Genomic DNA, 107,350 nt, shown 5'->3' with positions numbered 1-107,350 from the left:
CCAAGTTTTGTGTGTAAAAGATTGCGCACACCATTTGTCTCTCTCCCTCGGTGATAGTGATCTACAACAAGCAAGCAACAGCAAAACTCCCACGCAAAGTTGCACAGCCAACAAAAAAAAAACAACAATGCAATTGCAGTTGCAGCTTACAACAGAAAAATAGACCAACAACAATAATCTTCTTCGCTTTTTTGTTCGTTGTTGTTTTGCAAGTGCGACGTCAACCTGTCTGCAAAGTGTTAGACATCTTCTCACGTCCGTGCAACACTACACTACACTACAGAGCATAAGCGAACCGATCCGATTCCGAACTCGATCCGATTCCAAACTCCTCCCCCGTCGATTGTTCCCATGCCCTATGCCCCATTCACCGTTTGCCTCGAGTGTCGTCATCGTTTGTTTTTCTTCTTTTGCTTTGTTTTCTATTGCGTTCGTTTACTGCCACTTTAAACTCTTCTTTTCTTTGCTTTTTGCTTTTGTTGTAGTTGCTGTTGTTGTCTTTTATCAATTAGCCTTGGTGCCCTGCTTTAGACAACAACAACAGCAACAACAACGAAAACAAAAACACAGACACTGACTTAAAAGAAAGAAAAATTGGCCGATTTGTTAGTCGGAGTCGGAGTCGGAGGAGTCTTCGTCTTCGTCATTGTCTGATCTTTAAAGAGCCCCCTCTATATACCTAGTAAACTGCAGACTATAAAGAGGGCGAAGGCTACAGAGAGGAAGAGAGAGAGAGAGAGAGAAGACTGTGCCAATTCGCTTAGCGAGCTATTGTTGTGTTGTAAAAGTTATTAGCGTGCCATTTTCTGAGCAGCGTCGTAAAGAAAACTAACTGAGGATGCAACTGCAATTCAATGTGCTATATACAAACAATGTAAAGTTAACAAATACGTCTCACTGTTTCAAAGATTAACTACATTCGTAGTAAAATATTTATATTCTTAATTTTCTGTATACCTTAGAATTTAATTCTAGGGCTCTAGACCAAATTACAAATTAAAATTTCACTCATTTTAATTTATCAGCATCGATAAGTCTAATAAAGAGTTCTTAACCTCAAACCTATTATACTCTGGTCTCATTGAATAATAGGAAAATAAAAAATTTCCTTCATTTTAATTTATCAGCATCGATAAGTCTAATAGTCTATTCTTAACCTCAAACCTATTATACTCTGGTCTCATTGAAAATAGGAAAATAAAGTATATTTGATACATAAATCAATCAGTATAGATTGTTAATCAGCAAAAAAAAAAAAAAATTTTAATTGAAACTCTATACATATATTGTTGATCAGCAAAAAAAAAAAAATAATAATAATTCGGACTAACAATATTTGAATTTTTCTAAATTTGGGAAATAACATAACATTTTTAAATAACATTAATATTCTTTTTTTAGATACTTAACAAATAATAGAACAAATAATAAAAAAAAAACAGTACTTCATTTAGAAATTTTAAAATTAACTTAATAATTATGAGAATAGTAATAATCTAAAATTTGTGTTCACACTTCTAGCTAAAGCTTTCTGGATTCTACTTTATGTTATATACGGTATATTTTGAATACAGTACAATGTATATCTATATACCAACGCCTTCAGTATAGTTGAGTATTTTTGCTGAATATTTTTAGTATATTGGTAGAATATGGTTTTATTAAAGATGGGTAACGGATATTTCACAGTTGAGCACACTCGACTGTAACTTTCTTACTTGTTAAATTCAATATTTTCTAACTATCTAACTAACTTTGTAAATAAAAACAATATTAACTTACTTTAATATTCCAACTTGCAGAATACAGCAGAACAAATCGCATAGCTGCTGTCGAATATCAGACATGGGAATACTCATAGTACTCATAGTTCCATTATGAGGTTACAGCTTTGCCACGCTTTGTTGCAGTATCGCCTTTCATGGTTTCATACGCATGAGATTGACAGTTGTTGTTGTTTGTTGTTAAAGTCTGGCTTTATTGTCACACACACTCACATACTTAATGCAGTTTTTGTTGCAACACTCATTGAGTCTGATTCTTTTGTTGATCTCTACTCATTTTTTTTTTTTTGTTGTGGCTTTTCGACAGCTTTTTTCGGTTGATGCATTTGCATTATAAATTTTTGGTTGTTGCTGTGTGTGCTGCGTGTATGCACTAAATTTGCAAAAGCAATTGTTTTGGGCTCGTAATTTGTTATTGTTTAGACTTTTGCCATGATTTAAATGTGAATGACTTGGGCAATCATCACCGAAAATCGTCACACCGAAGCACAACTAAGGTCACCGTACTTGCACTCAATGAGATAATTCACATTCTCACACTAAATTATGCATAACTAAGAATAATACGAGTATTCACATTGTGTCATCATCTCTTGCAGCAAATTGATGGTTATATAGCTGGTGAGGATTATCCAGCTTACGATGCAGTTCCGCAAGGATTGTCCTTCAACTGCCAAGGACGACAGCCAGGATACTATGCGGATACAGAGACGCGTTGTCAGGTGAGTTAATTAGTAATCTTATAGAACACTTCAAAAAAAAATATATTAAAAATTACACTTTTTGAAAAACAAACTGGCTTGGCTTGCCAAAAATTAAAGTAATGTGACCAAATTCTGTGAGAGCTAAAAGCTATGATATTTATAGTTTAAGCGCGATGCGAATATTGTGAATGGCAAATTTTTTTCATCGCTCAAAAAGTGGCACTTGAATAGCGCATGGCTGAAGTAATCATAATATTCAATATTAATAGTAATTTTATATTATATATATTATTATAAAGAAATAACAATTTATGTTTATACATAATAACTTAAAAGATATATCATATTTTTATAAGCTTCGATTCTAAATTTATCGATTACATTTTAATCGTTATTTCTATCGTGATCAAAGGTCTGGCATTGGTGCTTGCACTCTGGACATCAATACTCCTTCCTCTGCCCCAATGGAACCGTCTTCAATCAAGCTGTGCGCGTCTGCGATTGGTGGTCAAATGTGAACTGCGCCAGCTCTGAGCAATTGTATCAGAATAACGATGAACTGTACCGTATACCAGAGCGCAATCAGCAGCAACAGCAGGACGTATGATATAAGGCTGATGATGAGTATAAAATGGCAATTGAGAAAGCACAAACAACAACAAAAGCAAAAGCGGACGCAGTGAGTCGGCAACGAGGAGGCAGACAGCGACAGTTTCTGTCACAAAATAGAAGCAGCAGCAACAATAACATAGACACAAGCAAGCACACTAGCAACAGAATCGTAGATGACACCGCACCAACAAACTACAATAAAATGACCAAAAATAGTTTTAGAGGCAGTTTGAGATTCCAATCAAATACTCAATCGTCGTACTCATCATCACAGCAGCAGCAGCAACAGCAACAAAATAATTTTAGTAAAGTAAATAGTAAATATGAAAGTAGTGAAAATAGTAGCAGCAGCAATAGTCGTAAGCACACCGATAGAAATAGAATTAGCAGACCCAACAATTATCAAAATACTAGTAGCATAGTTAACTCTCCTCCTAGGCACACAACAAGTAACAGCAACAGCAAGAACAACTACAAAAGCAAGCAACGCGGAAGCCACCGTTATAATACGAATAAATTCGAAAACGACGACGAGCTGAAAGATTACAAAAGTAAAATCAAAAATAAATTCAACATTGATTATGATCATTCTTTAGACGAAGAATATGAAATAATTGAGGCCATTGAATAAGCAATGAATGAAATTCTCGAGAACGTATCTAAATTGTTTTGTAGTTGTTTTTGTGTGTTGCATCATTTCCAGATTACCATTTAAAAACTCATTACACAAAATCACTTCATTATTATAAAAATCATGTACCTGCAACAAATAAAAATTAAAAAAATAATTTTTGATGTATACTTTTAGGCGTCTACCTTATTTTGTTTAACTTTTGTTGGGAACTTACTTTTGAGTTTCGTAGCTGACAGCTTTGTTTAGTGCGCATCCCACTATCGTTGTCTCTTTTTCTCTCAAGTTAAATAAACGTGTTTTATCTTAAAGCTCTGCTTGGAGATCAGCTGTTGAACATATGGCTTTGCCTAAAGCTCATTTGCACAGATTCCAATTGTCGTCAAAAATATTGCCAAATTTTGTTAGTGGTTGTTTTATTTGCACTAAACTCATCAATATGTACACGATTTGACAACAATGAGGTAAATATATTGCCAACGATAAGCTTAAGTTAAGACTAACATGGATAAGGCCAAAAGTTAAACTTGTGCTTAGACGCTGACATCTTGTGAATAGTAAAGATAAAATGAAAAAAAAGCTGATCATACTGAATCTATTGCAAATCTTATTATAGAGCTGTTTTGGCAATCAGTTTGAGTTTCAGTTTCACGTCTTGCATTTAATGTCGCAAAAATGAATTGACAGTTTAGTAGATTTAGCTGAGATGCTTCTTTGTGCCTCGTGTGTGATGCAGCTTAATTTATGCAGCACTTCAACTTCAGCATTTACGTTTTTGTGAACAGTCAGGAAGAATTCGATTTGCCATCAGACTTCAGAGATCAGACTTCAGACGCATAACAGCCTCCAAGTCCCCAACGCAATGAAGGCAATCCACTTTTGTCAATTTTTAAGACTGGTTTCTCGTTTTTATCACCGTTTTGCATTGCAACCAAGATCGGTTTTTTTTTTGGACTGAACATTTAAAAATATACATGTATAAAATATATAAAGTTTTGAAGCTGTTTTTAAACTCCGCTTAACTAAATTGCAAACCTGCATTTCGAGCTCGGATTTAGGTCTGTTCGTTAACCACTTTATTATGATTACGGCACATCAATAAATGATTTTTAAATATTCTATAAAATGCACCTTTTATGATAATCTCATTTCATATTTGTACAAAATATATCAGCTTACAGACTTTGCTCCAGTTTTGATTCACATCCAATAATTTTCGCAATCTACTAATTTGTTTATTGAGCCCGTTATTTCTATCACGGTTTTATTACTAAATCATTTATCTTCATCGAGATAACATATAAGAGATAGCTTGTCCGAAACAAATTAATTTTCAATCAAATTAAAATGCGCTAAACATTTTTTTTTTTTTTCTCTCTCTTTCTTTTTTGATTAAGCTTTTTCGGCATGGTGAGCAAATAAAAGCAAAATCAAATCGAAAAGCAAAACAATACAACTTCAAAAGCGACTACAATCCAATCCAATCCAATAGTAACATAATAATAAACGAGCAAAGCTACTCTACAAAATTACCATAATTGAGGTGCGCTTATAATGATCGAATGACAACGTGAGAGATACTAAAAACTGAGATAGAGAGTGAGAGAGAGAGAGAAAAACTGAATGCGGTAAGCAAACAATTATTAAAGATTGTAAAAGGCCCGAAATAGCGAAATCAAATCGAAAGATCATCAACACTATAAAATGCAAATGAAGCGACAATAAACCAAAAACATAAAAAAAGGAAAAAGAGAGGAGATGCCGAGCATCACGACAGCGACAGCGACAGCGACAACAAATTGTGCATCTTCAACACTAAACTAATACGGTATTCACAATCAATACAATTTTGTCAGCTGCTGCCACAACAACAACAGCAACAACCACAACAATTGCATAAGCAACAAGGCAGCAACAACAACAACAAGTGAGAGAGGCATTCAAGCGACTCCAAAGCGACCTCATTTACACAAATCGCAATCTTTAGCCAGCTTGTCGAGACCCTACACAGACAACACCGCCACCGCCACCGCCACCGCCAGCAACCACAGCACAACACAACAACAACAACAACTTGACTCGAATTTTGTTGCCATTTTCAGATCAACATTCAAATTGATTGCTTGCTAAAAACAAGTTGATTACACATACGCCACGTTATCCCTCAAACATGGACGCCGCTGAATTGTTGCATCAATTGTATCTGAATGTTCTGCAAATATTTAAAATCTACATCAAGTTCGCTTTCATTACACTCATCGTCTACTTTGTCGCCGAGTGGTATATTGTGAAATATGGCGCCGAATTGGAGGCTCAACTGGATGCCCAATTGGGGGGAGAGAACAATGAGCCACCGCCATCGAATAGCACTCTAAGCAAAGTGATACGAGTTGTTTTGAATTTCTTTGTCATCTGAATACAATAATAATATTCTACTATATCGATTTATTGACTCGCAAGGTCAAGCTAAAAGTATTGCCGGGTATCTAAACTGAGACTGAATCAGAAACTCGAACGCGAACTCGAATTTATTGCGGAATTGTGCAGCTCACGAGAGTTTTTTTTAACGCTTAGCTGTTAGCAAATACTACATACACACACACACATATATCCTCAAGGCCTTTTAGAGAATGTAAAACGTAGCCAGTTATCATAGGCGGTAACAAAAAAAAAAAAAAACTCACTAAACAAAAACATTCTTTTCATGTAATTGCAAGAGTAAGAAAACGAGTTGAACGACTTTATGGTTTTAACAGTAACAATAACAATAACAACGACAAAAATAACAATAAAAAAACGATCTGCATGTACGAGTAGTTTGTTGTTCTTTCATTTCAATGCAAATCAGTCAAAAATACTTTATTGGGTGGGGTTTTTTTTTTGTGGTTTCACGAAGTGTTCCACAAGCCACAAAAACATATTTACCGAGTGCCTTAATTAGCCGGCCTCATTTTTCAACAATAAATACTTAAGGAAAAAAAGGTTTTTTCATGTTTGTGGTGTTAATTGAATATGCGTAAGAATGCGATTGCAGGTTTGTATTATTAACCACTTAGGATTGCTAAATTGATTATCAATTATTTTGAAAACAAGTGCATAATTAACCAAAGAACCAAGTGAGTTTCAGATAAGAAGAAATAAATATTTAAATATAAGAGTAATTTTTGCCTTTTAAAAAGAGCGTAAGAATAAAGAAATATCAAGAGGTATTGCTATTTTGATTTTAGATTTTATTGGAGCATATTCCTCATATAACATCCTCATTTTTCAACAAAAAATATTTAAATAAAAAAGGAGGTTTTTTCATGTTTGTGGTGTTAATTGAAACTGCATATGAATGATATTACAGATTTGTAACCACTTAGGATTGCTAAATTATAAACTACTGAGGATTGATTACCAAATATTTTGAAAACAAGTGCATAATCAAATAACCAAGTAAGTTTCAGATAAGACGAAATATTTATTTAAATAAAAGAGTACATTTTTTTAAATTTTTTTTTAAATGCCTTTTAAATAGATCATAAGAATAAAGAAATATCAATAGTTACTGCTATTTTGATTTTAGATTTTATTCCTCATATCGTCATCCTCATTTTTCAACAATAAATATTTAAATAAAAAAGGAGGTTTTTTTACGTTTGTGCTATTATTATTTAAAAGTGCATAAGAATGCAATTGCAGATTTGTATTATCAACTCCTTAAGATTGCTAAATTGACTTTGAGTTATGTTGGCAACAAATGCCTAATTAACTAACGTAATTTTCATTTATTTATGTTAAAACAAAAATAAAGTGCTCTCTACATTTTGAATTATTTTTACCAGAAATAGAATAATAATATAATAATATGAACATTAGAATTGCAAATTTGTTTTGGTAAATTTGAAACTTATCTTGTTGAAAGCAACTGATTAGCAATTAGCTAATCTCATTTTCAACAATACATATTTAAATTAAAAAGAATGAGTATTAGCTTAGAAATATTCAATTTAATAGTTAATTCAGTATAAACTTATGTAGTAATCATTTTTTAACATTTGTTATGCTATTCCAAATGGTGTTAAGCTGCCCTTTAAATGTGAGTGTAAGTGTGTGAAAATATTAATATTAGTCATTACATTTTTAAAGTATGTTTAAAACCAGTTTCTAATTAACCCTAATTAAATTATTATGCTGAAAGCAAGTGGCAAGTAGTCAACCTTATTTTCAACAATATATATTTAAAAAAAAAAATAAAGACTTCATTTGGTTTTGTTAAGCGATGTTAAATATTAGTTATCTGCATTTTAAATGTGTGTATAAATATAACTAAAATTTTTAAATTATTATATTGAAAGCAAAGGTGAATATAGCCAACCTCATTTTTAATATTTAAACAAAGAAGTAATTTTTGATAGTAGTATTTGTTTTATGATTTAATTGCAAGCGTTGGTTGATTACGCTAGCTATATGTTACATAGGGTAAAAAGGTATTATCGTTATGATATATGTTATATATAACTTTGTGCCGGCAGGTCTGTCTGTCTGTCTGTCCGTATGAACACCTAAATCTCAGAGACTAGAAGAGTTATAATTTGTTTTTCGGTAGTAAATACAATAATAACTTTATGATTACTGAAAATTTTGGATCAGATAAAAATTGTCGAAGTTATTAAAGAAATACATTTGTGTGGGCAAAAACAATGCAATAGGATCTTAGCTACTTTGGCTGACAATCTGGTATATTTTGAATGTATTACAACACAAATATACCAAATATACAAATTGGTATACCTTTAGTATTTTATCGGTATATTATTTTTCTTTTATTCCAAATAGGTAGCGGGTATCTCACCGTCGATCACACTCGATTGTAGCTTTCTTTCTGTCAAATTACTCAATTTCATTTTGAATAATAAATATAAAATATTAATTTGGTTGATTATCTGCTTTGATTGAATGTAAGTATTGGTAATTTCATTACGAAAATATTAAATTATTATGTTGAAAGTAAAAATATTGCAATTCAAAATTTGAAGTATTTTCATGTTTTTGGCTGCCTGTCAAAATGGAAAACTATAAGCTAGGATTAGTTTTTGATTTTTGTATTAAAATGCCACAGTTTTCATTTTTTATCAGAGAGGCAAATGGAAACCGGCAGCTGCAGGCGACCAGTTGAGTCGCGTTTTTTGCAGTTACAACATGAACTCGTGCTAAACAGCAACTACAGATAAACACACATACATAGATATTGAAGTAAGTAAGTAAGGAGTACTACAAAGCGAGCACAAGTGTGTTTCGAATACCGGTTTATCTGGCTGACCCACACACAACTATAGTATATATATGTACGATATATATTGCTGCAGGCGCCGACATATTGCTCCCGTTCTCAGCTTAGGCAGCAGCAGCCCCACAAGCACACATTCAAAGCGATACTAGAGATAATGAATGTGGATGTTGAATATGAGTGTGAGTGTGTGAGTGAGTGTGAGTGGACGGACCTTTGCGAGATGTAATACGATGCAAGTTGAAAGCATATTTTAATATATATCACTGCTATTTCAATGTTCACAGCTGTAGTACGTTTGTAAGGAAGTTCCATTGAGAGTTGAAAGTATTTAGTATTTAGTATTTAGTATTTAGTATTTAGTATTTAGTATTTAGTATTTAGTATTTAGTATTTAGTATTTAGTATTTAATATTTAGTATTTTATATTTAGTATTTAGTATTTAGTATTTAATATTTAGAATTTAGTATTATACTGCTATTTCAATGTTCACAGCTGTCGTATAACATACAGCAATATAGTATGGGTGTAAGAAAGTTCCATTGAGAGTTGAGAGTATATTCAGAATATTATACAGCATTATAATACGTGTGGCAGGTCGCTAGCACTGCTATTTCAAAGTTCACATCTGTATATTTAGTATTTTATACAGCATTAAAGTATGTATGCATCGAAGCTCCATTGGTAGTTAAAAGTATATTTAGTATATTATAGCACTACTATATCAAAGCTGACATCTGTAGTATATACAGCATTATAGTATGTGTGTAAGGAAGTAGTTCAAAGTATATTTAGTATTATACTACCACTGATATTTCAATGTTCACAACTGTACTATATTATTCAGCATTAGAGTACTCGTACTTGTGTAAGGAAGTTCCATTGAGTTCAAAGTATATTAATCAATCATAGTTCACATTTGTATATATAGTATCATCTAGTAAGAAAGTTCCATTGAGAGTTGAAAGTATATTTAGTATATTATACTAGCACTGCTATTTCAACGTTCACATCTGTATATTTAATATATTATACAGCATTATAGTATGTGTGCATCAATGTTCCATTGGTAGTTGAATGTATATTTAGTATAGTATAATATAGTAGTATAGTATAGCTCTGCTATTTCAAAGAGTTCACATCTGCATATATGGTATATTATAATATTATAGTATGTGTGTAAAAAAGAGTTCACATATAGTATATTACAGCATCATAGTATGTGTGTAAAAAAGTTCCATTCAGAGTCGAAACAATATTTAGTATATTATATGTACCACCATAATAGTATGTATGGCTGGCACTGCTATTTCAAAGTTTACATCTATATATTTAGTATATTATAGCACTGCTATTTCAAAGAGTTCACATCTGCATATATGGTATATTATAACATTATAGTAGGTGTGTAAAAAAGTTCCATTCAGAGTCGAAACAATATTTAGTATATTATACTCGATTATAGTATGTGTGGCTGGCACTGCTATTTCAAAGTTCACAGCTGTAGTATTATGCAGCATAATAGTATGTGTGTTAGGCAGTTCCATTGAGAGTGTTGCGACTATTATGCTCTAATTTGAATACACAGACAGCAACTGACAACGACTGACGACAACGCACACACACACACACACACACACACACACACAGTCACACACAGAAAATCAAATTCAACTTTCACATGCGCAGATGCAGTGCACCACTCGCCAAGTACTTTGGATTTGTGACGTAATGAAAGCACACACACACACTCACACAGAGAGACTGCAGACACAGCTTCAAGTCAAGTCGTTTGGCAGTTAAAAGTAAAAAAAACAAAACCATAATCCGCAGTTACGGCAACCGATAACAACAACAACAATGCAGAAAGGGGAGCAGTTGAACTAGCGGCCGATTGAAATCATTATGAGCCGCTTGAAATGCTTAACATTATTTTGCATTCAGTCAATTCGGTTTGTGTATATGAAATGGCCTAACTAAAATTTAATTGTGATCCGCACCACGCGGCGTATACGCAATAATTCATGAGCCGTTTAAGCAATTTATGTCGCTGGACAGCGTCCATTGGGTTTGCATTCAGCTCTCTGTTACGGTTATTTTCTTGTTACTGCTGTCAGTGTGTGTGTGTGCGTGTGTGTGTGTGTGTGTGTGTGTATTTGTGACTAATGGCAGATGGATTTGGCCTACGTTAGTTCATTAATTGAAATGCCTGTCGATGTTGTTGTTGCTGTTGCTGTTGTTATTATTATTATTGTTGTTGATTGTGGCAATTTGTTGTGTTATTGTTATTATGTCATTGCGGTCGCTGAGCAAATACAACGGAAAGTATTTAAACAAATTAACAAATGTGAATCGTTTAGAGTGGAGCAGTTAACATAGTTAGGAAATAGCTCAAATAAATAAATAATGCAAAGCATATTCTTAAAGTTGCACAAATGTATCTTGCATGCGTATTTCCAGCATAAGAAACAAAAAAGTTACAGCCGAGTGTGCTCGACTGTGAGATACCCGCTATCCATTTAAAAAAAAATATACCGAAAATACTGAAGATACATATATCAAGGAATATATCTAGTATATCGTAATAATATTGCATTGAAAATATATCGGAAACAAAATATAATTAATTGTTTTTATATTGGAAAAATACTGAAATATACCAAGTGCTATATTCGGTATATCGATATACTATTGGATTTAAAACAAATCATATAGTACAATATATGGCAGATTGTTAAAATACTAAGAAAATACTAAAATATACCAAGGGTTATTATTTGTAAATTGATATATTATTACATTTAAAAAATACCAAAGAGTACAACATATGGCATATTGTTAATATACTAAGAATACTGAAATATACCAAGGGTTATATTTGGGATATCGATGTACTATTACAGTTTGGTATATATTAAGTGTAATAGAGTACAAAATATGCCAGATTGTCAATCAAAGCAACTAAAACCCAACTGCAGCAGCTGCTTTTTTTATCATATACCTTTATTTCTCAACGCGATTAGATAATAATTGTATAAGTAACACAATTAATTTCTAATCGCAAACAAATTTTCAGAAACTATAAAGACTGTATGCACCAAAAATCGTTTTAAGTAAAGCATATTCTAAACGTTGCAGAAATCAAGTATACGCTCTTTCTGTTTTCATATTTACAGCAAATGCAAAACTCAGATTTTATCAAAATAAAAACAAAAGCAAAACAAAACCGTATGCGAACTATTGCAGAATGTTGACATAGGAAAAACTGTAACAAAACTGCTATAAAATGAAAAGCTCGAGAGCACTCTTTGAGCTCACTTGACTCTCTCAAAGTCTCGCTCTCTCTCTCTCGCTCTGTCTCTTTCGATGTCTGTCTCTCTTGTGCTTGTCTTAAGCTCTTTTTCTTGAGCCGAACGCATGCGCATGCGCCGCTGCGACGAAGCGGCAAGAAACCTGTTCCACGAGACATGCGCGAGACTGGAAACCAAATTAGCGAGCTCTGCAACAACAACAACAACAACAACAAGACAGCAAAAAGCTTCGTTTGGATTCGTAACGAAACAGCGACGACGACGACGACGACGACGACGACGACGACGATTTTTATGCCAACGCAAAGTTGGCCAACAGTCTGCAATTTCAGTCTGCAAACGGTGAGCCTGGTGAACGGCAGCCAAGACACGTTAACTAAAAGTAAGTGGGCGTGGCTTAAACTCTTTTTTCGAATGACGCTGCGCATGCGCAGCAATCGCACAAGTGTTCACACAGTTACATATATATATATATCTTTATATATATATTTATTGTGCGCTTCGCATTGTTGTGTTGTAAAAAATTATATAAAAAAGAAATAAATACAAGTGTGGCGCGCGTAACAAAAGTTTTTTGCATAAAGCGGATTGCAATCTTCCAAAAAAATATGTTCAACAAAGTGTTAAATGCAAAAATGCATTTGCTTAGTGAAAATTTAGTGTTGTAATAATCTTAAATAAAGCACAACATAAACTGATTTTGAAATGGGATTAAAACGCGAGTGTTTGTAAAATCAGCGAAAATCAACAAGAGATTTTCACAACCACGCAACAAACTGCACAAAACACACACACACACAAACACGTTACCATATATTGAGTATATACATATGTATATATCTCTCTCTGTCTCTCTGCGTATATCTCTCTCTTTTCTCCTATATCAAAGTGCGCTTGTGTTTGTGCAGTTTATTGTAAACATTTTTCTTTTTATGCAGCATTTTTAGCAGCAAAACTAAACAAAATACTAAAAGATTACAAAAATACTATACTATAATATTATAAAATACTAAACTATACTATAATATTACAAAAATACTGGAAAACACTTACCATAATATTATAAAAATACTGAAAATACTGTAAAATCCTGTGGATAGTTTTCCCCATTTTGTGCTTGCGCTTAAGGTAAGCATATATAGTATATAGTATATTCTGCTATCAAAAGTGGTATTTTTAGATGCTACTATATCATTTGATTACCAAGTTGCCAAGCCAGCCTCTTGATCGTTCATGGCCAAATCTCTTGGCAAAACTTTGCAAAATTATCTCAAGCGTAGCTAATTATTTTCCATGTACTTGTTGTACGCTCTTATTGTTGTTGTTGTTGTGCATTACTCGCTAAAAAAACACACAAACAATTGCAATCATTTGTTTATACACACATTTCATCGGTGTTTTCTTTGTGTTGTGCCTCATTTTTTATGTTTTTCTCTCTCTCTCTCCTCATCTGCTGTGCGCATCTTTGCCAAACAAAACTACACCGATTTTACTTTCATCATCGCCACAGCAACAACTTCGGTTACAACAACTTTTTGCTTTTTTTAATTTTACTTTCATCCCATTTGCGAATATCATACGCATACGTAGCTCTTCATGTATTTGGTTTATTTCGATTTGTGTTTAATTTCGTCACTGAATTTTATAATATGTTCACTTTGGAAGCATCTAGAAAGCTTTGTCAATTCTATATGCTGGAGTAAATTTCCTATAGTCGACAACTTCAACTTCGACTCGTAACCGGAATCGACTTTATTATTAACTTATTTGCCGACGAACATAAAAGCGACAAACTACCAAAGAGACACTAATTGAGACTGACAATTAGTTTTCCAAGCGGAAATTTTATATTTTCACCAACTACAAAGCTGTTTTTTTTTGCAATAGAAATTGTGCAAGTTTGAAAAGTATTCGAAATTAGTCTAAAAAGAATGGCAAATTGTGCGTAAACTGAGCTAAACTCATTTGTTATATAAAACAATGCTAAAAAAAAATAAAACAATCAACAGCTGCACCACAAAATTCAATAGAAATCAAAAGTCATAGCATCGACCTTGAAAGAGCATCAAAATTGAAAAGATATAAAAAAAAACAAACAACATGAGAGAAAAGTAACCAAAAAAAAACCGATTGACTGTGGCCCAGAGATGCTAATTTTTAGTGACAACACAGCAGACGATGCGATGCGATGATTATACGGAGTAAACCGGGGAACCGGCACTAAAAGTGAGGAGAAGGAGATGAAGATTGAGATGAAGATGAAGATCGGTGGGTAACGGTGGTCCTCTGTTAGATGAGCCAGATGAGCAACCGGTTGCAGCGACTTGAAATATAAATTAAATATTATCAAGTCAAATACGAACAAGCAAAAACAAAAAAAAAACACACACAAAAAGGAAAAACTATCTGGCAAAACCAGTTGCTGACGTCGACGACGACGACGATATACATATTTCAAAGAAATTTTGTGACTTTTGAGACTTGAAGATTAGAAATGGAAATGAAATCGAGAGTTAATCAAGACGAGAGCCAAACACACAGGTTCAACTTGTTGTCGAGATGAGACGAGACGAGACACGAGACATCTTATGACCTTTGAGTAATGAATGAATAATGCACAAAAAGTACAAAAAATAAATTGAATAAATGTTTCTAATTGTGCATTGTTTGATTCTATCTATGTGAATGACCTTACCATATTTCTCCCTCCGATTCTAAACGCCATTCATTGTCTATATTTACGTAGGCCAATCAGCTAACGTCATTTGCCAAAAAAAAAAAAGAAGAAGAAAAAAAACCCCCGTAGACACGCATAGATAGAATTTATTGTTAAATTATGTGAAAAGCAATTCGGTTTGTCTACAAATTTGCACAAATTCAAGGAACTTGCTCTCATAAAAACCATCAGCGAACGATTAAAAACAAACGAAACATTCTAATTAAAAAACTTCCTCTGAAGTGACTTTGCTTTGCTTTGCTTAAGCGAATATTTCCTTTTTCCGGCTGAAGCTAAAGTTAGATGATTTGATTTAGTAACTGTGACTGCGATTGTGACGGTGATTGTGACTCGTTACACATGATCAATAATTGTTAAAAGACAACAGACAAAGACAGAAACAAAGACAAAGACAAAGACAATGACATCAACAACAGCGACGAAAACAACAATGATTTACCGGTATTCATTTTGTAAGACGTCGTGCTTAGCCTTGAATTTGAACTTGGCTAAAACAGTTTAACAACAACTCCAACAACAACAACAACAATTTCGATACTGTAAAGACATCGCGCACATCTTCGCTGGTGGGCAGTAAAAATAAATATTCGCTTTTTTATTATTATTTTTATATTGCCAGACAGACAACAAAATTAATGAATTAATACAAAAGCTGTGCCATAACTTTAATATGGTTTAATATGGTCATTTATCACACGATCTGACCTTAGATATTTCAAATATTGGCAGTTCAAATATGATCTTCATATTTGGAACACGATCTGCAGACGCACACACACACTTTGAGGGCATTGAACAGTCAATGGATCTATTAAAAAATACTTAGAAATGAACTGACAAATGCAAATCAGGTGTCGCGATCTCAAGTGTTAACAATGAAACTAAAAATAAAATACCATTTATTATTTGATGTTTAATTAAATTTATCGGTAACTGAACTGTCAAATAACAAGTGAGTGTGCTCGAGCCTGTGTTCTAAAAACCAAAACTGTTCGGTATTGCTCTTAAATTAAACATAATTAATATACCAAAAAAATACTGAAATATGCTGAAGGTTTCCATTTTAATATTCATACTACTACACTGAAAATATACCATCCCTTAATATGTCAGCTTATCCAAAAAATCAGTTGTAGCGATTTATGAAATTAACAACAAAATGAAACTTCTCACTATTAGATTATGTTTAATAATATTTATCGTTTATTGAACTGAGAAATAAAAAGAGAATGCGTTTGTGCTTGCTATCCATGTTATAAAAATCAAAACTGTGCGATATTGCGCTTAAAATAGAAGATTAATATAAACGAAGAAATACTAAAATATACCGAAGGCTGTCTCTTTTATATTCATTCTACCACATTCAATATATACCAAGCCTGAATATGTCAGCTTGTCCAATAAATACTATAGCTCTATCTCTTTTAGTCTCTTATATATAAGATTTGATGGTGATCAAGGGTTTGTGTATGTATGTATATGGGATGTTAGATGCCTCACTCGGCCTGTAATATATATTTTCATATTTCTTTTATAATACACTTCTATCCTATAGTTATCGGTCTTAAAAATCAATGGTAGCGATTTATGAAAGTATAAACAAAAAGCAATTTCTTTTAGATAATGTTTAATAATAGTTATCCCTGTGCAGTATATTTCTTAAGATATACCAAATTCAAATACCTAAAAACTACTATTTTAAACCGAAGGCTATGCCTGGTATATCGATATACTGCTACATTAAAAATATACCATAGTCAACTTAATGTGTATATCAGATTATCAATAAATTCTAACTGTTTCTTTTTATCTTAGGTGGCTTAGATCTTCTGTTAGTATAATACACTTCTCCCCAATAGCAGGCATAAAAATCATATGTCACAATTTATCAAGTTATAAATGAAATGTAGTACGATACTTGTTATTTTATGTTGTGCGGTATTATTCTTAAAATATACCAATTAAATATACCGAAAATATATAGAAATATACTGAAGGATATCTTTGGTATATTCGTTCTACATTTGTAAAATATATTAAAAATATACCGATGTATTCGTACTACTGCATTGGTAAAATACTAAAATATATCGAGTGCTATCTTTAGTATATTCATTCCACTTCATTCGTAAAAATATTAAAATATACCAAGGATTATCCGTGCTATATTCATACTACAACATTCCAAATATACTAAAATCTAAAATGATCAGATTGTTAAAAAAAAGTATAGATATATCTTTTTTAATCGCTTATATCTAGATGTTGACGCTGATTAAGAATTTATATTCTTCAGATGTCTTCTTCTGCCTATTCAATATATTTCTTGTATAATAAACATGAGATGTCGCGATCTATGAAATTAAAAATAAACAGCAATATGTTACTTGTTATGAGTTTGTTAAATAATATTTATCGCTCGCTTATTTGCATTTATTAAACAGAACCAGTTGGAGATGCTTCACACTGTGCAGCGTAAACTAAAAGCAACACTTGATTATCGTATTTTGTCACATACGTATTTATGCATTAAGCTAAAAGCCACAAAATGTCAGAAACCGCATATTAACTCAACGCAACGCAACGCAATACAAAGAAGTACTTCAACGACAATACAACGAAAAATCGAGAAAAATACAAATAAAAATCCACTTAAAATGCGCGACACACTTTAGTTTTTTTCTGTTTTTTCGTTTTTTGGAGCGGGGTGTGAAACGGTGTTGGATCTTTGAACTCGACAGTGAATGAAGCGAACGATGAAGACGAAACGAAACGAATCGAAACGCCTTCGTCATACAAAATGCAGCTAACAGTGATTCCAAAATATTTTGTGCCATGAATAAAATTGAAAGGCAATGCGAGGGAGGATGAACTCGTAGACGATTCGCAAAAATTGCGTATACGCCCCGTTCTGTGTAATCGAATTTATGGGCAATCAATAAACAATGCATCTTAAATCAACAACAATCACAAGCTGCCGAATTACATTGCTCTCGTGCACTTTTGCCATCGCATTGTCTTTCATTTGTATTCGATTCAAATTCGATTGCGCTTCCCTTTTTTCTCTCTTTTTCCCTCTCACTCTTTCGATTGTTTTGCAATAAATCAACTGCAGATTGTGGAATTTGCAACCACGCCAATAGTTTGTATATACCACAAGCTCTTAAATGAAACCAATATAAATAATTAAAAACACTTGTGTTTTATGGCAGCTGCCAGTTTTGATTTTTTCTTTCTTTTTCCTCTTTTTCTATTTACTATTTGCACAGGGGAAAATGAAAGTGTTGGAGCTTTGTTTGCAAAGTGTAATTGTAACTATTGTTCAGCATTCAATTTGATATAGTTATGCATTATCTACTTGTATATTAATTGGCTTTCAAGCTGCCCTTTCGCTGCGCTTTACGTAAGTGACATTGATGGCCAGCCACTAATTATTATGCAATTACTTTGTATAAAACTATATTTTAAAGAAATCATTGAAGAGAAAATGTATTTTTCTATGCAAGCAACTTGAGTCTAGAACACTTTCTACAACCATATCAAGTAGCTGAGTGCCTTTCTTTTCCGTCTTTGATTTCAACGCAAAGACAACTCAATTAACTGCTGACAAAAAGTTAAAAAAGTAACGTTAATCAACACACAAAAGAGCAGAGAAAAACTGTTCGAGTGTCCGAAATGCGTGTCGAAAATGTTAAACAAGTGAAGAACTCGCAACACCGCAAAGCATAAATCTTATTTATTTCATTTGTATTTATTTCGGGGCGTGTTTTTAGCAAATTGTATTCCTTTGTAAATTTGCATAATATTTCATGATTTATTTTTTGTTTTTTGTCTAGCAAACTAAAGGTGGAACAAGTAAAAAAACAAAAGAAACTAAAGAGTCATTACCATGAAGAGGGCCAAACGTTGGCTGTTCACAACAGCAACAGGTGAGTTGAGTAAAATAAATGTTCAGGTTCAGACATACTGTAATAACTTAATGGTTGTCTGAGTCCACACAACACACACAACACAAAGCAAATAGCTAAATGACTGCTTACTACAAAATTGCTTGTCAGTGATAAGACAAAAAACAGAAAACAGAAAACAAACTCAGCTCTGAATTATGAAATTTTGTTTGGCAAAAACATTGCATTGATGTAATTTTGATATTTCTTATTTTTTGTAGTGCTGCTACTTTGTGTGCTGGCATCGACAGATGCCGCACTGCCCTTTAAAAAGGTTTCCATTGCCAAAGCATCCGCTTCCACAACAAGCACAACGAGCACGACGACCACAGCAGCTCCGGATTATGACACGGACAAGGAGGAGGAGGTACCTGCAGAAGCCCCAAGTGAGAGTGAGGATAACAAGGTGAGTCTACTATTAAGATATTTACTGATGAAGGCAAAAGTATTGCAAATCTGTTAATTTGGATTGAACGAAATTCTGATGGTTTCTTTATTGATATCCATTCAAAATTGCAACTTCAAGTATGAATTCGTTTGTGAGATAGGCAACTTTTTGTGAAGAGCTTAAATTGAAATTTCTGTTTTAGTATTCTTCTTCAAACTATTCAGCATTGCGATTCTACTGAATTTTGTATGCTAATTAAAGTATCTGTTACTAAAATCTCAAAGGTATATCGTTAGAATTCTAATATGAATACTTTGAATATGAATATGAACATCTCTAATGTTATTATACTATTTTTTTTTATGGATTCTACACTTGATACACAAGTAGTTAAAAAACAAACCTAGAATATATTTTAGTAAACAAGAGTTAATAAATGAGTAATCATTTTCAAAGAAAAGAGTCCATAAAGCAAAAGGCTCGAAAAAAAAACAGATTAACCTTTCACATCAACTAATAAGTTCAACCACAAAAACAACAAACAATTGAAGCTCGATTTATAGTAAGACATGTCAGCGAGATTTTTGGAATATCAATAGGATCACTGAAAACCATTTTGAGTGACAGTTCAAATGGTCACAGTATGAAAAAATATCAAGTGGACACAAAAACGGATCATTTCATCAGAAAATGAGATCCATTATACTATTTTATCAGTCATTAAATAGACCCAACAAAAAAAAGGGATTATTGCTTATTATTATTATTGATAAAAAAGAATAAAATAATATGATAATAATCACCAGATTGTTTGCATTAGTGAAATGGATCATCTAATTTTATGACAAATGTCGAAGACCGACCAATGAACAGCATTTTTAAGATGAGAAATGAAGAAAGGAAAATCTCATCTTTTAAGATTGAGAAAAATATTTGTACGCATTCATTCTGATAGTTCAAATAGTTAGTTCATATTTATTTCAATTATCATTATGTATAACATAGAACAGGACTTTTTTTTACATATTTCGTAAAATTAAATAAAACACTTTGTCACAAGTGTATTGCATGTAGGGAGTACTCATTTAAGGGGTAAAAAATTAATTTTAATGAATAAATAAATATCAATTAAGTTATTGCCACAGATACCGATAGTTAGATTACTTTAAAACTAAACTAAAATCAATTTCTTTTACAGTCAGACAATGCGACGTTGTCGAAGAACTCTAAGTTGACGGGCATACCGCAAATTGATTACATTTGGGATCCAAATTTGCCACGAGAACTGCGAGGGTAAGAAGCCAATTCTTAAATCAAATCTGTATCTTAATTTCGAAACTAACAACTATGTTAAACTCTTTAATTACAGCTACAACCTCTCTACATATCCTTTCCTGTCCACCGTGCCACCCATGGATGAGATTCATTTCAAATGCGAGGGTCTCCACGACGGTTTCTATGCCTCCATCGAGTACAAGTGTCAGGTAAGGTTCAATGTATAGTAATCTCTTTAAATTTCTGAGCTCCTGTGTGCAAAGAGGATGAACACTCACTCGAGCTAGACGAGTTGACCTTGTGCTCAAAAGCGCAACGGTTGCTTTTGGGGCATATGTAGGGGAGAAGTAGGGAAAGGAGGGGCTATTCCAATTGGTCAAGCGTCGACGTAATTCATATCCAGTAATTTCTCTTTTTTGCTGTCGACGACTTGCGGACTTGCGGCTTACGTGCCCAAACGTGAAGCCAAAAACCCAAAGCAACAGTAAAATAACAAAAGCAACAACAAGTGAAAAAACAACTTGTCTGCATGTCGATCTTGACCTCAAAAGTTGAAATTTGTTTGCCTGGTGAAGAGACGTTCAACAGACGTCATTCACACCTCCATTTTGACATCGCGTAATTGGGTTTAGGACTCAAGACAGGCAGTTAATGGAAATTCAAAATAACTTAAATTAGGATTGACTATCGAAAGGGTAAAGTTTTGCATAACATTTGATAATTTAAATAAATAAATATGAAGAGCCTAATTTATCAAAATTAAATATTTAAATGTGTTTCAAGTGATTTTCGATAGAAATAATCTAAAATCGCGTCTTTTCAATTTGAGACAAGAATTCTTTCCCATAATCTCTTCTTTAAAGATTCGATCTTTATTTTTATTTTAAATTTCAATATGTGTAACATATATGAAACCTTGTGAAATTTTAGTAAACAAATCAAAATAAACAATTTGCCAGTTAGGAAAAGTTTTAAAGCCAAGATTTTTGTATTTATTGAAACTTCGGCAAAGACTTCTTTACCCTGTATGATTTAAATATAATACAGAAATGGTTCGAAAATGTTAATGTGATAAAGCTTAATTGGTATATAAAAATATAAAAATATAAATATAGCTAGTTTAAAAATTCAATTCCCCTTAAATTTTCCTTAAAGTGTACCTTAAATTGAGTCGAATAAAGGTAAAAAAAGTGTAAATTTTATTTCCAGTTTTGAATTTAAATTATTAGTGTTTGTAACAAATTTGAGCAAAAAATTATTTTTTTTTTTTACAAAATTAATTAATTAAATAAAATAATTAAATAAAATGTATTCTGCTAACTTTTCTGACAGCCTAACAAGTTATAAATAAGAACAACAAAAAAGGAATTTATCAAATAAAAAGTATTAAATATTTACAGTAATTTTTGTTGTAGTGATCTACATATAAGAAATCTATAAGCAACGAGTTTTTAACTTTAATGTCGTTTAACAATTAAAATCGAACTTTATTTGTATATCCAAGGTATTCTTCGAATTGTATTCGCCTGAAGGCCTTAGTCGATCTGACTCAATGAAATAATTATGTTCTCGTTATTATGTTATTATATTCTCTTATCTGCAGATCTATCATCATTGTGTTTATGGCATAAGACACGACTTTTTGTGCGCCAATTTCACGGCCTTCGATCAGCGCACATTCATCTGTCACTTTGCCTCCGATGTGGACTGCGAGGGATCGCAAAAGTATTGGAACAGGTGAGCAATAAATTGAATCACACTTAGCTGCAACTAAGGGGAGTCTTTTTAACTGAATAGGAACGATGAGCTGTACATGGCGACGACGACAACATCGACGAGCACAAGCACAACCGAAGCACCTGCCACAGCGCCGCCAAGACGTCGCCCCACACGTCCTTATCAACGACGCCATCGTCGCCCTCTGCCTGATTACTATGAGGAAGATGATTATTACTACAATGACTATGACGATGAGGTGCCTCGCAACAAGCAACGTCCCCGATCTCGTCCTCGCAAGCCGCAGCCGGATTACGACGATGAATATGTGGAGAAGCAGCCAGCGCGACGCAATCGGAATCGGTATAGGGACGAGGAATATGACAGCGATGACGACTATGACGATCGTCGCAAGCGTCCAGGACGTCGCAAGGCGATTGCAGCAGCAGCTGGGGGGACGTGGCAAGGGAACACCGAGAAAGCCAGGTCGTGTGGACGAACGACGGAGTTTCAATGAGGATCGCACGGCAGATGAACCGCGACGTGCATCGGCGGGCAGACGTCGTGCCAATGAGAAACGCACTACGCCCTCGACTGCGGATTTGATCGACGATCTGGAGGAGATCGAGAAACCCTACGGACTGGATCAAGAGGAGGCAGCCGAAGAGCAAACGCCCCAAAAGGTGAAGACAACGCCCAAGCCACTGGCCGAGTATATCACACCGAAGTCGGCTGCCTCCGTCTACTCTCGTCCACGTGCTCCGCCTCGCATTGCGCGTCCGGTGCCCATCAATGAGAAGAAAAAGTATTCGTACCCGGTGCAAAAGAATGCGGCTGCCAATGCAGCGGGCGACGCTGACGAGGAGGATTACTATCAAGAGCCGGAACAAGAGGCACAGGAGGAACCTCAGCATGAGGATGACTACGTTGAACCTCAACGCACCACGCCCCGTCGACGCACTGTCGCCCCTCCCCCGGGAACAGAAGCAACATCCCACGCGTCCAACGCTCCGGAAGCCCGTGACTGACAAGAAGCAATTGCTCAGTCAGGACGATCAGGATTACTATGCGAATGACGCGCCGCGTCGCAAGCGTCCCCAAGGCAACAGCAGATCCCGTGGCACGCCAGCTCCTGCGCCAACCGCAGCGGATGCCGATTTTGTGGATGATGTGGACTACGAAGAAAAACCTTTGCCAGCGCGCAATCAACGCCTGCGTCCCAAGACAGCAGTTGCGCCAGCGCCCGCAGCCCGCAAGCCCATCCAGCGTCCACGTCAACCCATAGTGCAACCCGAAGAGCCCGAGGCGGAGCTAGAACCCAACAGCGAGGAACAGGAGCCAGCGCCTCCTCCGCGTCCCAGAGTCAATGCAGCCAACAACGCGCGACGCAATCAGAAGCTGGCTCAGGCAACCAGACAGCGAGCGCTGCCCACGGTGAAGACCACAGCGGCGAGCATAGTCAACGATGAGGTGGAGCAGGAGCCGGAACCGGAGCTCGATGAACCGGAACTGGATGAGACTGAAGAGCCGCTGGCGCCGGCAGCACCAGCGAAATCGCAACGCCCCGCATCGGTACGTGTGGTCAAGCGACCGTTTCTCCCCTCACGTGGGGGCAGCCCATACTTGCCGCGCGGCCTGCAGCCGGTGGGCGTGGCCGTGAGGCAGCAACAGCAGCTGTCGGGTAACAACGATGCTGCACTGCATCGCACCACAGAGAGCACGCCCATCGACATGGGTTCAACCATTTCGGGCGTGCGTCTGCTGGAGCACGGTGCGCCGCTGTTGCGTGGCGAAGAGGCGCCACCGCCACCGCATCCACCGTCGACACATGCGCCACGCACCACGTTGCCACCGCGCAGCGCGTTGCCCACAGCGGTGACGCCAAGGCGTCCGGAACCGTTGCCGGCCAAGCTCAATTTGGATGAGCTGTATGAGAACGATTACGATGTGACCCTGAACGATGCGCTCGATCCCACGCTTAAGCCGCTTACGCCACAGCATTCACAACCGCATCAGCATCAGCCACAGCATGCCAGCTATCAGGGTCGTCCTTATGCGAGTGCGTATGCAGCGCCAGCATCTGAGAGCGGTGCCTACAATCCATTCAACAGCTATCAACAACCGCAACAGACATCCATCTATCAGAATCATTCGCCATCATCCGCATCCGCTTTGCAGTCACCATCACAGCCACAGCATCAGCCACAGCATCAGCATCAGTCGCAATCCCAATCCCAGCCAGCGAGCAGCTATCATAGTGATTCCTATTTCTCATCAACAGATATACGCAGGCGGGCGATTGCAACGGCGCCGGCCTCGCGTTCACATAGACACGAATACGCTGCTGCCGGAGGAGCAGTGACCCATTCCCAACTGGCTGCGCGACCCCAACAGCAATTCTACGACGACTTTGCATATTAATCGGGAGAGGATCGCGTGATTCAAACAAAAAGGTGAAAACTCCCATCCATATCGGGGCTGCAAACCTTGATAACAATAATAATACCCGCTATACCTGAAATGTATGAAAGTATATATATATTCTTGATCAGCATTAACCTCCGAGGCGTTATAGGAATGTCCGTCTGTCTGTCTGTATATCCATGTGTTCATACACTTATATCTCAGAGATTATAAGAGATAGAGCAGATCAGCTTGTTTTCGATTTTTGCCACACCCCTTTCTGACCCCTTAAATCAGAAAAATTTTAATAGCAAACGTAACTTTAAACCTAAAGTTACAATGTTTGGTACACACTATAATAATAACTAGAGTATTTATGATTCCTGGTTGGGATCAGTTAAAAATTGTAGAAGTTATTCAGGAAATACTTTTTTATGACAACAAACGGCTACAGCAATCGAGTCCTAGTTGCTTTGGTTGCCCATCTGGTATTTTTTATACTCTATGGTGTATTTAGAACTTATTACTTTATGCCTATACAAAATATAGCCTTTGTATATTTTTATTTCTTGGTATATTAATTTGGTATATTATTAGAATATGGTTTTATAGACAATGGAAATGGTAGTATAACGATATACAAAATATAGCCTGCAGAATTTTTTTTTAATATATTTATTTGGTATATTTTTTTAGAATAGGGCTTTTATGAAAATAGAAATGGTAGTATTTCAATATACCAAAAATAATTTTAGTATTTTTGATATATTTTTAAAATATGGCTTTATTGAAAATGAGTAGCGGGTAAATCTCGACTGTAGCTTTCATACTTCTTAAACCTTTTAACCGGTTTGCAGTCTTTATCTCACATCCATCTACATATATCCATATATATTTATTGCTGTAATTCTTCTCTTGCAGCTGCAGATGTAAATAACTTTCAAGAGAGAGAGAGAGAGAGAGAGCGTTCCAGGTGCCTAGGCAACATAAATACATACATATAATGTACTCGTACTTTTCTCAACTATCTTTTTATTTTATATATACTACACATACATATATATTTTAGTATCTTAGCCACAGTCTACTTATACTCTTATAGTTAATGCTAAAGTTTATTCAGACCTAAGTAACACACACGCAAAACACACAACACGTTTATCTTAAAAAAACTAATTAACATATCGTACATTTACATTATATAATACTCAATTCTCGTGATAGTAGCCGAGACAAAAGTAAATTACAATTTTGTCAGCTAAATTTAAAGTAAAACAACAACAACAAAAAACACCCAATTTTCCCTGTGACTGCGGAAAATAAAAAAAAAGAATTTGAAAACAAACAAAAAAAATTGAAATATAAAAATTGCAAGAACAACAAAAAAGTGCGCCTAATATTTAAGTAAAACAAAATAAATAAAACAAAAAACCTAAAGCCTTGCTTTTTGACTTACTTATGTGGCTGTATTTTGAGATGTCTCTTGGTTTGATAAACAATTCTTTAGCAGCTCCGTTGCCTCCTCCAGATGATCCAACTTTTTCATTAAAATTATCTAAAAATGTAACAAGTTATAAGAACTTTCTGTACAGTAAAGGCAATACAAACCTTGGCTGCTGATATCATTTCAGTGGCCACTTTGACGGACATGAATTCCACAGATTTAGCCAGCGTTATGGGTCGGGTTTTGGCCACATCCTCAATCGTTCTGAAGCCTTGAGCATACAACTGCTTGGCGCGATTCTAAAGCATACAATGAAATTATAAATTATTATTGTAAAATGATTTGAAAGATATCAGATGAATAAACTTATAAAATTAAGAAAGAAAAATATTTAAATTTTGAAACGATAAAATTTGGACAGATTCTAATAACTAGTAAAATAGCTACAGTCCAGGGTACTCGAAATAAACCATATAGTGCAAAATATACCAATATATTTATATATGTATATAACCTTATACCCTATGCATAGCGGGTATAAAAAGCTAAGGAGATTTTATTTGACAGCCAGGAGCAGCCGAGTTCAAAAAAAGATTGTAAATTCCTAAAAACTCTAAAAATGTTTGGGTTTCTGTGACAGCGCTGAAATTTTTCATCGGAATTTCTGCTAGCGGAATTAGTTCCATTAGGGATTTCTGTGCCACAATTTAAAAACTGTAAACAAAACTGATATTTATCTACTCAAAAAAACTCAGAAAATTTAATTTGACAGCCAAGCTCGAAAAGAATCGTAAAAGGAAGGTAAAAGAGCGTACACAATTTTTCAGGTTTCTGTGGCAGCGCTGAGATTTTCTAGCGGAATTTCTATCGGCAGAATTAATTCCGCTGCGAATCTCAGTGACACAATTTAAAAACTGTAAACAAATACGATATTTATCTACTCACAATTTTAACTGCTGGCAATTCGAGAAGCGGCTCCAACTCCAACGTGCCACAACGATCTATTTTATGATTGATGCGCTCAAACAGAGGTTTATAACACCAAAACTCATCAATCTGCTCACAGAGACGCACAATGGCACTTGCCGCAGCCGTTGACTGGCTGATCAGATGCTGCAACGTGCCGCGCTCGATGTTGTACTTGTTTGCCACCTCAGGCAGTGGCAGCAGGTCCAAGACATCGGTAAGAATGAGAACTTTGTAGAGACGATTCAATTGCAGCGACAATGGTCCTTGCACAGACTGCGTTTTGGCCAAGCGCGCAGCGTGAGCTTCCGTGAAGCCGAGTTGAGCAAACAGAGCGTGAGTCTTTGCTGTGTGAGTTGTGTATTCGCGGAAGAGTATCGTGGCATCGGCTGGAAACAATTCATCACCGCGCTCATTCGAATTGAAACAGACAACCAAATACAATAGATGCATATAGCTAGATAGGATCAGACGTTGCTGCGCTTGCTGCAGCTCATTGTGTATGGCAAAGGCACGCTTGTAATCGATGCCCGCCTTGAAGGCGGCACAACCGATGCTCGTCAACTGGAATCGTGTGGACTGACTAATGAGCAGACGACGATTTAGTGACGCGGCGTGACTGCTTGACTGATTGATGTCTTGTGTGGTCATTATATCTGAACAATTCGACTTTGGTGCACTATCTTTGAGTTTAAGCACTTTGTTCTTAAACATATCGCGCAGTATGCGCAGCACTAGATCATCGACAGCCACCTCAAGGGCACCAGCTTGCACTGCCAGCAGTGTGCTGTTCACCAGACGATTGAGATCACGACGACAATCCGCAAGGTTCAGTCCCAATAACACTCAGTATTAAAGTCTGCAAATATGCAAATGTTTATTAGCAATCCAAATCGAAGTAAATACATTGCCCTTACCTGCAAACCTGTGGCCTCTTGTTGCTCCAACGAACTCAACGCTTTGTCCATGGGCGAGAAGAGCATTTCACCCACTTTCAAGTTGTCTTTGTTCTGCGTGATGAGAATACTTTCGCCCGCATCCCCCAAGCCAGCGCGACCAGCGCGTCCAACCATTTTGTTTGTACTTGCACAGCGTCATAAACTCTTGACCCACATAAGGAGCGCGTATAATCACACGCTTGGCAGGCAGATTGACACCGGCAGCCAGCGTGGATGTACAGCAAATGACGGTGATGACTCCAAAGCGATACGCAGTCTCAATGAACTTTCGCTCGTCGGTTGTGAGTCCCGAGTGATGATAGGCAATGCCATAGGGCAGCGTTTTGGCCAACACAGGACTGAGTACGCCACAAATATTGTCCAGTGCATTCATGAGATCGACTTTCTCGCTCTGACGATGCTCAAAGAACTTTTGCTTTGACACAATGCGACTTAGCAGCAACGCGACATTCTCGCAATTCTTGCGAGACGAACAAAAGACAAGGCAGCAATTCTCTGGTGCACACTCGCTGACTAGGCCAGCTAAGTGATCTGGATCAGCACGCTCCACAGCTGGACTATACTGTTCGAAAAAAGTTAAATTACTACCTAGTTATTATTCATTATTTGTGACTCACATTGAAGTTGACGCTGCGCGTGGGCACAAAGATCTCCTCCATCGTTTGGCCAGCTGGATTGATTTGCAGAATGTCCTTGCCACATTTTATGTATTCCTTCAACTCCACCGGACGAAAGCCGCGTGTATAAACATCGGCATTTAGGAACATTGAGATCTCGTTTAGATTTCCAATAGTTGCACTCATGCCCACAATTTGTATGTTGGCTAAAAGAAGATAAAAAGTTTAATATAAGTTATTGCGTTTACTGGCAAAACTAAAACATTCAACCTAAACTTCAGACTTGTAATTAGAATTTGTAGAGTTTGAACCTTTACTGGTTTAATCAATGAGTCAGTCAATGAAACCGATGAGAATTGTCGTTGATTGCGTACTTAAGAAAGAATGAAATTAACTGTAATATGCACTTAAAAATACGCTTACACCTATTTTATCCGGAAGTACTGTAACTTTTGAAGGTCACTCAATTTTTAGTGTGCAGATAAATTATGTAACTTAATAACTATTGTGAAACTTATAAAAAAATTCGACCATAAAATTTTATTTTAATTAATAACAGCCATTGTGAACATTACTGGAATGGAATGCATTTAGGTAAAACAATGAATGCGATAATTAAGATATTATACGATTATTTTGAGGCTTCGAGGAACTGCAATTATGCAGTTATCTGGGATAGGTAATTAAGTGCAATTAGTGATATTGCATATATTCTAATGCATACTGTAATGCAAACGTAAACAAGTAAGAAAGCTACAGTCGAAAGTACTCGACTGTGAGATACCCCCCCCTACCTATTTTGAATAAAAGAAATGTATTTTGCGGTATTTTTCTCAAAATATACCGAATATATTACACAAATACTAAAAATATACTAAATGGAATATTTGGTATATCGATATAGTGCCAGACTCAAAATATACCACAGACGTCACAATATACTAGATTGTCAGCCAAAGCAACTAAGACCCCTAGTAAGTAGGCGTTTTTGCCCATAGAAAAGTATTTCTTTAATAACTTCGACAATTTTTATCTGATCGCAACCAAATCAGGAATCATAACTACTATAGTTATTACTATACATACCAAAATTCGTAACTCTAGCTTTAAAATTACGCTTGTTATTCGATTTTTTTTGATTTGCAGGGGCGTAAGTGGGCGTGGCAAAAATTTGAAACAAACTTGATCTGCGTGCAAATATAACAAATGCTGTCGAAAAAAAAATTATAGCTCTATGTCTTATAGAGAGATCTAGGTGTTCACACAGACGGACATGGCTATATCGTCTCGGCTGTTGACGCTGATCAAGAATATATAAACTTTATAGGGTCGGAGATGCCTCGTTCTACCTGTTACATACATTTCCTGCCGGCACAAAGTTACAATTCCCTTCTACCCCATGGGTAGCGGGTATAAAACGATTCAAAGGTTAGGATATATAGTAATACTCTGGCATAAATATTGTACAGCACTTGTGTAAAACTGATCTACGCATATGGGCATTTCCCAAAGTCGCGAGATAAATTAAAAAAATAAAATCGAAAACAAACGTTTCCTGAAACTTTTTTTTACTCTTCGATAGCATTTGTTTAGCTCTTTGGTTAGTGTAAATTATGGGGCTTATCGATTTTTAATTTTCATAATATTGTCAAAAAACATGCGGTCGCGAACGTACGCAAAATGGAAGTCGACTTTGGCTTAATACAGTAAAATGCAAAACTCTGCGAATTGAGACGGAATATTTTAAAGAAATAACTTTACTTTTAAAGTAGAATCATGTAGCTTTCTATTAAGTCTACTCCCAAGAAAATATCTCCATTTATTTATTTTTAATTTAATTAAGTTCCGGTCGCGAACGTACGGTCGCGAACGTACGATTTTTCCATGTTGTTTTATTTATTAAATTTTTCTTTTTACCACAACTTTGTTTTATTAATAACTTCATATTTCATAAAACAAACGGATTTAACTCAATTTAAGGTGTCTAATAACATTTAAAAGCAAAAAAAATAAATTTTTATTAAATATGAAATATGTACTGAAATTTATTAATAGCAAGAAAAATATGTAATAAATAATAAGTAATAACTAACAAGTAATAAGTAACTGCAAACGACATAGTTTTCAAATACAAAAAAAATTTTTTTTTTTTTAAATCCATGCGACGCTAGTGAAAATCGACATATGCTTATAGGTAAGGTCGCGAACGTACGCTACTTTGACAATCAATAAAAAAAGATTGGTTTGAGTAACCCCAACGATTTTTTATATTTAAAATATATATACCAAAATAACTTAACACGCGAAGTTTCATCCACCTGCTTGCCCTTAATGCGAAGCAATTACAATAAAATGATGTTTTCGGTCGCGAACGTACGATTTGAACATAGATAAGAAGCAAAATAAAAATTAACAGTTAATTGAACATTTTTTCGCTCACTTTGCATTTTTATCTTATTATTGGATTGCTATTAAGAAATTTTGTAGAAAAAGAGCAAACATATCATATGTTTTCTTTGTGAAATAATAAAACATAAAAATGCATACAAAAGGAGCTAAAAGTGAAAATATTAAATTTTTTCAGTTTGCAGGCAAATTTTTTTATAAAAACAACGAACATATGCTACGGAGCCATTGTATTATGAAAATTTGGATATTTCTTTATGACATTATACAAAAAATACGTTGAATTTGAAGATTTTTTTTTTCGGTCGTGGTTTACCATTTTTTGGGAATTGCCCATATATAAGAAAAAACTCTTCACTCCATGTGGTAAAATGTTCCCTGCGTAAAAAAAAAATTACCTGTGTATGATAAGTATGTAAGGACCTATACTATATAAGACCTATCCGCAGGTATTAAAAAAGGAAACCAAGGAAGGTGACTAAATATTAGTTCTAAGAAAACATAAAAAGGAAACAATGCACTAGCAATAAACTTAAACCGCTGTCAAGTGACCTTTATAAGAGACAATCCTCATGCCTTTACATACCATTCAAGAACATCACCTTAGTGAGAAATGCTTCGAGTGTGGCGCCACGTCCACGTTCGCCAATCAAATGCAACTCATCCACCACAACCAGCCCAATTTCATGTGGTCGCTCTGCATCTATCAAGCTATCCATTAGCACAGCACCTTTCTCAATCGATGCAATGAACAAACATCGACGCTTGCGTTGCGGCTGTGGCGGACACTTTCCCTTCCCCGCCGTATACTCATCCACAATGAAGTCCATGGCAATGGCAAACGGTGACATGGCACTAACCTTCTCCTGCACTATGGACACATATGGAAGAATGAAGAGCACGTTACGTTCCCGGCACAATATTTCGCGCAACATTAGAATTTCGGCAACCAATGTTTTGCCGCCACTCGTGGGAAGTGCATAAATTAAATTCTTGCGCTGCTTTATAGCCGGTAGATTGAGGCATTCTTGTTGCCATTCATATAAACTGTCGATGCCTTTGTGCTCGAATATTAGCCTCTTCACCTTATCCGGCAACCCATAGAAACTGCCCTTGGATGGAAAACTATCGTTGAGCTGCTGCTGCTGCTTTGTGCTCTCAAATTCAGCAAAAGCTTGAGTCTGCCAGTCCAAGGGATCGAGCTCTGCGAGTTCATTATTACATTGACTTGCCAAGATCGTGCGACTTTTTAAAGCTTCGTATGTTTCGTACTGTGTGCCATGAACAATCCCATCGAGTATTGACTTTGATAGAAATGACATTGATTGGGACAACGACACGTTTGGTGATTTGGTTACCAAAGGCATTGCATCCAAAAACATTTGCGAATTTTGTACTTCGGTACAATCATCAGCATCGTAGAAAATATCCTTGACTTCGGCTGCTGTCAAATCGGTTATATTAATTTCCTTAAAACTGTTCTCAGTCACGTTGTTGAGAACAGTTGTATTCCTGGTTTGAGTTGCACTGTGTAGCGACATATCACCAAAGAGACTATCGTCGGAATCATTTTGAAATAATTTACAATTTGTTTGACTGCTAAATGGTGCAGAAACAACACCATCTTGTCCACTAAACACTTCCTCCAGATTGACATGGCTAAAGAAGCTGGCATCGTTCTCCGGCCAAAATATACTTTCACTTAATGGCCTCGCGTCTGTAGTTTTCCTTGTCGATTGCACTTGTTCACTACGAATTCGCTTTGCATGTTTATTGTACAATGGTGTTAACTTTTCATTTGTTTGCTTTCGCGACATAATGTGCAACAAATTGTCAATTCAACAACAACGCGCCAAAACTACATAAAACAGCTGATGATCTGAATTTGCATGTAAATATACCAGGGCTGCATATCATCAAGAACAGTTGCGGTTTCTATGTAACTGGGCACACTAGTCGGTTCTGACCCAAATTATACATTAGGGGCAATTGTAGTTTGCTTAAAGTAGGTGCTTATCTGTTCATGTAATTACTTATAAATATGTAGTTGCAGTAATTAAACCGTTTTAAGATATTCTACATATCAATTAAAAAAACATTGCATCAAAAAACTTGGCGGTGGATTCAAAATCAAAAATCCTAGAAAATAATAGCAGTTGGTAACACTAGTTGGCACAGTCTCGGCTCGTACATTGCGGAGTGCGCAACAGTTAGTGTTGTTTGGATTGAATTTCATCATTGCAGCTCCGCAATGGATGCACCAATCAACTATTGGTATCTGGAGCACATTAGCTCTGGCAAAAAGATAATATTGCAGTCTGGTGAAAATACAGTGGGTCGGCACTCGTGCTGCAAGGTTGTGCTGCCGGGAAATGAGTTTTTGTCGAGGATGCATGCCAAATTAATTGTAAACATTGAGACTGGAGTTGTTTTGGAACAAATGGTGAGTGGGTGATATAAACAAACCATGTGCAGCCTTGAAACATTTCTATTACGAACAGAAATCTCTGAATGGCGTGTTTATAAATAAGGCATTACTTAAAGCCAACACTCAGCTACTCAATGATGGAGACCGATTAGGTTTGGGAGTTGAAGTAGATGAACCAGGGATTGTGCCACCAAACTATGCCATATTTATAGTGAAACAAATGTGTCCTACAGCTGAGGATGTTATACAAATTTCCGATGACGAAGATGATGATAATAATGGCAAAATCATTAGCAAGACGAAGCCGGCAAATGTTGAGCTTAGCAATGAAAATGCCAATAAAGATAATGAAAATGCGCATCGAGCATTGCATTTGCCGATATTGCCGGAAGTTAAAGCCGAAGCTTTGTTGACAGCCACCCACGATATTGAGAATATATTCGGCGAACCTGATAAAGAGCTGCTGGAATCCGTTTTACAGATTAATCCGTATGTTTTCCAGAAGCTGAATAACAAGCATGTTCCAGCGGGTCCAAATAATATATGCAATGGTGATGTAATTGAATTGAACGAGGACAAAACTGAAGATGTTGACAAGGACGAAAATATAGAGGTTGCTGTTGAAGCCGGCGGAAACGCGGAGGTTGTTGTGGAAGACAAAAATGAAGAGGCTGTTGTTGAAGAGATTGTTCTCGGTGATGAGAGCGATGGCGATTATGATGAAAATTTTGCTATGTCACAGGCTGTGCTGCAAGAGATTAAAGAGGATATGGACTTCGAGGGCATCAATCTCAGCGGAGATGATGTTGACAATCGGGACAATGACAACTTGCTGGAACCGATCAAAATGGAAAGTGATATATCCAAACAATTCGACGAGAATGAGATTGTTATTATCGATGATGATGACGAAGTCGAGCTGTTCACCAAGGTGGCAGATTGGTCGTCGAAACTGCTTTCGCAAAACGTCATGTCGCAAATCTATCCTATGGATAATGAAGAAAATCTAGGCTTTGATAACATTCAGGAGGAGCCAAGCGATCAGGCAGCTAATGAGAAATCGAGTAAATCTAGTAAAAGCTCATCGCATAGCAAGGACTCAAAAAAGAGGCATAGAAAAAAAAGCTCAGACAAAACTGCCACGACGTCCAAGTCCGACAAGACAAAGGAGAAGAAAAGCTCAAGTAAGGAGAAATCTACTACAAATCGTAAGCGTTCCTACTCGAGTTCAACCACTGAGAAATCTAGCGACTCGAATCGCAAATCCCAGGAAACCACAACCAAAGAATCTAGTAAATCCGCGGAGTCGACAAATGAGACAACAAAAGTGAAGCCTGACGCAGCACCTAAAACTAAGTCGCCTCGGTTGATGAACAGATCTGTATCATGTTATGTTGAACGCCCTGCTATAATACCTGAAAAGGATTTTGAAAATCCGCCATTGTTGGAGAAAACCAATCAAAAACCAACATTGATTTGCTCTAGCTCAACAACTGAGAAATCAAGCGACCCCATTTGCAAACCTCAGGAAACCTTAAACAAAGAATCACCAAGTAAATCCGTCGAGCCAACAAATGAAGGAACAAAAGAATTACCTTCCACAACACCGAAAAATAAGTCACCTCGCTTGATGAACAGATCCATCTCATGTTATGTTGATCGAAACGACTTAATTGAGAAACCGCCATTGATTGAAAAAACCAATCGAGGACCAACATTGATTACAGCACCGCAATTACCCAAGCATCGTGGCAAGTTGAGAGGCGTTTCAGCCGAAAGCAAGAAAGTCGAAGACAAACAAAACATTTTAGAAAGACAGCGCTCCAAAGATTACCAAGATGAAATGAAAAAGAAATGGTATCAAAAGCCCAAAGATCAGAAGATCGAGTATGAGAAGAATAAGGAAAAGCGTCGCGAGCATCTCAAGAAATTGTCCGAAAAATCGAAACCTTCCCCAGAGAAGTCTTCATCATCATCGTCCGAATTGAAACGCAAACACAGCGTACCTAAGCCAAGTAATAGCAACCGTGGTGATTTTCTCACAAAGGAGGTGGAGCCCGTAACATCAGCAAAGCGAAACAAATTGGACCCAACCGCTGCAAGAGCTCAGTTAACTCGGCGGCGTGTTACACTCGATTGTCCTTCACAGCTGGAAGATCCGCCCGTTCAATCCAAACAGCCGGCGGAGCGTAAGGACGCTGAATCGGCACGAAATCGTCGAACCTGTAATCGAGTTACATTTGCCGAAATGGAACGAGATTTCGCTTTGCAGCAGGAGCGGAATAAGAAAGTCAAACGCAATCGTCGTGTTCGATTCAACGATAACGTTCAAATCCGCATTATCGAGCGTGTGGAAGGTGCGATCAAAAAAACAAACAATATCAAGGACACCAACAAGTTCTCGCTGAGCACATACGCTGAGCGACGCGAATGGGCTTTGGCCCTGGGAAAAGCACAGAACTGTAATGAGTTCATCACTAGCAACATTCTAAGCTGGGGCAATCAATGGCTCTCCCTGCGCGATCCAAACGAGGTAGCGGAATCGGATATCCTTTTGCCCATTCCAACCGAATTCAATACCTTTAAACAGTACAAAGAGTAAGTGATTTGCCTTTGCTTGTTGTTCGATTATTGATTGTAATAACTTTTTTTGTTTAGAACCTTCGTGCCATTAATGAAAGTCGAGCTCCTGACTACCATAGAACGTGAATACAAGAACTCCACACATACCTATGAAGTTAGTCTAGAGAGCTTTACCTGTGAGAGTACAAAAAGTCGTCCACGTTATATTCTGATCACCCGATGTAAGTTAAGTTTATAAAGTTTTCAAGTTAAGTTTATACCCGCTACCCATAGGGTAGAAAGGTATTATAACTTTTTACCTGCAGGAAATGTATGTAAAAGACAGAATGATACATCTCCAACCATATAAAGTATATACATTCATGATCAAAGTCAACAACCGAGAAGGTATTCCATTGTCCATTTGTGTGTCCGTCCATCCAGATGAACATCTAGTTCTGAGATTATAAGAAATAGAGCAATAATTCTTTTTTCGGCAGCACTTTTTATGTTCACGCGCACATCAAAATTATTTCAAATTTTTGACACGCCCATTTCCGCCCCTAAAATCGATAAAAGTCGAATAACATGCGTTTAAAGTTAGAATCTCTAATTTTGCTACAGACAATAATATCTATAGTTTTTATTATTCCTGCAAATTTGGATGCGAGCGCTCTCAACTGTAGCTTTTTTTTATAAAATTAAATATAGAAAATATGTAATATATAATTTCATCTTCATTCGCAGGCAAAAACAAACCCGCTAAGCAATTTGATCTCTATACTTTGAGCAGTGATGGAAACATTTTTGAAACATTCGCAACAATGCCTCGCATGAGGCACATAGCCGGTAACTATATACTATATATGCGCTATAGTATATTCGATATACTCATTTTGTTTGTCAATTTTTAGGCACTATCTTCGAGTTGACCTTTGAAATACTGACGCAGAACATCAAGAAGGAGATGCTGGAGATGGCTAAGACGCTGACGATTCGCCCGGTCGTGGATAATTTGCGAGTGGAGCTGGGAGCGTTTAGTGCCGTTTATCAACTGTGCCGCTCTCCATTGTATCGCCGTATATTGCAACCCAGCGAGAATGTGCTGTCCTTTGACAAGCACATATTGAAGGATACAGAATATAAAGGCTTCACGAAACTGAATGATCATCAGATCGATATTTGTCAGAGTACGTGGATACGTTTAATTGACGATTCAACGCCCAGCATCACATTGATACAGGGTCCGCCGGGAACTGGCAAATCGGTGGTCATCTCGAATCTGACGTTACAATGCATGTATGGCCGAAGCAATCGGCACCTCGATCGCAAAATTTTAATATGCGCTCACAGCAATACGGCTGTCGATAATATAACAATGTATTTGAATCGTGCACGCAATTGCATGACTCACTCGCAATTCCGATTGCTGCGTTTTGGTCGATTTGATAAGATCGATTCCAAGGTCGGCGAAGTCTCGTTGGAGCATCTGTTGAACATTGAACGTGAAGAGAAAAGCAAGCGTTTGACGGCTGAAAACAGAGCGAACTTAATGCAACAACAGGAGATGCTTAAAGCAGAAATTGCCGAACTTAGGCAGAAGAACTCTGCGAGCACTAGCTATTTGCAACCGTTGTTGCAGTCGAAGGAGCGACAATTAAAGACACTTAATGAACGACTCAATCCACCATTGACGCCCCGCGAAGAGTACGAACTCTCGAAGAAATATATCCAGCGTGCCAACATTGTGTGCACAACGCTCTCAAGTTGTGTGAAACTTGCTTACTACATCGATTACTTTGATGTTTGCATCATTGATGAGGCGACTCAATGCACTGAGCCCTGGACACTTCTACCGCTGCAGTTTGGAGTACGAGGTCTTGTTTTGGTGGGCGACACTCAGCAGTTGCCTGCAACAGTGCTGTCTCAGAAGGCCATTGATCTTGGATTGGGTAACTCGATGTTCGATCGCATTCAACGCAATTTGACGCATCATCTGAGCAAGTCGGGTAAAAATCATTTAGCCCATACCAAAGTGTTTAAACTGAGCATGCAGTATCGAATGCATCCGGAGATATGCAGATGGCCGAATAGTTACTTTTATCATGATCAACTGGTCAATGCGGATGCAACAAAACAGTTATTGTCGCCTATTATTCCGTATTGTGTGATCAACTTGAGTTACACAAAAGACACAAACGACAGCAGAAGCCGGAGTATTAGCAACATCGAGGAGGCTCACTTTGTGGCCAAGTTGCTGATAGAGTTGAAGAAACATATGCCGACAACGCGTTACAAATACGGCTTAATAACGCCGTACAGCAATCAGTGCTCAGTGCTTAGCGGTGTGATACCCAGAGAAATGATGATCGTACCGAATACGGTGGATGCATATCAAGGACAGGAGCGAGATGTCATCATTATATCGAATGCACGCACTCGCGGAGTTGGCTTCCTCACTAATTATCAACGATTGAACGTAGCCATCACGAGACCTCGTCGTTGCCTCATCATCTGTGGTAATTTCGATGATTTGAAGGTACTTGTATTGATCAATCCAATGTATATACGAATAGTTCAAATATTTTGCATTATTATAGGCGGTTGATATGTGGCGACATTTACTGGATGATGCGCGCCATCGGCAGATCTATTTTAATCTGAAGAAAACCGATGTGGAAGATCTAAATCGTTCACTAATAAGCAAGATCCTAGTGAAGCCTATTGAAATAAGCGATGAGCCTTTCTCCAAATGATATTGTAGATATATATTATATCTATCGAAATAATAGCTTTAAATAACAATGGAATTCTTTCTTTTTTTGAGTTTGATCCATCACCAACAGTTTTTGTTTCTCATTAACTTACATTCACTTTAATATTGTTTTCGTTTTATAACATCAATAGAGACTTGCCTTATATATTAAACAGTTTGCTGGATCTGAATTCAATTGAGTAAGTGTAAGAAATTGTTTTTTTTTTCTTTCTTGTTAACCATATATCATTAACCAAAACATATATAAATGCTAAGATTATACAATTCAATAAATTAAGAATTTAAAAAAAATCACGTATTGAAATAAAAAACAATGTTTTAAATGGTATTATGTATATTGCACTAGACATGAACTGGTAAAATATGAAATCATTTGATACTCAATATTACGTATTGATTAGATACAACAAAATGCGCATCCAACTTTTAGACTACAAGTTAGACATTAACTAGGGGAACATTTCACAAACTAAACTAAATTTGCCTCGATTGAAGGGCATTCTTCTTCCCTTTTCTAAACTAATAGTTGGTAAAATAGTACACATACATATATGCATAAGTAGTTTTATACAGACTCGTGCATGGATGTAATTTCACACATAGTACATATGGAGACACACAAAACATCAAATTTATAGGATCGTTTAACTGGTTGTTTGGATTTTTTTTGTTTTTGTTCGCATTTCGTTTGCTTTCATTTTTCCAGTGTTTAATTCGATTTGGTAAAAAGTCAATCTCATAACGCAATCGCATGTCATTAAAATTAATGGAATCGCTTAATAGCAAATCTCCGATAAGCGGATTACAATTGCACTATATAATGCCATATTGATCATAATTATAATAATCATAATAATAATCGTAACTGAAATAACTTAAAATTGTAACAACAACAAAATTCTAAACTATAACTAAAAACATAACAAAAATTATGCTCAAAATTAAAACTATCCGCGCGTGTTTTGATTGGATTCAAACGAATCGTTTTGTTTTAAAGGAGACTAACAGCATTCGAGAGGTTTTTGCTGCATTTTCTTATACCGATCATCATATATATATGTATATATAGAATCTTCCATTTTTATAATGAATATTTATATAGACGTACGACTAAAGCAAACAATTGTTGTTGTCGAAATATTTAGTTTAGCATATCGCCCAGAGAATCCTTCAAGGACTGATAGATTTGGTATTGTTGATCCGGTTTAAGATTATAAATCTGGAAGAGTAATGAAAATAATTTCATTTCAAAAGTTATTTTAAACTTTCTTAGATATTGACAAACCTGTGTCAAGAGTTTAGCTGGTGAAGGAGTTCTAATAAAGCTCGAAATGTAAACATTTACGAACGTGGCCATGAGGAACTGACAGTCGAAGCGATCCATGATACCGCCATGTCCAGGAATCATATCGCCAAAATCCTATGTAGAACAAAAACGTTAATAATTGAAATAATAAAAGATTGACAAAATGTTGGTACCTTTATCTTGAAAGCACGCTTAAATCCGGACGCAAAGAAGCCGCCGAAAGGTCCAATTATTGAACTGAACAAACTCAACGAAATCGAGTGCCAAATGAATGGATAAATGTTCAAGGTTTTTCCAATGCCAAACTGCAAAATTTAATTTGATTAGATTATTATTATTGCAGTGCATATATAGACTTACCAATTTAAGACTGTATTCCTGTGGCGTAAACAGATAGCTGGGAACACAGGACATGGTCATGCGACCCAGTTCCTCCGAATATTGTATGGGACAGATGAAATATTGGTAATTGCACAAGACGTATGAGAACAATATGCCAAATAGTACGGTGGCAAAACCACCACCAATAAAGCCCTCCCACGTCTTCTTCGGGCTGAGCTTTATGAGGGGTGTGCGTCCAAAGAAGAAACCAAACACATACGCCATGACATCATTGCAAACAATCATCGATACGGGCACTATAAACCAAATAAGTCCCTCGAATATGTTCTGTATAATTAGATAGCTCTGTGTGACGACAATCAGCAGCGAGACGTGCGTCCAGGCGAATAGGCTGAACTGTTTGATATAGTATTTCTTGACCAGCGAGAGCACGAACCAAACGAAGCCAACGATATACAGGGCAAATGAGAGGAAGCGGTGATAGGTCACCAAGAACTTAAGATATTCCTGCGAAAACAATACAAAATTATAATAAGTATTACAATGACAATTGTGGTGTATAGACACTTACCACACGATTGATTACGACCCCAAAGTAATCGACTAGATTCTCGCCATAGAAGAAATAGTTGGAAGTGAGCAAGAAATACCAGGAGAGACTACGAAACCAGGGCAAACCGTGTATACGATACACTTGATAACCAATTGAGATAATTTCCTGAAAGCACTTCACTTGCACCAACAGCGTCTATAAATGCATTTAGATAAGTAACTAGTTAATATAGTTATTAACCTCTAATTAATGAACAATTCAAATGAAACGCACCGTAATCATCAAGGCCAATGGTCCACCATAGATGATTAATGCGAATCCACAGATCATAATCCATGTGAATATACCGCGTATGACCCAATTTTTCCATCTAAAAGAAAATAGTGTAATATATATAAACAAATTGAATACCATATGTCCATTAAATGTTTTCACACACATTTAATTTTCACAGTCATTAGTTTTGCAATAATTCAAATTGGAAATTTTGACCTTTAAGTGTTACGGTACATATACTTTAGACAGCTGGGAGCTGTCTTGAAATAATTTTGGAATTTTTGGATAAATAAAGATAAATATATATCACATACCGATCGGGCAAATCCTTCAGAGCAGAATCCAAAAGTTCTGGTGTTTTATCTGTACCTTGGGGCAAATTCTTAGCCAACTCCTCAACGAATTTCTCCTCAGGTATTTTCTCCTCCTCCGAATCAACCTATAAAATAAATCACAAAAAGAACAGACTAAGTCATTTTCGAACAAAATATCAAAGTCCAATATTCCGGTTGAATATGTACACATGTACATATGTACATGTGTAGAACATATAATCAGTACAAAACATTTGGGTAATTTATTTATCCAAGTAGCGTGGTTGGCTGTTGGAAGGTGGCGTGTTTTGTTTGGGTGACAAAATATTAGCAAGGTCTTGATAAGAAAGTGAAAGACGCTAGACGCTAGCTAGCTGAAATATAGTGCGGCTTTTGAGCATTATCACCGTCATCATTATCATTATCATAAAGACACGGCGCGCAGCCAAAAGACAAGCGTGTCTCTTACAGAATGCACGGTGTCGAGCTAATTCGCTGGGGGTGGGTAACAGATGGGGGGTTGGAAGCGTCCCACCGCTTCCGTAATGGTCACTTAATTGGATTTGCCTATTATTCTTGTAACTATGTGAGAGAGTGAGCAAGTGTGTGTGAGTGAGAGTACACAGTACATTTGTTATTGGTTTTTCACCGTTAGTGTCTTCAGTCTCTCTCTCTCGTTGCTCTCTCGCTAGATGGCGCTCTTTTACCACCTGCTTTTGCGTCAGAAAATAACAAAAACACTGCACACACAGAAACATACACGTATGTGTTTGTGTATGTATGTATTAAATTTCTTGTTGTGTGGGTATACATACATAAATTTTGCCTGATTTTGCGCTTCAATTATTGCAAATTGGGAATGCGCAGCAAATAAGGATGCATTCCATATTTATGCCACAGAAGTGAAGTTGCATTTTCTCTTAACTTCCTGGACAGGGAAAAGGAAACCAACTTACATGATCCGAAGAATCAGCTGCACTACTCGCGGCAACAGCAGCAGCAGCATCGTCAGCCTCGTTGTCCGTCTTCCTACGTCGCACCTCTGCCATGTTTGTATTGTGTGAGTTTTGAATAAATTCTTCAAATGATTTTAATATGTTTTTTCAAATTAACAGATTTAGCGCAGTAAGTGTCGTGCTGCACAAAAACAAGCACTTAAAAAATAAAACGTCCGCTTTTCGCTTCAACACAACAATACACACACATGAAGCTACAAAAAATACAATCAATTGAAATTGTGTGGCTGTGTGTGACAAATACAGAAAATGCTTAAAAATATGTGTTGTGAAACGTCAAACTGTATTTCCCAAGGGCTACATGCGCACACACCCAGCTGATCCATTTATATTCCAGGGCTGAAATAATAGCTATACATACACATTGAAGAAAGCCGGCGAGCGTCATTTGCGAATTTATTTTCTGTCAGCACGACTGTGAAAGCATCATAATAATAATAAAATAATGGCCGCATCAATTGATGGCGTTTTGCCCGCAACATTGCAGGAATTAGTTCAAAAGTCCAAAGTGTTGGTTGTTGGCGCCGGTGGCATCGGCTGCGAGGTGCTTAAAAATCTTGTCCTCAGCGGCTTTACGCAAATTGAAATTGTAAGTAAAAGAGTTAGCCGCCATAGTGTAAATTAAACGTGCAACTAACTAAAATACTTTTAGATCGATTTGGATACCATCGATCTAAGCAATTTGAATCGGCAGTTCCTGTTCCATCGTGAGCATGTGGGCAAGTCAAAAGCACGCGTAGCACGCGAAAGTGCACTCAGCTTCAATCCTGATGCGAATATAACGGCATACCACGATAGCGTTACATCGTAAGTGATCGGTGTTGATCCGTGCAATTTTGATTGATTAACGATTGGTTTTATTTACAGAACTGATTATGGTGTCAACTTCTTCAAGAAATTTGATGTGGTGCTCAGCGCCTTAGATAACCGAGCAGCTCGCAACCATGTGAACCGCATGTGTTTGAATGCCGATGTGCCACTAATCGAAAGTGGCACCTCTGGCTACAATGGTCAAGTAGAGCTGATTAAGCGCGGCTTGACGCAATGCTACGAATGCACACCGAAGGAGAAGCAACGCAGTTTTCCCGGCTGCACCATAAGGAACACACCATCGGAGCCCATTCATTGCATTGTCTGGGCCAAGCATTTGTTCAAGTAAGCTGTCGTAAAATTAACATTTAAGAATAAATAATTCATCAATACTTTTGCAGTCAACTCTTTGGAGAATCTGTTGAAGATGAGGATATTTCGCCAGACTCTGCTGATCCGGAAGCACAAAATGAAAGTGTAACAGCAGAAGCAAAAGCAGCTGATGGCGCTGGTGATGTTGCCATGGAGGATAAAGAAAATGATAAGGAGCAAGAGAAATCAACTGAAGCTGAATCTGAAGGCGAGCCAAAAAACAATGGCAATGTGGTGCGCATCAATACACGCCAATGGGCGAAGGACTGCAACTATGATGCTGGCAAATTGTTCAACAAATTCTTCAACGAGGACATCAACTACTTGTTGCGCATGTCGAATCTCTGGAAGTCTCGCAAGGCGCCCGTGCCCGTGCAATGGGATACGTTGTTGCCCGACGGCACCAAGACAGCAGAAGCTCCAGAGTTCGCGCGTCAGCATCACAAAGTGTGGACTGTTGAGGAATGCGCCCATGTGTTTGCGAATGCTCTCAAAGAGTTAAGCGCTGCTTTCCTGAAGCTAGAAGGCAGTGATACCCTTGTGTGGGATAAGGATGATCAGCCTGCTATGGATTTTGTGGCTGCCTGTGCCAATGTGCGTTCCCATATTTTTGATATTGAGCGCAAGTCACGGTTCGAAATCAAATCAATGGCTGGCAACATCATTCCAGCTATTGCGACCACAAATGCCATTACCGCTGGCATTTCCGTGATGCGCGCATTCAGTGTGTTGCAGTCCAAGTGGGAGCAATGCAAGGCTGTCTATGCTCGTCTACGTCTCAATGGACGCCAGCAGTTCCTTGTGGCAGATACATTCTTTCCGCCACCAAATCCCAATTGTTATGTGTGTGCCAGTGATCCGGCAATTACATTGCGCATCGACACCAAGCGCATTCAAGTTAAAGCTTTTCGCGATGATGTTCTCATTAAAACTTTGAATATGGTCAATCCGGATGTCACAGTCGAGGCCACCGGCTCCATTGTCATCTCTTCAGAGGAGGGTGAAACCGAATGCAATGAACAGAAGCTGCTCTCGGAGATGAACATTGTAGATGGTGTGATTCTCAAGTGCGATGATTTCTTCCAAAGCTATGAGCTTAGCATTATCATATCACACTTCGATGCTGAACGTGATGATGTGCTGTTCGAGGTAATCGCCGATAAAAGTCAATTACAGCCTAAGCAAGAAGAGAAACCGAAGGAAGATAGCGAGGAACAGAGTTCCACCTCCCGCAAGCGTCCGGCGAATGGCAGTGATATTGCTGATGATGGTCCATCGACCTCAAAGCGCACTCGATTGCCAGAAGTTGAGGATGATGATGATGATTGTCTCGTCATTGAAGAAGATGATGATGTTCAGGAGATTGTAAACACGAAAACAGAACAGCTTACCGTCAAAAGCCCACCAAAGGTAGCAATTAAACGGAAGCCGGACAATCTGACGGATGATGAAAATATAACCGAAATACTTGACTCATCGGATGAGGAAGATGTGGGTCCTACTAAGAGCAAGCGCACGAAACTAAATGACAGTCAGCCTAATGAAGTAATTAGTATTGACTAATATACTTTGAATGTTCCAACTTAATGTCATTCTCAACTTAAATAAACAAATGATTTTTATTTGTATAAAATTCTATATACTGTGGCGGACACATAAGTTGTTTAAATTTTGTATTTGTTACCGAAACCTGGTAAATTGGTTTCCAAAGAATCAAGATATCTTGTTTCTTGCCATCGATTTTCACCATTGGGCCGCTATTACACCATGTAAGGAATCTTTCTTATTTTATCGAAATTGAGAGTACTGCTTGCACAAAAGATGATAAATATGAATAGATTTTTTCCACCTTCAGTAACTAAACAGCAATGTAACACAACAAAGATAGAAATCTTCGGGATTCCTCAATTTATCAAGTTTGAATTTAAAAAAAAGTGTTGAAAAAGTTGAAAGCTTGACTTTTTTAAATAAAAATATTTATTTGTTCTATTAAAAAAATTATGACGATTAATGAATACAAGTCAGAAGTGACAAATATATATTAAGATGTGCTCGCCAATGTGTTTTCATTTTATATCTCATGCTATTTGAATTTTAAGTGTTGACTAGTGGAAATAAAATAAAATTGGTGGCAGCACTACGCTTTTAACATTTATAGTTTGGCAACACTCATACAATCAGAGGTGTGTGTTGCTATTATACTGGTATTGAAAAATATAAATAAAAACGTTCGTTACAGATGTCGTTCGCAAGCAAACTTTTACAGTCCAGCGTTCGGCTGTGGAATGGAATTAGCGCCACCAGGAGCTTCCATGCTCTCGTGCGTCCCACCATTGCAACATCTTCGCAGGCTCAAAATTCACTTGTCCATCAACAGCAATTAAATGGAACAAATAACCAGGTTGTGCCGTTGCTTTCGCCAATGAATACACTGGTGCAACAAGTGGCCGGATTTAAGGTGAAAGGACGTCTAAAGCGGCGCTGCAAGGACTGCTTAATTGTCGTGCGTCAAGAGCGTGGTTATGTCATCTGTCCAACGCATCCGCGGCACAAGCAAATGTCTATGAAGAAACGTGACTACAAGTCGTGGCTCTTAACACATGCTACACAATCCAAGGAAAGGGGCTTTTAGTTCAATAAATACGAAAACTTATAATTAAAAAATAAAACCAAAACACATGTTAGTTTGTTAAAATAAAAGGCTTTTATGTAGCATATTGAAGCGATATGCAACACTGTTCATTGTTTTTGTTTATTTTGAAATGCCGCAGTTGGCCGCAGTGTTATTTTCAGTAGAAGTGAAACAAAGCAGCTTTGCATTAACACCACATCTCACTGCATTATAAAGTTAGTTATCTTTTCAGTTCTTAACAATCAACAAAACTGAAAACTGCTTTTGAAATTCATATTCATTTAACGCGACGTATTTTAGCAATTGCCAACACTTGTCGTCAAACAGCTGATTTTTTGTTTATCTACAATTCGCTTTCTGGTTGATTTAGACGGCATTTGCTGTTTTTCGCGAAATTGCACATATCGACAATCAAAAATAAACCTTACGTCAGTGTCGTGTAAAGTCGTTGCATTATTGATAACGCGCCGCGAGGCTTTCGGCCATGACGTCCCATTTTATGAGCGTGCTGCGCCAGGCCTTCAAGACATTTGATCGAGCCAATCTTGCCAACTTCAATGCGAATCTTCAGCATTTAAAGCAGCTAACGGATCAATTAACTTACCGGGACTTGCACATCAGAGAGGAGTTGTTTCGCGATGACGCTGACGTTGACATTGGGTGCCAGCAGCCAAGAGCACCCTGCACCTACATGCACATCTTCGAGGATGAACGCTTCTCCATGAGCCTGTTCATTGTACGCGGCAACAATTCGATTCCCCTGCACGATCATCCCATGATGTATGGCTTGCTGCGTTGCCTCTGGGGCAAGGTACACATCCAGAGTTACTCGCAGAAATTACAGCCAGATGAGCCGGTGGGATACGACATAAATCCCACGCTGGTCAAGGTGATGCCCGAGGAGCCCTCAATGGTGACGCCGGAGACAACGAGCGCTGTATTAACGCCACGTAAACGCAACTATCATCAGATAACAGAGGCCGGAAATGGCATTGCCGCATTCTTTGATATTCTAAGTCCACCATACGATGCCAATATGCCGTTATATGGACCACGTCGCTGTCGCTTCTACCGGCCCAAGTGCGACGACGATGGTCAGGTGCAGCTACAGTGCATCCCATCGCCAACCAGCTACTACTGTGATTTGGCCGATACGCCTGAATCTGTGCTGCAGTGCGGATTCATTTGTGCCGCCGAAGCATTTGCCGCCAATTCCGCCAGCAACTCTTAAAACTACTTACAAATTACTTTATCTAGTTGAATCCTTATTTATTTTGTCACGCATGCCGCGTGTCAAGCATCTTCTGTGTTATTCAAATAAAATTGCCTCCTTTTTTGTTTTTTAAAAGCACATTCATTCACTCAATGAAAGCTTCCATTTTATTATCAATAACTACTATTTATAGTTAACCTTCAGATTGTCGTTACTTTTTTGTTTAATCGTCCATATCATCAGCTTGATAAATGCTCTGATTTCTTCTCTTTAGCTTTTTTATACTAGTTGTCGCAGGTAACTCTGCTTTTGGCTCCTCTATCTGCTCTTCACTGACTTTAACTGGCACTTCACTGATAATATTATCAGTTTTTGATGCAATTGGCTCTGGCAGCGTTAAATTGAGTTTCCGTTTCGTCGGCGCCAATTGAAAATCTTGTTCGTTCATTGTTGAATCCACAACAACATTAGCAGCAAGCGAATTTGACTCCTCATCGACTTCAGCAGGCACTTCGCTGTTATCTTTGTCAACTTCTGGAGCAGTTGGTGCTGGCAACTTTAAATTCAGTTTCCTCTTTGATGGCGACAATTGTAAATCTTGTTCAACATCCGAAACACGTGACGTAGCCTCCTCATCTTCTTCCACTGGCAGCTCAATGACATTCTTATCAACTTCCGCTGCAATTGGTGCTGGCAGTGTTAAATTTAGTTTTCTTTGCGTTGGAGCCAATGGCACATCTTCGTCTTTAGTTTCCTGCACGTTGAGCTCAGCTGTACTCTCCTCTAAACTGCTGGTTTGCGGTAAGTCCTTGCCATTTGCCAACATGGCAAGGCAGAGTGGATCATCGATGCCCAGCATAGCACAGAAATCATTGCACTGTGGATTCAATTGTGCCTGCGGCTGATCAACAAACATTTGTTTATAATTCTGTTGCTCATCGGCATCGAATGCGTTGACGGTGCGACAAAAGTTCTTGGGCACCTCGAGATTATTGAACTTGTGGCGAATATGCGACAATTCATCGACAGTTGGCGTAAAGTTGCAACGTTCTTCCATGCTGCCCGCCTTCTTGCCGGGCAAATAGTAATTGTTATCCTTGATAGAAGTCAGATGATTTGTGGTGAGCAATATCGACAACCATTCGATGTCGTACTCTAGAGTTGGCTTTTCTCTTTCTTCGCTTGTGGGCATGTCAAGCACTTGCAGAAAGCGACGCTTTGGCAAGCATTTATCCAGCGCCAAGAATTTGGTTACGGCAACAGGAGCAGCCGGTGCTGTTGCTGATGACTTTGAGTGCTTCTCCTCTTCCTCCTCTTCGCTATCGCTGTTGCTATCGGAGGATGATTCCTCCTCATTCAATGATTTACCTGCAGCTCTCGTGTGCTGCACCAGAGCAGCAAACTTGCAATGCAAATGAGCAGCAAACCAATAGGTTGGCTGCAGTGTCTTCAGCAATTCCTCCAGCGGACGGCTTCCCAGTTGCCCCTTCTCAATGTCCTCGGCGAAATGTGGCTTAAATCTCAACAGTTGTGCCTTGTTGCCATACTCGTGTATGCCACGCGGCCAATCGTGCGACATAAAGATGTCCACCTTTCCTGACAACTGTTGCAAGCGAAACACCTCCAGTTGACGCACATGGTAGACACTGCGACATGTTTTCTCCGTGTACGGCGGAAACTCGTGATGACCGCGCAAAAAGTCGTGTCCCTTGTAAATACCACTGATGCCTGCTATACGAATGCCATTCACATTCACGACACCAGCATAACCCAGGTAATAAATGTTGGGAGCAACCCAGCCACCATAGGGCAGCTCCTGAAGATAGTTGGATGCCTCGTGATTACCGCCGATAAATATGGTGAGAATTGGCGCAACGCGCTCTCCACTGTAATATCTGCAATGAACACGATATAGCCGAGTTATGCCGCCTATTAATTTAGTAACTTACTTGTAAAATGTGCACATATCCATGTACTTTCGGGGCACAGCCATGGTTTGCAAATCCGCAAGATTGCGCGTCGATTGAAAGTCGCCGCAGCAGAGCAGCAGATCGATCTTGATGTTGCGCTCCTTTTCGATGCCCTCGATGGTATCGTAGATGCGTTCTAGCTCCCCATGCGCACATCCTTCTATTGCGATTTTCATTTTAATTTATATTTATTTGTTTATTTCGATTGTAAACAAAACAAATGCGGCAATACAATTGCCGCGCTTTACTGTGAATGGCAATAACAAGAGTTACAGTCGCGTGCTATGTTATTAACAGAATGTAACTACTGTTAACACATTTGTACTAAAACTGTTACAATTCTGTTGTTGATGATATTGTTGTAACGGAATTCTATGGCTGCATTCTAAAAATTGTAATAATGAAAATATCGTGGCTTCTGTATTTAGGTACATTTCATCCACGTTTAAAACATATATTTTAAAGATCCGGCTTTTGGTCACACCTTAAATATTAGGATATGTATTCAAAACAATTCAGTGTACACTGATTTATCCCTGCAAGCTCACAAATGGCTTGGAACGTTTTATTCGAACTGCGCGCCACTGAAAAGTACCATTACAAAATTTGAATTATTGTATTGTTCATATTTTGATCAATTCAGTACCTTAATACCGAAAATAATTGAAATAAAAGACCATACAAAACATAGTACAAAACCAAACAACAGATGAATTCAAACGTTAAAAATGTTTTTTATTTTTCAAAAATATCTCTCCATCTGGTACATTTAATGTGTGTTCTCGTGTGTGTGTTGTGTGTGGGGGGGTGTGTCGTAAAGACAGTGTAATTGAAATGCTCTGCGTTAAATTCTCATTCTCTAACCAATTGTGTTTCGTTTTTGGAGTGTGCTCAGCAAGCTTGACGCAATCTCATTCCATGAGGCGGCGACATCCAAGTAGTTTTCGTAATATTCACACACACGCATAATGATGATATACAATAGATTTCAACTTAAGTTTTATCATAATTTAGTTGGCATCGACTTGCCAAGAATAGAAATTTAAAATATAAATCTACAATAAATATATAAAGCGATCATGTCCCACTTGCCCGCCTCTTCGCCGACCGCTACCTTTGAAGCATGCAACATATATCTATGTTTATGTATATAAACGTATGTTGAATGTGAGTCGTACTCAAGATGTACGAGAATCTAGAGAATGCTTGAACAGTCATATTACATCAAGTGTTGATTTTTGGAAAGAATATGAGAAACAATGAAGTCAGAAAGATGGTACAAAGTGTCAGTGTACAGCAGCTACTTTTTAAGAGCCAAACTTAAACGATGTGGGCACAGTTGTCTGGGGGAATGCGAATCCACCCTGTTTCTCAATCAGTTTCGATTCTTTGGCAGCCTTGCGTTGATCAGCTGTCACGACCACCTCCTGAAGTGCTTTAGCCTGTTCGGGTGTCAGGTTTGAGGTCAGCAGCGAATACCAGGCCTGATCTTGTGCAGAAAGTGCTAAAAAAAAATAAAAATTACAAAACATTAGCTAAAAGAATGATATCAAAATCACATCTGAATCTTATTACCGGTAATAACTTCCTTAAATGTCCAATATTCATCGATAGCAGTTTCGTTCTCTTCGTCATCAATGGGCGTGGTGAATGTTTCGAGGCCAGTTTCATTTAAATCACCAACAGATTCCTCCGCCTCATCGTCGGAATCTTCCTCGTCATCCTTCAGCTCAGCTTTTACCTCAAAGCCAGCTGCACTTCCTTTCGTTTTTGCGAAATCGGCTAGTTTATCCAAATAGTTGGGCGCCATTTCATCCATCTCGTCTTCATCGCTCGAAAGAGCCTCTGTAGGAAAATAATAAGTTTTTAAAACAGTAAAAGTAACACTTTCATTTTGAGTCTAACCTTCGCAATCATCACCACCCTCTTCTTCTTCCTCCTCTTCCTCTTCCTGGGCACGCGATTCATAGGCACGCTTGAGGCCATCGAACAGCAATATCAGTGACGGCACAATCTTGTCCGCAACCTCGCTTAGCACTTGTGGTTTGGCATCCCCCAAGGAGATTAGTGTACACAGACCAAGCACGCAGAGTTTACGATCGTGAATGCTAAAAAATAATTATGATAATTAAGCAATTTGCGATTTGAAACGTATTCTGAATTACCCCAAGAAGCAGTCCGTATCGTGTAGCCATTGTTTAATGAAATGCGAGGCAATTGGTTCTTCACTGGTTTGCGACATCTTGTCCAGAATGGAGAGTAATAGCTGTGGATTATAATACAGTGCAGCGATGACCACCTGCAAGCACATGGTGCGCAACTCCGACGATTGCACCTCGCGTGTCAAACGCGACAACGCCAATTCAACAAACACATGGACCACAGAATCAATTTGTCCCTTGCACTGCAATAAAATCACCTCCATCAATTTGGCGGCATGGCATTCGGGATCCTCGCCAGGGCTGCCAGTTAGCATCTAGATCGCAAGAATAGAACAACACTTTAACAAAACAAGTCTAGACCAAGGTTTGTTGTAGATTCACTTACAGTTTTGCACATGTCCAAAATGGCCAGTAAGCGATTTGGATTCGACAGGAACGCTGGTGTATCAACGGTTACATAGTTGTGTAATGCCGGCATAATATCAATAAAATAATCCACACCATCCTTTTTAAAGACCTGATAGATAAGTTCGAGCATCTGCCACATTTCGGCCGAAATTGCCTTGGACGTTAAATCGTAAACCAACGAAAAGGTTTCCTCATAGAAATCTGTAATAAAGTTAAGAGTTAAAGAATTATTTACATATTCTTTTTAATAATTAACTCACCCGTAATGTTGTGCTGGAATATATGACCGACTACATTGATAACAATTGGATGCAGATTGAGCAACACATCCGGATGTTCCTCCATAACACTGAGCAGTGTTTCTATCGTGTTAAGCAAACCCATTGCTGTGATTGCCTTCTCATCGGAACCTTCCTCCGACTCCAACACTTGACTGAATGTTGTTGCCAAATGCTGACAGATTTCCGTTGCAACTGGGAGCAGTTGTTCCGTAAATGTGCAGACAATCTTTTGCATGACATTGGTCAAGTCTTCGTTTTCCGTTTCACGTATGATGGTCAACAATTCTTTAGTAATCTCTTTGATTTGCGATGACACATACTGAGGTGCCTCATCCTGCGATGATAGGAACATTTGCAGGCCAATGGCGGCCTCCACCTTAACCGGCAGCTCTTTATCGGTGAGCAAGGCATTCGTGGTTAGGCGCATCGTTTCGGCCAGCACCTGAGGATTCTTGATTTGAACGTCGCAGAAATAGTGCAATACCCAACAGGCACGAGCACGCATATGACCGGCCGGATTCTGGAATTCCGGAAAGACATAGGTGGTGAGCATAGACTCCACTTGATCACGATATAGGGCCTTCTTCAATAGCACATCTGCGAGAGTGCCAATCATATGCAGAGCACCATCCTTCTGCTTGTTATCAGCATTGGGCGAGGTAATTATTTGCATAATGGTGCTCATTGCCTTGGGCAAGATGCCTTTGCGTTTTTTGCAAACGGAATGCAACAGAGATTGGGCAGCTGGCACTGGAGTAGCATAATCCTCAAAGATATCTGCAATGCAAATGCATTATATGAATCCACATTTCTTCTTCTAATCATTCCGATTTAAAGCTCATACCAAACTTGAGGCGAATGTACTCGTAGGGGTCGCTTTCCCACAGCTCCTGATCAGAGTCGGTAAATGACATGATAGGGAATATGACATCTTGAATGACTGCCACCATGTGCGGCTTTATCAGCTTCCAGGTGTAAGCATGGCTCACACTACATAAAAAAACATGTAAAATCAAAAAATGGCTAATCAATTAAATTTGCAATTAAAAACTTACGCTATTTTTAGATAATTCAGCACATCTGTGAGCACACGAGGCGAAACATAGACGCGATTGCGATATTGATCCAAGATCTTAAGTAGGACTTCTAATACGCCAGAACTGAAGGTTGGCAGATACCATTCCGCAAACTTCTGGTACTTTTCGCTAACAAGACTGGTGGGACTGCCATAACTGTAACATATAATTCATGATTATTTACTAAGTATGGTGATTCATATCGATTCGCTACTTACCGCTCAAACATGCGCACCATGATGTGCAGCGCCCATTTCTTTGTCTTCCAGTAGGGGAATTCAGTCCGTTCATCATCATCCAAATGCGAACAATCGGGCACAGCGCGATCTGCAATCTGCCGGCAAATTTCCATCCATTGGGAGAAAATTTCCTTAGTGATGAGATCTAGCGGCAAACTGTACTGTGTCAGTGCATAATAGATTTTGAGTATTTGCTTTTGCAGCAACACCGATTGCTCCGACTGATCGTTGAGCAGCGTCATCATCAGCTGATAAATCATGGGCAACAACAGATTCATTGCCTCATTAAGTGGTGTACGCTCCTCGAAACGTTTGTATTCGTACGTTTTGACCAACTGATACATGGTGACCAAAGCGCCATTCCAGCCATTCACATCAGGATTTTGCAAATAGATGCTAATGTTGTCAACCACCTGTGGCCAACGTCCGGGGAAATCACTCTTGATGATGTGATTCACACACACAGACAGCTGAACTCTGTAATAGGTTTTTTGAGATTTAGTTTCAATTCAAAACTGATATGTTATAGTTGTGTATTCTTACCTGATGAGCTCTGGAGCGTGGACAATAGCATCGACAATGGATCCGCGAATCATGGCGCGATCCTGCTCGTGAATGGAGAATGGTATCGGCTCGCCGGGCTTGGTTTCATGATCCGACCAGCTGCTATTGATAAGATTCTTTAGATAAACAGCGCCGGCTTGACGAACTGGCTGGTCGAGCGATGTTTGCATGACGATTTGCAATATAGTCGGCACAAAACCAATGATTTTGTGTATCTGAAAGTGGGTGGAAAATGTGCGAGAGGTGTGAGAGAGAGCATTTAGTATTTTTCCCGGCTGCCGTCAACAGTTTGTTTACACAGCTGCCGCATAACATGGCGTATGAGTAATGTGATTCTCTAGGCTAACATTTCGCGTGCCAGTGCGAAAAGAATCTGCACATTGTATTGATAAAACAATACCAAGCAGCAGCGTAACACATGTAGCACCTGTTTATTTCAATCCTACTACCAATCGGGTAGCATTTAAAAATTCCAAGCACATTTTGTCTACTCCTCTATATATATATGTGATTACTTATACATAAATACATATTTAAATAGCATGCGTTTTCCCATTAAAGAAGCTCCAATCAACGTGCCCTGGTAGCAGCAGCAGTTTGCAATATATGCTGATAAAGACAATTAACCGATTGAATAAGGCGGGGCATGGAAATCGTTAGAAGCTGACTCAGCCACAAGTCTAGAGGCTCTTGAACAGTGGTACAAGCACAATTGAATAAATGTTTAATTACTGCCAATTAAATACCAAGGCGTGACAGACTTGGAATTCGTTATTTCTGTAGATAATTACATTTATTACTGGGTAGTTAAATAGTTTGAAATCAGAGATTCTTATATTCTTAAGTGATCGTATGAAACATAAAGCTTCGGGATAGTTTGCGATATTTTAAAAACATCTCCAAATTGAATAAGTTAGAGCGCTAAGACACAAACCATTAAAGCCACGAAAAATATTTAACCATATTATATTGCAGATGCAAACTAAGTAAACTTTAAACTTGAATTAGAATAAATAGAAATATTAATTCAATGACATAAATTCATGATCATATGCGCTCGTCATCGATGTTTTTTCCCACAAATTTTGGGAGAATTTTTCAACAGACATCAAATGATTGATTGTAAATAAACCGTAACACACAGTGCAGTAAACACACACACACATGTGATTGAGATTGCGAAACTGCATTTGTATGTAAAAATTGCCGAGCGCTTCCTATTGGCCCGTAGTACTTGTTGCCCCTATTCGATTATTTACCATACAGCAAAAATTTGCTTTAATGCCAACAAAATAATCGTTCTTTTTTGGATACTATAAACTTAATATTGACTTAAGCACAGCCGCAACTACATACAAATGTGCATATACACACACACACTAGCATATATCCAGTGTGAGCATTGATAGGCAGCAACAGGGAGGGAAGAGGTTAAAAGCGAACAATTAAAAAAGCACATGGTTTTGGGCTACAGCAGCAACCAAATGGCATTACTTTAAAGTGGAGGGAATGATGCGCTTGTTGTGTCATTATTGCAGCTAACTGGTTTTAATAACAAAGCTTCGCTTACTTGTGCCAATTGGTCCTCGGCTGCTTTCCTTTGCTCGGGATTCGGATCAATCGTTGCGCGCAACAGTTCCGTCAATTTCTGTGCCTCCATTTTCGCGTATGTGGTTTGTCCAATTCGCCGGTTTTATCGCAGTGATTGCTGCCGCAGAAACAAAGAAGCTCCCACAAAGCACCCGAAATACGCACGATTTTTCGTTCAATTGTCAATTGCAATTGACACACCAGCAGAAATAATGACAATAGCAAAAAAATGTGCCAATAGGAAAAAACGTGGAAAAAGGCTGTGACAGCCACACAACACCGCCGAAATTTCCGAGTCCGAACGTACTTCGGAGAAGTATCGATACTTATAGAGCTGCAGCAATATCGATATATTTTTCGCAATGTTGTGAATCTTCACAGCAAATATTCTTTGAATGTTGACTTTAATTTATGTCATTTTAAGATATGCTGCATTAATATTTTAAATTCTAAATTTCAGATTTAAATCAAGCACACAGATTTTGGTCGATATAAATCCGACAGTATTGCCGAGATTTATTTGATTTATTTGGATAGTGCTGTAAAACTCATATTTGAGGAATGCAACACTGCAACTTATTCATGCATGTATGAGTATGTCGTATGTGTGTGTGAGAGGAGTGACAAAGAGCGAAGTTTTCTAAATGACACATCGCGTTGCTGGAGGAGGTGTGGTTGAAAATTTATAAACTTGGCTGTTTATCAAACGTAAAATTCATTTGCAAGTGCTGTGTAACTTGAGCTTAAAGTGTAATTCATCGCGCTCCATAGTTAACTAGAAGTAAATCCTCAAGACACGATGACAGGCAGGCTACCGGCATGCGTAATTGATGTGGGCACCGGGTAAGTTTCTGCTGTCTGCTTTTGTTGTTTGATAATGAATCAGATTTTAATTTATGTGTCATCTCGGTTTGTGCAGGTACTCGAAACTGGGTTTTGCTGGCAACAAGGAGCCCCAGTTCATAATTCCCTCTGCAATTGCTATTAAGGAGTCCGCTCGTGTTGGTGACAACAATGCGCGACGCATCACAAAAGGTATCGAGGACTTGGACTTTTTTATCGGTGACGAAGCCTTCGATGCCACCGGCTATTCCATTAAAGTAAGTGAATATTCTTTATATATAAGACAATGAATTGAACCTTCTTATTTATTTTATAGTATCCAGTGCGACATGGATTGGTGGAAGATTGGGATTTGATGGAACGGTTTCTGGAGCAATGCGTCTTCAAGTATTTGCGTGCGGAGCCAGAGGATCATTATTTTCTGTTAACAGAGCCGCCGCTTAATACGCCCGAGAATCGTGAATACACTGCCGAAATCATGTTTGAGACATTCAATGTTCCTGGTCTCTATATTGCGGTGCAGGCGGTGCTAGCTTTGGCTGCCAGTTGGGCATCCAGATCCGCCGAGGAGCGCACACTGACTGGTATTGTGGTGGACAGTGGTGATGGTGTGACGCACGTCATACCTGTGGTATGTTGAAGAGAGCGCAATATTTCGATATCTTATCGCTTACTATTTTCATGACATCGTTTTGTTTTGCTGACAGGCGGAAGGTTATGTGATTGGATCGTGCATTAAGCATATACCGATTGCTGGCCGCAACATTACATCGTTTATTCAAAGTTTGCTGCGTGAACGCGAGGTGGGCATACCGCCTGAACAGAGCCTCGAAACTGCCAAAGCGATCAAAGAGAAGCATTGCTACATTTGTCCAGACATTGCCAAAGAGTTTGCCAAGTATGATACGGAGCCAAACAAATGGATTCGCAATTATACCGGCCTCAATACCGTCACCAAGCAACCCTTCAGTGTCGATGTGGGCTATGAACGTTTTCTCGGTCCAGAAATTTTCTTCCATCCCGAATTTTCCAACCCCGACTTTACCATACCGCTGTCAGAGATTGTTGACAATGTCATACAAAACTGTCCCATTGATGTGCGGCGTCCACTCTACAACAATATTGTATTGAGCGGTGGCTCGACCATGTTCAAGGACTTTGGCCGGCGTTTGCAACGCGACATTAAGAGATCGGTGGACACACGCTTGCGTATTAGCGAAAACCTGTCGGAGGGTCGCATTAAGGTATGTATAATTAGATAGATTCTTTTACAAACATTGTAATAATCTGTTATTTTGTAGCCAAAGCCCATCGATGTGCAGGTGATTACGCATCATATGCAGCGTTATGCTGTTTGGTTTGGAGGCAGCATGTTGGCCTCAACGGTAAGACAATATTTACTGTTAAAAAGAAGAGAGATTTACCATACGTATTTGCTTTCAGCCGGAGTTCTATCAGGTGTGTCACACTAAGGCTGCCTATGAGGAATATGGACCCAGCATCTGCCGTCATAATCCTGTCTTTGGTACCATGACATAATCATAATCGTTTCGATGTAAAAAGTGGCAGATACAACACAGATTAATGCCGCGCCCTAACCTATTATTATTTTGTCGTTTTTCAAGTTTTGTTTTCTATGTATTTCTATATATAAATGCGATCACGTATTCCACGCTATAGTATTGCTTAGCCGTTAGTAATGATTTTCTGTGTTAAGCTCTAAAGTTGTCTAAAACGTATTTTGTATATCAATAGCAATACGCAAAAATTAATCATTTTGGCCAAATATCTTTAATTTCAAGTGTGATTCGGATTCTGACTTTGGAATTAAGCTAAAAGACCTATACACAAACAGCAACAAGAACAACAACCAAATGTCTGCCAGTTGAACTTTTTATAAGGTGCATTACTTCTACAAGATTATCATAATTATACACTTTTATACACATACAAACACATACACACACCAAACGGCGCTTCATTGAATACCGATCTAAACCTAAACCCAATTATATATAAATATATGAAATTGAACTTGTCGTAGTAATATTTACATATATTGCAATAACCGCAAAATGATTGATTACATGTAAAAGAAGTGAAAACATGAAAACTAATATTGATGAAAAAATCTGTTTGTTATAATTGATAAGCGTAAAAACTGAAGGCATTCATAAAAATCAATAAAACATTCTTTAAGCTAAAGGTGAAATACATGTTTCAGTTTCATTGACACCATTGCATTTATTTTACTTTTTTTTTGTTCTAAAGCTTTGACAAGAAATTTGATTAATGCATTACATAGGTTTTGTTTTGTTGAATACACAGGCGTAATAAACATTACTTAAATATTCAAATTTTTTGTGACTGGCGCATATAATAAGCGTAAGAGGAGAACAACAATGTGTTTTTAAAAAACACTCGAAGAGCGCTGCTCTAAGGACGACGCTGCCCAAGAAGCGATGCCTGGATGCAATTACAAATAGTAAACTGTTTTTTTCTTTTGGTTTTTTTTTTCTTGATAGAAAATGTCGTGCAAGTTATCGTCTTTAAGTAGCTGTGAGGGGATTAATAATAATATATGTGATAATAATGAATATATTTGTTGGCCAGGACTGTGAACTACTCTAATCCACATAGTCGCTGGATCCTTCCTCTTCGTCATCATTGCTGCTACTCGAATGGGCAACGGCTGTTTCAGGTGCTCTCAACGTTTCAGCTGTGCGAAAGTTATGCAAAAAGTCACGCATCGCATCCATCATCAGAGTTAACGACTGCTGTAGACCAGTTTCTATAAAGATTGTTTGCAAACGAACAAATGAAATTTAATAATAGTTTTTTTTAACAACAAAATATCTTCAACTCAAAAAATGAATGAAAACCGAAATATAAATTTAACCTTCTGCTTGGCCTTGGGCCACTTGTGCTAGTCTTCGTTGTTGTGCCACGATATCAGCAGCATCGATATTCTCCTCACCAGCAACACCACCAGCTTGTTGTTGTTGCGGCTGCTGCTGCTGTTGTTGCTGCTGTGCAGCAATATTGTTCAAATTGAATGACGGCAAGAGCGATTGAAAAAACATGGATACAGAACTGTTGGTATTGGTAGTTGGACTACTGCTCGAAGATGATTTACTGCAAATGAAGTTGACAAACATTTAAGTTGCTGCACAAGTTCATTATTCATTTTAGTCTTACCGCTGATAACAGTTGACAGTGTCAGCGGGTGGCAGCGGATCGTAAGTCATGATTGCCTGCTTCTCCTTTGCCACAAACACGGCTAAGGGCACTTTCTCCTTGTAGTCCGAGAGGACGACATGACGCAAAATAGGACGCGGTGGTGTGCCGCTGTAGCGCAACGAACGCTTCTCTTTGCAATCAGCGACAATCGGATCCTTGGCATCAATGCGATCCAGAACGCTATTCACATTCGTCTCCAGCCAAGAAAGCACATCATTCTGACGATAAACGATTTTCGCTCGACACACATACAAGTAAACAAGCTGATGTAGCGCTGGTGATTGACTATAAAACAAAGGGTAATCTATTAGATTGGAGTGCAATGTTGATAAAGCCAGTTGATGACTCACTTGCCAGACACGTCGGCAAAGAAATACGACGAAGCCAGTACACGTTTATCCGTTTGCACAGACATCTCGTCGAGCAGCGGACGCAGTACGCCCGGGAACATCAGGAGCGCGTATTGCAGAGCCTCGTTGGCACGCTCACAACTGCCATGCAGCGTGTAGAGCGCTAGGGCATAAGAGTAAGCCATGTTGGGCAGCTGACTGAGATTGCGTGCCGCATTGTACTGCTCATAGAACTCCACTAGCCAGCCATATTGTTTGCTACGCAATGCATAATAATCGATGACCAGAATCATGGCCAGCGGATCAACATCTGGCTGCAGACTCAACAACAGTTTGGAGATCTCAAATGCGGTGCGACAGCAAGCACGTTCCTCCAAATATTGTGCATGCTTGAAGAGCACAATAAAGAAGGCGCGATTCTCCTGTCGACGATAATCCAAGCGAGAATTGCCCGATGTCAGGCTGAAGTTGATATGCAGCGATGACTCCAAGAGTAGCAGCGCACGCTCAATCAGCTCGGATGCAAGCGCAAAATCTTCCGTCATCTTGCATACCTCACTCAGCTGGACCAGCGAGTCAACGTGGTAGGGGCAGCGTTTGATTAGCGTGATCAGAAACTCGGAATCGATGCGTTCCAGTGCCGAAAGAAACATATGCTGTATGCCTTGATAGTATTGACTGTGCTGGAAGCTAAACCATTGAACATTCTCCTCGTCGTTGATTTGGATTTTCGGACTTGTGGATGTGCTTGGAGTATCCGGCGATGGCAGCAATTTCATTGTCACAATATTCTTGGTCAAGGGTGGCCACGAATCCTTTGCGGTTACTATGTAAGTGGACTTCAGCGAGGGCTTTTGGCGACCACGTTTATTTCTAATAAAAAGATATTGAAAATGTAATAGTTAAGAGTTGTGATACTAAACATAAATATGTTAGCTACATTCTAAATGGTTTCTAAGAATTTCATTCATATATATTCATATCAATGCATAATAAATTTATGATAATACGAGTAAACTCCACCGTAGCTTCTTAAAATATGCACATTGCAATCTATAACTTGCAAAAATACGTATAATTTGTGTGAAGTCTGAGAATAAATTTACAATAGTGTAATGAATGGATATAACGATAACGATATGTAAATTACTTTGTATTTCCCTTCTAAAGCAAAGATTAACTAAAGGAATTTTTAGAGTAAATATAAATAAATATGTAATCTATGATAACAGGTTCTTCTCGAATTATGTATATACGTTAATTATAAATAATCTCATTCTAAATAAATTCAGAAAGTTTCATTACGACTGAGCTGGGTTAGCAGGTATCTAATAATCGGTACACTCTGCTTAAAATCTCTTAACTAACATAATAAATATCACATTCTAAATGGATTCTGAGAATTTCATTACGATTAGAGCAAAAATTTGCATTATTAGCGGGTATATTAGGGCCGGACTTTAACTGTTAACTTACTCGACTTTGACGACACGTTTGCCAAAAGTACGCCGCATTTCGTTCTGTTGATTCAGATGTTTCAACTCCACTGTCAACAGTTTTTGGCTGGCCAGCTTCCGAATTGAAGCTGCTGCAGATGCCGTTGAAGTCTTTTGCGACTGTTTGCTGTTGGGAGTCGCTTCATGGAGTTTGCCGTAGAGGGGATCAAGGGTGTCCAAGTACTTGTCTTGCCGTTCATTATCTTCGCTGCTTATGTGATTGCCATGCGACTTAGTCTTCTTCTTACGTTTCTTCTTCTTCTTTTTGGCAGCGGCATTTGCTTGCAGCGCTGCCGATGGATGCTCGGTCTCATTGTCGTCCTCTTTAAATTCGCTCTCGGACAAACTTTGTTGATTTAGCTGCACAAGAATATCACACGTCACAATAGGTTATACACTTTAAATGCACGCGTGTATGTATATCTTACCAAATCAAATGGATTTAAATGCGAATTCCCTCGAACCGTGTCCAGTTCATCATTGTCAGTTAAGTGATCATTGTCCAATTCATCATCTGGCGGCGGGGCCAATTTATCGGCTTCGCCTTGCAGCTTCTTTAGCATACGTGCGGACATTGTTTTCTATCGTTTCTTTCCACTAAGCAAATTTATACATGTGAAAAATTATTTACAAGAAATCACAAACAAATGTCGTTTCCTCGTTCCTTTTCTTGTTGTTGTTGTCAATCGGACTAGAATGACGTCCCTGTTCAATAAATACAGATATTAGCTTTAATTTCGCCACAACAGCGATAACGATAACATAACATTTTCCCAAATCGTTAACAACTGACAATGCTCTGGTAACATGATTTTTTGCTGTTTAGTATTTAAAGTAAAAATCGACGCGGTCTCACTTGACAAATCTGTCAACTGAAAGACGCTTAACTATTAGATTTGTGTTTGCATACAATAATAACTGCGGATTTATAAGTGTTGTTTACGTTTTTGTGATTTTTTTAAATTTAATTGTTATTTTCTTTGTGCCATATTTGTTTTAAAAGCTCATATAACGTTATTAATGAGCTACAAATCTAGTGATTAACCAGTAGTAGGTTTTGGCGCCAATCTCCTGTTACCTGTCTTGCAATTGCAAATTTATTTGTTGTCATCATGGTGTTTGTGACTTTCCGCTTTGAAGATGGTACAAATCCGGAAGCTGTTCAATTGCAGCCAGATACTATATATCGCATTGGTCGTAAGCGGGAACTGGAGTTTCACAGCGACGATGAGGTGAGTTTTAGTTTCATGGAAACCAATAGCTTCTATTTATATATATTTGAATTTTTCAGTCCTTGGAGCTGGCACACGCAACTATAGCACTTATAGCTGACGGAATTGTGCGTATAGCTGCGGTGGCCGGCAAAGTGCTTGTGAATGGCAGTGAAACCGAAATCCAAAGCATCAGTAATTCAGATATTGTCAATTGTCTGGTGGATTTGAAGTTTGGGAATGTGAAGGCCAAGTTATCCTTTAAGGAAGACAAGCATGATGAAGCGGTGAGTGTGGAAAAAGGCTAGACAATGTTGCAATTTCAGCAAATCGTTGTCTATTGCAGGCTCACGATAGCAGTGGCTTCGAGGAAGAGACAAAGGATAAGTCTGTGGATACAACGGGTGATAGCTTCATCATACCTGAAACAATGCCTCCACCTAAGGAGGTATGCTTCGATGATGACAAGGAACTGGTATGCGCAATGTAATACTTTGTTTTAATTGACTGTTTACTATATATTTGCATTACAGGAGAAGATCCAGAATAGAACTGTCAATAACACAAGCGATAGCTTAGTCATTCCCGAATCAATGCCGCCATCGGCTAATACCACATTTGACTGCGATAGTTTTAACATACCCGAAACACAAGCCGTTCCCTTGCACAGACAATCGAGAGGTCCCGAAGTGTCGAAGGTTTCGTTTGATGATGATGATTTCTTAATACCGGAGACACAAGAGGTCTTACCCCAACAAAATCCTAGGCCAGACTTGGAGCATAAGACTAATGTTGTTGTGGACGACGATTCCTCGGAGCTGGGCAGCCAAATTCGGATTTGTACACAGGAGTTTAACGAATTTGATGAAGATGCCATTGATGATTTTGATTCATCTCTTTTGCTTGGCGACGTTGCTATAACAGTGCTTGGTAAAGGAGCTTTAAAGCAGCCAGCGGGTAATAATTGCGTTGAGGATGATACAAACGAACTTTGTTAAATGATTAAAATTGTTTTCTTTTAGACAACGCTGCTGTCGACCAGGAAGTGAGTGCTTTAAATTGGTCTGCAACCAACACAAAGTACTCTGCTGTAAACAGCACTAAGCTGGATGAGGAACATGCGCGCAATGAGGCTTGTTTAACACCCGAATTGTCTGCAGCAGGAATACCACTCGACGATGTACCCTGCACACCCGATTTGTTTGATTTCATTAACAATGAAGCAAATCAGAGCAGTAACTCCCCACCTCATGAATTAATCAATGTAACTGCGGATGTACATCGAAATTCGGTCTGCAGAGCAGAAAAGTCTGCAGTGAACAGCATTGAGACGCCTGACAATACACCAGGAGAGGCGAATGATAATAATGACGACTTCATTGAGACGCAGGCATTTCCCATGCGCAAATTAATTGCAAACGATGATGATGTTGCAACTCAAGCCTTCAACCGAAACGCTAGCTGGAACGATAATGATGATTTCATTGCCACTCAAGTATTTCCAAAGCGAACATCACTGGTGAATAGCAATTTGGAGGACAACATTGCCACGCAAGCATTTATTAGAGATCCTGAAGTGTCCAAAACCAAGCCAAAGGAAACTGACGGCAACAACTCGAATACCTCATCTGCTTTTCTTGCGCCACAGCCAAAATCAACGGTTAATAATTTAGAGAATTTCAACAACTCGAATACCTCATCTCCATTTAAGGCGCCACTGGCAAAGCCAGCGGTTAATGATATTGCTAATAATTCAGAGGACTTAATCGCTACTCAGGTGTTCTTTAAACAGCCTCGAGTATCTGAAACAATCACGAAAGAATCAACGAATTCTAGCATCAACATCAATGACGATATGCAGGAGACTCAGTTGTTTATTCCTCCCAAAACTGCAGGTAATTGTCTGCAGCTTAATAATACTTATATCTATTGCTTATAATCTTTTTATTTCAGATCCAAATTCTTCGCGATTGAATATATCAGATTGCCTAAGTATCGGAGATGAGTTAGATCATGAACTCAAGGAATTTATTGCACTTAAATCACTGCCTAGTTCATCAGAAGATGAAGATTTCCAGTTTGCAAATTCAAAATGCAACACCGAGAAAAAAGAGCAAAATGAAGTAAGTAGAATAAGCGATAAACTTTATTATTTGTAGTACAACAATTTTCACTACAGATATCAAAGGAGGTGGCTTACCAATCAGCTACAACTTTTAGTCGAAAACGACTTGCAGTAAAGGTTCGGGACATGTCCAAGTCCAGCACTCCCATTTCTGTTGAATCCAACGACGAAAAAACTCCTTTGGCTACTACAAAACCAAATCGGAAGAGGTCTTCGACGTCAAATACAAAGTTAACATCACGTGAGTCACGGTATTATATTTTACAATTTATACATTTTATTAAAAAGCCACACAATCTTTTACAGCTCCAAAAAAACAACGTTCAGAAGAAAATAAAACTTTGGATTATGCTGATGAGAAAACTCCCCTTTCTTCAAAAATGTCACGTCAAGCGAAATCGAAAAGTGAAGCAATTGTAGATCAAACAGCTTCAGCTCGTTCCGAATCAGATGCAAAAGCGCGTTTAAGAAAAGTGAAAAGCAATGAAAAATTGGATCAAGCTCCTTCAGTTCGTTCTGAGTCGGAAACAAAAAAAGGGCGTCCTAGAAGGCTAAAAACCACTGACGAAATTTTGCATGAAAAATTGGATCAAGCAGCTTCAGTTCGCTCAGCATCAGAAACAAAAAAAGGCCGTCCTAAAAAACTGAAAACTAATGACGTGATTTTGCATGAAACAAAGGATCAAGCAGCTTCAGTTCGTTCAGAATCAGACACAAAAAGGGGACGTCCTAGTAAACTGAAAACCAATGACGAGGTTTCGCATGAAACAAAGGATCAAGCAGCTTCAGTTCGTTCAGCATCAGAAACAAGAGGTCAGCGTTCTAAAAAGTCAAGAAATACTGACGAGTCTGTGCCAGAAAAATTAGATGAAGCAGCTTCAAGCCGATCAACATCAGCTACAAAAAATCTGCATGAGAAAACTTCTGTCAACAACATTTCAAAAAGCCGTTCAGAAAAATCAGAAATTATTCAGCCCATTGATCAAGTTGCTCCGCCTAAACGCAGCAAACGTCTGGCGTCACTCAGAACGGATTCACAATTATCTGAAGCTGCTGGGTCAAGCAAGGAATCTACAAAGGAAACCGATGTTCCACCAGAGAAGAAAGTAAAGAAATCAAAGATCGAGAGTTCGAGTATGCCAGCCAGCGAAACTGAAGGTTAATTTCATTATTTAAAAGTGATTGTCATCATTTTAACATCATAATTTTATGTTCGTAGTTTCTAGTCGCTCTAAATCTAAAAAGAAAACTGGCAAGTCCGAAAGTGAACCAATTTTTTGTGATAAGGCAATTGCCAGCAGCTCAACTCCAATAGCCAAATTAACGACTGCAACTAAGGTTGCATCTAAACTGGATGTTGCAAGCAAGCCTGATGGCAATACCGAAGGTTGGTCAGATGAATTTATTGTGATATTGTCATAATTATATAAGCATAATCTTTTATTACAGTGCCTAGTCGCTCAAAATCAAAGAAGACAACACTAAAGTCAGACAAAGATGCGAAAGCTGAAAAGGCAGCTCCCATAGCTAAAGCTAAGGATGTTGCTAAAACAAAGCACAAAGATGAAGAGGAGTCAGTGACTAATAATAGTAAGATGAGATATCACTTTGGGCAAATTTCATAATAATTAAATTTGAAACTTTAATTTAAGGTAGACGCAAAAATAATCAACACGATCCACTTCAAGGTAAGTGCTTGCAATATTCAGAAACTTTAAGCTATTAACAGTCATTATTTAAATTGCAGATATTAACAAGTATATAATGAAAATAAAGGGATCGGGTCGAAAAATTCAATTATCGTTGTCAATGTGCAATTATGCAGAGCTGCGTCAAATCTTACATTCTTTGAGAAGTAAGAATCGTTTTATTATTTAATACCACTTTTAACGTTATCATTATATTATTATAATGTTTTCCGCAGACGAGTTTGACGTTACTGATGATCCGCGTTGCTGTGACGTTCTCCTCATGGACCGTGGGGAACGCACTTACAAGTTCTTAATAGGAATTGCATCCAATAGACCCATTCTGTCATCTTGTTGGTTACATGACATTAAGGAGAATCGCTCGTTGGCCGTCAAATCGAATCACATATTCAAGGACTACAAATTCATGGAGCTCTTCAAGTTCAATCCACTGGCAGTATTAGAACCAACGAATTTATTAAAAGGCTTTAATTTCATGCTTGGAACTGATATTCAGCCAAATGCCAAGGATATGCAAGGTTGATTGAATACTGATTCACTTGAATCTAAAATTGAACTAAAAGTGTTTCTCTTTTGCAGCCATCATTGAAAGCGCTGGTGGCACGGTGCACAGTAGAGCTCCGCCAATTGCCAGCAATGTGCGTCTCTATGTGGTGGCTAGTCAGAAGGATAAACATATGTGGCAGCTGCTCAGGAACTACACTAATCTAGAGTACATCAAAACAGAAGGCGTTATGCAGGCGCTAGTGCAACACAAGCCAGAATTGTTGGATGAGCACAAGCTCATCAGATTGTAGTTTAGATATTTACTATTTGTTTTCGCATTTACACACAATATATTTTCACTTTTACACATATACTGCATATTTTGTTGTTATTCTACTTAAAATCTATTCCATCTTTTTCCGCTTGGAAGCTGTTGGCTTATCAAATTGCTGCCTCATGCCGCCAGCACGTTCATTATGAAATTTCATGTTATTGGAGGTTTCGGCATACCAAGGTGAATCGAATTTGGTTGTATCTTGATCTACCAAATGCGTGTATTTGGTGCGACCACAGCGACCAAAGTTCTTCACTTGCATCACCTTGGGCAGAATGGTTTTGTCGAAGTGATCTTCGAGCGTGGCTTGAGCAAAGTCTCGCTTCAGCACATCGTTCTCCTCGTCCAAGTAGAAGGCACCACGATGATAGTACTTTTGCAGGAATTTGTATTTGCCTTTGGTCGCCTTGTTCGTCACCAGCTTGGGGTTTGAACGCAGCTCCTGGCGTCGCTCCTCCTCGGTGAGATTGCGCATACGTTCAATTTCCACCTTTTCACGATCCGCGCTGCAAAAATAAAACGTTTAATAAAAAAGTGTTTAGAGTATGTTAAAGTAAAGCTTACTTGTCTCGCTCCTCGCGATCACGTTTCATTCGCTTGAGTTCGCGCAGTTTCCACGCCTCGTACTCGACTTCGTCATTCTCATCGGCTGTGCACACATCATCAATGGATGCTTCATTTGTCTCTGGCTTCACCTTTTCCAGATCCTTCTTCACGCTCTCCTCCACCATGCGCAGTGTGGCGCGTCTTCGTTCCTTGGCCGCTCGCTTGGCCTCCGCTTCAATTTGCTTTTGCTTTTGGGCTTCACGTTCCTTTTCTTGGATGGTGGCACGATCACGTTTGCGCACAAACAATGGTTTCAATCGTGGCTCGTTTTCCTCCTCACTTTCTGTCTCTTCTTCGTACTCGGTGCTGTCGGACTCTGATGATTCCGATTGCTTTTCATCCTCTTTTTGAAGGACTTCTTCTTCCCGTTGTTGTTGCAACATGCGTGCTCTCAATTTGGAGCGTCGCTTCTCCAATTCTGTGTCGCTCAACTCGGAGTCTGTGTCGGATTCGGATGCCAATGTAATTTTATTGGTTGCCCGCTCAATGCGCTGTTGCTGCACGTTGGCGTCCTCATCATCCTCATCTTCGCTTGCGCTTTCCACCATTTCCGGTTCGTGAATGTGTCGATGGCGTTCACGTCGCTCCCGCTCCAAATCTTCCATATCAGCCGGGCGAGCACGCAAGCGTCGCAAACGTGGATCATCCACCTCGGCCTCATCCTCTTGATCTAGCGCCTTCTCGTCAGCGCTGTCACGTCGCTCCAATTCCAGCTTATGGCGTTCAGCCTTGTGTCGCTCCATGCGTTTGCGATTGTCTACGAAGTCATCGTCGTCACTTTCATCTGAGCTGGAATCGGCGCATGCATAATCAGGTCTCTTTCCAGATATATAACGCTGTACCTTCACCTTTTGCATGGAAATCTCGCCTGCAAGCGCATCAAGAATCAGTTGTCAGTTCATTATTCTCATTTTTTAACTCACCCTTTTCATTGCGCACGGGAACTGCACCCGCGGTGCATTGGATGCCCGTTGGAGCTGCTGGTGCGCTCATAGTTTAGGTTTTATGGAAATCTAATTAACTAAAAAACAATTTGTTTCCTTATTTATATTTTCTTTCGGCAGGAAGTATTGTTAAGTGTGACCAAAGTTTGCAAACTTGAATATACCACTGTAGCTTAATGAAAATATACTTTTAAATATACTATTAACCACCAACTCACTCATCGAAGCTATTCTGATTCCGAGATGTTGCTTTAACGTATTTGTATGCAAACATCTACGTTTTCTTACCAAACATCGACTTTTTCTTATAATAATTAATATTTTCGTTAATTCAACCTAGTTATATTATTAATAAAAGTGGCTTAGAAATTTATTAAAAACATCTTTACAATTAGTAAAAGCAGTTGCTGCACCTTGTCTATCATACATCAAACTGTCTACTATACATCAAACTGTAATTTTATGAGCCTAATCTATCATACATCAAACTGTAAGGTTGATGAGCATATTTTCAAATAATTTTCAAACTGTGAGGTTGATGATCTTATTTTAAAATAATTTTTAACAAAATATTTCATTTTTATTGTTTAATCTGCTGATATAAAAGAAATTTAAAATTAGAAAAGCCTTCCTGTAATATCTATAGCCACTTAAGAAATTGTTTTTGTTTCGGTTTTAATTATAACCGCATAGACAGTTGGTAATATTGTATAGAAAACTGAGTCATACAAAAAATATCTTCTATGTAGAAATTTTGCAGGTCGACAATTTGACGCCCACTTTCATTAGTGAACACAATTAGCGGTTTGGCTTTTAAAGCTTTCTCCTTAACAAGCTTCAGGGGAACACACCCACATTCAGGGTTACGAGTGTCAATTAATAGAAATAAAACAATTACAAATTTGCAATTATTATGTGACGAAATATATCTTAACATTTGAACTCTCAAACACATCTCTGAGATAAATAATGCAGTCAGAGCACAGAAGATAAAAAATTTGGGGATTTTTCCAAAAATGCGTTGAACTGCATTTGACTAGTTTAGGACTGAGATTGTTTAATTATGTACATACATAATTAAAAAATTCGAAGTTGGCTACCAGATAAAATGTCTTTTATGAGTGGGGAAGCACCGCATAGTCTCGATTTTAATGGAATGGAATTTATATTACTCATACGCCAGGTACACGTGCATATTGAAAACCATTCGACAGTTTGATAAAGATTTATATATGCGGCGCCTCTGGCAATGTTTTCAATTTTAATTTGGCATACATTTCAATTAACACTAAAACACTTGCAGCATTTTGCAAGAAGAGCAAAAGAATACTATAAACAAATTGTAAACAAATAATTTTCTATTAACAAGAACGTGAGCTCGCTGTTCCAGATCAAACTCGTTTTTTCGTTATCCAAGCTCGGGGCCTAAATAGTATGCATAACCGGGAGACCAAAGCCCCCGCCCCAATTGGATCGCTAAGATAAAATTATATATATACATATATTGTATTGTATTGTTTACGGTTTACTCGAAAATTTATTGATGATCGTTGTTTTTTTTTGCGACTTTCTTGAGTTATTTACACATTTCAAATTCAAAAGGGCAGCTGTACAGAATTCATCACACACAAAAACCTAAAAAGTTATTAACATTTGACGTCTCGTATGGCTCGTCAATTAAAATGTTGCACGCAAATCGCGATGGAGGCGTCTCCGATTAGCCTTTTGGGCGAGCAACTAATTGTTGATGTGTGCTCGCTTCGAGCACAGCCTTCAAGACTGCCTTAAAGAAGTCTTCTCCGGTATTTTCCGCCAATCTCTTCCTGTTCTTCTACGCGTGAATCATTTAGCAAGAAGTTTTCACTTTGGGGGAAGGGAAAACTTCTTGCTAAATGATTCACGCTTAGGAGAACATGAAGGGATTGACGGAAAATATATAAAATAAATTGCGAAATATTATGAAATGCAGCTAATATTAGATAATCTTTTTGTAATAATAATTGATATAAAAAGAAATTAACTTACGATCAAAGCTAATATTGGACAATCTTTTGTAATAATAAATTTTATAAAAAATAAATTAAATTACGATCAAAGTTTTTATAGTATCTGTTTGTATTTCATAAAGTTGATCAGTAAAGATTGTTTCACTTGATTTGCTGCAACGTTCTCGCTTGCTGCACTCAATATCCATCTTAATTTATTAATCGAGCTCGTTCTCTTTTCTGTTTTGGGTTTCATATTCATTGTGCTCTTTCCAATTTCCAAACACAGCGAGAAGCTGGAGCTCGATGAATTGCTGACCAATCGGGCTTATAAAAGCCCATCACAATCGCTGACCACAGCTCATTCCGTTGAAAATTGTCGAACGCGTTCGAAGTATTGGAAACCTAAAAAAAAAAACCATATCAAGTTGTGCAATTCCTAGATTCGATAAAAGTCCTCAAAAAACAAAAGCGGATATTTCGATTTCTATTTTTGTGATTTGAAAAGTGTTTGGTGTTAATGAAATACAGAAATAATCGTGGAACAATTCTACAAATACAATTCAGAACATTTTTACTTGAGCTGTGAGTTTCAATAACGAACGGGAAATAAAATTACGATTTTAACGAAAGAAAAGGATTTTCCAAACACGGATTATATCACATTTAAAATAGTAAGTTTGTGCGAGTTTGGAAAATTTGTCCCATTTTAAATTATTTTTTCATTTTACGTAGACACGCAAAGCTTGTTACAATTTCAATAGTTTAATTGTTAATTAAAGATTGAACAAAGATGCTAATCTTCAAATTAAAAAAAACCTTTTGTAATTATAAATAGACACATTCTTTTATTATTTTATAGAAATAGATTTAATTAAAAGATAAACAAAACAACAAAATTATATAATATATAAAAAAAACTATGCGCAATTTAAATTATTATTTAATTTCATTAAGTCACGCTAAGGTAATTGAGATCCATATTTTTATATATAGTAATTTGAAGATCGGAGCTGACCATTTTGTCAATAAATCTGTTGACCTGCTTAATTTTATTTTACGAAATAGATTGTAAATCAAATAGATTTACATATTGTTATGACTTCATAGAGAAATTTGCGTAAGCTACTTTTTTTTTAGAGTTCGCTGTAACAATTAAATCGCACAGTTATCTCGATAGCTCGCCTGTAATAAATTTTAATAAATATATGACGAGTATTAAAACGTCAAAATGGAATTGCGCCCAAGATGCCAGCCAAGATGTATTATTATTAAAATTCTTATTATTATAATTAATATTAATGACCGGGCAGCGAGTCACTTTGCCAGACAAAAAAAAAAAAAAAAAGCGAGATATGCGCATATCAATTGACTCGATAAGGCTGGAAAAGAAGAAGAACTCACAGATTGCAATCTCCAGTTGAAAGTGACGCGTGTTTCGGGTTAAGTGGAAACTAGGGAGACTGAGAAACAGAACAGAACAGAACAGATTTATTTTTTTCATTTTTGGTAAGGCATCGATTTGGTCCCTTTAGTCATTGTGTTCGACGATGCTCTTGGCTTGTTCAACGCTCTTTGTTCTTAGGCCAATTTCTAGTCGAAACTGGTGCAAGGCAGCTTAAAATTTCCAATCGAAACCAGTTCAAATCGCTTAATTCCCACTTGAAACCATGCGACAGGAGCTGAGAGCAAGCGTTGCGAGAATATTTTATAGTTTTGCAGTTTGCATGTTCATCAGATACTCATCATCGTATCAAATCGTCGCTTGTTTGTTCGATGTCTTTTATTTAATGGGTTCCTCTTGAGTGTGTTAAGCAATTAATTGTGTTTTCTCAACGCGTAACAATTTCTTTATGTTTTCTAACGATTAAAGATCACAGTTTATAATCAAATTAATGTCCGAAAATCAAATTGAAAAATGATAAAGAAATACTTTTAATTATTCAAATATATAAAATGAAAAAGAATATAAAGTTTAAATAAAGAATTTAAAAATAATATCTTACTTATAACAAAAACATTTTTTTTTAGCATATTGCTTTTTTTAATGAAATTGTTTATGAACCAAATAATATAATGCAATCCTCTTGAGTGTGTTAAGCAATTAATTGTGTTTTCTCAACGCGTAACAATTTCTTTATTTTTTAACGATTAAAGACCAGAGTTTATAACGAAATTAATGTCTGAAAAGAGTAAAAGAAATACATTTAAATATTCTAATATATAAAATAGTTATCATAAAGAATTGAAAAAAAATATCTTACTTTAAAATAATAACAAAAACGTTCTTTGTTAGCATATTGCTTTTCTTAATTAAATTGTTTATGTAACCAAATAATATATGTAGATGTGTGTACGCGACTCTGAAGCAATGGCCATCAAACATTGTCACGAGTGTGAATGTGTCGATTTTATTACAGCTACACTTACAGACGGACAGAAGATCTTAATTAATTAACGACACCCACAGCTCTTTGCATTACAAATTGCCGCCCTGGCGCAATTTCTCTTCCAATAAAACCTTGAACTTGCCATTAGTCGAACATCTTCATCGTCAATCTACAATAGCAATTAAATTAATATGCGCATTTTAACTGCTTCCTGAGTTCATGGCTTTATCTTACATATTTAAAAATAAAATAATAAAAAATGTATTTTATTTATATATCCTCTATCCATAGGGTAGAAGGGTTTTATAACTTTGTTTATGCAGGTAGAAGGAGGCACCATATATTCTTGATCAGCTTCAATAGCCGTCAATAGTCATGTCCGTCTAAACGTCCGCTTGTCTGTCAGCCTATTTGTCCGTCTGTCTGTTTGTCCATCCGTATAAGCACTTATATCTCAGAGACTATAAGAGATAAAGCTATAATTTTTTTTGACAGGATTTATTCTGTTTGCACGCAGATCAAATTTGTTTCAAATCTTTACCACGCTTACTTCCGTCCCTTCAAATGAACAAAAAGCGAATAGCAAGCGTAATTTTAAGGTCAAACGAGACTCGCGAATTTTGATACAGACAATAATAACTACAGTATTTTTAATTCCTGAGAAATTTGTTGGTTGGATCAACATTTTAGAAGTTGCTTAAGAAGTTATTTAATGCTTACTGCAATCGGGTCTTAGCTGTTTTGACTGACAATCTGGTATATTTTGACTAGTATATTTCGAAAGTAGTACTTCAACGATATACCAAATATGACCTCCAGTATATTTTGGTATTTTTTCGGTACATTATTAGGTATATTTTAAGAATAAAACTGCACTTTTTTGATTTTATTAAAATGGGCAGCGGGTATCTCATAGCCGAGCATACTCGACTTTAGCTTTCTTTTGTAGCCTTAGTCGCTATGGCTTATTTCATTCCAATAAGAAATTGTATTATTACAAAAAATTAAAATAAATAAATACTAAAAATAATCGTTCCTTTCTATTACAGATCATTTTTGTGGGCTGTGAGATGTAAATGCAACATTTACTAATTGTATGATTACAACGAATTTTCCGCTTACTTCAACGCTCTTCCCAACATGTGTGCTAATACCATTTTAAAATTATTAACCCTGTGTGCTCTGGCCCATTTTATAAGCGCCCACACTCTGAAGGAACAACCCATCTCCACCGAGCAAAAGTATCTGATTGTGCGAGGCGAGAGGCCGGAGGAATCTGCTGGCTCCCAGGAGCATCTGGAGTTCAATAATGCAGCCACCTTGCTGCTCACTTCATTCAAGACCCAAACGATATCGGCGAGTAATGCAATCGAGGAATGTAGTCAGCCAGCTCATAAGGCGACCTTCTCAGGCATTGACTACGTCATTTTGCTGGGCATGTTGGTCGTCTCCCTGGGCATTGGCATCTTTTATGGCTTCTTCGAAACTGGCGGCAGTTCATCCGAAGATTTCCTGCTTGGCTCTGGCATGAGTTTACTTCCAGTTACGCTAAGTTTAACAACGAGTTTCATCACCGCAATCGAGTTGCTTGGAAATCCCTCCGAGATGTATTTTCAGGGCACGCAGTTTGTGCTCATTGTGATTCCCATGGTGCTCGTTATTCCCGTGGCTGTGAAGATCTTTTATCCCATCTACTTTAAAATGGAGCTGACCAGTTGCTATGAGTATCTCGGCATTCGCTTTGGCAAGGAGATTCGCATTCTAGGCGCAGTACTTTATGTAATTCAAGTGAGTTGGCTGATCGTTTATAAGTATTTGAATTATATTTAAATTTTCAAAACTATTCAGATGTGCTTTTATACCGCCGTTGCTGTACTTGCTCCGGCTATTGCCTTGTCCAAAGCCACGGGCTTGAATACCAAAATTGCTGTCATCTTAATATACGTCGTATGCGTCTTCTACTCTTCCATGGGTGGCATCAAAGCTTGTGTTATTGCAGATTCTTTTCAGGTGAGTTATGACAAGGGTTTAAGACATAAACAAGAAAAAACCAATTCGAATAAAATTATAACTATATATTTATATGAAATTGGCAACCTTTTTAAAATCAAAAATATTTCAACATAGAAATATTTAAAAATCAAAAAGATATTTTATAATCTAAAATTTGAAAATATCTTAAAATAGTGAAATTTGAATACATTTTAAAATCGATGCAACCTTAATATCATCATATTTGTCAAATTCGAAGAAATGAAAAATCGTCAAAGTTTAGGAAGCAAAAAGATTCTAAAATAAAGATCGTTAAGCCGAAATTCTCATTCATAAAGAAACGAAATGTTCAAATTGGAATAAAATTATATAATATAATTAAAATTGCCAACAAAATCAAAAATATTTTAAAAAAATAAATTTAATTTTCAAATCTATAATATATAACAATAGTGAAATCTGAATAAATTTTAAAATGTAAATAATCGTAAAATCAACAAATTTGCGTATTCGGTAAAATTTTAAACGTAAAACTTTTCGTAAACGAAAAATTCTAAAATTAAGATTTTTAGGTCGAAAAGTGGATCAATCTACTATTTTTTATTCATTTCTTATTTAAACTTAAATATGAATTGAAAATAAGAAGTAATATGTATTCTTGACAACAAAAATTTAGTAGCCAAGACCTTTTGACATATTGTAAGTCGGCTTTGTTTTAGTATTATAGTAGATTAAAGTTTAATTATAAGAAACTAAATATAGATTTTATATTTTCATTATCCCACTATGCTCATTAAACAATATTTCTATAAATATTCATCATTCAATTTTATAAATTCTTATTTATTCTAGGCTGCTGTGTTGGCCGTCTCGTTGGTCTTGATCGTGGGTCTTGGCTCTTTTTATAGTGGCAATCCAATAGAAGTCTTTCAGACTGCAGCTGAATACGATCGCTTGGAGTTTTTCAAGTGAGTTGACATAATAAAATAATAAAGTTATATCTAAAGTTTCTATTAATCATTAGCTTTGATCCCGATCCAACCACTCGGCATACAGTTTGGTCTGTGGTCATTGGAGGCTTCTTCTACTGGACTTCGCTTTTCTGCACCAATCAGGCTTCTGTGCAAAAGTGCATGTCCCTGAAATCCCTGAAGCTTGCCAAGATTGCGCTGGGATTTGCCATAATTGGACTGATTATCGTCTTTTTGCTTAACTTTTACACCGGGCTGATGGTCTTCACTCACTATGCGCAATGCGATCCCTTGATTGTGGGTCGCATCACAGCCTCTGATCAACTTTTGCCCTACTATGTGATCAATACATATGAAGGAGTTTATACCATCGCTGGCATCTTTGTGGCTGGCATCTTTGCAGCCAGTTTGGGGTAAGTCTTAAATTGATTCTTTAATGATTGATGGTTAACTTACTGTTAACTTATCTTCACAGAACTGTTGCCTCAGCCTTGAACTCATTGTCAGCGGTGACTTGCGAAGATTTGCTCATCAATGGCATGAACATTAAGATTTCACCGGAGAAAGGCGCCACATATGCCAAGTGGATGTCTTTGGGTTTTGGTGCTGTATCATTTGGTCTGGTTTTCATTGTGGAACACTTGGGTGGCGTACTTCAGGCCACATTGACACTTAATGGCCTGATTGGAGGTGTGACTTTGGGGCTTTTTGTTCTTGGCATTGCTTGCAAGCAGGCAAACACCAAGGGAGCATTCTATGGAGGACTCTTGTCGCTGGCCTTGGTCGTATTTGTGGGCGTGGTGGCGCAACTTGGCGATGTAAAGACACCAACGTTGCCAACGTCTGTGGAAAGTTGCAATTGTCATATGAATGTGACGGGCATCATTGGCGATTTACTAAGCGAAAGTCTACTAGTAAAAACTGAGGGAGGATTCACGTAAGTCTAGAAAATTATTTGATTTTTAATATTCATTTCTTAAAATCAAACAAAAGGGTCTACTACAGTCAATACTCGTACTTAAATATTGCTTTTATATTTATGTGAACTATATTGCTACCAAAGCAAAGGGTCTACTAAAGGGACTATTGTAGTCAAAAGTTAATTTTGTTATTTACCTAAGGATACATAAATTAAAAGGTCTATTGTAGTCAATAGTTAATGGAGCTTAATATGTTTTCGTTGTGTCATAATGTGTCATATGTCGTTTTATCTGTAATATTTTTTACATGTAAAATCATAGTATCGAGTCTAATGCAGTCAATACTTAGCGGTAACTTGTATAATTGTTATCGTTGTTTCATTAGATTTTCTTTTATTGATCTTTTACATGTGTAAGATCAAAGTAAAGGGTCTATATAAGTCAATACTCAACTGTTATGTTATTAATATGAATTTTTTTCCGCTGTTGCTTTTTATTACATTGAATATTGTAGTTGTAAAACCAAGCTAAAGACAGTCAGAACAAACTGTATCTTTAATAAGTGTAATAGTTATTTCGAAGAATTCTCTTCGTCGCTCACTTTGATTAGTAAAGGGTCTATTGCAGTCAGAACAAACTGTATCTTTTATAAGTGTAATCGTGGATTAGAAGTGTAATCGTTGTTTCTGTTACATTATTTGGTAAAGGGTCTACTCCAGTCAATACTCAACTGTAACTTTTGTATTTTTTAAAGTTGTTTAATACAATTTTCTACTTTTCCTCTCCCTCCAACAGCTCTTGGCCGATTTTCCGAATCAGTTACATGTGGTTCAGCATGATTGGTTGCCTGTTAACTGTTTTCCTCGGCTGGCTGATATCACTTATCATCGATGCACTGCAGCGTCGAAGCGTGCTGAAGATAACCGGCAAAGGCATTGATAATCCTGCGATATCCGATGACATTTTCCAGAAGGAAACTTCCGTAACGTTCTCCACAGTAGTGAAGCCGACTGAGACGACAAGTGGAGAGGGTCACATTAATCTGGCCATTCACCTCGACGATGAAAGCCAACCAAAATAGGTTTTTCGAAAAGATGAAGAAGAAATATTCCTGTAACTGTAATTGTAACTGTAACCTCCATGTACAAAGCAAAGTTGTCGTTTAGTTTAGTCGCCAAAAAAAAAAAAACATTATCTACTAAGTTATAGTCGAATGAGTGATTTATTTTTGTTATTTTTAAGCACACACTTACAGTATTTTGCTAAACAACTATTAAAACGCCTTTTGTTGCGTTGAGATACACAATAAAAATCGTGTTGAAGAGAAATAATACATCGGAGGTTGTGAATTGCTCAAAGACCTTTATTTTTGTTGTTGTATTTTTGTATTTTGTGTGTGTTTGTATGTGTATTTGAATTTAAATTCGAATGAAATATACACACGTTAAGTACAATAAATTAATGCAATAATTAATGAATTAATGGATTAGTTTATAAGAGCATAAAATGTACAATTAAAAGTGCTAAACATATATATTATATATCGAGTATTTACAATGCGCTCTCTTGCTGCCAATTTTGGCAATCACGTAACGCTTATTTCCTCATCGCTATCCGAGTTGGAGTCATCGTATTCATCGTAGTAGAGCTTCATGAACTCTGCACTCTGGAAATGCGCCGCTGAAGTCGGCGTCGATTGCAATTGTTGTTGCTGTTGCTGTTGTTGTTGTTGCTGTTGTTGGTGATGATGATGCAGTTGAGCAGCAGCTGCTGCAGCAGCCAGCTCAACTTCTCGCATGGCTGTGAAATGCGGTGAATGATGAAGTTGCTGCAGCTGCTCGAAGCGTCGTTGCTTCGCCTCTTGGATGCTCGTCTCCAGCTTGAACTTCAGATCGGCGGCAACCAATTGCTTTTGCATTTCCGCATTGATCTTGGCCTGGAATTCGGCCACGCCGGGTGGCGATGAGGCAGCCGAGGAGACCGTTGTGGTGGGCGTTGGTGTGGGCGTGGCTGACTGATCGCTCATCTTGATGCTGGTGAGCAGCGGCGGCGGCGAACTGATTTGCATCCCATAGCCAGAGGACGATGTTGGCGTCGGAGCACCCTCAACGGGTGAGCTGCTGCTGCTCGCTGTCTGAGATTGCGATTGCGGTGATTTGGGTGTGACAGCCAAGGCAGCTCCGCCTCCTCCTGCTGCTGCTGCTGCCGATGTCAGCTCATCCTTCCCAGCAGCTGCTGCTGTTAATGACGGTGGCGGTGTGCTGGCGCTGCCATTGGGCGAGAGCAGCGAGGGGGAGAGCGGCGTCAAGGGGCGATCGCATTTGGCATCGGACAAATCCGGATTCGGGTTGTTCTTGTTGGGCAGCGTTTGGTCGCGTGAGCCGCCGTTGGCCAAGAGTTCGCGCTCCTTCGAGTTGCGCCATTTCATGCGGCGATTTTGAAACCAAATTTTTACCTGCAAAGATGAAATGGGTAAATTGAAAATGTTAAAGTTTTCTTCTTCTTTTTTTTGGATGGATTGCTGTCCAAGGACTCTGCTCAACTGTCCGCTGCAGCTGCGTTGAGTAGACAAGGATTTGGCCCCAAAAAAGTTTTCATAACCACAGGCATAGGATAAAATTCATGGCCGTCGCTCTTCGGTCAATTCAACTTTTCGGCTAAAGTTTTCTGTGGCTAAAAAGGGGATGGAAGTGTGTGATGAACGGAAGGAGGCGGTGACGTGTGTGTGGGTGTGGCCGGGGCAAAAGTTTCAAACTGCAATGCCAACAACAGATGCCTGGCAAATCCATAATAAATGCAAATGAGAGAGGCATTTGCTTAGCGGCAACAAATTGATTAGAGAGGCCGCACAGTGTCACCAACTGCATTTGAAATGCACTCAACTACATGCTGCACACATTTTGTCAGTTTGTCACACTGTGCCGATTAAAAGTTGGTCCAGCAAAAGTGCTGTAAGCCCATCGTGTGTTTATGTGCGTTTGCTGCATGTGACAGGGACACTAAGAGACAAGTAGGACGCCAAACACTCAAAGCAAATTGCAGGCATGCTGGCAACCCTGCCTCACACACCCTGACAACCATGCTTCTTCCTGTAGTTGTTGTTGTTGTTGCTGCTGCTAAGTTTGCGACTGTTTTTTGAGTTATTATTCAATGGGTGTTTACCTCTGCTCTGCCCTGACTTGTTGTTGTGCTCTTGTTGTCCTTCGCCTGTCTAGGACACAGCGGGAGACTCGCACTTTGTTGCCAGGCGCACAGGGCAACAAGTTTGCAACAATTTATAGGACTGCCAGTCTCCAAAATACAGCAACTCATCTCATAATTAGTTTTGATTTAATTGAAAATTAAAGCGCAAATTGTGCACGTTCAACATAGCCTATAATTATTAATCTGTTTGTGATGATTTGCTGAAGTATCAAGACAAAGCTTGAAAGGTCTTACTTAGAAGGCTAAAGGTTTTAAAAAGCGTATCTCTTTCCTTGTTCAATAAGACAGAACTAACTAACTAGCAGTTTCCTTTCCTATATTAATTACTCATTTTAACGGTATAGCTGACTAATGCGAAAGGGTAAGAGCTGGAAGGCTACATTTTTTACACAGTGAGTCTCTATTAATTTTATCGTGCAATAAGAAAGAACTCCAGAATATTGCAAAGGCAACATGATTCAGTAACTGAAATGCTGGAAGGCTACACTTTTTATACAGAGAACCTCTATTATTTTCCTCGTGCAGTGAAAAAGATCTGCAGAATATTGCATTGACTATATGATTGAGTAACTGAAATGGTAAGAGCTGGAAGGCTGCAGCTTTTCTGAAGTCTTAACTATTATAAATTCAATAAAAAAGATTGAACACAAAAATCTTTCTAATTAACTTACTGACTAACTAAACTATCTATGTTCAGCTCAAACAGTAAGAGTTTTTACGATGCGTAGCTCTTACAATTTTGTTGCACAATTTTGTTGGTATAAGCCAAAAGGCTGCAGTTTGTTACAAGGCCAGCTTTCCTTTGCACAGTAGCCTTAGCCTTAGACTTAGCCTACATTAAATAATTTATTTTCTGACTAATCAGAAACGTCAATAGCTTAAAGGTTGTAGATTTTACTCAGCGTATCGCGTACAATTTCGTTTTACAATATATAAGATGGTAAACTTTTATGAATCCCGTTTTCAGCACTAACTAAAATTGTAAGAGGCAAAAGTCTGAAATTTTTCGTCATTGCATTTTTCCCCACATGTCATGAGACGGAGCTTCGAAGTATTGCAATAGCAAGATGACTAAGTATCTAAAATGGTAGGAGGTAGAAGGCTGTAGGTATTTCACAGCTTTAACTCTATATTAGAATTTAATCAATAAGAACTCAATAGAACTCCAAAATCGATCTGATTAACGTTAATTAACTGATTGCCTCACTAAACTGTCAGAGCTCAGTCCAAGCAGTAAGAGCTAGAAAGCTAAGCTCATTTGTGGTTGATAATTATCCCTAGTCGATGTAAATTTATTTATTTTCTGACTAAACATAAATAGTTTGATTTTAATAGTAGTTTTAACATAGCTTTCCTCTTACAATTTCAGTGAACAATAAGACGGTGCACACAGCTAAGTTTTATATATTCTACATTTATTTACATTATATATATATAATCTATTTGCACGACTAGCTAGCATTACTAAATAGTAAGAGGAGAAGGTTGCTTTTGCACAGTTCTCAATTTCTTCAGAAAGAACACATATATAGTACTATCAACCTTCAGTCTAGAACTAAAACTAAGAGCTGAAAGGCTAAAGTTTGTACAATAAGTCGGTATACAAAGCTAGCTTTTATCTAGTCTAGTCTAGTCTAGACTTAACTAAAATGGTAAGAGCAGGAAGGCTGCACTTTTAACACAGCTCTTACCTCTCACAATTTGTTCAGAATTTTGCAATATTGCAATGTTAAATGTGATGTATGAGAACTGCAGGGATTAGCAAGCAAGTACTCGATATAATCGCTCGGCATATAAATAAATAAACAACAATTACCACAACAATAACAGCAGCAAAGTGGAAAAGTGCTGACATGTTGAACAAGCGATTAACCGCAGAGATTGTACCGAGGAGCTTAACATCGTCGCCTTGCCTCTGGCTCTAGTTTGAGTCTTCGACCCCCCTCTGCGTTTTGGCCACGTGGCGAGTCTTTTTTGGGATTTGCTGTTTTACTTACTTCCGGTCATTGAATTTTCCAACGGCAGTTGCACACCCACCCAAGCAATTCACCACCCCCCGCCCCACCCAACCGCTCTCTCTCGTCTCAAACAACATCAGCAGCAATTGAAATAATAAGCTCAGGCGGCGATAAGATTAATGATTATGGCCCAACCCGAATTGTGAGCCAGCCTTCGTCCGTTGTCCGTTTTCGTCCTGTGTGCGTCCTTTCGTCGTCTGTTTTTGATGGAAATTAATTATAAAGCGTGCAATTTAGTATGCGTCTCGGTATCGGGGTGAACGGACCGTGCAAAAAGTCGAAAGTCGACTGGAAAATGTGGCTCCATCTCCATCTCCCTTCCTCCCACTCTTCTTTAATCTATGCTTTACTTCCAAGTTTAATGAGCTTGAAATTATGATGTTTGCTCTGGCTTTTAATAGCTTGCCTTTTGGCTCAACAAATAACAAGAGCCAAGTCAAGTTCTGTCCCGAATCACCTCACATAGAGCTAATTAATGCACAACTTCGAAATAATTAAATAACTGACCTATCAAATGCAACTCGAAACTGAACTCTCGCAATCTGCATTTAATTGAAGAATCTAACATAATAATCGTAATAATATTGTAGAAACAATTAGTGGCAATTGAAATGCGTATACATTTATTTGCCATGTTTTTCTAGTACATTATTAATTTACATGCTGAACAATGAATGTGTTTTTGTCCACAAATTAATACACAATATGAAAATGTAAGCAAATGACTTTTTGCTCGCTTGTTCATTTGCATTCTGTTCAAAACAATTAAGGGATTTGCAGTCTGAATAATTCAGATTATAACATATGATAATAGTTACTTAATGGCTGTTTGCTTTTGTTATGATAAACCTAATTATTAGTATAAAATTAACACTTTCAATGGCATTTTAAACTTTTTAAGTCTTAAAACAGAAATTTATAATCTATTGTCGGTTTACTTATGAAATTTTCTCTAAATATAATTTTCATCTAAAATTGGATTATACTATTGTCTTTATTTTGTTTTTCTTTACATTACAATTTAGTGTAATAATAAGACTGTGCACATGCTAACATTTATTTAGTTTTTGTTTTCTAATCTGTTTAATTTGGAAAGATTTATTTGCCCAATATACTCGTATTTTATTGTATTGTAAATAGACATATGGATAATTCTCTGGCTAAAAATGTACAGTCAAGAAACATAAACTGAAACTATTTTAAAAATAACTAAAGCTTAATTTTATAGATGTGGACTAGCACTATATTTTGAGTTAAGATTGATTTCAGTAACTTTTTATGTTTCGTGACAAAATATATAAGTTCGTTAATTTTTTGTTTTTCGTACGAAATGGTTCCTTTTTGAAATCATTTAAAAAGAGAAAAATAATTCCAAAACTTATTAAAAAATCCAATGTGCTAATCAAGAGGTATGAGACTCAGCTTTATTCAAAGTAAACAAGTAAAAAAGCTACAGTCGGGTGTGCTACCCAAGGCTATATTTGGTATATTAATATACAAATACATTCAAAATATACTATATAGTATGAAATATACCAGATTGTGAGATAAAGCTACTAAGACCCAAAAAAAACCGTTTCTTAAATAAGTTCCACATTTCTTATCTGATGGCAATCAAATTTTCAGGAATCACATTGTTGTTAATATAGTATGTTTTCTAGTTTAAAAATATTATTTTCTTTTACAAAAATATAAAGAATAAATAAAAGAGTTTGTTTATAAAAATCATTTAATTCCCGACTTTTACACAAAACTCGTGGTGTTTAAGAGTCAAATCAATTATCTAAACGAGAGCAATTTAGTCTTGATTCCCAATTTCGTTAAGGACTCGAGATATTCAACACATTGTGCTCAACTAGTTTGAGCCACATTCGGCAGCCATGTAACATATTTTTCAGACACACGCTCCGCCAGCATAAAGCGGATATCATTTGCTAGAAGTTTTTATAAAGCTGGCAAAGTGAAAGAAAAACATAGACGAGGGGTAAATGGAGTTTAAGTGGTGGAAATTGGTTTGCTCAGAGTCAGTTTGGCTACAAATTGTTTTGGCTCCCTTTTTTGCCGAAAATTGACTTTGGCAATGAGCACAAGCTGTTGTTTGTTTCGAGTTAGACTCGGAATCAGATTCAGAGTTGGAGTTGGAGATGCAAACAGTGTTGAGAGGGGGCAGAGGGAGAGAGAGAGGAAGATAAAGTGTGAGTCTGGGTTGGCAACATATGTTAACTAATGAGGCACAATTGCTACTTGGGGGTGACTTTGTCTCCTGGCATGTCATTCGATATGCTGCGTAATAGCGTATTAAATAGTCTGCTACTATTTGCCAAAGTCATTTCCAGAGCCGTTTCGGGTTACCAACAAAATTGTGTTACTCGACTGGCCAATGTCCTGTGTGTGTGTGTGGAAATCTGAACCGAGTTCTCTCTCTCTTTTGCTCTCAATTTTACTGGCATTTATTTAGCAATTTGTCATAAATTTATTTTGTAACCAAAGTTGCAAATGATGGTTTTTAATGTGTTTCTCAATCGTTTTTGCAAGACAAATGAAATTCGAGTTATGAACGCATTTTGTGTTCTGCAAAAGTGCTTTTTGATTGCCATGCGAATTGTGGCAGACGTCTAAGAAAAATGTCATATGTTGACTTGAACAAGTGATAAATGGAATTAATATCTTTTCCTTCCTTAAATCAATTGCAGATGTCTCCCACCAAAAAAACAAAAGAATGCTGTCTGGCCATTAAGGCGATAACAAGACTCATAAAAAACAAGCAAAACAGACGACAGAAAAGACCAACCAAAAGTCAGTTATTTTTACTGCTTATAGTGCTCTCTCTATATATTATACAAGTAAGCTCTCTCGCTCTTTTATTTCACAGCTTATTTATCATTCAATTTGATTTAAAGCCTTCGCCGGCGAGTAAATAAAACGCAGACGAAATCGAAATGACAAACAAATAAAATGGGAAATACAAAACATAAAAAAAAGAATACCACAAATGTGTGGAGTAATCCTCCCTTATCCCATCTCCCCTTTCCCTCGGGCTCGTTTCGCCCTCGCAGTGCCAGACAAATGAAATAAAGATAAAAATATTTATAACGTGAAAATTCCAAAAGCGAAGAGAGCCTGAGCACTGAGTTTCCACAATTGATATTAAGGATTTTCCCACTGTCTGCTTGGTTGGTGCTGTTTTTTTTTGCGCTGCGAGTTTCCCCCATTTTTGGACAAATCAAAAACAGACGAATTTGTTTTGGACATGACACTTAAAAAGTTGCTGCCAGGCATTTGCCATAGCTTTGACACGTGTGTCTCTCTTTGTGTGTGTGTGTGCGTGTGCGGGTGTGTTTGTGTGTGTTTCTGTTTTGCTTGCAGGGATGCTAAAGAACCAACTCGTTTAGTGATCTCACGATTCCTTGAACTCTGATTTAAAAATGCAAATCAACTTCGAGTATTGAATTTGCCCTCAAGTTATTTTCATTTCAGCGTTTTTTTTTGTTGTGGTTGCTATTTGAAGTGTGCTATTAATGGCAATTAAATTTATCTCAGCCAGATTATGAGGCTGCTAACTGTCAAATGCAGTTACGAGAGCAGCCATATTTACCATACGATATACGTGCAAAGAAAACTATCGAAAGAGTGTGACCATTATTAGCACAACAAATATATCGATAATTGAAATGAATGAAATGATATCGATAAGAGACAGGAGCAAGAAAAAAAGCTTGCAACAAAACAGAGAGTGAAAAGAAAAGAAAAAAGAAACAAAGTTAAACTTATTATTTAATTGAAAGTGTTTTACAATGTTTTATGTGTAATGTGTATAGCAGAAGCACTTCGTTTGTACATCGCTCACATAAATTGCACTGCAATAAAAATTCTCGCTGGACCAATTTTCGAGCTTTGAGTGCGTTTGTTAAAATCGCAATAAAAGTTGCAATGAACAACACTCGAAATGATGAATCACCTGAGCGGTTTTGGTTGCCATCAATGCAACGATTGTCAACCGCAAGGCACGCGACTCCAAAAGCCAAAGCCAAGCTCCCAAACTCTGGAGGCATTCTAGGTGCATTTCACACTCGAAGGGGGAAAATTTATGACGTGGCGTCCGACAAAAGGGCAGCGTGCAGCAAATGAACAGCAGCGAACAACAAAAAGTGCAGCAAGAGAAATACAAATGCGAGGCAAAGTCCTTAAATCATGTTGCATACAACTAGGCGCCACGACACGCGTTGCATTGCAATCCACACACACTGACTCATACTCTACTGTGTACGTGTGTGTGTGTCACTTGAGTGTGAATATCCACACTCGTTCATCACCCACACTCTAAAAAAATTTCACAGTCCAACCACAAGTTCTCTTTCCCCACTTTGAAGCTGTTAATGGAGCCGGTGTCGCCATCGCCGACGGCTGGACAACACTTTGTCCACTTTATAAGGAGAGCGGGGAGCGGGAATCTGGGAGTTGGGTCCAGCCTTGGACATTGGACATTGGACCAACTGCTGCGATTTGACTGTGAGTTTTTCTGACATTTTTGCACATTTTTTAAACGGTTCTCTTTTAGGGTTCTTTGGCTCTTTGTTTCTGACGCCATCCCGTCGACATTTTCATTTTGCCATTTTCCCATTTTTGGTAAAGTGCAATTGATGAATGCTTTGATTTGCTTTTCTTTTCCACTCGATGAAAAGTACAAAGTACTACAGCTTTGTACTATATTTTTTTTTTTTTGCCAACTCAGATTAATGGCTGAGAGCGCTGCGGACAATAATCGTAAAATAATTGTAAGACCAAGCACTGCAAGGGCCTTAGAAAAAATGAGAAGTATATAACATAGAACATGATTTACGAGTATATAGAGTATGATTTGCTTTGAAGAAGAAAGACTCTTTAGAATTTTATAAAAATAATGTTTTAGTAGTTACTCGTACATATAACTAAAGTATAATCATGTTCTGTGTTTCCCATTTTCAATATTATAATGCTGAGCAGTACTTATTTTAGAGCTCACTTGTGAAATATAAATATTTAAAAAAAAGAAATCTGTTTCTAAAAAGATTCTACAAAAGTAATTAAAATACTTTGAATACCGCAAAATCATTCAAAACGATCTCAAGGCACAAATACTAAAATCGATATATTCATTTTAATGATCTTTAGGTAATCATCATTATGTAATACCAAGAGATTATTTTTTGCATAAGAGTTCTCTTAGGTAACTACCAAATGAATCGCAGTGGTTTGAACAAAGTCAATCTATTCATGTAGTTTCGAGCACATGGTTCGCATTATAAGATCATTAGGTTGCATATGATCGATCGACTCATCAGCAGCAGGCAACTGAGCGTAAAAAAGGGGCGTGAGTTGATGATGATGATGAATTCTTGTCTGGCAAACGGACAAATGCAACTGGACACGCTTATTGCGTAATTATGAAATTTTTATGAATTATATGCAGTTGCATTGTTAGCGGAAAACGAGAAAAAAGAGCTGCACTAATTTGGCATAAAATTGTCACCATCATCATTCGACTGTCAATTGCCGACGGCAGCAGCGGCTGCAGTTCCTCATCATCAGTTCAGTCATCTCCGACGGCTGCTGACAACTCGCAGTTGTCCTTTGATTGAGTTGTGATCGATTACATTGTGACAAGGCCAAATTGGTCATGCCACATTTGTAGCAGCAACACCAACAACAGCAGCAGCAGTCATGCGAAAAACGTCGCTGTGGAAATTGCGAAGTCGTATTTTTTTATAGAGACCCCTTTATGGGGTAGTAAAATTATGCATTTAAATCGAGCTCATAATTTGCGGCTAAATACAGCTCGTAACAATTTGAGATATGAATTAGTATTCAAGTTAAATTTCAATAAACTAATATCAAATAATACGCTAGCATGATATATGTATAACACAACTTCACTTTGTCAGTATTTCAATTTGAGTATTCTTCAATTCTATTTTCTCTTCGCAAGGTATAATAAATTGATTTCTTAATTCTTCATGCAGCCATGCAACCAAAATTATTGTACGAATGTGAATTCAATTTTTTACACCTCTACATTGGGTAGTACAATTGGGTAAGTACAATTTTAAATTATTACATTTGACCTAGTAATAATCGGCCTAGAGATTGAATAGAATTCATATAAAAAATATTGTAAAAGTAAATTTTAAAGATTAGAAACTTTTCAACTTCTATTTTAGAATGCTATAATAGATTAATTTCCAACTTCTTTTTTATAATGATATAATATATTCATTCTAAAAAAGAAGTTGAAAAGTTTCTAATCTTTGAAATTTACTTTTATTATACATATTTGGTATATTCATTCTATTCAATTAATTTTCAGAGATAACAAATGTGATAACTTCTTGTTTTTAAAGGCAAAACTTCACTTTGTCAGTATTTGTATTTAAATTATTATCCATCTACTAATCGCTGCATATAATATTGAAATCATATTTCTCACAGCTTTAAAGTTTATTATTATTTAATCTCAATCTAATATTGTATAAATTTTTAAAAAAATTTTTGTAACCATTTTGTATTAATTTTAAATGAATAGAAATGTTTAAATATCTTGTCTTAAAAAAAAAATTTAGTTAGTCGGCATTCCTATTTAAATAATTATCCATTTTTTAATCTCTATCTGGAATAATAAGATCCATTTCATATTTCTCATCCACTAAACTCTGCATATTAACATTAAAATCCATTTCATATTTGAAATTATTATTTGGACATGCGATACTTATGTTGTTAACACTCTTAAAGTTCTTAGTGGTAATAATATTATATTAATTTTCAATGATTAAACATGTTTTATTGAATTATCTTTTAAGAATTTACTTTCTTAGTTTTCATATTTATGTAAATAATTGTCTATCCATTAAGATTAGTCTGATCAATTGCCTTTTTCCCATCCACTTAATGCTGTAATTTTATATTTTCCACCGTCTTAAACTTTACTGAACCTTTCTTTATATTTTCGGCCGCTTTTCAGCTTTTGGCAAAAAAGTAAGTAAAATAAAAAGAGGAAAGATGAAAATGAAAATAAAGAAGGAATCAGCTTAATTATGCCCGGCTACACGCAATCAATAAGAGCTGCTGCTGCTGCTTTTGCTTCAGGATTCGCGATTCTTTGCGTCTGGCTTTTCAAAAAGGAGAAATGAATTTCTTATAGCTCGTTATAATTTCATTATACGTATTTCGCTGACAGGGCGACCTTTATGTGTATGTGTGAGTATGCGTGTTGTATACTCTATATATGTATGTATGTTGGTTGAAGACAAGCGACTGCGCATTTAAAGGAAGCACGCCCAGTCCCTCTCTCCCCCTCCTTCTCTTCATCCGCTCCCCGCTTTATAAGCTTGATGCTGCTTCCATTTTTGGTGTGCGCAGCCATTGCTGAGAGCTTTTCGATATTCCACTTGCCACTTAAAGGGCGGAGTTTTATTTTCCCTTATGTGTGTGCTTATTTTATATTTTCATGTTGTTCTTATTCTTTTGTATTATTATTGTTGTTCTAGTTGTTGTTGTTGTGGAAGCTGATTTGAAAAGTTTTTGAAAAATGTTTATGCGTGCTTAAAAATGATATTCATAAAAGCATTATAAAGCAAGTTTATTATGAGCACGTCTCGTCGGAGTTTGTATTATTTGATTGGCTCTCATGCAAACTTGGAATTAGCGCAATTCCAGTTTCGGGGTTATTTCAAATTAAAGAGCGGTTTATTGGCATAACATAGCTACACTTTAAGATGTATACTTTCAGTTAAGAATATGATATATTAAAGGGCATTTCAATAAATAGATTTTAAATGAATCGTAGACTCATTTTAAGATCTAAACTTTCAGTTAATGGTATAAATTATGAAAGAGCATTTCTTAATAAAAAATCAGTTTAGAATATGATATATTAAAGAGTACTCAGTAGCAAATCAGTCTTGAAGATTTCAACTTAATAAAAAATAAATTAAATGAATTGCTTAGAATGTAAAATGTATGTTTAAGATGAGAAATATTAGCCACTCTTTAAAGTATAATCTTTTATTAAGAATATGAAATTCTGAATAGCGATCATTGGTATATATTAGACTCATTTATTATATTCTAAACTTTCAATTAAAATTGTAGAATATTAAAGAACTTTAATTCATATATCATAACCATTCTTTAAACGTTTCGAAAGAATTATAGACCTCTTTTCAATTGTAAACTAGGAATATTAAATATTAAAGAACAATCAGAGACATACTCACAAAAATTAAAGGTAAACTTGAATCAAACATTTTCATAATTGTAAACTTTCGGTTAGGAATATGATATATTAAAGATATCACTCTTGAAATTCTCACACTTTAGTTTGTAATCTTTTAGTTAAAACTTTAAAATATTAAATATTATTATATTATGTTATATTCACTCTTCTGAACTAACTTTTTAATACATGATTATTTAAAATAATTCAAAGACACTGTCTAAATTTATATCATATCATATAAGTATTTTAGTAGGAATCATAGACACTTTCCTAATTTTAAACTTTCGGTTAAGAATATGATATCATATAATATCATCTTAATCATATCTCATCATATCAAATCGTATCATCTTATATATCATATGATATGATTGGTATATTATATATCATAGTCTTTCACTTACTATCTTAACTGTCTTATAAATTGACACATTTATAAGAAAGTTAAACAGCAAAAATTTGGCACTTTTTTTATATTTTAATTTCTAATTAATAACCAAATAATTGAAAATAAAATCTTAGCTCACCTGCGAGTCTTTAAGACCCAATCTCTCAGCGAGTTTCTTTCGATCTGGTTTGCTGATATATTTCTGCTGCTGGAAACGTTTCTCCAATCCTTTTCGCTGCGAATCTGTGGAGCGAGACAAAAGTGCAACATGTGATTAAACACATTGAAGGGGATTAAAGCAACCCATGCCACGAACCTGAGAAGACGGCACGCCGCATCATGCCACGCCTTGGCTTTCCACGTGTCGAGTGCGCCCAGGGAAATCCCTGGCCAGGTGGCAGGGGAAATACTTGGGCACCAACTGCAATGAGGATGTAATTTGTGTAATCGGAATGGGGAAATGCATTAGACATGCAGGCAAACACTTGTTAATGAGCGCCATGGGGTGCCCAAAATTGAGAAGGAGTGAGAGAGAGAGAGAGAGAGGATTAGAAGAGAGGAGAGGAGCTGCTTACCACTCATGTAGGGATTGCGACAGTGAGCCAGCAACGAATGCAAATGCGGATGGTTGAGTGTGTGAGGCAGAAACGGAGTCGGGCGACTGGGCATCGGCTTGGCAATCACCGGATGTATGGGCGGGGGTGGAGGCGGTGGCGTTGGATGCGCTGTTGGTGGTCCAACGCCTCCCACGCCTCCTCCTCCTCCGCCTGTTGCTTGTCCACTCAACAGTTGCTGCTGCTTTTCTTGCGTTAATCTTCGATTGCTGTTGTCCTCGTTGTTGTCGATTTCATGCGGTCGCCCATCCTGTCCAATGTTGCCATTACTACTGCAGCTATTGTTGTTGTTGTTGTTGCTGTGATTGTTGTCGCTATCACTAATTGTGCTGCCAGGTGACGACGAGGATGCGGCCGTCGTTGCTGTGGTTTGCGGTTGACAACTATTGCCGTGATGTTGCTGCTGCTGTTGTTGTTGCTGCTGTTGCTGCTGATGCGTTAGAAATGCGGGATGCGGAAAATGGGCATGTGCATGGTGATGCAGTGGATGCGGCAATCCAACGAGTGCCGTCTGTCCAACCAATGCCTGATGGTGTTGCTGCTGCTGCTGCTGCTGCTGATGGTGATGATGATGATGATGCGATGTTGGTGGCGCCGACTGTTGCTGGGGATGTTGCTGCTGCTGCTGCTGCGGATGGTGCTGGTGATATTGATGTGTGTGCTGCTGCATAAAGTTCTGTTGCAGATAAGGCCATATATGCTGCGGTTGCATAAACTCTGTTGGTAGCAAATAACACCAGCAAAAGGAGATGGTTATTAGTTGAAAGACTTTGGTTTACAAAGCTAAAGAGAGAGTAACGAAAAGACTATGCTCTAGAGAATAAATCTTAGAATATTAGAGTGCTAAACGAAAAATAAAAAATTTCCAACTGAAGTAATAAATCATACTGAAAGAAACTTAATACCAAAAAAAATCAAGTTTGTTTTTTGGAACTTGATTTGTCGTATTCAAGTTTATGAGATATGAAATTTGCATATTATAAACATACTTCAAATTTTAAACTTTCAGTTATGAATAGAAATTTAATAGAGCATTCCTTGGCATATCATTGTGATAATATACAAAATGTGGAATGATTTGTCAAAGTCTAAAATGAAGCTGAGAATATTAGATCACATATTTTTGAATCGAAATTTAAATTGCTTTCATTTGAGGTATTTGATGCCTTGATTTGATATCAGATCAGATTTGGGTTTAACCTAAAGCTCATTTATTTGATCGTTTTTAGAATAAGTAAAAAAAATACTGAAATGCTAAACAGACTAAAATTATTAATTGAATCTGAGTTTAATATTTTTTTCTATGTTAAGTATAAATCGGATTTATTTAGTGTGTTACAAAGGAAATCTTAAAATATTTGAACGCATGTAGAATAAATATCATCATAAATACCCACTTCCGACCCAGAAAATCGAAAAACATGCATAAGCTAGAGTCTTGGTACAGACAATAATAACTATATTTTTATGATTCCCGAAAATTTGGTTGCGATCGGATAAAAATTGTACAAGAAAAACTTTTGTATGGAAAAACGCATAATCAGTTGCTTTGGCGGAAAATCTGGTATATTTTGCATGTAGTACTTTATTAATGTTCCAAATATACCATTTGTTATACTTTCAGTATTTTCGCAATACATTAATTTGGTATAATTGGTATATATATTTATCTGTATTTAAGAATAAACTTTCTTGTTTCAATTTTTATTCAATATTTTTTTCTGATTACGTTTTTTTTTTGTGTATAGTTTATCAATTTTTCTCGAAAATATTGTACCATTTAATTTTGTGTTTTTCTTTAGTTTATTTTCTGTAGTAACTTGATTTAAATCAGATTTATTTATTAGTCTTTATGATTGCATAATTTAAAATTAGCCGCAAATGTTATATTCCAATTTAAGAACAGAAGGTCTTCAGGGAAAGGCTTAAGATCTTGGGTAAGATTTGCTCAAGTGTTTTCCTTGACGCCCCAAAGTCCCCACACTCCCCCGTCCACAGTCATGTCTTGGAATCAACCCTTCACATGTGAGACTAAGAGATAAGTTGTGGCCGTGATTCGCCTTTCGCTTGGCAGATGCTGCTTTGAAGTGTCAAACTGGCATAATTAAACAGCTCGCAGCTTTCAGTTCCACTCAGTTCCTTACAGAGCCCCCAAACACGTTGAAAACTTTTGAACAAATCCCACGCACACACACACATACACACACACGCACACACACACCTTGGAAGCAGACGTTGATTTGAACCAAAAGTTTTGTGCCTTTGATTTCAGTGCTAAGGAGTTTAGCCTGCGGAAAGATTTTGGCGCTTTTGCGGCTGCATTTCATTTTCTAATTAAACACCCCCAAAGCAGCAGCAGTCGCTATTTACAAACACACACACAAGGGCACACACACACACACTGACAGACGCAGGATATGATTTTAATTCGATTAGAGCGACTGAAACAATTAACATATTAACGCCTCTTCAGGCGCATTGTGTGTATATAATTTGATGCTGAAGTCTTTGTGGTTTAACTTTTTGGCATGCTCCACATGTGTGTTAGTGTGTGTGGAGGAGTGTGAGTGTGTAAGTGTGTGTTAGGCCACATGTGTGCCTAATGAGCGCACAAATTAAGTTATAATTGTTCGCATTGTTTGTTTTATTTCTGCTTCTGCTTTTTGGCCACTTTTGCATCTGTGCCACGGAAATTTTCCCCCCACCCCGTGAAAAACTGTTAGTTTTGGGCAAAAACTTTGCCCCAATCGCTTTATGGCACAAAAAGTTCATTTGCGGCCTTCGACTCTAGCGAAAGTAAACGCACTTGGTTTCTATTTATTGGCAATTAGTGGAACGCCATTAAGCTAACATATCTAATGGATTAGTCCTAAGTGTTTGAGTGCTCCCCAAAATTACTTTATGCGATTATAATTATATGCGAAGTATTACAATAGAGATATTTTCTTATTGTGTTGACCATCCTTATAAAGAAAGTGTTTGTAAGAAATGATTCTAACTCAAATGAAGAATTAAAATCGAATTTATAAATAACTTGCTAGCAAAATATGTAATGAAGTATATTCAGTTGAATTGTATATCTCAATTACTTTATTGTTCTTTGACATTTATTTGTCAACTGAAGCTCAAATTTACAATTGTCTTTTTTTTGGAATCTTTCAGAAATTATAATTGCAATTCCTTTTTTTATACCCGCTACCCATAGGGTAGAAGGGTATTATAACTTTGTGCCGGCAGGAAATGTATGTAACAGGTAGAAGGAGGCATCTCCGACCCTATAAAGTATATATATTCTTGATCAGCGTCAACAGCCGAGACGATATAGCCATGTCCGTCTGTGTGTCTGTCCGTCTGTCCGTATGAAACACTGGATCTCAGAGACTATAAGAGATAGAGCTATAATTTTTTTTCGACAGCATTTGTTATGTTTGCACGCAGATCAAGTTTGTTTCAAATTTTTGCCACGCCCACTTCCGCCCCCGCAAATCAAAAAAAAAATCGAATGACAAGTTAGAGTTCCGAATTTTGGTATATACAATAATAACTATAGTAGTTATGATTCCTGAAAATTTGGTTGCAATCAGATAAAAATTGTCGAAGTTATTAAAGAAATACTTTTGTATGGGCAAAAGCGCCTACTTACTAGGGGTCTGAGTTGCTTTGGCTGACAATCTGGTATATTGTGCCGTCTATGGTATATTTTGAATGCGGTACTATGTCGATATACCAAATATACCATTCGGTATATTTTTAGTATTTTTGCAGTATTTTCGGTATATTTTGAGAAAATACCGCAAAATATATTTCTTTTATTCCAAATGGGTAGCGGGTATCTCACAGTCGAGTACACTCGACTGTAGCTTTCTTACTTGTTTTAAGTTATGATAGTTATTCTTAGTGATGTTGACAAAACTAATGAATACAAGTTCCAAGTTTTCAGTATCGGTCTGAGAGTTTAGTTTTGTTTATCTTTATTGAATATAATAAAGTTGAAAAATACATCTAGAGTATTTTTAAAGCAATGTTTTCTCTTCGAACTAAAAAATTGTCAAGATATTGACATTTTTTTTTGAGAACAAAATCTTTCTGATTTGCAATCATCTATTGTTTTTTTTTATGATTATCATTTAATCATTTAAATATTTCAACATTTAAGATTCCTTTTGCTCTTTCTATTGATACATAGGAACATTAAAAAAAAAAACAAATACAACCCTATTAAAAGAAAATAGATTTATTTTGAACTTATTTGTGTGTATTATTTAAGGGAATTACACAAAGTTAAAAACAAATTGTTGTATATTAGTAGATTACTTAATTTAAATAGATTTCTATTCAATTTACTTGCATGTGTTACTTAAAAGACCTTTAAAAAAGTTTAAAAGAAATATATTTGCTTTTAATAATGAATAATGTTTTCAGTTCATATTTAACGTATTTATTTGATCTCTAATTTATATGACATATATTTATTTTCTTTTTCATGTGCTTTCCAATCATTAATGATCAAATAATAGCCTCTATTCTATTATATAGTAGATTACTTCTGGCATAATCATCATTATTATGTTTTCATAATCTATTTTCTTCCACCTCTGACCACGCTCTAGTCATAAAATGCGATCTACTAAATGCGAAATGATCTTTGGCCAAAAAAATTGCACCACAAAATCACATAAAAAATGCCATAAAAAACTACGGAAAAAATAAGTCAGCCTACTCATTAATAAAAGGCCATGACAATTAAAATCCCACAATCCAATTGCAATTCGAAAAAGCAATTCACATGCTAAAAAGATGGATAAAATTGCGGCGCAGTTACATTGACTAATAGACGATTTGTCACGCCTACTTTTTGACGATGCACAACGCTAAAAAAGGACCCTCAATAAACCCTCATTGTGATCCTCTACGTATGTGTGTGTGTAAGTAGCACGCGCAGCCGCAAAAAAAGGACGAGCAGAGATAGTGAAAACGGAAGCTGAACTGGTTTATGCGCATTTATCGAGGTGAGGCGAGGCGAGGCTGAGATACAATAATTTAAACATGATTAGGTCTGGTTGTGTTTTTACAGCCTGCGAGAATGTGAATGCCTCAAGGGGCTTAGGGAGCACAATAAAAAAATGGATAAACTGATCCCCGTGGCACATTGAAATTGAAATGGAAATTGCAAAGGGGCAAGTTGTTATTCTTTTGGATTTTCATATTGCAATTGTATTTTGAATTCAGTTTTATATTCTCTGCCATTGTTTATGTTTGGCATTAGCCACGGCAAATTAATTGCCAAGCCGCGTTTATTGCGATCTTACCGTTCCTAACCCGAACTCCTTCACGCGTGTCTCCCAGAATGGCGGACACACTGAACTTGAGTATCGGTTTGCTGTTGTTATCCTTAAGGATCGTAGTGCCACCACTCGGAAGAGGCGTATTGACCTCCTTGGGTTCGAGTTTGGGCATTTTGATTGCCTCACGTCGCGACGTCTCCATGTCCAGCTCATCGTCGAGCAGTTCATCATCGTCCAAATGTGGCGCCTCAATGCTGCCAATGTCAGCGACAATTTCATCGTCATCCTCATCATCGTCGTCGTCTTCCAGCTCCATTTCCTCAATGCTATCGACACTTTCCGCACGCAATTCGCGACACTTATCACATTTATAGCCCCGCTTGGCCAACGCACAATTGCAGCTGCACAACAACTCACTCGAACTGGAGCTGGAGCGTTCCTCCTGTGCCGGCTGTCTCTCAGCTGTCGGCTCTGTCGACTGGCCGCGGCTCAGGAGCATCTCGCTCAGACTTGACTTCAACTGACTCTCACTGTAACTCTGGGCGCGCTGTTGTTGTTGTTGTTGTGCATGCAACAAACTGTCCACGAGAAACGCCGTAGACATTACGAAAGAACACAACTGTTTCTATTTGCTTGGCCTGTGCTATGCTTGCGGATTTTACACGGATTTAGTTCTTTACTTTCTGCCGCGCCGCGTACGCGTCGAGTGCTCGATTCGTACTGAACAAGAAGAAGCCTTGACTGGTGCTCGCTGCTGCTGGCTGGCTAGCGCAGCATCCCAGAAGCAAAACGGCAGCAACACATTTTTAGGGGTTGCTCTACGGTGGTTGGTCCTCGTCTCCTGCCCAGTGGCACTTGTGTTTTGTATGTGTGGCACGTGACGTCCTCCTTTCATTACATATATACATACACACACACACAATGCTCTCTCTTCACTCTTTGCGTGTGTGTGTGCGTGTCTCTTCTCTGTTATTGTTGTACGCTTTTTATTTGATTTTATTTGTGTGAAAACAATAAAAATTTAATTTTCTTGTTGCTCGCTTTTCAACGTGTTTTGTTTTTGGCTGTGCCTCCATATTGTCGTTGCTGTCTCGCTTTCGCTCTCTATTTGCTGGCTTGCTCTAACACGCCTTTTTAGAACTACGCACAGTGGGCTCAAGTTGCGCTCTTGGGTATGGGAATGTGTTCAGTAAATATATTCATAATTTTATTTGGCTTAGCTTAGCATACACTGAGCGATAATGCTTGAAATAACAACAAAATGTTAATAGCAAGTGTGTGGCATTACTTTAAATACATATTTAGTTTATCTTAATTGTATGAATTTTCGCAACAAAAACTACATATGTAGTATTTCTTCATCTTTTAATTGCGTTTTAATGTGACTGGCTCATCTTTTAATGTTGCCGTTTTTACTGACCCGCTTTTGCCAGCCGAAAAAATACTGCATCCCGATCGTCAATTTTATCGATTATCGATAGTTAGTTGCAAACTTTGCATGCAAAGCAGCGTTGCCAGATCTTTTCATTGCCTCAAAAGCTGCGTGCTCTGAAGTTGCCTGATCAACATAGATAAAGCTTGTAATGCAGACTACGAATTAAATATTTTAGAAAATAAATTATAATAAAATTCTTTGCTGTCTGATTTGTACAATTTTGGAGGAAAGCTTCCTTGGCTATAAGTTCTTAGTGTCCACACGCAATTTGTTGCAGCAGCTACACAACAACATTGTTGTTGTTGCTGGTGGGCAAACAAGAGCGCCAAGAGTCAGTAGATTAACTTTTATTATGACCGCAAATTAGTTGTCCTCGGCGCGTTGATGACGACAATCGACAATGATGACTTATTTACTAGCCAAGCGGAGTTCAGCAATGAAATTACACCGAGTACATAGCTGGCAAAGTTGGCCAACTTGACAGAATGCTGCGTCTGGCTCTGGTTTATGTAAGCTTAGATAGCACAACTGCCTGGGCTTTTCCTTATGCCGCAGACTCTCTTTTGTATACAACATACATAACACACACACACACGCACTCAGTCAGCTATGTAGACAGAGAGATGTGAACTAAAAGCAACCCTTGTTGCGGCTTTGCTGAGCAAGCTGAGCAAGCAGCAAAAGCGAAAAGTGCAAGTGGTTGCCCTCTCGTCGTCCGCTCTCCTTCCTCCTCTGACGATGGGGCGTGGCCTCACTCGAATTGGAAACTCATCAGGAGCACTCTCAGGGCAACAATAAGAATAAGGATAACAAAGCGCTGTCTTTGTCAGTATGTGTGTGTGTTTGTGTGTTATCCTCGCATTGTTTTGTCAGCCTTTTTGCGCTGCCATTTGTGGGTTTTTGCCTTCAAAAGGATTACGACTATGACTACTCCGCATCCTGCATCCTTGAGTCCTTCTGCTGCTGCTGCTTCTGTTGCTGCCTCTGCCAGCGAGTACATAAAACATGCTCATATAAGCGTATAAATATGTGATAATAATGATTAAAAGTTCTCATCATGCCATCATCATTTATGCAAAGGATTTCGTATCCTTCTGGCTCCCTTTGCTTCTGTTTGTATTGGTATTCGTTTCGTGTATGTGTGTGTGTCCTTACATTTTTATTTGGCACCACAAAGCTTAGCGACGGCTTCTGGCTTCTGGCTTGAATTCGACTGCGATTTCAATTTGCCAGTTGTCACTGCGTATACTTAATTTCATATATATGTACATATGTATTTGTGTAGGAGGGATCCCTTTGTCGCCAACATAATGCATATGAGGACAATTATTTGATGAGTGGGCTGAAGAGGGACGAGTATTTGTACTGAATCCTTTACTTGTCAAATCAAAAAGGGGTCACACTTCACACTCTTTTGGGTGGGATTATTTTCGTACCTAACAATTTCAATTCCATTTCCAGTCGCTGTTGCTGAAGACAAAGTTGAAAACAAACAAAAGTTTTAATTGTTTTTCGGCGGCAGAATTGAGAATCATTCGAGCTACTATTGTGTGTTATAAAAGTGTTTGCTGAATTGGAAATATGTAAATGATTTGAGTTTTGTTTTGTGCTTTATTTCAATGTTTTAGCTTTTCGTGGCTTTCATCGTGCTCTCAGCAAAAGGACTCTGAATGTTTATTTGGCCTGAATGTTGCCATTTTTTGGGTTATAATACAAGTTATTTGTAGAGTGAGAGATTTATCTATATCCCATATCTATTAGACTTCTGCATGATATTATCTATTATTTATCATGTTTTTATAAGAACAACTTTAATAATTAAATACTTTTTAATTCAAAATCACTTCTCTAATGTTGTCTTTAAAAAGAGTCTAAATAAAAAGAAGAATAATAATATTTGAATTGTAAAATTATCGAAATTCAAGATTTTTTTCATTTATGTTTTTTTATAACAACTTTCATTCACATTTTTAAATAGTGTATGAAAGTTGTCATCTATATTTCATAGAGACCTCCCTCATATTTATAATGTCAAACTTAAAATATCTTTTTAAGTAAAATGTTTCCTTTGTAATTTGTATTTTTTCTTCTATATACTATATACATCTAATATTTAATTATTAATATTTCTTTAAATCAAGTTTAATAAAAAAAAAATTTCTAATGTTAGAAATGTAAATAAATAAAAATATCACATTTATTATTATTTATTAGAAAAGTGTGAAAAGTATTCCTTTTGTATGTTCCATAGTTGCATATCTAATTCTTATTTAAATATATTATTTGTTAATATAATATTGTTCTTTTTTTATAATGCGAAATTTGCTAAGGAATTATATGATTTTCTATACTCCTTAATCGCAGCTTTAAATAATCATAAAATATAATATTAATTATTCAAAAGAGTAATAATAAACTAAGAGATTAATAATATACAATTTATGTTGTAATATTAGATCAAGATCTTTAGTTAAGTGATCATATTTTTCGAACAAATATTTAAGAATATAAAGTGCAAAATTGCACTTACATATATCTTTTATTCATTTTTTGGATGAAGACAGTTTAATAACATAAAAACAAAATTAAATTAGAATGAATAAATATTATAAAAATTCAGTTTGTAAAATTTCTGTTATATGTTTATAGAATTTATGAACTAAGGAAATTAAATAACATGCAAATTATTATTATTCGTTATGCGTTAATATGTTAAATATTCATAAAAACATATAAATTATTATTATTATTTTGTAATTTTTATTTTCATTTATGTGTTAGATGTACATATATTTTACAGATAAACAAACGTAAAATAAATAATATGTTTGGAAACATTATTTTTTAGATAAAGAAATATAAAACAAATAAATTAAAAATATTTGTTTTTATAGGTATTTAGAATGTTAAATTGCAATATCTTTTTTCCAAATGTAATTCGACATTTACATTTATTAAGGAACTTCGATAAAACCTAATCGTATCAAAAGGCTACTCGCAGGCTCTGTAACAGGGACAAAGAGTCTTCTTCTTCTTCCTCCAGGACGTGAAAATGCCAATGGGGAATGGAATTGACAGGCGCATCATTATATGGATATCATTATCGTGTACTCGAATCGAATGTGTATCGGCATGAGACGACGACGACGACGATGTCGACAATGGATGTCGATTGCACGTTGAGTTGCAAAAAGAAAAAAAAGAAGTAAAAATAAGGTAAAATGTCACAAGATGCTGCCGACGTATATGTTTCGATGAGGGCGTGGATGGGCAATATAATAAAGCGCAAACATTTATACACGACACTCGATGGGAACGTTATAGCTATAGCATAACAGAACTCTGAGTTCAGAAGCAGAGAAGTTCATGAGCCACGACAACCGCCGCCACCAAGTCAACTGTCGATATCAGCTGCTGCCCACCTCCCCCTCCACCCCTCTTGACTGTTCTCCTCCCCCACCCACTCTTGGCTGTTGGCAAACTGAATGCGAATTCTGTTTGCTATCGATTTTCAACAGAGGAACGTTTATTATTTTTATTATATGGCAAAGCAGCAAAGCAAGCGAGGCGGAGGGTGGCTGGCAAATTATGGGCTTTTCATAACGTTAACAGTCGCATAAATACGCTCTTTGTGTCAACCAAGTAGAAAAAATGCGATAAAAGATTATAAACTGTGTGTGTGTTGGTTGGTTTGGTACGTTGCCTGGCTCTGACTCTCTGGCTTTTGCTTTGGCACAGGCTGCTGAGCTGAGAGGTGGAAAGGGGGACGACGACATCTGTTTCCGACATCTTTTAATAAAATTTTCATCTTTATTACGAAACGATTGTTTTATATGCGCCCTGCGCCCAGTTTCTACACTCGACACTCGACACTCGACACTACTTCCAACTAGAGAAACGTGTCCACATCGAGGCACGAAGCAAAAGGAAGTTCTCTTTGCGGCTCCGCGATCCACAACTTGAAGCGTCTCTCCGTTTTCCCTTGGGACCCAAACAGGAAGTAATTAGAATGAAGCGATTTTTAGTTGCCAGCGTCGTCGACAAAAGTTTCTGCAAGTTTTCCATTTCTTTTATTACATTTTTCACAAAGTTTTATGCAAACTCGCCGCGAGTTCATAATAACTTCAGTCCATGAAAATTTAATTTTATTACACAGCTTTTTTTTATTCTGTTTTTCTTTTTTTTTTTTATTTGCGTACGTTGAGTATGTGTAAATTTTTGTCAAAAGTGGACAGTAAACAGGTGCTTGTATTGAAATAATTGCGTACTTAATTGCTTAATTTATTAATATTACACAATGCATAATTATTAATGGACTGCGTGTGTGTTTGTGTGTGTGTGGTTGGTTTGCGGTTTCCGCTGCTGTTGCATTTCGTGTCAACGTTTTTAAAGTATTGGCCAAATTATTTAGTGGTCAGTTGTGTGGTTAAAGGCAATGAAATCGTTAAATCCATTTAATATATTTATTTATATTTTTTCAATTATAGAAATAGGCTTTTTATTGAGTGTAATCTATGAAGTCTCCGACAACATTAAGAGTTATGTGTTGCCATATTAATTTTTATTTTTTTCAAAGTTTTTAATGTATTGGCCAAATTTTTAATGTGTGGTAAATACTAATAAAATTATGAAGTCCATTTTATAATTTTTTTTTTTTTTAATTGTGTGTATCGTCTTTTTATTGAGTCTTTTCATCGATGTGTGAACTATGAAAGTTCGTCACATTAAAGGGTTAAATTTTGCTATATTCATTTTCATTTTTAGCCACCTTTTTAAAGTATTTCAAGTAAGTTATTTAGTGGTCAGTTGTGTGGTGAATAACAATGAAATCATTAAGGTAATTTATTTATTTATTTTTAAATTATAGAAATAGACTTTTTATGAAGTCTTTGCATCGATGAATGAGCCAACATAAAGGGTTAAATTTGGCAATATTTATTTTCAATTTTGTGAATTTTTATACCCTCTATCCATAGGCTCGAAGGGTGTTATTACTTACGAAAATATAGATTTGTGATTTATGGTAATTACAATAATAACTTTAGCTTTTGTGGATCCTAAAAATTTGGTGATCGGACAAAAAATTTTGGAAATTAATTAAAATTAAAAAAAATTAAATATGGAAAAAACGTCAGGTATATTTTGAAGTTTATAGTATATTTTTATTTATATTTTTAAAGTAATAATATATCAACATACTAATTTTAGTATATGGTATTTTTTAGTATTTTGTCTGCATATTTTGTTCTTTGTGGGATATTTTGAACGTAATAATATATCGATATACCAAATGTAGTATTCGGTATGTTTCAGTATTATGTCGGTATATTTTGCACTATTTGGTATATTTTCAAACGTAACAGTATTCGATATACAAATTAAAGTATATGGTATAATTTGGTATTTTGTCGGTATATTTTGTAAACTATGGTAATCGTATATCGAATTTCAAATACAGTATTCGATACATTTCAGTATTAAGTCGGTATATTAATTTGGTATATTTTCAAAATAATATCTCTTTCGCTTTTATTTAAAATGAAAAGCGGATATCTCACAGTCAAGCACATCCGACTGCAGTTTTCTTAATTGTTTTTTTTTTTTTTTTTGTGAAATGCGGCTGCCCAGAATTTTTGCATTGATGTTCGCATGAAGGCGCAGAATAAACCAACTGGAAAATTTGCATGTGGCTATTCACAATTTTTTTGCTCGCGTCCAAACAACAATAAGAAGAGCGAGAGCAATAAATAAATAAACAAAGTGCACAGCAGCAGCAGCTTTAATCAATGCAAGCAAAAGAATCGAAAGAGAGATTCATCCAAAAAAAATAATAATAATAATTATATTAATTAAATCATTAATATTTTGATTGCATACAAATTGCATAATTAGTCAAAACTAAATGACAGCAGTTGAGAAAGGATGTGCAGCTGAAGGAAGTGAAGGAAGGGTAAAGGGAAAAGAAAACGAATGTGTTGTTGTGATTAATAAAATAACACAAACGAAAATACAACGAAATTTGACAGCTCAAAACAATAACAACATCGGTGGAAGCATTAAAGAAGGGATGTTTTGTTGTTGTTACCTTTTTTGGGGCGTTAAATAAAAAGGCGCATCACTTGACGCCGCGGCTGCTACAAGGACTCGCAATTGTGGCAGAGATACAGACAGAGAGAGTGAGAGAGAGAGAGAGAGATGGAGAGAAAGGACAGACAGAGAAAGGTAGACAGAGGTCAGACAGTGGGCAATTGTTGTTGCAGCCTTTAAGGCGTATAAAGATGCCACAAGATGTTGCAATCGCAACGTGTGAACAATTTAGGGAAAACGAAACGAAGACATTGCCGCGATTTGATGTCCCTCGCCCTTGCAAGGGGGTTGAGACATCACCCAAAAGGACTTTAATTAATTTTTATATTTGCCGTTTGCCGTTTGCTCGCTGCTCTGTTTGGTCCCATTGTGTTGACCTGAGTTATGTGACTTGCTGTGGGCATTTGGCAGCATTGTGAAGTGCAGTTCTTAAGATCGATTTGCCCAGGCGGAAGTAACTTGAAAATTTATGTTTCCCTTTGCGAGCACTTAATGTATCACACACACACACACACACACATACATGAGAATCGATGTTGAATTGCTTTGTTCGGACGTGGTAAGTAATTAGTCAAAAATTAGCTAGCCATGTGATTTACTCAAGTGTGGAAGAAGTTCTGAACCAAAAGGAGTAAGGAGGAAAATGTGTAAGTGATTTTTACGTGTCGCTTTTGGGAAAACACTAATTATATTTGGTACAATAGGATTTCATTTTTATAAGGCTATAAGGTTTTTAAAATATTGTTGATGTTCTAAATAAGAGGACTAATAATGAATGTCTGTTAGTGATGTTTTTCTTGTTCTATTTTGAGAAAACTTAAATGGTATCATTATCATGTTATCACGATTAGACATAAAAAGGTATTGATCATTTAATGGGTTAAGAAGTTGTCTATAGGAGTGATGATGAAAGTCTGTGTGATGTTTTCTTATTTGATCTTCTTATACTAGGAATTTTTTATGAAGAATTTATTCTACTATGACCTAAAAGAATATTTTTTAAGAATTATCTTTCTTTCTAAGAAAGTCAAAAAGAAAGTTATTTATGTATAACATAATTTTGTATGCGATATTATAGATTATTTTTATATTACCTGAAGTCAAAGCTATTTAGTTATTATACGATTTTAAAGAATTTTTCTTATTCTTCTATAAGAAAATGATTTCATAAGAGTAATGATGCCTTCTGCGATAGGATTTAGACTGTATAGATCAATTGTCTAGTGTTTAAGAAAGAACTAATGAAGAAAGTCTGTAGCCCTACATTATGAAAAAACGATATATGTAGCTTTTATGACGTACTCGTATATGTTTATACGATAATCTATCGTTAAAGTATTTGAACAAATTATCTAGGTCTTATTGTATTATATATTATAAGTATTATATTATAATTTGTAATTATTAAACTATATTTAAAAGATTTTTCATATATGATGTTATTATTATATTTTCTTTTAAAAATATCTAAAAAAAAAAAGTCAGTCATGTTAATAAGATCTTTGATGGTTACTACAATGAAACTACAATGAATATTTGATATATTTAAGAAATATTTCGGTATATTATATTTTAACCTTAATTATATTATACCATACTCTCTTGCTTGTAAATGGATGGGTAGCGAATAACTCCAAGCTTTCTCAATTGTATTTTTTTGGATATGACATCTAATATTATATTTATAATGCTACTATAATAGGTATATCTAACCTAATATAACCTTTTATATATTATATCAATATTTTTGTATATTAATTTGGTATACTTTAACAATAATAATAATAATGCTTCTATAACATAATTAATATAACCTTTGGTACTTTAACAAGAATAATACCACACTCTTTTGTTTGTAGATGGCTAGCGGATAATTCACAGCTTTTCTAATTGATTTTTTTTCTAGGAAATGTCTAATATTTATAGTGCTGAGCTTAGCTAAATGTCTAATAGACTTATGGCACTTGTTTGATTGCATATCAGTGCTTAATAAGGAAGCCCTCCCCTTGGCGGCACATGATGCCCCCGCACCACCACCGAAAGAGGCAAATGTGACAGCGATGTTACGCTTAGTTATGTAACAGATTGCGTTGAAATGTATCATATTAGAGACCGAGAGAGAGATTGAAGACTCACGATTTAAGGGATGCCCAAGCATTTCGATGCGGTGCTAAATAAGTGAAAGGGTGGCTCGATAATTTGTCATACGTGGCCAATCTGCAAGCAGAAAGAGATTGTTATATAGAGCAATAGTTGGCTTATAAATGCGATTATGTTGCATACGATGCGAATGAAAATGATAATTAAATTTGTTATGGTCACGTGTTTGGGCGATGCTTAAACGGACTTATAAAAGACAAAAATGGGAAATATGAATTAATGATTATGATTCAAATGCAA

General features: G+C 37.1%; 18 protein-coding genes across 19 annotated transcripts in view; 11 read left to right on the top strand and 7 right to left on the bottom strand.

The window, feature by feature from the left end:
* LOC132791193 (uncharacterized) overlaps positions 1-3,879 on the top strand; it is a 5,663-nt gene extending 1,784 nt beyond the window's left edge. The window contains exons 3-4 of the mRNA XM_060800028.1: positions 2,384-2,506; positions 2,901-3,879. Coding sequence (XP_060656011.1) covers positions 2,384-2,506; positions 2,901-3,095 — 318 coding nt within the window. The 3' untranslated portion in view covers positions 3,096-3,879. The remainder of the gene's footprint in view (positions 1-2,383; positions 2,507-2,900) is intronic.
* A 183-nt stretch (positions 3,880-4,062) lies between these two features.
* Positions 4,063-6,434, top strand: LOC132791194 (uncharacterized). 2 transcript variants are annotated; one of them, XM_060800029.1, is made up of 2 exons: positions 4,063-4,195; positions 5,588-5,905. In XM_060800029.1, exons 1-2 carry the CDS (start codon positions 4,191-4,193, stop codon positions 5,859-5,861), a joined length of 279 nt encoding a protein of 92 aa, XP_060656012.1. In that variant the 5' UTR covers positions 4,063-4,190; the 3' UTR covers positions 5,862-5,905. The 2 variants fall into 2 exon arrangements, with proteins under 2 accessions (XP_060656012.1, XP_060656013.1); XM_060800030.1 differs by having other exon boundaries at positions 4,069-4,195; positions 5,129-6,434.
* Positions 6,435-18,888: 12,454 nt separating this feature from the next.
* LOC132790056 (serine/arginine repetitive matrix protein 1) lies at positions 18,889-26,164 on the top strand. The gene is given in 9 exon segments (XM_060798480.1): positions 18,889-18,981; positions 19,221-19,405; positions 20,586-20,680; positions 20,757-20,871; positions 22,266-22,399; positions 22,460-22,838; positions 22,840-23,345; positions 23,347-24,831; positions 25,703-26,164. Coding segments are annotated over 8 exon segments (2,907 nt in total). The 5' UTR covers positions 18,889-18,941; the 3' UTR covers positions 24,800-24,831; positions 25,703-26,164.
* On the bottom strand, positions 25,967-33,040 carry LOC132790055 (helicase POLQ-like). Its single transcript, XM_060798479.1, is given in 9 exon segments — positions 25,967-26,091; positions 26,238-26,336; positions 26,390-26,524; positions 27,171-28,028; positions 28,030-28,050; positions 28,109-28,264; positions 28,266-28,712; positions 28,768-28,973; positions 31,760-33,040. Coding segments are annotated over 8 exon segments (3,153 nt in total). The 5' UTR covers positions 32,991-33,040; the 3' UTR covers positions 25,967-26,091.
* Positions 33,041-33,356: 316 nt separating this feature from the next.
* Positions 33,357-39,358, top strand: LOC132794045 (uncharacterized). The gene is made up of 6 exons (XM_060804267.1): positions 33,357-33,616; positions 33,675-36,199; positions 36,260-36,405; positions 36,911-37,012; positions 37,078-38,702; positions 38,764-39,358. Exons 1-6 carry the CDS (start codon positions 33,425-33,427, stop codon positions 38,917-38,919), a joined length of 4,746 nt encoding a protein of 1,581 aa, XP_060660250.1. The 5' UTR covers positions 33,357-33,424; the 3' UTR covers positions 38,920-39,358.
* Positions 39,359-39,923: 565 nt separating this feature from the next.
* On the bottom strand, positions 39,924-42,940 carry LOC132794049 (phosphatidate cytidylyltransferase, photoreceptor-specific). The gene is made up of 8 exons (XM_060804270.1): positions 42,687-42,940; positions 41,731-41,855; positions 41,414-41,510; positions 41,159-41,335; positions 40,606-41,094; positions 40,419-40,550; positions 40,225-40,359; positions 39,924-40,158 (listed from the first exon to the last, which is right to left on the bottom strand). The coding sequence occupies exons 1-8, from the start codon at positions 42,777-42,779 to the stop codon at positions 40,081-40,083; spliced, it is 1,326 nt and encodes a 441-aa protein (XP_060660253.1). The 5' UTR covers positions 42,780-42,940; the 3' UTR covers positions 39,924-40,080.
* A 116-nt stretch (positions 42,941-43,056) lies between these two features.
* On the top strand, positions 43,057-45,566 carry LOC132794046 (SUMO-activating enzyme subunit 2). The gene is made up of 4 exons (XM_060804268.1): positions 43,057-43,335; positions 43,399-43,553; positions 43,614-43,901; positions 43,958-45,566. Exons 1-4 carry the CDS (start codon positions 43,192-43,194, stop codon positions 45,489-45,491), a joined length of 2,121 nt encoding a protein of 706 aa, XP_060660251.1. The 5' UTR covers positions 43,057-43,191; the 3' UTR covers positions 45,492-45,566.
* A 441-nt stretch (positions 45,567-46,007) lies between these two features.
* LOC132794051 (large ribosomal subunit protein bL36m) lies at positions 46,008-46,670 on the top strand. Its single transcript, XM_060804273.1, has 2 exons — positions 46,008-46,111; positions 46,168-46,670. The coding sequence occupies exon 2, from the start codon at positions 46,168-46,170 to the stop codon at positions 46,558-46,560; it is 393 nt and encodes a 130-aa protein (XP_060660256.1). The 5' UTR covers positions 46,008-46,111; the 3' UTR covers positions 46,561-46,670.
* Positions 46,671-46,790: 120 nt separating this feature from the next.
* On the top strand, positions 46,791-47,791 carry LOC132794050 (2-aminoethanethiol dioxygenase). Its single transcript, XM_060804271.1, has one exon. It carries the CDS (start codon positions 47,045-47,047, stop codon positions 47,789-47,791), a length of 747 nt encoding a protein of 248 aa, XP_060660254.1. The 5' UTR covers positions 46,791-47,044.
* Positions 47,792-47,945: 154 nt separating this feature from the next.
* On the bottom strand, positions 47,946-49,987 carry LOC132794048 (lariat debranching enzyme). The gene is made up of 2 exons (XM_060804269.1): positions 49,723-49,987; positions 47,946-49,668 (listed from the first exon to the last, which is right to left on the bottom strand). Exons 1-2 carry the CDS (start codon positions 49,917-49,919, stop codon positions 47,997-47,999), a joined length of 1,869 nt encoding a protein of 622 aa, XP_060660252.1. The 5' UTR covers positions 49,920-49,987; the 3' UTR covers positions 47,946-47,996.
* Positions 49,988-50,457: 470 nt separating this feature from the next.
* LOC132791583 (importin-7) lies at positions 50,458-56,363 on the bottom strand. The gene is made up of 11 exons (XM_060800566.1): positions 56,044-56,363; positions 54,453-54,688; positions 53,889-54,386; positions 53,650-53,826; positions 53,439-53,584; positions 52,574-53,371; positions 52,291-52,514; positions 51,909-52,219; positions 51,649-51,851; positions 51,319-51,588; positions 50,458-51,247 (listed from the first exon to the last, which is right to left on the bottom strand). The coding sequence occupies exons 1-11, from the start codon at positions 56,131-56,133 to the stop codon at positions 51,051-51,053; spliced, it is 3,150 nt and encodes a 1,049-aa protein (XP_060656549.1). The 5' UTR covers positions 56,134-56,363; the 3' UTR covers positions 50,458-51,050.
* Positions 56,364-56,659: 296 nt separating this feature from the next.
* On the top strand, positions 56,660-59,118 carry LOC132791587 (actin-related protein 3). The gene is made up of 6 exons (XM_060800571.1): positions 56,660-56,906; positions 56,983-57,163; positions 57,223-57,537; positions 57,614-58,150; positions 58,208-58,291; positions 58,350-59,118. The coding sequence occupies exons 1-6, from the start codon at positions 56,863-56,865 to the stop codon at positions 58,443-58,445; spliced, it is 1,257 nt and encodes a 418-aa protein (XP_060656554.1). The 5' UTR covers positions 56,660-56,862; the 3' UTR covers positions 58,446-59,118.
* A 6-nt stretch (positions 59,119-59,124) lies between these two features.
* On the bottom strand, positions 59,125-62,739 carry LOC132791584 (ribosome quality control complex subunit TCF25). The gene is made up of 6 exons (XM_060800567.1): positions 62,421-62,739; positions 61,973-62,352; positions 60,497-61,369; positions 60,105-60,431; positions 59,806-60,041; positions 59,125-59,697 (listed from the first exon to the last, which is right to left on the bottom strand). The coding sequence occupies exons 1-6, from the start codon at positions 62,565-62,567 to the stop codon at positions 59,534-59,536; spliced, it is 2,127 nt and encodes a 708-aa protein (XP_060656550.1). The 5' UTR covers positions 62,568-62,739; the 3' UTR covers positions 59,125-59,533.
* Positions 62,740-62,892: 153 nt separating this feature from the next.
* LOC132791582 (uncharacterized) lies at positions 62,893-67,895 on the top strand. Its single transcript, XM_060800565.1, has 14 exons — positions 62,893-63,224; positions 63,284-63,490; positions 63,550-63,678; positions 63,737-64,160; positions 64,226-65,098; positions 65,157-65,326; positions 65,383-65,569; positions 65,635-66,486; positions 66,548-66,715; positions 66,778-66,918; positions 66,981-67,016; positions 67,076-67,183; positions 67,253-67,555; positions 67,617-67,895. The coding sequence occupies exons 1-14, from the start codon at positions 63,105-63,107 to the stop codon at positions 67,832-67,834; spliced, it is 3,936 nt and encodes a 1,311-aa protein (XP_060656548.1). The 5' UTR covers positions 62,893-63,104; the 3' UTR covers positions 67,835-67,895.
* LOC132791586 (microfibrillar-associated protein 1) lies at positions 67,840-69,559 on the bottom strand. Its single transcript, XM_060800570.1, has 3 exons — positions 69,387-69,559; positions 68,422-69,331; positions 67,840-68,363 (listed from the first exon to the last, which is right to left on the bottom strand). Exons 1-3 carry the CDS (start codon positions 69,454-69,456, stop codon positions 67,928-67,930), a joined length of 1,416 nt encoding a protein of 471 aa, XP_060656553.1. The 5' UTR covers positions 69,457-69,559; the 3' UTR covers positions 67,840-67,927.
* A 2,209-nt stretch (positions 69,560-71,768) lies between these two features.
* Positions 71,769-71,981, top strand: LOC132791838 (uncharacterized). The gene has a single exon (XM_060800932.1). It carries the CDS (start codon positions 71,913-71,915, stop codon positions 71,979-71,981), a length of 69 nt encoding a protein of 22 aa, XP_060656915.1. The 5' UTR covers positions 71,769-71,912.
* Positions 71,982-74,919: 2,938 nt separating this feature from the next.
* Positions 74,920-79,049, top strand: LOC132791837 (sodium-coupled monocarboxylate transporter 1). The gene is made up of 6 exons (XM_060800931.1): positions 74,920-75,570; positions 75,631-75,792; positions 76,627-76,742; positions 76,799-77,158; positions 77,221-77,682; positions 78,461-79,049. Exons 1-6 carry the CDS (start codon positions 74,923-74,925, stop codon positions 78,744-78,746), a joined length of 2,034 nt encoding a protein of 677 aa, XP_060656914.1. The 5' UTR covers positions 74,920-74,922; the 3' UTR covers positions 78,747-79,049.
* A 152-nt stretch (positions 79,050-79,201) lies between these two features.
* On the bottom strand, positions 79,202-98,764 carry LOC132791836 (uncharacterized). Its single transcript, XM_060800930.1, has 5 exons — positions 97,453-98,764; positions 92,105-92,860; positions 91,846-91,950; positions 91,669-91,772; positions 79,202-80,120 (listed from the first exon to the last, which is right to left on the bottom strand). The coding sequence occupies exons 1-5, from the start codon at positions 98,030-98,032 to the stop codon at positions 79,251-79,253; spliced, it is 2,415 nt and encodes an 804-aa protein (XP_060656913.1). The 5' UTR covers positions 98,033-98,764; the 3' UTR covers positions 79,202-79,250.
* Between the last annotated feature and the right edge of the window lie 8,586 nt (positions 98,765-107,350).

Source organism: Drosophila nasuta, chromosome 3 (assembly GCF_023558535.2).
Source record: "Drosophila nasuta strain 15112-1781.00 chromosome 3, ASM2355853v1, whole genome shotgun sequence".
Taxonomy (NCBI): Eukaryota; Metazoa; Arthropoda; class Insecta; order Diptera; family Drosophilidae; genus Drosophila; species Drosophila nasuta.
This window is presented reverse-complemented; position numbering and strand designations above follow the sequence as displayed.

Bases quoted from the DNA above. Each gene is read 5' to 3' on its own strand.
- LOC132794045 (XM_060804267.1), top strand. From the start codon at position 33,425: ATGGATGCACCAATCAACTATTGGTATCTGGAGCACATTAGCTCTGGC. The intron at 36,200-36,259 runs GTAAGTGATTTG...TTTTTTGTTTAG, and splicing joins ACCTTTAAACAGTACAAAGA to AACCTTCGTGCCATTAATGA. The intron at 38,703-38,763 runs GTACTTGTATTG...GCATTATTATAG, and splicing joins GTAATTTCGATGATTTGAAG to GCGGTTGATATGTGGCGACA.
- LOC132794049 (XM_060804270.1), bottom strand. From the start codon at position 42,779: ATGGCAGAGGTGCGACGTAGGAAGACGGACAACGAGGCTGACGATGCT. The intron at 41,336-41,413 runs GTGCGTTTCATT...ATGCATTTATAG, and splicing joins CATTGGCCTTGATGATTACG to ACGCTGTTGGTGCAAGTGAA. The intron at 40,159-40,224 runs GTTTGTCAATAT...TTACTCTTCCAG, and splicing joins CAGCTAAACTCTTGACACAG to ATTTATAATCTTAAACCGGA.
- LOC132794046 (XM_060804268.1), top strand. From the start codon at position 43,192: ATGGCCGCATCAATTGATGGCGTTTTGCCCGCAACATTGCAGGAATTA. The intron at 43,336-43,398 runs GTAAGTAAAAGA...AAATACTTTTAG, and splicing joins GCTTTACGCAAATTGAAATT to ATCGATTTGGATACCATCGA. The intron at 43,554-43,613 runs GTAAGTGATCGG...TTTTATTTACAG, and splicing joins TACCACGATAGCGTTACATC to AACTGATTATGGTGTCAACT.
- LOC132794051 (XM_060804273.1), top strand. From the start codon at position 46,168: ATGTCGTTCGCAAGCAAACTTTTACAGTCCAGCGTTCGGCTGTGGAAT.
- LOC132794050 (XM_060804271.1), top strand. From the start codon at position 47,045: ATGACGTCCCATTTTATGAGCGTGCTGCGCCAGGCCTTCAAGACATTT.
- LOC132794048 (XM_060804269.1), bottom strand. From the start codon at position 49,919: ATGAAAATCGCAATAGAAGGATGTGCGCATGGGGAGCTAGAACGCATC. The intron at 49,669-49,722 runs GTAAGTTACTAA...TGTTCATTGCAG, and splicing joins GATATGTGCACATTTTACAA to ATATTACAGTGGAGAGCGCG.
- LOC132791583 (XM_060800566.1), bottom strand. From the start codon at position 56,133: ATGGAGGCACAGAAATTGACGGAACTGTTGCGCGCAACGATTGATCCG. The intron at 54,689-56,043 runs GTAAGCGAAGCT...ACCCACTTTCAG, and splicing joins CCGAGGACCAATTGGCACAA to ATACACAAAATCATTGGTTT. The intron at 51,589-51,648 runs GTTAGACTCAAA...ATTTTCCTACAG, and splicing joins GGGTGGTGATGATTGCGAAG to AGGCTCTTTCGAGCGATGAA.
- LOC132791587 (XM_060800571.1), top strand. From the start codon at position 56,863: ATGACAGGCAGGCTACCGGCATGCGTAATTGATGTGGGCACCGG. The intron at 56,907-56,982 runs GTAAGTTTCTGC...CGGTTTGTGCAG, and splicing joins GTAATTGATGTGGGCACCGG to GTACTCGAAACTGGGTTTTG. The intron at 57,164-57,222 runs GTAAGTGAATAT...TTTATTTTATAG, and splicing joins CCACCGGCTATTCCATTAAA to TATCCAGTGCGACATGGATT.
- LOC132791584 (XM_060800567.1), bottom strand. From the start codon at position 62,567: ATGTCCGCACGTATGCTAAAGAAGCTGCAAGGCGAAGCCGATAAATTG. The intron at 62,353-62,420 runs GTAAGATATACA...ATTCTTGTGCAG, and splicing joins ATTTAAATCCATTTGATTTG to CTAAATCAACAAAGTTTGTC. The intron at 59,698-59,805 runs GTTAAATTTATA...CAATCTTTATAG, and splicing joins GGCCCAAGGCCAAGCAGAAG to AAACTGGTCTACAGCAGTCG.
- LOC132791582 (XM_060800565.1), top strand. From the start codon at position 63,105: ATGGTGTTTGTGACTTTCCGCTTTGAAGATGGTACAAATCCGGAAGCT. The intron at 63,491-63,549 runs GTGAGTGTGGAA...TGTCTATTGCAG, and splicing joins AAGACAAGCATGATGAAGCG to GCTCACGATAGCAGTGGCTT. The intron at 65,570-65,634 runs GTGAGTCACGGT...AATCTTTTACAG, and splicing joins AAATACAAAGTTAACATCAC to CTCCAAAAAAACAACGTTCA.
- LOC132791586 (XM_060800570.1), bottom strand. From the start codon at position 69,456: ATGAGCGCACCAGCAGCTCCAACGGGCATCCAATGCACCGCGGGTGCA. The intron at 69,332-69,386 runs GTGAGTTAAAAA...ATGCGCTTGCAG, and splicing joins TCCCGTGCGCAATGAAAAGG to GCGAGATTTCCATGCAAAAG. The intron at 68,364-68,421 runs GTAAGCTTTACT...TTATTTTTGCAG, and splicing joins GATCGCGAGGAGCGAGACAA to CGCGGATCGTGAAAAGGTGG.
- LOC132791837 (XM_060800931.1), top strand. From the start codon at position 74,923: ATGTGTGCTAATACCATTTTAAAATTATTAACCCTGTGTGCTCTGGCC. The intron at 75,571-75,630 runs GTGAGTTGGCTG...AAAACTATTCAG, and splicing joins CAGTACTTTATGTAATTCAA to ATGTGCTTTTATACCGCCGT. The intron at 77,683-78,460 runs GTAAGTCTAGAA...TCCCTCCAACAG, and splicing joins AAAACTGAGGGAGGATTCAC to CTCTTGGCCGATTTTCCGAA.
- LOC132791836 (XM_060800930.1), bottom strand. From the start codon at position 98,032: ATGTCTACGGCGTTTCTCGTGGACAGTTTGTTGCATGCACAACAACAA. The intron at 92,861-97,452 runs GTAAGATCGCAA...TGCTACCAACAG, and splicing joins AGGAGTTCGGGTTAGGAACG to AGTTTATGCAACCGCAGCAT. The intron at 91,951-92,104 runs GTAAGCAGCTCC...TCCTCATTGCAG, and splicing joins TCGCAATCCCTACATGAGTG to TTGGTGCCCAAGTATTTCCC.